The sequence below is a fragment of the Hippopotamus amphibius genome, chromosome 12 (assembly GCF_030028045.1).
Source record: "Hippopotamus amphibius kiboko isolate mHipAmp2 chromosome 12, mHipAmp2.hap2, whole genome shotgun sequence".
NCBI lineage: Eukaryota > Metazoa > Chordata > Mammalia > Artiodactyla > Hippopotamidae > Hippopotamus > Hippopotamus amphibius.
Window position 1 is genome coordinate 75,156,701 of NC_080197.1, and position 135,264 is coordinate 75,291,964.

General features: G+C 51.2%; 11 protein-coding genes and 2 non-coding genes across 21 annotated transcripts in view; 4 read left to right on the top strand and 9 right to left on the bottom strand.

Annotated features, from left to right (window-relative positions):
* The first annotated feature begins 6,169 nt into the window (after positions 1–6,169).
* LPCAT3 (lysophosphatidylcholine acyltransferase 3) lies at positions 6,170–44,044 on the top strand. Its single transcript, XM_057701743.1, has 13 exons — positions 6,170–6,409; positions 37,773–37,880; positions 38,464–38,570; positions 39,287–39,380; positions 39,518–39,555; positions 39,942–40,120; positions 41,135–41,243; positions 41,914–42,000; positions 42,097–42,263; positions 42,786–42,933; positions 43,006–43,164; positions 43,271–43,399; positions 43,643–44,044. The coding sequence occupies exons 1-12, from the start codon at positions 6,259–6,261 to the stop codon at positions 43,385–43,387; spliced, it is 1,464 nt and encodes a 487-aa protein (XP_057557726.1). The 5' UTR covers positions 6,170–6,258; the 3' UTR covers positions 43,388–43,399; positions 43,643–44,044.
* Positions 44,045–44,286: 242 nt separating this feature from the next.
* EMG1 (EMG1 N1-specific pseudouridine methyltransferase) lies at positions 44,287–49,160 on the bottom strand. Of its 2 annotated transcripts, XM_057701745.1 has the most exons (6): positions 48,861–49,160; positions 45,807–45,908; positions 45,556–45,697; positions 45,130–45,188; positions 44,901–45,050; positions 44,287–44,567 (listed from the first exon to the last, which is right to left on the bottom strand). In XM_057701745.1, exons 1-6 carry the CDS (start codon positions 49,026–49,028, stop codon positions 44,454–44,456), a joined length of 735 nt encoding a protein of 244 aa, XP_057557728.1. In that variant the 5' UTR covers positions 49,029–49,160; the 3' UTR covers positions 44,287–44,453. The 2 variants fall into 2 exon arrangements, with proteins under 2 accessions (XP_057557728.1, XP_057557729.1); XM_057701746.1 differs by lacking the exon at positions 44,901–45,050 and having other exon boundaries at positions 48,861–49,045.
* Positions 49,161–49,257: 97 nt separating this feature from the next.
* Positions 49,258–54,015, top strand: PHB2 (prohibitin 2). The gene is made up of 9 exons (XM_057701744.1): positions 49,258–49,543; positions 49,708–49,792; positions 50,096–50,175; positions 51,058–51,242; positions 51,675–51,804; positions 51,908–52,011; positions 52,430–52,507; positions 52,863–53,452; positions 53,660–54,015. The coding sequence occupies exons 1-8, from the start codon at positions 49,417–49,419 to the stop codon at positions 52,941–52,943; spliced, it is 870 nt and encodes a 289-aa protein (XP_057557727.1). The 5' UTR covers positions 49,258–49,416; the 3' UTR covers positions 52,944–53,452; positions 53,660–54,015.
* LOC130834244 (small nucleolar RNA U89) lies at positions 52,083–52,338 on the top strand. Its single transcript, XR_009048628.1, has one exon. It is a non-coding gene; the product is annotated as a small nucleolar RNA U89 (small nucleolar RNA).
* Positions 54,016–57,942: 3,927 nt separating the features above from the next.
* PTPN6 (protein tyrosine phosphatase non-receptor type 6) lies at positions 57,943–72,319 on the bottom strand. 2 transcript variants are annotated; one of them, XM_057703886.1, is made up of 16 exons: positions 72,293–72,319; positions 67,413–67,535; positions 67,020–67,214; positions 64,319–64,508; positions 64,043–64,159; positions 63,844–63,957; positions 63,593–63,689; positions 63,142–63,221; positions 62,818–62,967; positions 61,646–61,777; positions 61,373–61,527; positions 59,212–59,279; positions 58,962–59,113; positions 58,773–58,864; positions 58,307–58,447; positions 57,943–58,147 (listed from the first exon to the last, which is right to left on the bottom strand). In XM_057703886.1, exons 1-15 carry the CDS (start codon positions 72,304–72,306, stop codon positions 58,333–58,335), a joined length of 1,794 nt encoding a protein of 597 aa, XP_057559869.1. In that variant the 5' UTR covers positions 72,307–72,319; the 3' UTR covers positions 57,943–58,147; positions 58,307–58,332. The 2 variants fall into 2 exon arrangements, with proteins under 2 accessions (XP_057559869.1, XP_057559868.1); XM_057703885.1 differs by lacking the exon at positions 72,293–72,319 and adding an exon at positions 67,621–67,941.
* A 651-nt stretch (positions 72,320–72,970) lies between these two features.
* C12H12orf57 (chromosome 12 C12orf57 homolog) lies at positions 72,971–75,890 on the bottom strand. Of its 2 annotated transcripts, none has more exons than XM_057701711.1 (3): positions 74,652–75,890; positions 73,981–74,157; positions 72,971–73,209 (listed from the first exon to the last, which is right to left on the bottom strand). In XM_057701711.1, exons 2-3 carry the CDS (start codon positions 74,102–74,104, stop codon positions 73,058–73,060), a joined length of 276 nt encoding a protein of 91 aa, XP_057557694.1. In that variant the 5' UTR covers positions 74,105–74,157; positions 74,652–75,890; the 3' UTR covers positions 72,971–73,057. The 2 variants fall into 2 exon arrangements, with proteins under 2 accessions (XP_057557694.1, XP_057557693.1); XM_057701710.1 differs by having other exon boundaries at positions 74,454–75,890.
* Positions 74,765–74,827, bottom strand: LOC130834199 (U7 small nuclear RNA). The gene has a single exon (XR_009048592.1). It is a non-coding gene; the product is annotated as a U7 small nuclear RNA (small nuclear RNA).
* A 136-nt stretch (positions 75,891–76,026) lies between the features above and the next one.
* On the bottom strand, positions 76,027–87,953 carry ATN1 (atrophin 1). 2 transcript variants are annotated; one of them, XM_057701709.1, is made up of 10 exons: positions 87,649–87,953; positions 83,105–83,291; positions 82,690–82,827; positions 82,431–82,544; positions 79,733–81,711; positions 79,371–79,593; positions 78,284–78,980; positions 77,254–77,397; positions 76,749–76,929; positions 76,027–76,582 (listed from the first exon to the last, which is right to left on the bottom strand). In XM_057701709.1, the coding sequence occupies exons 2-10, from the start codon at positions 83,129–83,131 to the stop codon at positions 76,549–76,551; spliced, it is 3,537 nt and encodes a 1,178-aa protein (XP_057557692.1). In that variant the 5' UTR covers positions 83,132–83,291; positions 87,649–87,953; the 3' UTR covers positions 76,027–76,548. The 2 variants fall into 2 exon arrangements, with proteins under 2 accessions (XP_057557692.1, XP_057557691.1); XM_057701708.1 differs by having other exon boundaries at positions 79,733–81,714; positions 87,649–87,951.
* Positions 87,954–91,853: 3,900 nt separating this feature from the next.
* Positions 91,854–99,603, bottom strand: ENO2 (enolase 2). Its single transcript, XM_057702214.1, has 12 exons — positions 99,481–99,603; positions 98,181–98,280; positions 97,603–97,698; positions 97,394–97,452; positions 97,036–97,105; positions 96,307–96,440; positions 95,857–96,079; positions 94,773–94,970; positions 93,677–93,878; positions 93,263–93,371; positions 93,041–93,099; positions 91,854–92,751 (listed from the first exon to the last, which is right to left on the bottom strand). The coding sequence occupies exons 2-12, from the start codon at positions 98,263–98,265 to the stop codon at positions 92,682–92,684; spliced, it is 1,305 nt and encodes a 434-aa protein (XP_057558197.1). The 5' UTR covers positions 98,266–98,280; positions 99,481–99,603; the 3' UTR covers positions 91,854–92,681.
* A 375-nt stretch (positions 99,604–99,978) lies between these two features.
* LRRC23 (leucine rich repeat containing 23) lies at positions 99,979–106,070 on the bottom strand. Of its 4 annotated transcripts, none has more exons than XR_009048300.1 (7): positions 105,360–106,066; positions 105,166–105,275; positions 104,325–104,578; positions 103,403–103,560; positions 102,655–102,791; positions 100,679–101,061; positions 99,979–100,216 (listed from the first exon to the last, which is right to left on the bottom strand). XR_009048300.1 is itself a non-coding variant. In XM_057700801.1 (7 exons), the coding sequence occupies exons 2-7, from the start codon at positions 105,480–105,482 to the stop codon at positions 100,782–100,784; spliced, it is 1,062 nt and encodes a 353-aa protein (XP_057556784.1). In that variant the 5' UTR covers positions 105,483–105,532; positions 106,024–106,070; the 3' UTR covers positions 99,979–100,781. The 4 variants fall into 4 exon arrangements, 3 of the variants coding, with proteins under 3 accessions (XP_057556784.1, XP_057556786.1, XP_057556783.1); XM_057700801.1 differs by having other exon boundaries at positions 99,979–101,061; positions 105,360–105,532; positions 106,024–106,070; XM_057700803.1 differs by having other exon boundaries at positions 100,758–101,061.
* Positions 106,071–124,477: 18,407 nt separating this feature from the next.
* SPSB2 (splA/ryanodine receptor domain and SOCS box containing 2) lies at positions 124,478–127,130 on the top strand. The gene is made up of 3 exons (XM_057702326.1): positions 124,478–124,814; positions 124,974–125,721; positions 126,714–127,130. The coding sequence occupies exons 2-3, from the start codon at positions 125,058–125,060 to the stop codon at positions 126,839–126,841; spliced, it is 792 nt and encodes a 263-aa protein (XP_057558309.1). The 5' UTR covers positions 124,478–124,814; positions 124,974–125,057; the 3' UTR covers positions 126,842–127,130.
* A 105-nt stretch (positions 127,131–127,235) lies between these two features.
* Positions 127,236–130,767, bottom strand: TPI1 (triosephosphate isomerase 1). Its single transcript, XM_057704297.1, has 7 exons — positions 130,527–130,767; positions 129,223–129,346; positions 129,023–129,107; positions 128,816–128,948; positions 128,440–128,525; positions 127,953–128,040; positions 127,236–127,825 (listed from the first exon to the last, which is right to left on the bottom strand). The coding sequence occupies exons 1-7, from the start codon at positions 130,750–130,752 to the stop codon at positions 127,707–127,709; spliced, it is 861 nt and encodes a 286-aa protein (XP_057560280.1). The 5' UTR covers positions 130,753–130,767; the 3' UTR covers positions 127,236–127,706.
* A 906-nt stretch (positions 130,768–131,673) lies between these two features.
* The window catches only part of USP5 (ubiquitin specific peptidase 5), a 13,059-nt gene continuing 9,468 nt past the window's right edge, over positions 131,674–135,264 (bottom strand). Inside the window, exons 15-20 of one of the 2 annotated variants that reach the window (XM_057704288.1) lie at positions 134,522–134,644; positions 133,800–133,943; positions 133,577–133,722; positions 133,262–133,415; positions 132,927–133,011; positions 131,674–132,298 (exon numbers count right to left, since the gene is read on the bottom strand). In XM_057704288.1, the coding sequence (XP_057560271.1) occupies positions 132,205–132,298; positions 132,927–133,011; positions 133,262–133,415; positions 133,577–133,722; positions 133,800–133,943; positions 134,522–134,644 (746 nt within the window). In that variant the 3' untranslated portion in view covers positions 131,674–132,204. Of the gene's footprint in view, positions 132,299–132,926; positions 133,012–133,261; positions 133,416–133,576; positions 133,723–133,799; positions 133,944–134,452; positions 134,645–135,264 lie in introns of both variants that reach the window. The other variant, XM_057704287.1, reaches the window with a different exon arrangement.

Below are 135,264 nucleotides of genomic sequence, written 5' to 3' on the forward strand. Positions count from 1 at the left end.
TTAGGCAGTTAAGGAGAAGATCAAAGTTTCTTCCTGAATCTTTCAGGCCTTGATTATTTTCAGCTCAAAATAATCCACACTCCAAAGAGACACTTTGGGGTGGCAAATTTTGCTCCCCTACAGTGGTCATACCTTGCAGGGCTGGGGCAAGGTTCTCCAGAAGGCTGTATATGCCCTGAATCAGCATCTAACATATAGTGATATTTCTCCCACAGACAAGATTTATGGGTCCAGGAATCAAGGGGTGGAAATGGGAGTGGCAGCGATCACTACTAACCCTAGGAACCCACTAGCAAAATTTTTGCTTCTTGTCCCTGTGTCCTTATGCTCTGGTGCCCTGGAGGTCTTGGTTCAGAGGAAGGAGTGCTTCCACCAGGAGACACACAATGATTTGATTGAATTGGAAGTTAAGACTGCTGCCCAGCCACTTTGCCTATTGATTTAGAGGCATGAGGAATTCAAAGAAAGGAGTTAGTGTGCTGACTGGACTGATTGACCCTGACTTCCACGGGGAAACTGGACTGCTGCTCCACAATGCGCGTAAGAGAGAGTAAGTCTGCCATACAAGAGATCCCTTAGGGCTTCTCTTCCCATTACGATGCCCTGTGATGAAGGTCAATGGAAGACTGACAATCCAATCCAGGCAGGACTATTAATGACCCAGACCTCTCAGAAATGAAGGTTTGAGTCACTCCACCACGTAAAGAAACACAACCAGTTGAGGTGCTTGCTGAAAGCAAAGGGAATATAGAATGGGTGATAGAAGAAGGTAGTTATAAATGCCAGCCATGACCATGTGACCAGTTACATAAAGACTGTAATTATCCAAAGTATTCCTCCTTATTTTGTTATGAATATATAGACATATTATCTTTGTTTTTCTCCCTGTTATTCCCTTATTGTGTTCCATAATATATATTGACTGTATTTCATAAAATTTAAGTGTTTTTAATTTTACATCATAGTATTTGTTATGAGAGATCAAAGAGAGAGTAAACATCACTCAAGGACTTTACCTCCTCTTCTGGGGAAGGGGTTGGTGCATTTTCAGTTGCACAGAGAATGGTTGTATCATGTCAGGTGGGATGAAGACCTTGTTGTCTTTATTTGGAGAATACGTATGGCTTAAGGAGACACATACGAGTGCCAAGTTGACAGGGGGGTAGACTTGTGATGGTTAATTTTATGTGTCAATTGATTGGGCCGTGGGGTGTCCAGATATTTGCTTAAACATTATTCTGGGTGTGTCTGTAAGGGTATTACTGGGTAAGATAAACATGTGAATAGCAGACTGAGTAAAGAAGATTACCCTCCCCAATGTGAGTGGGCCTCATCCAGTTCTTCGAAGGCCTAAATGGAATAAAAGCTGAGTAAGGGAGAATATGCTCTCTCTGCCTGCCTTTGAGCTAGAACACTGGTCTTCTCCTGCCTTCAGACTCAGACTCAGACTGAAAATAACACCATTGGCTCTCCTCATGGTCAGGCCTTCAGAATGAGACTGGAACTGGACGGTTGTCTGTCCTAGGTCTCCAATTTGCTGATATATATTTTATATATATATATATATATGTATGTAAAACTTTGGATTGCAAGTAACTTGTTCTGCGAGTGTTCCGCAAGACGAGCAAATGTTTCTAATAAATTTTAACTTGATAAATGAGCGATGTCTTGCAATACGAGTAGTATGTGACGCCGAAAGTCACATGATCACAATTGAGCCAATTGAGCTGACCACCGAGGAACTGATAGATCTACACTGTGAGCAACAGCAAGAGGTTATGGAGGAGATCTCGTCTGCAGAGGAGGAGGAGGAAAAGGCGGAAGAATCCCTCACTTCAAATTAGATTAGGGAGATGTGCAAAATGTGGGAAGCAGTGCAAAATTTTGTAGAAAGGCACCACCCGAATAAGGCTATAGCAGTGCAAGCAATGAATCTGTTTAATGACAATGCAATGTCACATTTCCGCGAAATCTTGCAAAGGAGGCAAAAGCAAGTGTCATTGGATAGGTTCCTTGTTAAAGTTGCACGAAAAGAAAAAGATTCCATTGAGCCAATAGATAGCAGTCATTTCATTAGTGATAGTGAAAGTCGTCCTACACAATAACCCACCTCTCGTCTCCCTCACACCAGCCACGAAGGTTTTAAAAGATAAGTGCAGGTTAATTGGTTTATTTTTCTTTGTATTTTGTATTTTCTTTATTATTTTGTATTATATTACAGTATTGTAATCATCTTTATAGGAATATTTTTGGGTTGTGGAATGAATCATCTGAATTTCCATTATTTCTTATGGGGGAATTTGCTTTGATATAGAAGTGCTTTGGATTACAAGCATGTTTTTGGAATGAATTATGCTCACAAACCAAAGTTTTACTGTATATATATGTGTATATATATATAGGGAAAATGCAGGGAATAAAAGAAGAAGAAATATAAATAAACAACAAAAAATCCCCCAAATCCCTAATTAATGTTCTCAGAAGGCTAGTATAGCAGAGGTCATCCATAAAACAAGAATGCTGTGGGGGAAAAAAAGATGCTATCTCAGCATAAAGAGTTCTTGAAAACTAAGAATATGAGATGGAGGGAATTAATTCCCTGGAGGTCCATGGTTAGGATTCCCTGCTTCCACTGCAGGGGGCATGGTTTGATCCCTGGTCAAGGAACTAAGATCCTACAAGCTGGGCAGCACGGCCAAAAAAAAATTATTAAAAGAATATGAAGGACTTCCCTGGTGTCTCAATGGTTAAGAATCCACTTGCCAATGCAGGGGACATGGGCTCGAGCCCTGGTCTGGGAAGATCTCACATGCCGCAGAGCAACTAAATCCAAGCGTCACAACTATTGAGCCTGTGCTCTAGAGCCCGAGAGCCACAACTATCGAGGCCACGTACCACAATTACTGAAGCCCATGCACCTACAGCCTGTGCTTCGCAACAAGAGAAGCCATTGCAAAGAAAAGCCTGCACACTGCAACCAAGAGTAGCCCCCACTCGCCGCAACTAAAGCCCCCACACAGCAACGAAGACCCAACGCAGCCAATAAATAAATTAATAAATTTATTTTTAAAAAGAATATGAGACAGAGAAGGGAGAGTATGTGTAACTATTAAGGAATAGTTAGTGGCCTTTGTGTGAATCGTTTCAAAAATAGTGAAAATAAATACCAAGTTCTAATGGGGATACAGACTGGTGGGTGTCTTAGAGTACGTTAAAGCAGTAACCTTAAGTCCTGGGGTTTAATGCCACAAATGTTTCTTTTTTGCTCAAGCTAAGTGTTGAGCAAGATACAGTTTGGTGACTTCCTCTATCTCATACTATGCCAGACAGAACGCATGGCCTCTGTACGTGTTACTATCTAGGGAAGAGAGAAATTTGGGAGTCACATTGGCTGTGCACCTCCTTGGCCAGGAGTAATAGATAATAGAGGTCAAGAAGCCAGAGGAAAGGGAGAAGTAGAAGGAAATACTGAACTTGCTAAAGAAAGAAGGGAAGGTCAGGGAAAAGCAAAAATGAGGGAGGGGGGATTTCACTAACACGTTATGCTTATTTCTATACAGACACTTCCACTTTGCTTTATAATTGTCTTTTCATGTCTCTCTTCCCCCAGGCATAGAGCTTCCTGTGGGCAGGGGTTGTCTCTTATCCATCTTTGCATCAAGGGACCGGCACAGAACCTGACTTACTAAGCCCTCCATGAATGTGCTTAATTATAAAGTAAGAGGCCATATAATCTTAATCTTCTCCCACTCACCAGCTCACCAGCTAGTGTAACTGGAGAAACAGGTGCTGAGTTAGAATAGTAGGAAGAATGAAGGGAATGTAGCTGATCAAACACCTGAGGGGAAAGGTAAACAGGCACCTGTTGTGTCAGTGGAGACATAGCCTCTTGCCACACAGACCCTTGTCTCAGAACACCAAAGGTGTAAGAAGGGCCAAACATATTACCTAATTATATACAACAAAAAGAAACTGACTTCCTTTATTTTTAAACAGGGTCTAGCTGACTAGATGCTTTAACAAATACATTTTACTTACACAGCAAATCAAAGATAAGGGTCCTAAATAACATTTAGTCAAACACTTCAATTAGGCAAAATCTAGTAAAATTGAAGGTGTGCAAACCTTACAACTCATGATTCCCCTCCTGGGGAAAACCTTAGAGGGTTATTTTCTACACTGAGAATCATGAACTACTAGCAAGTAGTGATATCAAATTAGTGGATCCTGATCAGCAATTTTTTAATGAATTAAAATAGAATAGAAAATATCAGAGAACACATACATAGCACAGGCAGTGTGTAGCGTGTGTACGTGATATGAATAGGGTACATATTTGTTACGTAGTGTATGAGCATGTGTGTATACTGGATAGCAACGTATTTCCTATAATAGACCTCAGTTAATTAAAAAAAAAAAAAACAATTTGTAGTTACAGCCCTAGGGAAACTTTCACTGTTGCTCAAAGGAGAGCGTCCATAGCAGCAGTGTTTGTAATAAAAGAAATACATGAATAGGAAACAATCCAAGTATTCCTCAACATGATCATGCAAAATTAACTGAGATATAATCATACAGTGCAATGTTACATCACAGTTACCACGACTGCATTACAGCTACATGTAAAAACATGCATGTCTCAATAAAGACGCTGAGCATAAAAAGTTGCAAAAGGATACTTTCACTGTAACCATAAAGTTTAAAAACATGTAAAACTATATTACAATTGTTTCTCGATACATACAGTGTGTAAATTATAAAAATACACATGGGGTTGATAAGTACCAAAGTCAGAAAGGAGACCTCTGAGAAGGAAAGGAGGGAAATGCCCTGTGGAAGGGATACACCAGGCTCTTCAGCTGTACATGTGATGTTTGTTTCTTAATCTGGGGGAAGTTATATTATTCTTGACTTCTCCAATTTTTAAAAAAATTTGTCTCCCCCCCCCCAAAAAAAGAGGAGGGAGGTGAAATGGTAAAATTTAACAGACTTAGATTTCAATTCTGTCTCTGCTACTTACTAGGGAACGAATTTAGCGAGTTCCTTAATTTCTCCAAGCCTCAGTGTCTGTAAGAGGACATCGTGATAACAAATATTCTGTTTCATAATCAAGTGAAATAATATGGATATCAGTGCTGTATAAAGTACTAAGTGCTATAGAAGTATAAGCCATAACTGCACAAGAATGTTCCACGAATTCCAGTGATTACTGGAAACTCTTAGTGTTCCTTTGTTATATATTCTCACGGCAACCTGTTCCTTTCCTTCAGAGCACTTCCCTTGCGATTACACGTTCATTAACGCTTTATGTGACCCTTCAGCATCCCCACTTCATAGCTTTGGGCTCAGAACCCAGCACGAGCCCTGGCACATCTTTTCAATCTAATCCGAACACGGGAAGTAAGAATGGGAAGCAAGGTGGGAAGAAACGACTTCTATTTTTTCTTCAGTTTCTGTCCTCTTTGCACTTTGATCTTGAACCTGTATTACGTAATGACAAACTAGTTTAATTTTTAATGAAAATCATAAGGATTAAATCGGTGTATCTTAATTTCATCGCCTCTCAGGGGAAGGTAGCGTTTTAATATACGGAGTTACATAAAATCAAAGGAGCGGGCAAAGTGTACTGGGGGCGCCGGGCTCTGCCCAGCCTTTGGGAGGGAAGGCGGCGTGTCTAACGGTTTAGGAACGGCCGACGCGCCGTTAGGGGGCGCTCGCGAGGCCCCCGCAGGAATTCCCGCCCTCCCGTTACATGCCCCAGTAACCCCGGCTCGCCGGCGACCGAGAGTAACCTCGCGGTCGGGTGACAGCCCCCCCGCCCCGACTCTCGCCTGCTCCGTCTCAGCCAATGGGGAGGCAGCGCACAAGCGGGCCGGACTCTCGCCCGCCCCGACTCCTCCCCCCAGCTGTTAGAACTGAGTTGTACCTTCGCTGCGCCGCAGCGACTTTTCCAATCGCGGGTCTGCTTCCTGATTCCAAGCCCCGCCCCCGGCCTGCCCCGCGGTCAGTCTCCGCCCGAGTCACCTTTGCCTTGCAAACCTTCGGCCCCGCCCCCTGCCTACCTTGCTGTGTGAGGCCCCGCCCCCTGTCCGGTCCGGCCAATGACCGGCTGAGCCCGGAGCCGCTGGGCGGGCCCGCAGCCAATGCGCACGCCGTGGGCGGGCTCCGGGCCGGAATTGGGGGTGAAGCTCCAGCGTTGTGCCCACATTCGGGGCGCGCGGAGCTGAGGGGTCCCTGGGGGGGACGCCCGGAGCTAAGATGGCGTCCGCAGCCGAGGGGGACGTGGGAGCGTTGGCGGAGCTAACGAGGGTACTGCGCTGGGGTTTCCAGGACCTGAGCCTTAACAAGTTGGCGACGTCCCTGGGCGCGTCAGAACAGGCACTGCGGCTCATCATCTCCATCTTCCTAGGTAAGGACCCCTCGCAGAGTCCCCAGGGAACGGGGATGTGACCTCCCCCTCTAACCGGAGCCACCGGGAGGGCTTTGTGGGCTGCAGATGTGAATCCTAGAACACACCGATCAGGTATGGAGAGGAAGACGAGCCTAGTTTCGAGTCTGGGGCGCTGTGCCCTCTGAACCTCTTCACCTTTCCCTTCGACCCCTTGCTATGCTCTTCTGGCCCCTTATTGGGCGCCACCACCCTCTCATCCTGCCATGCTCTACCCTGTGTCTCCACGACCTGTCCTTATTTGTCTCTCTCTTGAGTTCTACTCTCTGTCCATGTGTACTGCTGTTATAAATACCAACCCTCACACACGCGCACTTCTTATTGGCAGGTTTAGGCCCCCTAACTTAGATATTTTAGTCCTATGGGCCTTCTCAGCCCCCTACTCCATATTTGCATATTCTGAGTGTCTCTTGTGCATTGCCAGCTTGTATTACACCTTCGTCTTTTTGTCCCGTTTCTAATATCTTCTTCTTATACCATATTGCTTTTTCTTTTCCTTAACCATCCACCTGTCATTTACCCTGGAATATCATTTTAATACTGGACTTGGGAAACAGGAGTGGCAACCCCTTAAAAATTATCCATGCTTCCCGAAGCGTCTGTTACACATGTGGTTCAAAGGATGTGGTGTATCTGCATTTATGTCACAACAAACTGTATTATAACTGGTTTATAGGCTTTTTAAAGAACTTTATTGAGATACAGTTAACATACAATAAACTGCATATATTTGGAGTGTACAATTTGGTATCCCAATCTCCCACCTCCATGGTTTTTTAATACACAGAAGCAGCGTGGCACAATGAGGGGAAAAAAAAAGTGTGCGGACTTGCAAGGCAAACAAAATTAGACCCAGCCCTGCTGCTGCATACAAACTGTGGGATCCTGGGCGAACCACTTAACCTCTCTGAGCCTCAGTTTTCTTATTTATGAAATGAGGACAATAATGCCTCTCTGATAGGACTGCTTTTAAGTCTTGTAGGAATTCAAAGGTCAAGAGATGATATATAAATATTTGAGTAGTTGGAAGGTTTTATGAAGGTTATGGGACGTTAGCTAAGAGAGCAGGAGTGGGGAAGAATTAAGCACACAAGTCTGGGGAGGTGGGCAAAAGCAGGTCTGAACCACAAGAAATTTGAGATGAAGTTGGGCAGGTGTGGAAAGCCTTAAATGCTGGAAAGAAATTTGGAATTTATCCAGTAGCGAGTAGAGACACTGACATATAATATCACCTAAGGGTGCTAACCCCATCTAGATAATGGAAGAGGCATTAATTCATATTTAAACAACCTTGGGTAGTATCATTGTCTTTTGCTTATTACACATCAAATCAAGATAATCTTCCTTTCTTCCAGGTAAAGGTCACCTTTTCCCTCTCTTGTAGAACTGTAAAATTTTAGAGGCAGAAGGAACCTTCAGTTGTGTGACTTGCTTTAGTGTCACATCACCCAGATCTAATGCAAATTTATCAGTACCTCAATCTAGGGTTCTTTGCACCACACCAACTTTGAATTTCCTACTTCTTCATCCTTGTCTCTGGCCCAGGTTATTTGTTGGGATTGTCATAGGCAATTAAGAGTGTTTACATTTCATTCATTAGGAAGCTCACTGTGGATGTCTCAACTACAAAATGAGTGTAACACAAGAAGCAACAAATAATAAGGGGCAACCTGTTAAATGGAGCTGGGGCTCAAATTAAGACCTTTTAGTACTGACATAATCAAATACAGCCTGTGCACCCCTGATGGACTACTCTATACTATCATGGTGCATACAACTGTCTAGAAAATTGTCTTCTCCATATCCCACCCCTCTAACCTCATCCTCTCATTACCACCAAGCATCAAAGTAATAAGTACTTGGTATAATACATCTGCCACACTCCTGAGCCCCCTTGTGCATTGTACCATTTCCCACATCCCCCTTCCTATCCCATATGTGCCATTGCGTTCAGTAACTCATAATGTACCTCATTTTTAGGTCAACTTGGGGTTCACGTTGCCTCAGATCAGGCATACGTCTTGCACGTGGATATATAAGACTGTATTTTCTTGGTTTATGTTAAATACATACATAGAAACATAGATTGATACGCTTATTGACAAGTGCATGGAAGAAAGGGTGCATTCTGGTTGTAAATATGTTTCTCTTACAAAGGTATTATCACTTCTGTGTATTAGAACCTAGAAACCAGTAGCCTTTCAGCAATGGAGTTCTTGAACCAGCCCTCTTGGGGAGCTGGGATAGTGGAAGAAATCCTTCCTTAAGGTACCAAGAAGACCTGTAGTCCGAAACAATTTCTGACTCACTTTCTACTAACGAGATTAATTTGGGTTAAAAGCACTTAAATGCAGGTACCATGAGGGAAGAGTTAGTATTATATATTGATATCAGATATTCACATTTTAAAGGGATAGTTTCATTACTATTTTAATTAGATAGTCTCATTCCTATTTTTGTAACATCTTACTCTCCCTACTTGAGTTCTGTGTGCTGATCTCGGGATGGGCTACCCAGCACTAGCCTTCAAATCTTTTTAAGTGAGATCCATGGTAAGAAATGTGTTTTACATCATGACCCAGTATGCACATAGGTGAATATTTGCATTGGAAACAAAAGTTGCAGGAAACTTTACTCACCCTGAGTATAGGCAGTGTGTTTAGCTAGTTTCTATTTTATTTTTTAGTATTGTTGATGACCTACTAAATTGATTTCATGACCCATCAGTGGATTACAACAAGCAGTTTGGAAAATCCTGAGGTAGAGGCTGTAATTTTTAATATTCCATACTTCGAGGAAAGGATAAGCTTATAAGTGCTGCTGAACAGGCAGAGGACTCTGTTAGAGGAGAGGTGTGTGTTTGTCTTGCATATGATTGCCACGAGTTTGGTGGAAGATAAAGTCTGCTATGAGCTCTGGTGCTGGCAGATGCTACTGGAAAACATCACAGCTTCAACAACTCAGTCTCATCGTTCCTTATCATAATTAATAACATAAATTGTTCCAAGCAAATTCAGTAAAATGCACCTACTGTGGGCGAAGCACTGTGCTTGACCCCGCAAGGGCAAGGACAGTGGTACAGAATGAGTAATAGAGCCAGGCACCTGAAGGTGTGACATACGGTCTGTTAGGGGCAGGGAATGGGCACGAGATAAGTACTCTCATAACCACAATAGCAGACAGAAGTCTCAGTGCCATCAGAGAGTTACAGAGCTTTGTGAGATTTAAAGATTGGACCTTTAATAAACTTTGAAAGGGGAATAAGGTTTCAGCAGACGGAGATGGCAAGACGGAAGAATAGGGTGAGCCAGGGCACCGATGCAGGGACATGTGGCGACAGATTCAAGGAACAGGAAGTGGTCCAGCTAGACTGAAGCAGGACCTAAGTAGAGAAGTGGTGAAAAATAAGACTGGAAACGTGGGTCGTGGAGCCTTGAAGCCAAGGCAAGGAGTGTGTGCTTAGTTAGGCAGGTGATGGGGCCCATCGCAGATACTTGAAAGGGGAGCGATGTGGCTGGCCTGTCCTGGGAGCTGACAGAGGAGTACAGACTCTTTTGGAAGGTAGATTCTGTAACCAGTTCATCTACACAGCTGCTCAAGCCAGAAACCTAAGAACCAGCCTTGTCACCTCCCTTCCACTCTCTGCCCTCACCCCCATCACCAAGTCCCTATCAACACCAGCTCCAAATTGTGCCTCAGATACTCCACTTTCCTCCATCACCACAGCCGCTGACCATCTGTCACCAGAACCACCCGAGTAGCCCCTGGGTGGGTTTCTAATTTCTTCCTGCCCACTCAGTCCATTCTCTGGGAGCAGCCAAGGTGGTCTGACACTGTGCGTCTCCTGCTCAGACTCCTTCAGAGGCTCCCACACACCCCTGGGAATCCCCTGCTCCAGCCTGGACTTGAACAAGTTCACAGCCTTGTAGCCACTCTACACTGGCCCTCTCCCAGTTCCTCAGAAAAGGTATCAGGCCTTTCCTACCTTGAGGCTTTGTACCTGCAGATCCCGCTGCCGACAGCTCTCTGCAGTCATTACCCACCTGACAGAGCCTTTTCGTCTTTCAGGCCTCGGTTCACCTGCAAGAGTTCGTTCCTGCCTCTCATTTTAAATTATGTCCCCCTGTTGTACTTTCTCCCACTGACTGAAATTTTCTTCCAAGTGTTTATTCCAATGTGTGATTTTGTATTTGTAGATGAGGGCAGAAATCATGTAAGTTTTGTTCGTTGCCGTGTACCTAGAATTTAATACAGTACCTAGCGTATGGAAAAGGCCCAATAAATATTTGTTGAATAAGCAAATGTGTGAATGGATGACTTGGCAACTGATTACATGGAGGATAAAGAAGCAGTTGGAAAAAAAAACAAACTCAGTCTTTCTGCCAGGGTAACTGGAAAGGTGACAGTGTCTTTCGCAAATGCGCAGAGGTCAAGAGGAGATGTTGTTCAGTGCCAGGGAATGATCTAGTTTTGGACTTGCTTTAGGTTCCTGCAGGTTGTCTTGTGCAGCCTAGTCTTGTTCAGGAAAAAAGCTGGACTAAAGATATAGTTTTAGGAGTCAATAGTGGTATCATAATGGAGTCAGGGACTGAAACGCCCTGAGAAGCTTACACGGAAGAGACTCTAGAGTGTGTTGACGTTGCTGCCCTTTGTTGATAATGAAAGTGGCTGACATTTATAAAGTGCTCAGCAGTACCCCACCTAAGCCTGCCAATTACCCCTAAGATATTTACAGTACTCTTATCATCTCCCTTGTGCAGATAGGAAACTGAGACCTCCAAAGGTTGAGTAACTTTCCTAAGGTCACACCTGCTTCTACGCACCTCTAAAATCCCTGCTGTTTCCTACCTTGGGATTGGGAGGAGCATGCAGGGGTGGGAAAGACAAATGGCCTTGGTATCCTTTGCTGTTCTCTTTCTGCATGATTGAACCAAGATGTAATCAGCATGTGAGACACCTCTCAGCAGCCAAAGCTGGCGCCGGCCAAGTAGAGCAAATGGCCACCCCACCCAGTGCGAGCGTCCTCCCCCAGGCTCGGCCACGACTGTGGCTTGGCTGGTCGGCTCATCAAAAATGGCACTTAGGGGTAAGGACTCTCTCCTCAGAGGTTCAGAATTAGCACCACTGCAGTTAGCAACCTTTAAAATCAGAGGAGGTCCTGCAGCTCAGCTCCCTTTGGACCAAAATCAAGTCTGGCCCTTCAGAACTAAATCCATCATTCAGGGCAAAAAGCTTTCTTCAGGTAGCAATATGAAGAGACCAAAGCTAAGCAAGATGGAAATTGAGGATCACTAGCTAAACAAATGGGACTTCTGACTGTAATACAAAGCAAGGTCCAAAAATTCTATGATTGTGAACTAAGGGAGTTGTCCTAAATGACTTTCAAGGGCTCTTTGATCCTAAAAGGCTAGGTACATTCTACATTTTAGACTTTATTCTAATGCATAGCCACAAATTTCATCATAACCTAAAGCTTCCTGTTGAGGATTTCTTTTAAATATATTTTTCCAACTACTTTTTATCTATACTGCAATATCTTACATTGCACAAAACTTCATGTTTGAATGCCAGTGTAACTTTAATGTCAGACAGAACCATTTCTTTGCAGAGGCACATGTAAATCAGGGCCATGAGATTATACGCACAGGGTAATTTCACAAAAGCAATTACATGCCCACTGACATTAACTCTGTCTGGGCAGCCACAGGAACTCACTGAAGGAATTCCGTCCAGCAGGTTTTTAAAAATGGGATTCACTCTTCAAAAAGGAAATGGCATTTCAGCTGGACCATAAAAGCTATGGAAGATTCTAGTCAGGTAGAGATAAAAAGGGGAGCTTTCCAGCGGCAAAAAATAATGAGCATGTATGTGGAGAGCAGGAAAAGTGAGAACAATCTGAGGAACAGCAAGAAATCCAGTTTGGCTAGAATAATAGAAGCTTCATAAAGCAGTAGCAGAGAAAAGCCTGATAGAGTCTTCAGGTGGGGGGAGGCGGGGTGCATGGTGGCAGAGTCAGCTGAGTAAGCTGGCAGGACGCGCATCATCTTTAGAGACCGGCGGGCCTAGGTGTAGGTCTCTGAAATTAATTAAGGTTAAATATGCACTGGGACTTCCCTGGAAGTTCAGTGGTTGGGACTCCATGCTTGCACTGCAAGGGGCGTGGGTTTGATCCCTGTTTAGAGAACTAGGATCCCACATGCTGCACAGCACGGCCAAAAAAAAAAAAAGATTAAATATGTACTAGATCTTTCACCATCGACCAATGACTAAACTTCAGCCATCCTTTTCCTCATGTTCCCAAAGGCCAGTTTTACTAAAGAAATTGAGGTTAAGAGTTAAGCAATGTATCTGATAAATACTTTTTTAAATTATATTTAATTCATAACAAGCAGCAATATTTTGAAACAGAATACAAAATTTACCTGCATTTTAACAACTAATATAGTCATCAAAGAGCTTTCTTATTTCCCGAGAACTGCCTAGGCAGACCCTTCACGAAGGTGCACTCACTCTTTCTGCTCTGGCAAATGTGAGAAGCATTGCTCCTTGGGAAGCTCCGAGGATTGAATGAGATGAACTGTATGAACACTTGAGCAAGCCTGACCCAGGGTAGTTTTTGTTGTTGTTGTTTTGGGGGGTTTTTTTGTGTTTTGTTTGTTTGTTTTTGACTGCATCGGGTCTTCATTGCTGCGCGTGGGCTTTCTCTAGTTGTGGCGAGCGAGGGCTACTCGTTGTTGCAGTGCTTGGGCTCCTCATTGTGGTGGCTTCTCTTGTTGCGGAGCACGGGCTCTAGAGTCTCAGGCTTAGTTGCCCCTCGACATGTGGGATCTTCCCAGCCCAGGGATCGAACCCGTGTCCCCTGCATTGACAGGCAGATTCTTAACCACTGCACCACCAGGGATGTCCCCAGGGTAGTTTTACATAATCGTTCTCTGCGTTCCATCAATAAATATTCATCACCTTCCTTGCCAAGGAGACTCCAAGTGTGGTCTCGGGACCAGCAGCATCAGGTCTTCTAGGAATTTGTTAGACATGCAGATTCTCAGGTCCACCCCTGACCCACGAAATGAGAAACTGAGGATGGGGCCCAGTGATCTGTGTTTTAACAAGCCCTCCAGGTTATACCAATTCCCCTGATGTTTGAGGATCACAGGTTTAGTGTGTGGCTTCAAGTATCTATTTTGTAATACTTTTTTTTTAATTAATTAATTTATTTATTTGGTTGTGCCGGGTCTTAGTTGCACCTCGCCAGCTCCTTAGTTATGGTATACAAACTCTTAGTTGCGGTACGCATGTGGGATCTAGTTTCCTGACCAGGAATCAAACCCAGGCCACCTGCATTGGGATCTCAGAGTCTTAATCACTGCACCACCAGGAAGTCCCTGATTGGTAATACTTGATGTCCCGATAGTACCTTAAATTTTTTGAAATGTCACCGTATCCTGTGATCTCTGGAATATACAAAATGCTATCAGATTCTTTATGGTTTAGTTTTCCCCATTTGCTAACGTGTCTTGTTATTCTCCAACTATCATAATTATTACCGAATCATATGATTAATGTCATTATAATAATGACATTATTATATCTTTATCATCTGTATTATCATAACTATCATCATTACCCACACCGTCTGTTGTGACTTGTAGCTTTAACAAAAATTAGGTGCCCTCTTTGCAGCTGCTGGGAAAAGATGTTCTAAGTGAACTGTCCTTCTCACGCAGAGTTTTTAAGGTAGGGTTGTGTGTGTTGACATTTTCCCAGCAGTTGCTGAAGTCAAGGGCAAGGAGATTTAGGGCCCACTTGGAGTTCTTTTGGTGAAGCAATAATAGCTTCCTAGAGACTTAAAGCCTAAGATCTGTGTAGCCCAAAAGATGTGGTATGCATCTTTATTTCTCCCTATTTTCAAAACGAGAAGAAAGAGGGCGGCGAGTAAGACACTAAAAATAGGGATAAGTAATTTCTGGATAAGAGTTTCCTTTTGGCTTAAAATGAACTGCTTTTTAAATCTAAGTTCCTCCTCATTCAGGCAGTGGCTTTGAAGATAAGTGAGATTCATGAAACTGTGGACACCCTGAATGAAGGATTCTGTCTGACAAGCATGTGTGCTATAATTGTTAGTAATAGAGGCTTCTGATGGAAATGTCATTGCATTGGAATTGTAGGGACAGTTCCTCAGAGAGTGGGTAGAAGGTCAGGCCAAAAATGATCAGACTGAGGTTTTGTTTTGGTTTTTTTTTAAGAACTCCCTCTTTTTAAAAAAAATAATATATTTATTTATTTATTTATTTATTTATTGGCTGTGTTAGGTCTTCGTTGTGTGTTAGGTCTTCGTTGTTGCACACGGGCTTTCTCTAGTTGTGGTGTGCAGGCTTCTCATTGTGGTGGCTTCTTTTGTTTCAGAGCACGGGCTCTAGGTGTGTGGGCTTTAGTAGTTGCAGCATATGGGCTCAATAGTTGTGGCTCATGGGCTCCAGAGCACAGGCTCAGTAGTTGTGGCACACGGGCTTAGTTGCTCCACAGCATGTGGGATCTTCCTGGCCCAGGGCTCGAACCCATGTCCCCTGCATTGGCAGGCAGATTCTTTTTTTTTTTTTTTTTTGGCACACGGGCTTAGTTGCTCCGTGGCATGTGGGATCTTCCTGGAGCTAGGATCGAACCCGTGACCTCTGCATTGGCAGGCGGATTCTTAACCACTGCGCCACCTAGGAAGCCCTGGCAGGCAGATTCTTAACCACTGCGCCACCTAGGACGTCCCAGGTTTTGTTCTTGATTCACATGAAGTTGAGTAGACAGTTTAAATGCCTCACACAAACCACAGGCTGAGTTTAAGTTAAAAATAAAAAGCTTGGGTCTTCCCTAGTAGCACAGTGGATAAGACCCCCTGATCCCAATGCAGGGGGCCCGGGTTCCATCCCTGGTCAGGGAGCTAGATCCCACACGCATGCCACAACCAAGAGTTCACATGCCGCAGCTAAGACCTGGTACATCCAAATAAATAAATTAAATAAGTAAATAAACATTTTAAAAAATAAATAAAATACAAAGCTTTGTCAATTAAAGATGCTTTTCAGCATCAAGTTGCTATCATGTTGCTATGGCATTTTGAGAAGAAAAGCATACATGGTCCTACCTGCTGCGTGAAATTATAGATGGTGAGATAGAAATTTTGCAGGCAATTAAGAATTCACTATAAAAAAAATAGACAACCCATGTGCATATGTTGTATATGCAAATCTGAGGAGGATATGAGACACCAGGAGGCTAAGTTCTGGTCACTGTATATTTGTATGTGCTCTAATGAGAAGTGGCTTCCATGTAGACGCGCTAAATGGCTTATAGCTCTTGAGGTTTCCAGTTTCTGCTGTGATAGCAATTCTAAACTCAGATGGACTTGGACACCACTCTGGATTACTGTCCATAAATATAAAACTTCTGTTTGCAAGCCAGCAAGCAGAGGCCAACTGGAACAGTGCCCTTTAAGGCTCCTATGGCATATACCTCAGACAAAAGTGGAAAAGATTGATTACAGTTGGAGTACAATATACAGGCCCCTGATTAAAAATATTGACCCATAAGGGCTACTAGAAATCCTCATGCTTTAGCTAAAGGATAATTTGACTCCACTTTTAATTCTTCTTTAGTTCTTCTGAAAGCATAGGAAACAAAGGCAAAATGTAGGAACTCCTATATAGCATGCATTTGTATCATTTATACCAAGAGCCTAACAGAGCAATTATGGGGACCCAGGTCACCATCACACCAGAAGGTCCAAATTTCTTCAAGTCTTAACCTCTTGTTCTGTATTTTTAAGGTATATATATATTTTTTATTACATTCTAAAATACATATTTTTAAATATTTTTAAAAATCCTTCCCAAACCTTCAAGTAATATTGAGATGGTAATATAGAAAGATTATTTCCAGCATGGGTGGTCAGGAATAAAGTGAACTTCATTGAAATTAAAAACTTTATGCCTCAACGGATACTATAAAGAAAGTGAAAAGAATGAGAAACAGAAAAAAAGAAAAAAAAAGAAAGAAAAGAATGAGAAAATATTTGTGAATCATATATCTTATAAGGGTGTAGTATCCAGAATTTATCAAGTATTTTTATAATTCAACAATAAAAAGACAAATAACCCAATTTAAAAATGGGCAAAAGATATGAATAGATATTTGTCTAAAGAAGGCATAATAATGGCCAATAAGCACATGGAAAGATCCTAAATGTCATTAGTCATTAGGAAAATGCAGATCAAGGTCATAATGACATACCATTTCACAGCTACCAGGATGGCAATTAAAAAAAAAAGGAATAAACAAGTGTTGGTGAAGATGTAGAGAAATTGGAGTCCTCACAGTTGCTGGTGGGACTGTCAAGGAAGCCACTGTGGAAGGCACTTTGGCAATTTCTCAAAGTTAAACAGTTACAGTATGACCCAGCAATCCACTCCTAGTTATGTACTCAAAAGAATTGAAAGCATATGTTGACACAAAAACTTGTACACACATATTCACAGCATTATTATAATAGCTGAAAAGTGGAAATGAGCCAGCTGATGAATGGATAAACAAAATTTCATATTCATAAAATGGAATATTCAGCCATAAAAAGGAATGAAGTAGTGATACCTCCTAAAATGTGGATGAACTTCGAAAACATGGTGCTAAGTGAAAGAAGCCAGACACAAATGGCCTCATAGTGCCTGATTCCATTTATGTGAGATGCCCAGAATGAGCAGATCCACGAAGACAGGAAGTAGAACTTCCCTGGTGGCACAGTGGTTAAGAATCCTACTGCCAATGCAGGGGACATGGGTTCAAACCCCGCCCAGGAAGATCCCATATGCCTTGGAGCAACTACACCTGTGCACCACAACTACTGAGCCCACATGCCACAACTACTGAAGCCCGCGCACCTAGAGCCTGTGCTCTGCAACAAGAGAAGCCACTGCAATGAGAAGCCCACATACCACATACCGCGTACAGCCACGAAGTGTAGCCCCCACCCGCCACCACTGGAGAAAGCCCACAGGCGCGGCAACGAAGACCCAACGCAGCCAAAAATAAATAATTTTAAAAAAAGACAGAAAGTATGTTGCCGGGGATGAGGAGGGTTGAATTGGGAGTGACTGCTGAGAAGCATGGGGTTTCTTGTTAGGGTGATGGAAATTTTCAGGCATTAGGTAGTAGGGATGGTTGCACAACATTTTGGATACACTAAAACTCACCAGATTGCACACCTGCAGAGTAAAGAATGACTCTGCGTGATCTCAAAGGTAGAGAAAGCGAACCCAACAAATAACTACACCCATTCAGATTCATGAGGACAATTAGACGGTGTGATGCTGTTATCTTTTCTCCTGTTAGAATCCCAGCTGGTTCAGAACGAGTTTATTGTTTCACTTGCTGAGAAAAAGAAGTCTCACCTACCTTGTTGGCATTTACAAAGCCTAGATTTGGCAACTCTTAACACAGGAGAGAAATTATCGTGACAAGTATTTGAGAGGGTTGGAGAAAGAGCAGTTAATTCGCCACTTGTTGGTGTTTCAGGGCAACCCTGGGCCAGATCAAGTCACAACAGGAATGAAGAACTCCTCTGTTTCTCCACTGAAAACCAGCGCCATAAATTAAAAGGGGGAAAAAACCCAGGTTACCACACACTAGTTAGAAGTTTTTGAGAGAGAACCATAAAGTGTAAAATCCAAAAAGCATTTAAAAATGGGAAACAGAAGACTTCAGGTCTATAATAGGGAAAGAAGAGGAGGAAACAATAACAGAAAGGGCACAAAAGAAAGGTAAGAAGCAAGTGGAGGGGCAGACGGGTCAGAGAGCAGAGATGACGGGGCTGTGGGCTCTGCGGCCCTGGCCAGCCCTCCGCCCCTTTCCCTGTGCCTTTGATGAGCCTGTGTTCCCAGGTGATAAACATCTCTGCCAGATGACTTCTGCCCTCCTTCCCGCCCCTGGACTTAAACAGGTGCCCCTGGGTTTGAAATGTTTAGCCTTGGCATATAAACACGGGATCCTTCTACTCTCTTCCCTTCCCATCAATCCGAATTCCAGCTGCATTCCTTCCATCCCAGAAGTTAGTCTCTTTGAGCGACATGTTTCAGCCACTATATGTAAAAAGGTGAACCAACAGGAAAGAGGGATTCTATGCTACATGATGCTGCCTTATTCCCCACACTGAGCTAGAGGCAACAGTGTATCCTAAAGTCCAGACGGACAGTCTTACTGCCCCTTCTCTTCACAATTTGCTTCCCAGACCTTGCATCCCACCTCCCATCTGGCCCTCCCTGCCTGCCAGCAGCAATCCTGCCCAAGCCTTCTCAGCCTCACCCCTCCCAGCCCGAAGGCAGTTCCTGAGAGCCAGGATCCTAAGGCCACAACACTGCCGCCCCATGCCCCCCACCCCAAACCCCCACCAGAACTTCTTTGGGGAATATGCCTGTTATTTAGAAGGCCTTGGATGAAGCCCTGTGCCCATAGAATTTTGGAAATAGCAGAATTTTCTGGCGTATGCCTTGTGGTAGTTGATTATTTTTTTAAATAATCCAGGATTTGTGGGACCTGAATCTTCTATAATCTTGGTGACCTTCTTTAAGAAAAAGAATACAAAAATATCTGACACGTTTTTATAAAAATGTATGACCGTGGGAACACACTGCTAGCTCCTACCTCCACCTCATCCCCCCAGGCCTTAAAGGGGCCCATGCAGATGAAGGGACTCAAACTGAAGCTTGATTAACTTCCTGGTAAATCAGCTTCTTCCTGGGAGTACTAGGTGCAACTCAGACCTTTATTTTTGAAATTTGCTGTAGGTTTAATTAGGTTAAATCAGAATTGAGGTGGGCAAAGGCCAAAATTTCCCACGCCTGGGTTAGAGGCTTGAGCCTGAGATTTTATATCTTAAAACTGGTTAAAAGAATACTCAAGTTTTAATAAGTTAGGTATAGAGATGCTTATATAAAATATTTGCCCATATGTAAATGTTTTTTAAGTGGCCTCAAGGAAGTACATGTTTGATGCTTTTTACAGATATTTTCTCTTTTAATCTGCACAACAGCCTGCAGGATGGCTAGTATTTCCCCTGTGAACTGAAAGAAAAACGCACAACCTAAAAGTTGCAAGTTAAGTTTTATTCGGGGACCTTACTGAGGACTATAGCCCGGGAGACAGCCTCTCAGGTAGCTCTGAGGAACTGCTCTGAAGAGGTAAGGGAGGAGCCAGGATACATATGAATTTTTTGCTGGGAAAAAACACGTAGTTGAGCATCAAAAGATTACTACAAAAAGATTACTACTAATCACAAAGAAGAGACATCTCAAATTAATAATTTTTGTGCTTTTCTGTGTATGGGAAGATGCAAGAATCTGGGCTCACTGAAATTGTTCCTTAGATACACATCGTTAACTATCTAGAGCCAGTATCCAAAGGCCAGAACCCTTCCAGTTTTTCTTCATCCTGAATTCCCCTCTGTGTGCGTTGTCGGTGGGTAACTGCAGTGGCTGTTGGCTTGGACCTTGTAGAACTGGAATGGGGGGCAACATTCTTTTCATTACAGCCCTGTTTCAGAGATGAAGAAATTAAGGTACAAAGAATCTAAGTGATTCGCCCAAGTAGCAGAGCTGAATTTCTAAACCAGATTACTCTTGATTCCTGAGTCCAGGGATATTCTAGCTAGAATCAGATAATCCAGCTAGAAGTTGCCACCATGTGATTTGCTAACTTAAAAAGAATCAAAACGTGATAAAATGCACTGAATATAGACAACAGGGGTACCATTTATCTTTGCTAGAAAAGGCATTTCAACATCTTAAAGTGCCTCAAAGTCAGCCAACATCTGTTGTCCCTGTTCCACTAAAAGCAAGAACTTCTAGTCAGCAGCCTTAGCATTCTTTCAGTCTATAAATTTTTGTCATAACAAAATAACTGTGACCATTTGAACCATCTGAGTAGTACAGAAGAAGACTGTAATCCAAATGTTCACATTTGAGGACGGTGTTCCGAGCATCCCTTTTGCCATCTGATCAGTCTTGAGATACTCCTGAGGGCTGGCCCCTGCCCAGTGGCTGACTTCCTGGGCTCAGAAGCCAGTGAGCACCTGTGAGCGAATCCTCCTGGGGTGGGGGTCCACACAGAGGGGATCGGCAGCTTCAGGATGGGTCTGTTGTCATAACTTTTCAGCTTTGAGAGCATGTTCCACACACGTCTGCCGGCATGTGCGTCACTAGCACTAAGCTTAAGGAGACCTTGCTTGTTAATTACCAAAAGCACTTGGCTTGAGTGGAGCAATTAAAGACTGACTTTTGGTGGGACTTTGGGGCAGTTCAGGGTTAGGTTGTTTGGTTGGGTTAAGTGACTGAAAAAAACTAATGTTCCTTAACTTTCATAAGAACTCTTTTTCTTTCTCACAAGCGGTTTACTAGTTTACCCTTAAAATGTCCCCTTTGTTCTTCATTTATTCCCAGGACGTTTTGATCATTTGTCCCAGTTTCCCTGAATCCTCTACTACAGTCATCAAAGCTCAGCTGGAGGTCACTTTCAGAAATGAACTGTACAGGGAACTCCCTGGCGGCCCAAGGGTTAGGACTCGGCGCCTTCACCGCTGTGGGCCTGGGTTTGATCCCCGGTCAGAGAACTAAGATTCTACAAGCCACATGGCACAGCCAAAAAGGAAAAAAAAAAAAAGAACTGCACAGTATGAGAGTAGGGACGAGGAGTCCCCAAGAATCGATGAAGAAAGAAAATACAGGAGAGCACCTAAATTTAGCACTGAAGTGAAGTTTGTAAATGGTTTTAGATAGGAAGATAAGCAGATGTAAACAGGGCGTGTGTCTGTGAACAGAGAATCAGAGAATAATACGGCTGTAGCTTTAAAAGCGCACAGCTAGTTGTTAGAGATGCGCTCGCAGGCCGCTGCCAGGTGCCAAGGCATGTGGCAAGAGTATCAGCGTGGAAATCAAGTGATGTGGGTGCTAATTGGAGCTCTGCTCTGTCCACCGGAGGCACTCCGGCTATCCCGTTCAGGCCTTAGTGTCACATCTATGTAATGGAGGGTTTGGAGTCAGTGATTCCTAAGGTTTCATGGGTCCGAAGACCCTGGATGATCCTGTGAGTAAGCCTTCCGCATGTGACTCAGCGCGAGCCCTAGGGGACTGTAGGGTGGGGAAGCTGTGCTGGCACCTTGGCCATTACTACCAACAAGGTTTAACCTGCAGAACAGAAACAGGACCAATGTGAACAAATTCCAGAGGTGAGCTTCGTCCCCACCTCAATGTCCCTAACCTCCCAGTGTTCTTCCAGCTGGCAGAGTGACCAGTAACTAAGCTCGGGACAGTAAGTGCCTAGACAGTTACCTGTCACCGAAAAGAGACCGTGTCATGAAAGGCTTCACTCTCCTTCCTCTTTCTGTTTGTGCTCCTTTTCTCTGTATAGTTGTTCAGCACAAGGAATTTCCACTCTGGTGAAAGAAAAGAAATTTGAGTGGCAGATCTTCACAGTAGAAGTAAGAAGGATAAAATTATCACGTGAAAATATTTGATAAAAATAAACTACAAATAAGCCACGTTCAAAAGCAGTCCTATTTTATATTCTAGTCTGCAATTCTTGGGAAAATTGAACTCAAATTTGATCCTAAAAGAGGCCTTCCAGTCGCCCAAAGCAAAATACCCATCATCTATGGAAACGTTTCATAGTTCAGAAAAATTTCAACACCCAGATGATGTAAGGCTGAAATAGGTTTTTCCAGCCATCTCTTTTAACTAGAAATTCCGGGGTCGCCACATTCTTGCCGGTAAACAATCCCTAAGGGCAGTGATGGACGGACACGGCCTCTTTTGAGATCCTCTGCCCCCCATCCCTGTATCTCCAACCATAAGCATGAATTTTGAGTTTGAGATGAGTTTTAGTCACTTTACTCTAAGAAGCCCATTGACCCTCTGAACCAGATCTTCTCACAAGAGGGTGAGGATACGGTGACCTGGGCTGGGGACACGTTACCGCGTTGCTGAAGGCCGGGGAAGAAATAGGTTGGACAGGAAACAGAGGCGGTAAGTTAGCAGGTTGACTGCAAAAGGACGGTAGCTGGAAGCAGCAGCAGCACCAGGACGGGAGCGGGGCCTAGAGGGGTGGGGCTGTGCGGTCGGAAGGGGGCAGAGGGCCTGTGCTGAGTGGCTGAGTCACGGGTGCATCCCACCGCACCAGTTCCGAGCAGCCAGCACAGGTTAGGTAACTGCTTTGATGTGTTTGCTATCATTGTATTCGTAGAATGAAGACCATAAATGACTACTTACCTCATATAGTTGTTGTGCGGACTGAGTGGGGTAATGTGCCTAAATTTCGTGTTTAACTCAATGCATGGCACGTGGTAAGTGCTTGATAAAGGTTGGTTGCTGGAATTGATGATAATGCTTGTTATTATTGAGAAGAAAATAGTAAGAAAGCTGGCAAGAAAGATCATAGACAAAGTTCCCACACAAGAGTGGTTTGGGCAGAATTCCGAGGATTGGGACCAGAGGAAGGGAGGGGGGAGGGACATCTTCCTCAGAGTCTGGAGAAAAGGAGAGAAGCGTGGATTTCAAAGAGCTTCTTAAGTTTTCCGGCGGACAGGTCCCTGAAGGCCAGGGTGGAAAACTAAACAAATGCGTCCTCTCCAGGGCCCAGGGACTCAGCCTAAAGCAGCTGCCGAAAGACAAGTGTCATTGAAGGCTCATGTTGTATCTTTAAAATACAGGACAACTTGGCATTCCATTTTGTATAATGGATTTGTTTTTACTATAATCAAAGTTACTTACCAGTTAAATTATTTGAGAATTTTTCCTGCAGAACTTCTAGTAAAGTGGGCGTGCCACACCTGTCTCCCAGCTCCCATCAGTTGCTCACGTTTAGACAACGAGACATGGAAATTGGCTGTGATGTTCTAAATCAGAACTCGGAGCTCTCTGCCATGTTCCTATATAGTCCCAGCTTCTAAAGAAAGATGCATGTTCCGTAACTGAGGAATTGCCCACTCCTGTTTTCGATAACCTTTTCGAAGAGAATCAGTTGGGTCTATTGCTTGCCCGGGGATGGGCCAGGGTCCCTCCAGCCCCCAGTCTCATCCTGCTCCTCCTACACGACCTTTCTTCCCAAGAGATGACCCGCATCACCCATTTCACTGAGGAGATGAAGGTTCTTTTCCTGAACTTGCTCACCTACCTCCCAGATTTCTCTGCCAGTTTTTCTTTGCCTCGTCCTCCAGTCTCAGGGAAAGAGTCAGGGCTTTTTCCCTCCTTCTAAGGTAAATCCTTCTTCCTCTGTCACAGATACTGTCCTTACTCGCTGTTCTGCTTTTCTTCTTCCATAAAACCCATGGATAGAACTTCTCTCTCTTAAAGATGCTTCTCTTCACTCAGTGGCCACACTGTCTGGCCAAAGTCTTTTACAGTCAGAGGTCTTGAACACCTGGCCTCCACGTCCAGCCTATGTTTCCTCTTTTTATTTACTTTTTATTAATTTTTTAAAATAAATTTATTTATTTATTTATTTATTGGCTGTGTTGGGTCTTCATTGCTGCATGCGGGCTCTCTCTAGTTGTGGTGAGCAGGGGGCTACTCTTCGTTGAGGTGCAGTGGCTTCTCTTGTTGCGGAGCACGGGCTCTAGGCACACAGGCTTCAGTAGTTACGGCACACAGGCTCAGTAGTTGTGGTGCATGGGCTTAGTTGCCCTGCAGCATGTGGGATCTTCCCGGACCAGGGACTGAACCCATGTCCCCTGCATTGGCAGATGGATTCTTAACCTCTGAACCACCAGAGAAGCCCAAGCCTGCATTTCCTCTTTATCCACTGCTCCCTTCTTAGCTGGTCCCCATGTCCCGCCTCCACGTCCCTCATGCTACACTATTACGCGACGACTAATGGCTTCATTGTGAACGTCTTCCTCACCCTCCTTAGGCTCCAACACATTTGTTTGTTTGTTTCGGCCATGCCATGCAGTATGTGGGATCTTAGTTCTCCAACCAGGGATCGAACCCATGCCCCCTGCTGTGCAAGCGCAGAGTCCTAACCACTGGACCACCAGGGGATTCCCTCGATGTTGTTAAACTCCTTTTCTATCGCGGAAGTCGTCTTCCTTTCTCATGTGTGTACTGTCCTGATTTGCCACCTTGTTCTATCTTTGTTTCTTTTGCTTGCACTCCCTTAAGTACAGGCATTTTCCAGGACTCAGCCCCTGGCCTGCCCTCCCTTTGTGGTTCCTGCCTGTGAGAGCTTACCTTTGCTCCTGGCTTCAGGTGTTGCCAGCAGCGCCAGCTCTCTCCTCCGATTTCTGTGTCTCTGCAGTGGCACCGCTTCTGACATGGAACCTTGAGGCCAGTGGTCTTCCCATTGGGGTCCATGTACCCTAGGGGTACACAGAGACTTCCTAGGGGATACGTGGGCATGGATGACAGAATCCATTTTCAGATTTTCAGCTTCCATATGTTTTCTTTTCTAAAATTGATATGCTTGAGACTGTGTCTGTTCTGACAGTCACTCTTCACCAGCCTTTAAAAAGGAGACTTCTCCAGTGGTTAAGACTCCACACTTCCACTGCAGGGAGCACAGGTTCTATCGCTTGTCAGGGAAGTTCTGCATGGTGCGGCAAAAAAAAAAGAGAGAGAGAAAGGCCCAGAATGCCCCAGGGTAAACATTTCACAGGAGCCACAAAAGTGAAGCAAAGAGGTGCAGCCCCTTATTTTATCCAGGTGACAAACTCGTGGCAACCCTCGGGGGAAGTATTAGCTTGTTTATTTGAATTAAAAAATGAGGTTAGACCTCTTTTGACCGAAAGCAGTCAAGCTGATTGGTTTACCATTTAGATTACGTGGCAGATATTTCCCATGTGTACTTAAAGCACATCTTCAACATACATTTAAAAAAACACACCATTTGGTATTATTTAAAATTGTAGACACAGATGTAGAGAATGAACGTATGGATTCCAAGGGGGAAAGGAGGGGGGAGCTGTGAGGAATTGGGAGATTGGGACTGACATGTATGCACTATTGATACTATATATAAAATAGATAACTAGTGAGAACCTACTGATTAGGGGACTCTGTTCAGTGCTCTGTGGTGACCTAAATGGGAAGGAAATCCAAAAAAGAGGGGGTATGTGTTTACACATAGCTGATTCACTTTGCTGTACAGTAGAAACTAACACAACATTGTAAAGTAACTATATGCCAATAAACATTAATTAAAAGCAAAAAAATTAATGATAAACTTATAAATGTTAAAAGGCAACTTACAAATGTGAGAAGGCATATTATAGGTTTTCAGAATTCGTTCAGGGACTGTTTCATCAAAAAAGTTTGAAGACGATGGCAGAGGCTTAGCCATCTTTAATTTGTCCATTTCCATCATACTCCCCATTTCAGTCAATCCTATTGGGTTTTTTTTTTCCTGTTATATCAATTTCAGACTCTGCCAGGTTTTCCAAACCTTCCTGTCACTTCTTGTAGTCAGCCTGGTCTCATGAAGTGACTGTTCCACACTTTCCTACCTCCATGTCTTTTTTTTTTTTTTTCTTAATTTTTTTAAATTTTTGGCTGCATTGGGTCTTTGTTGCTATGCGTGGGCTTTCTCTAGTTGTGGAGAGCGGAGGCTACTCTTCATTGAGGTGCACAGGCTTCTCATTGCAGTAGCTTCTCTTGTTGCGAAGCATGGGCTCTAGGCGTGCAAGTTTCAGTAGTTATGTCACACGGATTCAGTAGTTGTGGCACATGGGCTTAGTTGCTCTGCAGCATGTGGGATCTTCCTGGACCCAGGCTCAAACCTGTGTCCCCTGCACTGGCAGGCAGATTCTGAACCACTGATCCACCAGGGAAGTCCCCCTACTTCCGTGTCTTTAGTACATAATTCTCCTCCGTGGAATGCCCTTTCTTTATTTCTTCTGTGTTCATCCTGACTGTTCTGTTCATAACTGCTCTCTCTCTTCTCTAACCTCTACAACATTGGCTATTCCATGCAATTAGCATTTACAGAACATTGTTGCTTAATATTCTTTTCTCTCTAAAAAGCTCTTTAAGAGTCTAAAAGCATCTCTTACCACTCTACCATACTCTCCTTTTGCCTCATGCATTGCTGACCACATAATGGATGCTCAATAAATATTTTATTGACTGCCTAGAATACAGAATATTTGTTCATTCATTCTTTAATCTTCCATCCATTCAACAAATATTTTTCAGACCTTTTTTGTACAAGGCACTTGTGGTACATCAAGGGAAGAAAGACAAAACTCCTTGCTTTCAAAGACTGATAAATAAGTAGAATATATATAGTATGTGAAAGTAATAAGTGTTGAGGGGAAGTAGAAAAACGCAGTAAGAAAGAAGAACAGGAAGTGTGTGTTGGTGGCATAGAGGGTGGGGTAAGTGCGTGGGGTAAGTGTAAGGGTGGGGTAAATTTTAGATAGGATGGTCAGGGAAGGCCTCACTGATAAGGTGACATTTTAGTAAAAACCTGAAGGGCTGGAGGGGCTTCAGCTTATCTGTAAAAGAGCATCCCAGGCAAGGAACCTATGAGTGTGAAGCCTCTAAGGGTGTACCTGCCTGACAATCCAGGAAGGGTGGCCAAGAGTAAGAGATGAGTCAGAGAAAGGTGGGGGAGGAGTGAACAGATCCGTCTGGTTGGTTCTGATTGGACTTCGCCTTTTGCTGCATGAGGCTGAAGGCCCAGGGAGAGATTAGTCAGGAGGCGACTGGAATAATACAGGCCAGAGATGGCGCTGACCTGGACCATGGGAGAGGTGGTCAGATTCTGGGTTCACTTTGAAGGTAGAACAGACAGGGTGTGCTGACCAGTTGGGTTGCAGGGGGAAGGGTGGGGGTCAGGAAGGATGGGAAGGTTGCAGGGTTTCAGCCTCGGGTGAGCAGAGGGTGAGTCAGTGTTTGCTGAAATGAGGAAGCCAGGTGCGGAGCAGGCTCTGTGGGGAGTTCAGTTTGGGACCTATTAAATTTGAGATCTCCGTTAGGCATGCACCTGCTCCACATCGTACATGAACGTGAAGTGAAAATTTGGGAGACATCAGCAAACAGATGATATTTAAAGCCACATGGCTGGATGAGATTGCTGGGTACTTCTCTGTTAAAGGAGAGGTTGAAGCATCTCACATTTATTGAGCATCTAATACATACCAGACCTAATATATGAACCCGACCCTAGATACTCTTTTTACTGATGAAACTGAGGACCAAAAAAGTTAACTTGGGAAGGAGGGGATATGGGGATATATGTATTAATACAGCTGATTCACTTTGGTGTACCTCAAAAGCTGGTACAAGAGTGTAAAACAACTCTATTCCAATAAAGAGCTTAAAAAAAAAAAAAGTTAACTCATCAACCAGGTAATAAGTAGCAGAAGCGGGATTCAAACTGAGATCTGTCTTAACTCCAGAGTTCATTTTCTTCTGTGTGGTGCCTTAATTTATTTAATAGTATGTTGCATTTTAGAAAAAGTGCTCTTGGCAAGCCGTAATCAGTATCCTTATAAAATAAATATGCTGTGACTCTTCCTTTGAAATGAAGATGGGAAGGAAATCCCTTAGTCATTTGTCACATGGAATGAAGATTAGATTCAGAAGCTCTGATACCCACTTTCACCAGAATTTTTCAGATAAGGCCTGCTTTACAAACTCCCTCTAACTTTATGTGAGTGTGTGTGGTATATAATTTTGTGATCACTTACAATATTTTGGGCTCTGCTAATAACTACTTTATATGTGTTGTCTCCTTTAGTCCTTACAAAAGCTTGTTGCGGCAGGTACTATCCCCATTTTACAGATGAGGAAACTGACGCTCAAGATCAAATGACTATTAAGTGTCAATTACTGTTGGTCAACCAATCAAAAAGTGAAGTACACTGGATAGTATGCTATGGGAGAGCCAAAGGTATAGGAGAACTTCAGGAAAAGAGATTGTGAACATGTGATAATTTCAATACAAAACAAGAATGTAAGGGGACTTCCCTGGCGGTCCAGTGGTTGAGACTCTGTGCTTCCACTGTGGGGTTGGGGCGGGGTGCGTCGTGGGTCCAACCCCTGGTCAGGGAACTGGTATCCCACATGCCTCGAGGCACAGCCAGAGGGGGAAATAATTAAAAAAAAAAAAAAAGAATGTAAGGAATGGCAATTTGTACTATATAATGATTTGCCAAGCGAGAGTCTTTGTGCCATGCATTTAAGGCATGAGTCCATAACGCGCAGGGCCACGAATTCATTTTGGTTGACAGGAGCCTTAAAGGAGGAGACACTTGAGCTGGATTTTCGAGAATGTGTAGGACTTCATTTGGTAGAGGGGTGGTTGGAGAAGGTGTCCCACCCAAAGGGATTGGCACAAGCCAAGGTTTAGAGATGAAAGACACGTTTGAGCACAAACTAGCATATCAGCTGGAGCAGGGAGACAGAGGCGTTAACCAGAAATATAGTTTAGAAGATAGACCTTGAATCTTCTGCCTGGGAACTGGTGCTGTATTGAGTAGTCAGTTGGAGTCATTGATGGCTTCTGAGCAGGAGTTGCAGGAAGAGCCCTCTGGTGGAGGATAAGGCTGCAGGCAGAGCTGAGGTCACGGCTAGAGTTGAAGGGGAAGAGCTTGAGGGCCTTCACTGCAGATGTAACACAGGAAAAGAAGGGGATGTGATGGTGGTGAGAGACACTGGAAAGGAGGAATCAACGGGATTTGGTGGCTAGAATAGGGCACCAAGGAGAGGGAAGAGGCAAAGCAACTTCAAGCCTTTGAAGGTAGTTGTGTGGCCTGGAGAATAGTAACACCATTAATAAACAAAAGAAGAAGCCAAGACAAGACTGACTCAGGGGGAAAGTCCATGTTTTAGTTACACAGAGTTTGAGATGATATGAGATATCAAACTGAAAATGCCCAGCCAGGAAGTGGGAAATGTGGATCTGAAACTTGAGAAGTCAGGATTAAAGATGTGAATTTGTCTTTGGCATAAAGATCACATGAAGTTACATGAGAGCAGATGGAGTTTCCAAAAAGACAGTGTAGTGAGAATAGCAGAAGACCAGGACTGATTCCTGGAGGTCAGCCGTATTTAGGAGCTGGCAAAAAGTCTTTCAGAGAGAGAGGGGTTGGTGCGATCTATTTGAATTGTGTCGCCACCCTTTGCAAAGTCAAAGCTCAAAGCAAGTATAGAGAGTGAGAGTAAACATTTAGGAACTTTTGTAGCCATTCCATGGTGCCATATCATCCAAGCCCATGACTTTGTATTAGTCCACAACAGATGGGAAATTTTAAAAACTGGTCTACACCACTGACCGAGAAGTGCTGATCAGAGGATAAAAAGAGCCAAGAGGTCACTCCTAGGTATATACCCGAGAGAATTGAAAACACAAACCACACCAAAAGTTGTACAGGAATGTTCATAGCAGCCTTATTCTTAATACCCCAGAAATGGAAACAACCCAAATGTCCATCAACCAATGATTGGGTAAATGAAGTATGGTCTGTCCAAACAAAAGAATATTATTCACTCATAAAAAAATAATGAAGTACCAGGACTTCCCTGGCAGTCCAGTGGTTAAGACTCCACGCTTCCACTGCAAGGGGCAGGGGTTCAATCCCTCGTCAGGGAACTAAGATTCTGCAGGCTGAGCAGCACCGTGGCCTAAAAAAAAAGAAAGAAGAAAAGCAAAGGAATGGAATACTGATACATGCTACAACATGGATGAACCTTGAAAACATTACGCTAAATGAAAGAAGCCAGACACAAAAGGCCATATGTAGTATGACTCCATTTATATGAAATACCCAGAATAGGCAAATCTGTAGAGTCAGAAAATGACTTTGTCACCAGGGCCTGGAGACTCACTGCTAACAGGATACGGTTTCTTTTGGGGGAGGGTGAAAACGTGCTGGAATTAGATGGTGGCAATATTTCACAACCTTGTGAATGTACTAAAAACCACTGCATTCTACACTGATGAATTTGATTGTATGTGAATTACATCTCAATAGAATAAGAAAAAAAGCAGGGAAACTAATATCTCAAAACCAACAACAGAGAAGCTTTCCAAAAAACGAAAAGAAAATACAGAAGAAGTAGTTGAGCAAAGTTGGGAGGATTTGGGGCATTTTAACCAGGAAGATTCAGCCAAAACATCGTTCCGTATCAGCGATTCTCAAAGTGTAGTCCATGAACTCCTGGGGGTCCCTGAGAACCTTGAAGTTATTTTCAAAATAAAACTAAGATATTATTTGCTTTTGTCACTGTGTTGACATCTGCACTGATGGTGCAGAAGCAGTGGTGAGTAAAGCTTTGCTGGTCCCTTAGCAGGAATGAAGGTAAGGGCACCAAACTAAACCAGCACTGCCTGCCATTCTTCACCGCCGTGCACTTAGTCAAAAAAGGGCAGGTAGGGACTTCCCTGGTGGTCCAGTGGTTAAGACTCCGAGCTCCCAATGCAGGGGGCCCAGGTTCGATCCCTGGTCGGGGAACTAGATCCCACATGCATGCTGCAACTAAGAGTTCGCATGCCGCAACTAAGGAGTCCAAGAGCCACAACTAAGGAGCCCGAGAGCTGCAACTAAGACCTGGCATAACCAAATAAATAAATAATTAAGGCAGGTGCACTTAAGAATGTCCTGGATGAAGCATAAATATTAGTGATTTTATTAAATCTCAACCCTGAGTACACATCTTTTTAACATTGTTTGAAGAAATGAGACACGTGTGCAGAACACCCTCTGCGCGGAAGTGGAGTTGTCTCAAGGCAAAGCACCCGTGCACTGGCTTGAGTTGCACGTTGAATTAACACCTGTTCGCGGAACACCATTTTCACTTGAAAGAATTTTTAGACTGGGCATTTGGCAGATAGTTTCTTGAAAATGTACAAAGTGAGCCTGTTACTTCACGGAAAGCAACTGACAGTATTTCTAATCAATGATAAATTCCAAGCTTTCAAGTAAAAATTAGAATTTTGGAAGACTTGTATGTGCTACCATGAGCTTGACAGCTTCCCAGTATATAAAGACTCCTCTGCTGAAAATCAATGGTGATATTAAGAAATGTGGGGCAGAAGACCTAAATAGACATTTCTCCAAAGAAGACATACAGATGGCCAACAAACACATGAAAAGATGCTCAACATCACTCATCATCAGAGAAATGCAAGTCAAAGCCACAATGAGGTATCACCTCACACCAATCAGAATGGCCATCATCACAAAATCTGGAAACAACAAATGTTGGAGAGGGTGTGGAGAAAAGGGAACTCTCTTGCACTGTTGGTGGGAATGTAAGTTGGTACAGCCACTATGGAAAACAATTTGGAGGTTCCTTAAAAAACTACAAATAGAACTACCATATGATCCAGTAATCCCACTACTGGGCATATACCCAAAGAAAACCATAATCCCAAAAGAAACACGTACCATAATGTTTATTGCAGCACTATTTACAATAGCCAGGACATGGAAGCAACCTAAATGCCCATCAACAAATGAATGGATAAAGAAGATGTGGCATATGTATACAATGGAATATTACTCAGCTATAAAAAGGGATGAGATGGAGCTATATGTAATGAGGTGGATAGAACTACAGTCTGTCATACAGAGTGAAGTAAGTCAGAAAGAGAAAGACAAATATTGTATGCTAACTCACATATACGGAATCTAAAAATGGTACTGATGAACTCAATGACAAGAACAAGGACGCAGATACAGAGAATGGACTGGAGAACTCGAGGTTTGGGAGGGGGCGGGGACGAAGCGAGAGAGTAGCACAGACATATATATACTACCAACTGTAAAATAGATAGTCAGTGGGAAGTTGTTGTATAACAAAGGGAGTCCAACTCGAGGATGGAAGATGCCTTAGAGGACTGGGGCAGGGAGGGTGGGGGGGACTCAAGGTGGGGGGAGTCAAGGAAGGGAGGGAATACGGGGATATGTGTATAAAAACAGTTGATTGAACTTGGTGTCCCCCCAAAAAATAATAAATAAATAAATAAAATTTTAAAAAAAAAAGAAGAAATGTGATTTTTTTTTATATTGTATTCTAATGGCTTGTCAATATTTGGAAGATCTGCCTAACTCAGTGAACCAATATTTTCCAGATGACCAATGCATGATGTTACCAAAACCAGGCCTGGGTAAAAGATCCATTTAAAGCACATGAGAGGAACTTCCCTGGTGGTGCAGTGGTTAAGAATCCACCTGCTAATGCAGGGGACACAGGTTCCAAGCCCTGGTCTGGGAAGAACCCACATGCCTCGGAACAACTAAGCCACCGAATGAGAAGCCCATGCGCCGCAATGAAGAGTAGCCCCCACTCGCCACAGCTAGAGAAAAGCCTGCTAGCAGAAATGAAGGCCCAACGCAGCCAAAAATTAATTAATTTTTTTTTAAAAAAGCACACGGGAGACCAAGATTCTAACATGACAGTGTGAAAAGTTCATTGATACGATTGCAGATTCCACATTACAACTAATGTTTAAGAAGCTACTTACTTGCCTAGTTTTCAGTATATTTTCAAAGAAGAATATCCAACATTATCTGAAAAGGCCATTAAGATTCTCTTTCCAACTGTATATCTGTGTGAAGCCAGATTTTCTTCATATATTTTAGCCAAAACAACATATTACAACAGGCTAAATTCAGAAGCAGATTTGAGAATCTAGCTATCTTCTATTTAGTCAAAGGCCAGAAATTTGTTAAAAAAAAAAAAAAAAAAAAAAAAGACTATTCTTTTCATTAAATGGTTTTATTTTTATTTAAATGGTTTGTTTTGGAAAATATAGCTGTTTCCATTAAAAGTACATGATTTATGTTAACATGTAATAGGTTTATTTTTTAACGAATTAGTAATTTTATTTTATTTTTTAATATTTATTTAGTTGCACCAGGTCTTAGTTGCAACAGGTGGGCTCTTTAGTTGCAGCATGTGGGCTCCTTAGTTGTGGCATGTGACCTCTTAGTTGCAGCATGCATGCAGGGTCTTAGTTCCCCGACCAGGGATCGAACCCCTGCCCCCTGCAGTGGAAGCATGGAGTCTTAACCACTGGACTACCCAGGGAAGTCCCTAAAACTTTGTTTTCTTAATTTTATTTTCTTATACAGTAGATATTGATAGATAGTATCCACGCTGACAAAAGTTGTTTGAAGTTCTCAATAATTTTTGAGTGTCAAGTGATGCTGATAAACAAGGACCTACTGTATAGCACAGGGGACTATATTTAATATCTTGTAATAACCTATAATGGAAAAGAATCTGAAAAAGAATATATGTGTACACACACATATATATACACGTGTTTGTATATAAAACTGAACCACTTTGCTGTATACCTGAAACTAACACAACATTGTAAATTAACTGTATTTCAATTTTTTAAAAATGGTTTTAAAAAAGTGGTGCCGAGACCAAAAAGGTTGATAACCGCTACTGTATGCTAAGAGTGCTGTCAGCTCCTGGTGTGGTGTTGGAGGTGGTTTTCTTCTTTTGGTAAAACCAGTATCAATACCTGGCTAAGCCAACACGTAGCAATTCTGTCTAGTTCCATCTCCTCCCTCACACCTGCCAAAACATGCTGTTTTCTTTTCAGCAGGGTCATATGAACATTGCCTGATCAAACGGGGTCATATCATATTCCCACAGAGCCCAGAAATAGCAATATGGGATGAGAGGCAAAGAAATTCATCAGACTTCAATGAAGACAGTCCATTCTGTTTCTTCCAGTGAAACTTCAGAACCTTTAGGATTAACGAGTAATTTCACAACTCATATAGCACAGAGAAAGAGGCATTCCATTAGCAATCTTGGTTGATAGATCCGAGTTTCTGACTCAGACGGCACTTGGGCCTGAGTAGACATCCATTGACAAGCTGGGGAAATCAGCTGGATACACATGCTCCATGTCGTGACTACTGGAACCCCTGAAGGGACCGAGTTTGGGGCGTCCCAGCTGTCGGCTCCAGGGCCACAGCATTGTGAATGGTCCTCGATTCTGCTTTTGGAATGTTCCCGTTCTAGTCGGGGATCCCCGGGTTTAGGGTGCAGGTTCGGTCTTGATCCTTCACCTGCTAATAAGTTTCTTCAGGGCCCTCCTTTAAACAAACAGTCAAAGAGAAGAAACGGTTAGAGTGTGGCAACCAAACAAGCTCTTAAAAACCTCCAGACCAGGTTTATAAAACAAACTGCCTGTTTGGTGCCATTAAAAAAAAAAAAAAACAGCAACCACCCCACCCCCCACCCCGTCATAGAGCTCAGGATTTTATCTTCAGGACCAGTAATACTGCTGCCCGGCCTGAGGGTTTAGGAAGGCGGAGCTGCTTAGCCCCAGCTGCACACCAGAATCACTCAGACCTGCTAGATCAGACACTGCCGGGTGGGGGGGCAGGTGAGGAGCTGCTTTTGTTGTTTTTTTAGAGATTCTTCAGGTGACTGTAACCACTGTATTAAGCTTTGGCTCCCACAAAGAAGCACTGAGACTCAGAAGCAGCTTCAGGACGACACCCTCCCCCAAACAGCACGACTCTGCAGGGCTGACTGAGCAGCCAGGCTCCGAAGCCTGCCGAGCTGAGCAGCAGCTGGGAGCAGGGTTCGGTGCTGACACACTCGAAACCAGCTCCGGGTTGTCACAGCAACTCGCCCGGCACAGCTCCTTCTACCCCTTCTCGGCTTCGCTCCAGGCTCTGCTGTTCTCTGTTATGATCTTAACGTTCTTGGTAACCTGGCCTGCTGCATTCTTCTTTTTCTGCCAATTGCTCCATCTCTTTATCATGCGTTTCCTGGTGCGAAATTAGACTTCACCTGCGTGAACTCACCCACCTCCACTCCCCCAAAATACACCTGAAAACAGGAGAGAGCAAAAGGGCCTTGAGTGGCCAGAATAGCTGTTACCAGGCCTAGGTACTAAGTCTCCAAGGAAGACACCAAGGCCCTTGTTCTTGTCTTAGATTGTTTGTTTGTTTGTTTTATACCTTTGAAACAAAGTTAAGGCTTCTAAGGCCTGCAGTAAATTAGAAGGAGGGAAAGGGACTATTCTTGGCACTAAAAGCTCAAGAAGTGACTATAAATCCCTGAATAGCAAGGACAGGGGCAGAAAAGTGTGAAAAATGGATACAAGGACTCAGAATGCAGGACAGTGTGGGCCCTGGCAGGGTTCTCCACACCCCAAGAGGTCATGTAGCCATCATGCCTTTAGAATAGTTATGACCCAGATCACCAAGAAAATGTCAGTTATATTCAGTTTAAGGAGGCAGAGTAATGTGTGTTATGTTTTTTTAATTTCGAGCATCCCAAATGATGAAGGGTTTTAGTGATTTCAGTTGGTTAAAGGTTTTTAACCCTTTAAGTGCTTTAAGAGGTAAACTCTTAGCTGTCCAGAACTTATTTATGAATACTCTAGGTAATTAAGATCTCCCCTATTTGTTTTCACTTATACCCCTATTGTTAAAATGTTAAAAATAAAAAGCAAAAGACCTAAGGCATTTGGGTGTTATTCTGTATACTGTACTTTCTAGTACCCAGCTCTGGTTCTTAGCAATACTTGTTGCTAATCCTGCCAAGTTTCTGCCCACATGGTATGTATGAGACTTGTCCTGTTTCTTTACTCATTCATCAGACTGTGAAAGGGTCACGGTTGCCTCCCTCTGTCCAGCTAGCAGTCCTATATCACTTCATCTCAGGTAGCTAGAAGATAAACCATTCCACGCCACCTCCTCCGCCATTCTGTGCTCCATAAACAGAATTACCTGGCTTATAATAGGCATGTAATAAACATCTGTCAGATGAATGAGTGAGCAAATGAGCCAGTAATCCACAGAATATCTACAGAATCAACTATTTGCATGAAGCTATAAATGTGATAAAGAGCCTAGCCCTTTATGAGAACAGCTTTCAAAGAACACCAGCAAATCCTGGCACCAAGAAGATAAATGGTTGATACACTATTGTGTGAAAAAACTAGGATACATAAGTACACAGGTTATGATCATAAGTTTAAAAAAAAAGTTATGGGAAAAAAGACTAGAAGGACATAAGCTAATATATAACATGAGTGTCCATTTATTCACTTAAACACTTGAGCACTTTATGCATGACACTCATGTAAGCCTTGCAGAGCTAACCAGACTCACCACTATATCACCAGTGATAAACTAACTGCAACTTATAATTGAAAAGTAAGGGGTATTTCCAGGGGTCCAGTGGTTAGGACTCCAGGCTTTCACTGCCATGGGCTCGCATTTGATCCCTGGTCAAGATCCCACAAGCCATGCAGCCAAAAAAAAAAGTAAGACTTGCAGCAGCTTGTAAACCATGACCAACTCGAGAACACTGATTCTGCAGTGATAGACTGGGTCTGTCCCTCCGAAAAACTAGGGATCCCCACTCTTTGCATGTGCACTTCTGCAGGAGGAGGGTTGCCAGCACCCCAGCCAGACTTCTTGATGGAACACTGAATGTCAGTCTGTAGTAAAACCAGGGAACACGCTAATTTTAGCTTAGCAATAACAAACATTGTTGGCCCTTTTTAACTCAGTGAGCAACCCTTGGCCGCGCATCCTCAGTTTGTGGCCCATCAGGAGGCCTTGTGCAGTTCAGTCATAGCCCCGGGCCATACTCTGAATCATGGCTTTAGAAGATATTTTCCCAGTATACCTACAATGGATTTGTAACTCGGTCGACGCCCAGACCTCAGTATGTGAGGAGTATCTACATGTGTCCTATAACTACTATGCGACTGTATATGCCATCAGCAACCCCAGTTTGTAGCCTGGAATAATTTATATTTATCCTCTTAAAAATCTGACAGGGACTTCCCTGGTTGTCCAGTGATTAGGACTCCGAGCTTCCACTGCAAGGGGCGCGAGTTCGATCCCTGGTCAGGGAACTAAGATCCCACATGCCGGGCGGCCAAAAAAAAGAAAAAGAAAAACTAACCTGACTGATAATACACTGCTAATGATGAAATTATTATAGATGATAAAGGTGTCAAATGGTGTTTCTGGGCATAGTTGGGCACCCCGAATCCCTTGTATCATTTAAGAAAAATGCAAGAGAAAATTCCTAGCAACATTTAATAAGCCATAAATGAAACCTCGTCTTCAGACCCAGTTTGTATTTCCTCAATATAAAATATCTTCAGTTTTAAATTTGTACTTACAAAGAGACTTCTTTTGATAATTGGGGATACTGTTACTGTCTATGTAGACATCCATTTAATGCATGCTTTTTCCTCTCTGGGCTGAGTTTCATGCCAGATCAACTTCCAAAATAAACCTGGGAGGACACCAGGCACGAGTAACCCTCTCCTGCTCTTTCTCCCCCTCCAGGTTACCCCTTGGCTTTGTTTTATCGGCGTTACCTTTTCTACAAGGACAGCTACCTCATCCATCTCTTCCACACCTTTACAGGCCTCTCAATTGCTTATTATAACTTTGGTGAGTGAACTGAGTTAGCACTGCAATCACAGGGAACCTGAACAGAATTCCTAGAGAAAATTTCCTGGAGAGAATTTGATGGAGAGGGAGTTGTGACGCTCTAGTAGCGAAGAAGGGTTTGTGTGGGCAGGGACACAGCTTAACTTCTCTCTTCATGTACATTCCTCTCCCAGATAAAAGCATGTTGAGAATGCTTACCCTTACCACATGCTGTCAGCAGAGAAGCACCAGTTTGTCTCTGGTATGGCTGGAGCTGGCCAACAGGCCCAAGCAGTCACCTCAGGAGCATCCCTTAGGTCCAACGTCCAGAAATACAGGAACTCTCTGGCAGTCCTTCATATTGAGTTGGCCAAAAAGTTCGTTCGGATTTTTCCATAATATCTGTGAACTTTTGGGCCAACCCAGTATTTGTAATTAATTTCCTTCCCTTCCTCCAAAACATGAGGCCATTAAAAAAGAAAAAAAAATCCTAATACCAAAGTTTTTTCTTTATATATTCTCTTTGTGTTTAGAAGTCTCAGGAAGGGTGGGAATGCTGGGGGGAAAAAGACAGGAAAAAATTTGCTCTTTCCTCCGCATCCAGGAAACCAGCTCTACCACTCCCTGCTATGCACTGTGCTTCAGTTCTTCATCCTCCGGCTGATGGGCCGCACCATCACTGCCGTCCTCACTACCTTTTGCTTCCAGATGGTAAACGTCTTTCCCTGGGCAGCCCGGGTCACATCTGGCAGCAGTTGGGGGCAGGGGAGGACGGGGACCATGGGTGTATAAACAGCCGTGGACGAGGAGATCCAGTTTCTGATCCTTTCTCCCAGCGACACTTAGCAGTGTGGCTCTGGGTCACTTTCCGGAGGCCCCAGGTATTTCACTCACATCTGCAGTGATGATGCTTCACCCGCCTCAAGGAGGGGACTCCAGCCAGTCCTTTGCGTAGGACTGTGCCACTGAGGTTCTTTGAGTCTGACCAGATTAGCCCAGTGGTCCATGAGGGGAGTCACTTAAAGGCAAGGCAGAAAATCCACTTAGAATGAGCTACAGAATGTAAGCACCTAAATTCTCCGTTTAGGGAATTCCCTGGCAGTCCAGCGGTTGAGGCTCCGCACGCTCACTGCTGAGGGCCGAGGCCCGATCCCTGGTTGGGGAGCTGGGATGCCACAGGCCAAGCAGCGAGGCCAAAAATAAAAAAAAATTTTTTTTGAATTAATTTTTTAAAATCCTTTAAAATAAGTAAATAAATAAATTCTCAGTTTAGCCTTCATTTTACTGAACCCTGAGGATTTCTCTTCCCCTTTACAGGTTCAGTTTCTAGACCAGGAGAAAGGAAAAATGAAAGAATACATTGGATTTCAGAGCAGGGAGAAAATAAATCATAGCGACGATAGAATAAATACTTGCCCCTCTCCTAGGCCTACCTTCTTGCCGGATACTATTACACAGCCACTGGCACCTACGATATCAAGTGGACGATGCCACATTGTGTCCTGACCTTGAAGCTGATCGGTGAGTGGTGGGTCCCCTTTGACACCCAGGCTCCTCCCATCTGACCATAAGCTGACCCTGGGCCCTGCCCCATGCGCTGCCGGCCATGTCCTGTGTCCCCTCCCTCCTCTCCACCCACACCTTCTCTCTCTGCTCAGGTCTGGCCATCGACTACTATGACGGAGGGAAAGATCAAGTGAGTACCCCTCCTTCTGCAGAAACGTGAAGGAGTTTAACCAGAGGGAAGGAGAGAGGCTGTTGTTACCCCTCACACCCTCACGTCCACCTGTGTGATCGCTATTTCGGGCCACACTGCCCAAGGACCGACAAGTCTAATTGCCCGGGTCCAGCCCTTAGTCCAGAGATCAGGGCCAGCAAGGCCCTGGGAAGAGCAGCAGCAGCCAGCCTAGGCTGAGCTATGCCTGCACATACCCATTTCTCCCTGAAGCACCAACTCTTCTCCATACTGTCATCCCCTCAAAGAGGCTCTATTTGAAGAACCCGGTTCAGTGGGGCACAAGGGTGGGGAACCCTCAGACTGGCTCTTGGGGTCCTGAACCATTCGTTCTCTTCTCGGCATAGAAATCGCTGTCCTCTGAGCAACAGAAATACGCCATACAGGGTGTTCCTTCCCTGCTGGAAGTTGCTGGCTTCGCCTACTTCTATGGGGCCTTCTTGGTGGGGCCCCAGTTCTCAATGAACCACTACAGGAAGCTGGTGCAGGGAGAGCTGACTGACCTACCGGGCAAGATACCAAACAGGTAACAGCCCCCTTCGATCAAGACCTCTGTGTAGGTGTCTCGCCCGACACAAAGCCACTTCTGAAATGACTTCCTGCATTCTCCAGCCTGGCCCTGGCTCACGGCCTGTGACAGGCACTCCGTGCCTGCTCACTGAAGGAAGTGGGCCCTTTTCAGCTTGGGTCACTTCCCACCTTCCCCCCCCAACCCTGTAGTACAAATATAAACATTTACTTTTATGCCATAGGATTTTGTCTGAACCAGTCATGTCTGCCTTTATTTATTTTTTTAATTTCTATTTATTTATTTGGCTGTGTTGGGTCTTTGCTGCTGCGCACGAGATTTCTCTAGTTGTGGCAAGCAGGGGCTACTCTTTGTTGCCGTGTGTGGGCTTCTTAGTACGGTGGCTTCTCTTGCAGAGCACAGGCTTCAGTAGTTGCAGCACGTGGGCTCAGCAGTTGTGGCTCAAGGGCTTAGTTGCTCTGCAGCATGTGGGATCTTCCAGACCAGGGATCAAACCTGTGTCCCCTGCATTGGCAGGCGGATTCTTAACCACTGCACCACCAGGGAAGTCCCATGCCTGCTTTTAAAACCCACTTTCCCAGTTTAAAAAATATTGTTAAGTATATCAGAATCTATGTAAATATAACTCACAGTAGAAAATTGATAAGTTACCAGGAAAACCCCTTCACTGAGAACTTGTTCAGCCTGTGTTTGAGCATCAACCCAGCCAGGCGAGGAGGGAGAAGGTCCAAAACCGGTCCTTCTCGTCTCCGCATCCGGCTTTCAGTCCCGATGTAGCCCGAGCACAGGGGGTATTCTGAGACGTCCACGGGACCCCGATGGCGAGCACCCCAGAAGCCCCGTCCAGCCCCCCTGTTGCCACACCCCCACCCCAGAACTCCAGGGTTCACATGCTCCGTCCTTATGTCCAGCCCTGAGGCTGTGCTCACTCTGGAACGCCGCTCCCTCGAGAAGGTTGGAGGGTGAAGGGAAGGGCCTCCACTGGTGGTGATCCCACTTGTTCCTTTCCAGCACCATACCTGCTCTCAAGCGCCTGGGTCTGGGCCTTGTCTACCTAGTGGGCTACACCCTGCTCAGCCCCCACATCACAGAAGACTACTTCCTCACTGACGACTACGAGGTGAGTGCTTTCTCAACAGCAGCAGTGCAACTACACCAGAGATAGACAGCGGCCAGGCCAGGACCCCGCAGACAGCTGAGACGTGGGTAACACCACCTACAAACGCGTGTTGGTTTTGCTCTAGATCTGAGAGTTGGTGTCAATGCCAGCCGGGCCGGGACTCGTTCATCAGCCAGCACTGAATGACCTTCGCGGGCACAGGGCTGTGCCAGGTGCACTTCAGCACCCCTGACCTTCCCCCAGCAGCTCGAGTTCGCTTTCTTACAGCCAGGCGGCTCCGCGGAGCTCGGCGGCTTGAGCTCCCTCTAGCCCAGGCAGACCGGGGCTCTAGGACCTCAGGACCCGGGGAGGGGGGAGTGCTGGCTCAGGCTCCGTTCCATCTCTGGGGAGGTTGGTCTCCTTCAGCTGATGTTGAACGTGGGTGTAAAAGTCCTCCAGCACTAGTGTCCCAGATACCCAGCGCTTTAGGAGAGGAGTTGAGGATAGCGCTGTTTCGGGGCCTCTCCGAGGGGGCTCCCTGCTGGGTCCCCTTGGCCTGTTGCAAAGCAACTGAGCAGACCGTTGGGTGGACACAGAGTAGTAGTCAGCCCCGCGTGTGATGACGGGGAACACGGGGTGGCCTTCCTGGCCTGGCAGTGTCCCTAACGCGCACACGTTCTCTTCTCTCAAGAACCGCAGCTTCTGGTTCCGCTGCATGTACATGCTGGTCTGGGGCAAGTTTGTGCTATACAAATACGTCACCTGTTGGCTGGTCACGGTAAGGAGGAGAGAGGGACCAGGGTCACAGCGAGACAAGCTGCGAGGTGGGTGGGAAGCAGAGTGGCGGGGATGCTCACGGCCGTGGCTCCCTCAGGAAGGCGTGTGCATCCTGACGGGGCTGGGCTTCGATGGCTTTGACGAATACGGGAAGGCCAAGTGGGACGCCTGTGCCAACATGAAGGTGTGGCTCTTTGAAACAAACCCCCGCTTCACGGGCACCATCGCCTCTTTCAACATCAACACCAACGCCTGGGTGGCCCGGTAAGCACCCAGGGTGAAGATGTATCACGTCACTTCTGTCCATCTCTCCCCACTTTCGGTGGACCCCCCAGTCACTCTCACACACCCCCAAAACCATTCCTTTCATCTTTGAAAAGCAGAAACAAGGTATACATGGCCTTGAGTGCTGGGTTTTCACCCCAGCTCTGCTGTTGGTCTTAAGTTCACAAACACTTCCTTAGTCCCACGACCAGGGGGACTGTCAGCGGCGTGGATGCAGGGCCAGCCTACCCCGCTCTGCAGCCATAGCTCCAGGTGCCCAGCAGGCCCTTGGTCATTACCCACTGTACCAAGCCGGGTCCACAGCTGAGCCTTAGGTCTGTTTTCTGTCTAAACTGTGACTCATCAGCTTTGCTGCCTTTCATTCTAAAGTAATGGGAGGGCACTGCCTCCCCTCCCCCGGGGCCCCAGTGGGAGCAGCCGCCACCCCTGCACCCCTCAGGGCACAGAGAACCCAGAGGTAGGACAGGTCTGGGGCTCATCCTTTCTCACCCTTCTCTCTAGTTACTTCTTCAAACGACTCAAATTCCTTGGAAATAAAGAACTATCCCAGGGCCTCTCGTTGCTGTTCTTGGCCCTCTGGCACGGGCTGCACTCCGGGTACCTGGTCTGCTTCCAGATGGAATTCCTCATTGTTATCGTGGAAAGACAGGTAAGCCTTAAGGGTGGTGGGCAAAAGGGGCCTGAGAAGGGGTAAGATGTTGAGCTCTCCCTTCCTCCACAGGCTGCCAGCCTGATTCGAGATAGCCCAGCCCTGAGCCGCCTCGCCTCCATCACAGTGCTGCAGCCCCTCTACTATCTGGTGCAGCAGACCATCCACTGGCTCTTCATGGGTTACTCAATGACTGCCTTCTGCCTCTTCACGTGGGACAAATGGCTGAAGGTACACGAGGGCCTGCCTGCCAGGAGGGAAGGGAGTCACTGAAAGCTCAGGCAGTGGGGCTGTTCCAGGCCCTCTGTCTACTGCGGTGGCCTGTATCTCTCCACAGGTGTATAAATCCATCTATTTCCTTGGCCATGTCTTCTTCTTGAGTCTACTATTCACATTGCCTTATGTCCGCAAAGCAATGGTGCCAAGGAAAGAGAAGTTAAAGAAAATGGAATAATCTATTTCCCTGGTAAGTGAGGATCCCTACAGCTGAGCCGAAACCACCCGGTTACAGAAGACAGCAACAGACTGGGGCGGGGAGGGGGAAGGTTAGTATTGGACATGTGGGGTGAACCTTGTGGGGCCTGGCTTCCAGGAAACACAGTGTAGGGCACTGAATACTCTGAGGCACGCCAGGAGGGAGCTGGAAGGGCTGCAGACCAGGGACTAAGAGGGCAACGCTGACCAGCCTTCCCACTTTCTCCCCTCGCAGGTGGCCCAGAGCAGGACTGGTGCAGAAAGGACTCGCCTCCCTTTCCACAGCACTCCTTCGCCCTAGAGCACAGAGAGCCAGAAGCCAGGGTGTGGGAAGACGGGGCTCCCCCAGCTGTGCCTCTGCTGCCGGCCACGTCTCCATTTGGGGCCAAAGGGGAAACTCTCGTGGGAGGAGTAGAGGGGCCCACATCTCCCCTCTGGGCTCCCCCATGCACGTTGCCTTATCTCTCCCCCTCTAGCCAGGAATCTGTTGTGTTTTTCTTCTGCCAATTTACTATGATTGTATATGTGCCGCTACCTCCGCCCCCCTATGGGGGGAGAGGAGGGGCAAGGCCCCGCCTGCTCCACTTTTCTACCTTGGACTGTACCAGATAAAGTCACTTCAGTTTGTTGTTTTTCACTGCTAGCGCTCCCGGCTGCTTTCTTTAAAGCTGCTTTCTTTCAGACACAGCCCTCCACGCCTGCCGTGGCTGAAATAATCAGGGCTCTCTCCATTAGGGCACAAAGCCCACCTGCAAAGCCCAGGGCCAAACTGCAGACACTATAACTTCATGTGTCTTCCTGAGGTCTGAGGGGTTACGCCAGGTCACACCATCGGAGTCTGCTGAGTTTAGGAATCCCCAAAGGACAACCAGGTTTGTGAGAACAGCGTTTATAAGATAAACAAATAGCAGGTGTACAGCCTGGACCCCCCACCCACCCCCGCAAACCCCAGTCTCGTTGCAGGCAGGGGGTCTTGCAGCAGTCAGCTGAAGACAGGGGCAGGGAAGCAATGTCCACAGTCTCTGTGTCAAGACAAGGCTCTTCTGTCAAACAACCCCCCACACTTCCTCAAAGGCTGTGGTGAGTTTTGCACAGGTAAGGGCAGCAGAGAGGGGGTAGTTGCTGATGGACACCATCTTTTCTGTGTACTCCACGTCCACCTGGGGAAAGAGCAGTCTGTCAGCCAGCTCTGTCACTCCATCACAGGTTCAGCCCTTTTTTAGGGCAGGAAAACTACCATTTCACAGCACTGCTTAATACCAATGTGGGCAGAGGATGGAGAAGGCCCTAGCTTTGACCATGATGCATATGCCAGCATTCCTCAAAGGATGCGCCCCAGGACAGAAGATAGAACACTCATCTGTCCACAGCTTTCTTCTTACCCTCTTCCCAACTTAAAAGGACAAAGATCATCAAAAATGCTAAGTGCTCTCAGAATTCTATACTAAGCTTCAGCTCCGTAAAGACTCTTAAGAGTTGAGCCCCAACCTTACCTGGCCGTGGGCAAAGGCCCCTACCACAAAGACAATAGGGTCACTGCTGGGGACCAGCTCCCGCACATCACTGACGATCGGGACAGAAAAAGAAGTGCCAATTTTCATACACCCAACTGGGAAGTGATCTGACACAGGATTCTTAATCACCTAAAGGAAAAAAAAGAAAAATCAGCCCCAGAAACATTCCCAGAACACTACCTCCAACCAGTAGGTATCAATACCTCACCTTCAAGAGCTTCTGGGGGCCATCAGCCGCTCGAACACTGAGTTTGTGTAAGAGCTGAACTAGGACAGAAGAAAAGAGTTCAGAGCTAGGCAGAGAACCCACTTCTTATGCCCAGTAATTTAACCAGAAAAATCCTTAGGTGAGCTGAGCTCCACCTGTCCTGTGTGTCTACACAACTAAAATGTTTTGAACAAGCAGCTGTCAAGCACATGAGTGGCTGTGTAGTGACAGGTGCCCCCTGCCTTCTCAGCCAGGAACCCACGCCGGCTGTACCCACGCGCATGGGAAGAAAGTGCAGACCCCCTGTTCTGGAATCAGTCAGGTGCACCCCTCCTCCAGTTACAAATTCCACACTTAATTTATCCCTTTTCCTCTTCCGTCCTTCATCACTACTACCAAATTTAAGTCCTAAGGGTTCTCTCTCACCCATGAGGCCACAAAAGCGGTCAAAGGTTCTGGGAATTCGAGTCTGCGGGTTCACTTCAATCAGCACATTCTTCTGAGTGTGGATGTAAACCTGTAGCAAGCCAGCCCGGTTCAGGGGACTGTCCATCAGCATCAGCAAACTCTGAGGGAGGCAGAGACCAAGGCACAGTGAAGACCGAGAAGAAGTCGCACACAGCTGCCTTACCTTCCGTACAGAGGCGTGGGGGGCCCGAGCTCTGTCCCCTAGTTACCTGGTGGGCTATGTCTGGTCTCACTTCCCCAGGGTCCCGTCCATTCTTCAACAACATAGACTTGTGCCTGTCACAGTTGAGCAGCTCGTACGTCTTCCCCATCTGAAGAGCAAGCAACAAGATCAAGAGCAACAAAAGCTGCTCCTACCTAGAAAGGTGGTTCTTACAGGGGGTCCCCAAACCAGCAGCATCTGCAAACTTGTTAGACAATCAAATTCTCAGGCCCACTCCAAATCTACTATATCAGACACGCAGGGTGGGGCCCCAAAAATCCTCTAGGGGATTACTGTGTGGCCACATCTTTCCCAACTCCCACTCCCATCCCATAACTGATCTTGGAGGGAAAAGGGAAGAAGAGTGCAGCCTGTGATTCCACACAATCTAAACTGGATTTAACTGTAAATCCTATGGGTATTAGGCAAAGCTGGTGAGGGATTCTGGAATCAGGCAGAAGTAAGGTTAGTGAGCAAGGCTGAATGCATTACGTATACACTGGGGAAAACATCCATGGTCACTACCCTCAGTTTGCTTATAACAAACACACACAAAGAGCTGCAAATCTTAACAGGAAGAAGTGTGAAAATTCTAATGAGGCAAGAGGTAGTTTAATCAAGGAACATTCTCAGAAGTAAAACAAAGAGGGGTGGTTTCAGTTTTAAGGCACGTGAGCAACAGCTAAAAGAAACAATTGCAAATTAGAGCCCTGAGGAGCTATATAGGGTCAGTAAAAAGTTTAAAAACATACCATCAAGTACAAATACAGGTTTTGAAAGGCTAAGTTTTTATGTATCAACACATTTGTATGTCTGGCAACATCTTGAGACATGACTCCAAAAAGTTTTGGGGAAGAGGCATATAGATTTTGAAATTAACTGAGTAACTGAAATAACAAGAATGTCACAGAGTAAGAACAAAGGACCAAGAACAAAGTCCATGGGACACTCTTATCATGAAAGAAAAAGAACCCCTTGAATAGAAGAATCTAGTTTTGACCCACTAGTAACTTATAACCAGGGTTTTGTTCTTTTAATGGAAGAGAACAGAAAACATCAGAGTACTTCAAATGTAGTCATGGTAAGTAAAGGCTTAAGAAATTTTCGGCTTCACATAGTTGAGTGTGCATACTGGCTCACAATGTAATTTTTTTTATTGTGGGTTGTGGTTAATAAGAATGAAAACCACTAACTAGAATAATCAGAGAATGAATACCATGTGTATTCTGTAATAGGTACTGGAGATATAAGAGTTTTTAAAACCTTATTCTCTGCCCTCATTATAGCTTTCTAGCAGTAGAGACAAGCTAAACAAGCACGAGTATTGAATTCGAATTGTGATAAAATTATGAAGGAAAACTAAATGGTTCACTGAAGGATGACGAGGACCTCACTTATACCAGGAAGGGAATCATTTCTATGAGAAAGTAACATTTAACCTAATAACTGAAGAATGAGTAGCATATAGACTCAGTAATTGTTAAGTGAATAAACATTAAGTAGGAATTAATGAAGCAAAGGGCTAAGTAAAGGGTGCTTGCAGCTAAACATTATCTGCAATGGCTTTAAGGTATAAGAGAACTTAGTGCTTTCAAAGAGCTTAAAGAAAGCCAATGAGACTGGAGTATAAAGAATGGAGAAAGCAGGCCCAGATGAGGCTGGCAGAAGCCAGAGGTACCAGCACAAGGAAGGCAAAAGCTAACGTACAGAAGATTTCAACCAGCTATGGACTCCATCACACTTGGAGTACCACTAATGACAACTGGCCAAATTTATTCCACAGCATGCTCTGGGAACTTTAATTTGGCCACAACCTTTTCAACTTCTTAATAAGTAACCTGAATCAATAACAATAATAACAACAACTAATTCCAAGTGACAGAGATTACTCTAAACACTTTACACACATTAACTCCTTTAATCCACCCAAAAACCCAGTAAAATAGGTACTACCATCATCCTCACAGAACATATGAAGAAACAAAGTGGTTAAGTGACACTCAGAATTAATAGGCTGGAAATACAAGAGTAATTAAGTGAGGGATGAATATATGAACTTATAATTAGGTTAGAAATATTAATTACAGAAGAAAATGAAAGGAAACCTGATTAGCTAGTCATCAAAAAAAAAAAAAAAAAAAAAAGGTTTTCTAAACTGCAAGCTTAATAAAGTGCCACAGTGGTTGAGGAAAGAAAGATGGAAAAGAATTGCACCTGGGTTACTATGTAAATGTACTACTTTTAAGGCACTTTCATTACAATCCCCCTGCAAGGTGTTAATCCCGCTTTACAAACTAAGGACAAACTTGTTTTCTCAAATTCACACACTTAAAATAAGTGTAAGAACCAAGATTAAAATTCAGGTCTGACTGCTAAAACAGTGCTATTTCTTCTGCTTCTCGCCCTACTCATTGAACAAGTTTAGCTCTAAACGGTAAGAAACGTCATAAGGAATGAGAACACTGCAAAAAGTTTTAAGACAGGGAATTGCTGGATTCATTCGGGAGAAGAGCCAAATGATAAGTAAAAACAAAGATGTGAAAGTATTAATGATAATCTGATCTAGGCATAGTTTTGAAATGTACAGTAATATACAGGAGCGAGACAGACACCTTTCGACGAACTAAAACACTAAGTCCTTACAATTAAATGCATGGGAAGACTGAGCTACAGTAACTAGCTTTCCCCTCTGCCCAGTTACCCTGTCTTGGGATGAAGCGAGATGAGGCGATGGACGAAACCCTCTCCCCTTAGACGACTCTGGGGTTAGGGTTAGGATTAGGGTTAGGGTTAGGGTTATCACAGAATTCTGGTAGATCAATCGTAAACAAGCCTGTAACGGCTGCAATGCGATTCAAGGGCAAAGAAAACGAATACTGACAACCCAGGATATTAAACGAAAAGACAGTGGACTAGGCCACTCTTTCTCCAAAAGCATGTTTCTCCTGTATCCTCTTTCTCCAGTATCCTCTTTCTCCATTCACTTTAAGCCCATCACCCTCACCCCACCGGGTCCCATCCTACCGATCTACTAGCGCTCCACCCCCTAGTCCGAAACTACCTTGACCGTCTCCAGACTGGCCCCTTCCAGCACCACAATGAGCCTACGGCCTCCGAGCTTGCTCCCCGCCCCGAGTCGGGGCCGCTTGGGCGCCACGGCATCCCAGTCCTCGTCCTTCTCTGCGGCGCGCCGCTCACGAGGTTGGAACCCACCACCGGGCGCAGCCATCTTGCACCCAGACCGGAAATTTTGTAACTTCCTTCAGGTAGGGCCTCGCGCTCGCCCCAATCGCAAGCTTCCTTCCGTCTGCCATTTTGAAAGTGGGCGCTCGGAAATGGCGACCGCTCGCTGTCTGGCGCTCCCGAAGTCTCTCTGGGAGGGCAGTGTTCCAGAAAGGGGCGGGAACTTCCGGACACGTGCTTCCTGTGCGCCAGGCTCGGGTCCGCCGTGGGCTGGGAGGAGGGCTTAGAAGGGAGCGCACTTCCTGTGCCCTTTCTCCCGGGAGCACCTGGGGCCCGGACCCTCGTGTGAAGGGTGCTGTCCCTAAACTGGAGCGCGGTACAGGCGGGCCGGCACCCGCTGCGGACCACTGGTGCCGCCGGCCTCAGGACCCAACATGGCCCAGAACTTGAAGGACTTAGCTGGACGGCTGCCCTCTGGGCCCCGGGGCATGGGCACGGCCCTGAAGCTGCTGCTGGGGGCCGGCGCCGTGGCGTACGGCGTCCGCGAGTCAGTGTTCACCGGTGAGCAACCTCCGCCCGCTCTCCGGACCCCGCCCGACGCTCCCCGGACCCCTGCCCAGCCCCGCCGGGCCCTTGCGCTCACCCAGCCCCTCACCCCGCCCCACCAGAAGCTGGCACGGGTTCTGAGCCCGGCCTGGCCTGACCCCCCACCCCTCTCCCCGCAGTGGAAGGAGGGCACAGAGCCATTTTCTTTAATCGGATCGGAGGCGTGCAGCAGGACACCATTCTGGCCGAGGGCCTTCACTTCAGGTAATGGCGGGCAGAGCGGACCGTCCCTGACCCTTCACCCTTGAATGCCGAAGCACCTATGGCTGTGGTAGGACTTTCCGCGGGACCCAGCGCTGCTCTTTGCCCGCCACGCCCCATCTCCCAAAACTGGGTGCTGCCCAAATCTCCAGAAGCACATGCTGTTGTTTTCCGAAGCGGGGAGAGAATTTCTCCTCGACCGTGGTCATTAAGAGGAGCAGGTCAGAAAACACGTGGTGAAGGAAAACCGACAAAACTAGTGAAACTGTAGTCTCCTAATTCCTATTCCTGTTCCCTCCCCTCCAGGATCCCCTGGTTCCAGTACCCCATCATCTATGACATTCGGGCCAGACCCCGAAAAATTTCCTCCCCCACAGGTTCCAAAGGTAGGTCTGGGCACTGGGGCTTCACTGGCAGTAAACAAGGGGGCCTGGCCAAAGACTGGGGAAGATAGTGTCAGACCTCTTGGGCCTTGGTTTCCACCTCTGCAAACAAGCTAAAATAAAAGTACCTGCTTCTGGGATTAAAGCAGTACATTCCGGACACCCTGTGTGTTTGCACATTTTGAGCCATTCCTTCCCGTAATGTAAACTCAGTGAGAGCATTGTTTGTCCTTTGTCTTATTCACTGCCTAGATCAAAGCCTTGTTTTAAAACCTTTCTTTCTTTTAACTGTTTGACTTATTCATCTGCTGGTACATACCCTCTGTCCTGGGGAAACTTGGCCCCACCCTTCACTGGTGCACCTGTTGCCTCCTAGACCATTCACAAAAGCTGTGCCTTTGAGATTCACCAGACCAGCACTTACACATACTCACACAATGAGGCAAGCAGCTCACCTGTAATAGACTTTTTTGCACTATTTTTAGTGCAGATTGCTTAATATTCCTGAAACTCTAGGCCCTAAGAATAAAGGATTCACAAAGCACAGTCCTTGTTCTCAAGTCCTTGCAGTCTAGTTCAGGAGACAGATGATTGTGATACAGTGTAACAGAGCCTACAGTAGACTGGGGAAAAGAAAGGTCAGCTCTACTGGAGGAGGGGTTGTGGGTAGAGGAGACTTGCACAGTAGACAAAGATGCATTTCATCTGTGCCCAGTCACGTCTTGTCAGCCTCATTACTCTCCTCCCCCCAGGGCAGTTCCAGACCACAGGGTATAGAGGTACAGAGGGAAGCCAGAGGAGAAAATGCCTGGGGAGGGGGGCTTTGCTCAGAGACCAGTTGAGGCCCCCGCGGCCTTGCCCAGCCACTGCTGACCTCACTCTTAGACCTGCAGATGGTGAACATCTCTCTGCGGGTGCTATCCCGACCCAATGCCATGGAGCTTCCCAGCATGTACCAGCGCCTGGGGCTGGACTACGAGGAGCGAGTGTTGCCGTCCATTGTCAACGAGGTGCTCAAGAGCGTGGTGGCCAAGTTCAACGCCTCCCAGCTGATCACCCAGCGGGCCCAGGTCTGACTCCGCCTCCCATCACTGTCTGCACAGTGTCGGCATTTCCCTCCTAGGCCCAGCACACTGGGTGTTAGGAAAGGCAGCCTATTAGGAAAGTGTTATGACCCAAGGTCTGTTTCCACAAAAAAGCTGTGCTAACAGCCACTGTGGGAAATGAGGAAAGCCAAGACTGGACCTCAGTATAACAGTTAGCGTTGGGTGGCGTGAGAGAAAATAGTTTAGACACGCGTACTGTGTTGGTACAGAGTGGAGATTAGGAGTCTGTGTGACAGACTTTCCAGCTCAGCTGGTCTAGTGAGGAACTAAGGGTTAATGTGCATTCTGAGGTTTTCAGGAGGTCTGGGATTCGATGGTCACAGCAGCACACCTTCCTTTTAGTTCTCCGGTCCCCTCAACGCCCCCCTCCCCTCGCCTCCTCCCCCCGCCCTCCAGGTGTCCTTGTTGATCCGAAGGGAGCTGACAGAAAGGGCCAAGGACTTCAGCCTCATACTGGATGATGTAGCCATCACTGAGCTGAGCTTTAGCCGAGAGTACACAGCTGCTGTAGAAGCCAAACAAGTGGGTGAGTCACAAGAGGAGTCAGGCAAGGATTTCTGGGGAAGCAGGAGGAGGGGTGGGGTTCCTGACACCTCACATCTGTGACCCCAATTCTCTTCCCACCACAGCCCAGCAAGAGGCCCAGCGAGCCCAGTTCTTGGTGGAAAAAGCGAAGCAGGAACAACGGCAGAAGATCGTGCAGGCCGAGGGTGAGGCTGAGGCCGCCAGGATGATATCCTTCTGCTGAGGAGCTCTCAGCCCAGCCTCTGAAACACTCTGCTCCCCATCCGCCCCCCGCGTGGGCTGGCTGATGAGACTAAGGCGAATGCGACCCGTGCTTTTCGATCCCCGGGGGGGTGGGGGTTTGAGTAGGATCTGAAATCTTAGTGGGGCACCTGAGGCCTGGCTCCTCACCGTAAGGCAGATCAATAGCACTGCTGGCCTTCCCTCCATCTCTGCTGCTGCCTCCAGTTCCTGGCAGCTGCTTGCAGGGAGGCCTACAGGTGGGACCAAAGTAGGACTGGGCACGAGCCACCTGAGCGCAACCTTGGATCTGACAGCCCAGAAGAGGGCTAAGTGAGGGGAGTGGTAAGGATGGGGCCCCGGTTGAGACCTGGCCGTGTGTGAACCCTTGACCCCACCTTGCTCACCTGGGAGAAGCTCTGAGCAAGAACCCAGGCTACATCAAGCTACGCAAGATCCGGGCAGCCCAGAACATCTCCAAGACGGTGAGTGTGAGCTCGGGGCTGCCTTGGGAGGGAAAGCATCTCTGCACATTGAAGTGAGGGAATTAGAATCTTGCTTGTTCAGATTTCTATTCAGACCTGCTTCTCTGATACCCTTCCATCAAAAATGATTCCTCTAGGCTCCCTTGACCTTTTGTTCATGCCTCTGGTGGACCTGACACATCACAGTTGCTCGCTGCTCTGTATTTTTGAGTGAGCACAGAAACCATGGCTCTCTCATCACCTCATCCCTGTTCTTAACCCGCACGTGTTCCATCTGTGATTATTGAACTGCAGGGGTAGGAATCAAGGTCTTTTTTGTTTGATACAAACATTTGTCTTGTTTCCTGCCCTATAGATCGCGACGTCACAGAATCGTATCTATCTCACTGCTGACAACCTTGTGCTGAACCTACAGGACGAAAGTTTCACCCGGTGAGAGATGTGGCCTTCACGTGGGGTGTCAACACAGAACAAGGCTGGAGTCTGGCCACTTGGGCTCTGGAGCCTGTTACCAGCTTATTCATGTGACCCTTGGAAACACCATTTCTCTGAACCAAAGTTAGGAAAGTGGGTGGTTGAGAATTCCAAACTTGAATCTCACAGGATTGATTTTTGAGGTCAAATAGAATTATTCATGTAAAAAGCACTATAATTGTAAAGTTTTGTTTAGCTAAAAAGTGGTGAAAGAGGGTATTCGGTATTCATACACCAGAGCTGTTCTGAGGGAAAGAAAGGAAGCAGAGGTGAGAAATGGCAGTGGCCAAGGGAGCATGTCTCTTCCTTTCCAGAGCCTGAGGTTCCCGGCTTCCAACATGATTGTCTTTCTTTCTTGGGAGCAAAGGAGGGTTTAGAGCTGGGTGGGGCCTGAAACAGTCCAATCACATGTACCTTTCTCTTGTCTTTGTGTTCCCTGTTCTTCTGGTGACCTGGCGTCCACAGGGGAAGGTAAGTTGTTGATGTATCCTTGTTTCTGTGGGGTCTTGCAGTTCATCTCCCAGTACCTTCCTTTTCCCCACCACCTCACCTCTCTCACCTCCCCACCCACACACCCGGGCTCAGGGAGGAAGGTACTTGAGGAGGGAGTGGCCTGAGGTGCTCTGCCTCTCACAGGTGTGTCCCCTAATAATGTCACTGTCTGTCTCATTTTCACAGTGACAGCCTCATCAAGGGTAAGAAGTGAGCCTGGTGACCAAGAACTCTGCCCCCAGGGAGGAAGTGGATCTGTTTCTCTGCTGGTTTTTGAGGAGCCAACTTGGGGCCCAGCACACCCCATCCCGCCCCCACTATCATGTGATGGTCCCTCTGCATCTGTCCTCCCAGCCCTTCTTGGATGAACAAAGACTGACCATTTTCAGGGGAATGACTTTCTTCCTGGTATTGGCCAGGGGTGTTGGGACGCAGTGTGATTTCTCAGTGATTTCCTACAGCGTTGGTTCCTCCCTCGTGGTCAGGAGGCGATAACCACCACCCCGGAGATTCACAATAAATTTTTACTACTTAAAGCTGAAGTCAAAGCCTCTGGTGTTGGAGTTGGGCTGGGGAGGCACGCATGCGCATGCTCACACCGCATACTCCTGGGTCCTTCTTCGTGTCTGCCAGCAGGGGGCGCGAGGACGCCTGCCAGGGCAGGTAGGGAGAGCCCGGGCCTGCTGCTCTCACCCAGGAAGGCGGATCCAAAACAGGACCCAGGGTGGGAACTGTGGGTCCCTGCGTACGAGCCCAGCTGCACTCACCCACCCTCCCAGAACCGCATCAACCCTTTGTTGACCAACATCTCCTTTTTTAAGGCTGGAGCAGCTGTGGCTTTGCTGAGCTAGACCAAAAATCTGATGACCCCAACAGGAGCTGCTTCCTTGGTAACAGGGCTCCATGCAGCTGTGGGGAGACCATTTGTGCTCAGGGGCTTACGTGTTCAGATGCCCTGTGGACCCTGTCGCCTGCTGCGGGCTACCCACGCTTGAGTTTCTCAGTCAGGGCATGACCTCTGGAGGTGGGCGCTTCACTCCCGCAGCCCTGGGCCCACCACAGAACAGACACCTCCTCCCTTCCTGATGCCACCCTCACTGAGTGTCGAGCGGCAGAGAAACAAGATCACTGGAAGTGCCCGCGTGCCACCCCAGCCATGTCCCATCCCTTGTCCTTGGGGGGTGGGGGCAACAAGGAACGGTGGGAATCAGAGGACAGACAGCAGTGGGGGCAAACGTGTGTGCAGGAACCGTGGAATTCATGGTGGCGGGGCTAGAGGGCCTGGGTTCACCTTCAGCTGCTTCAGGTTTTGAAGAAAGTAGATTAACTGTCCCCTGCTCTGCAGGCTGACAGGTTGACAGTCGTGAAAGTGACAGAGTGACAAAGTGGATGTGGCCACCCCAGCCCTGAGGAGCTGGGAGCCCAAGGTGAGAGGTGAATGAGCTGAATGAGTCCACCCAAGTCCCGTCCACACTTTATTTCCTTTGTGTTCCTGAAGCAGGAAGAGGATGGAGGTGCCCAGAGAACCAGCATGTTTCCAAGTCCCGCTGGGGCTCCGAGGCAGCCATTTTGTCTCCTCCCATTGTTTCCCTTCCCTGGTGACTTACCCCCCCTCTCCCCAGGGGTAAAGTTCAGAGGTTGCTGGTCCGGAGCCTCTGTGGTCTTCAGGGCTCCCTGAAGGTCATTGCCGAGGGCACCGGCCGGGGGCCATCTTTACCAGACAGTGTTAGGAGCTTCACCATTAGACCATCCAACACTGTGCTGGAAGATGGACCCAGAGCCGGCCACAGGTGTCCGGGCTGGAGCTGTCCAGTCGCTCCAAGGACCCTGGCCACGGGCCAGCTGAGGTCTCTAGAAAGTCTACGAGCCAATCCCGAGCTCAGGGTCAGCTGTGGGTTCTGGATCCTCCAGATGACAAATCACACTGGGTTGGGGGAGGGGCTGAGGCCATTGTGCCCCTTCCGTGGGCAGCCAGCCAACCGGGCGCCACCTCTCTTGCAGCACCGTCTGCTCGAGAGAAAGGGGCCTCCAGGGCTGTGGGGAGGTTCGGAGGTGGGGGTCGCAGCCAGCTGGGCGCTGGGGGGCCTGAGATGGTGGACGTCGCTGGCACAGGGGCAGGGGCCTCCATCATTACCCGGCAGTATTAGAGACTCCCAACCAGCACCCAAACACTGCTGGGTAAGACGGGGGCCCCCACCCCACCGCCCGTCCAGGGCAGGCCGTCCTAGGCCCAGGCTCCCGGTGACGCTCCGGAACCCTGGTTCCCATCCCCCACCACCCGTGTCCCTGGGGACACTTCCGGGTGAGCCCTGCACCCGCCACCAGCCCCACCCTGGGTTGCTGATCCACTGAGGCCGGGGCCAGGCTTCGGAAGCCCCCTGCCCGTCTCCTCCACCCTGAGCCCCTTCCCCACCACCCCCACAGCCTGTCCCTGCCCCCCACACACCAGCTCACCACCCTCAGCCCCCCTCGTCAGTCCCTAGTTCAGCCCCGGGACCCCTCTCTCGCTGGCCTTTACCTGTCACTGGGCCGCCTGCGCCCCAGAGAGCGAGGGCCGTGGAGAGGAAGGGTAATCAAGGCCTGGGATTCAAGGCCCAGAAGTTGCCCTGGCCTCCTCTCTTCCTTCTTCCTTCTCTCCTGCCGGGCAGCGCAGGCTCCTCACCTGGGCCCCGCCCGCCGCCCCTGCGCACAGGTGTGTCCTCCTGCCATAGGCTGTACCCCCGCTGCCTTAACCCCTTCCCTGCCAGCACTAGCTGCAGGCGCCTCCTCTTGAGGCCTGGTCACCCCACCAGGCCCCCATCCTTGGCCATGGTCCCTCCTCTCCCACCTGCCTCCTCTGCCCCGGGACCCAGACCAGGGAGCCCGGTCACCAGAGGGACAAAGGGAGGGGCTGCCTTGGGCCCCCTCCCCTTCCCCCTCGGCCTCGCCCCACAGCCGCTTCTGCCACCGGGGAGCCCCTTCCCCTGAGGCCTCTGCCAGAGGTCCTGAGGTGAGAGAGGGCTCAGCTCAGCAGGGATGGTGGTGTGCCCCTGCCCAGTGCCCACCTGTGCTGGACATCCTGGCCTGTGGAGGGCAGGCGGGTCCCCGAGGGGCGCCTCCCTGTCCTCACCCTTAGTGTTGGGGTGCCTGCCCCTGCCAAGAGTCCCGAGCTGGCCAGGAGCGTCTGCACTGACCCGGCCGACTCAAGTTCTGAGTTGCTGTCCTGCAGCCCTGCCCGCAGTCCACGATCTGCTCTCCAGGGGACCGGGCATCCCGCCGGGCAGAGCTGCCCCTGGACCCACCACACAGCCCTGGAGACTCCAAGTCCCAGCTGTGGGCAGTCAGCCCGAGGGCGGTTAGAGGGGGTGGGACCCGCCTTTCCTTTGTGTGGCTGAAGCTGGGATAGAAAAGGCGTTGCTGGGAGAGGGGCCCTGAGGCCCACAGGTGATGCTCCACCCACACACCCCCTGGAGGGCGACAGCTCCTGGGAGCTGAGCTGGCCCAATCCCAGCTCTGCCCTCTTGCGCTCTACCCCTCACCTTTGTTTGCATCCTTCTTGATTCTTGTCTGTACTTATTCTGTGTTTGTGGACTGTTTCTGGGTCTGCCTTCCCACAAGGACAGGAACTGTCGGGTTCCCCATCACACCCCAGCACTACTCCAGTGCTTGGAACTCGGCACACTCAATAAAGAAGGTGTATGCTGAGTGAATGACCACCCAGCAGCAGGGAGCCAGGGAGTCAGGGAGCCTTCCCCAGTTGGGCTCTCTCAGGCTCAACTCCCCAGGAGGCCAGCATTTTCAGTCAACATAAAGCCTTAACACAAAGAAGGAATCGCTGTTGTCTACTCTGGACACGGGAGAAGGAAGAGCAAACAAAAATAAGACCGAAACTCTGACCAAGAGCCTAAGGGTAGCAGTGGCCCCAGGACGGGAGAGCAGGGCAATCCTGTGAGCACCAGGTGCCCCGGGGGAGGGACGTTTGGCCCTGGGCCTGTGCTCACTGGCCTTTATCTTCTTAGCTCTCAGACCTAGAAGTCAGGTTGGAGAATGTGGTTGTGTCCCCCTCGGGGTGGCCCTGGCTGCATCTCCAGGAATGCAGGCTCTGGGGCCAGAAGGCCGGAGTTAAAATCTTAGCTTCCCTGCTCAATAGTCCTGTGGCCTTGAGCAAGTTATTTAATCTCTCTGTGTCTCAGTTTCTCCCACTGCAAAATTGGAATGATACAGGTACCTCGGTTCAATTACTACTTTTAGTCTTTTCAACAGTGCCTGATACATGGCAAGAGTGTAAGGAATTTCATCATCCCTGATCTCAAGGGTCTTCACAACCTCCCTGGCAGGATCATCCTCCACGTTAAAGGGAAGAGACAGCAGAAGCTGGCCCACGCTCACACGCGTGTGTCAGACCGTGAAGGCTGAGCGTTTGGGTCCACACGTAGCACCCCCGGCCTGCCTCCCCCTCCCGCCCAGGCACACAGAGTTAGAGACCCACACACAGTGACCTAGAGGCTTTATTTACAAGAGGAGGAGGACTTGGCCTTGCCTGGGGCCTTGCTGGGCTATATACAGGATCCGCGAGAGGGAGGTGGGCACACAGCCATTTAAATTACAATAGAATGGGGCTGGGGGTGGGAGGTGGGCTCCGAGGTTCAGGCTGTGAGTTGTCCACTGGAGGCCTCTGCAGGGATGGGGCTGAGGCTGCAGAGAGAGGGAAGGAAGGGATTAAGGGGTGGTTGGGCCTGGAGGGGCCAGGTCTGGTCGGGCTGGGAAGGCAGGGTGAGGCCACAGCCACCCCATCCATCCAGGGGAGAGCAGCGAGCCAGGGGGTCCTGGGGGCAGGCCCGGGAGGGGCCATACCGTGGCCACCCCAGGACAGGCCCAGCTCACTTCCTCTTCAAGGAGCCCTTGCTCTTCTCCTTGTCCGCTGACCGCTGCTTCTTCACCTTCTCCTCCTTCTTGTTCTTACCGTGCACGTTCTCATAGACGTCTTCTTTGTGCCTGCAGGCGGGGCCCGCAGGTGCGGCAGTCAGGAGACAGGACAGGGTTCCCCGGCACCAGCAGCCCCCCAGAGCCACCTCATCTTAGAAGTGAGCAAACTGAGGCCAGGAAAGCGAGACCAGTCCCGACAGTGTCCTTACACTAGACTGGAAGCTCCTGGGGGCAGAGGCTCCATCTCACACATCAGTACATATCTAGCACAGGCCGTGTGTAAAGGGCACTCAGGTGGTGAACCAAGCTTAAACTTGAACCCGAACCTCCCCGGAAAGGAAGGGTCAGACTGGGGGAAATAAAGGAGCAGGTGCTGGGAGGCGGGGCCACTCACTTGGAGGAGGTGCGGGAGGCCTTGGCGTGGGCGTTCTTCATGGCTGGGGGGTAGGTGATGTTCCCGTACTCCGACTCCCGGCCCTTCTGGGACTGTGGGAAGAAGTGTGGTGGGAGGCCGGTGGTCCCAGCAGCACCAGACGATGCCCACGGCCCCCCTCGGTCCCGCCAGGCCCTGCTCTGCCCGCACCTGCATGACCTCCAGCTTCTTCTTGGTGGTTTCGATGAACTGGGCAATGGCCACGTAGATAAACTTGTACTGCGCCTCCGTCTGCACCATTCCTGAGCGCTGGGCCCGCACCATCTGGATCGTCTTCTGGATGTCGATGTCACAGTCCAGGCCTGGCAGGGAGGGCAGCTGGGCGTCAGGCCCCGGACAGAGGTGGACACGGTGGGGCACTCCCCTACCTGCCCCAGCATCCCCCACAGGTCACCCTCACCCTTGGTGGAGATGCTCTCCATAAGCATGTCGATGACAATGATGGTGCCGGTGCGGCCAATGCCGGCGCTGGGGAGAGAAGGGGCACCGTCAGAGGCCCAGCCCGCACCGGCCCGGCATGGGGGCCCCAGCTCAGCACCGGCAGGGGCGGGGCTTAGGGAACAGGCCAAGCAAGATGTGAGATGCAAGATGCAAGATGCGAGAGATGCGAGAGGAGAGAGGCAAGATCCAGGCAAAGTCACCGGGAGGGGAGTCAGGACAGAGGTCTGCCCAACTGTGCACCCATGTGCTCGTCACTCCAGCCAAGGGATTTAGGGGCAGGGCCTGGCTCTCACGTGCTGAGACGCCCATCCCTTTCCTTCTTTCCAGCACCACGCTCCGCCGCCGCCTGCTTCCACTCCTCCCTCTGACCCTCGCCCCAGGAGATCTGGGACCCCGTCCCTCCCACCCCAGTCCCGCCTACTCCCCGGCACCCTGAGCCTCCCTGGCCCCTCCCACAGCCTTGGCCCCAGCGACGCTGCCCTCCTCGCATCAGGAGCATCTTTCTGCAAAGCTCCATTTCCCTTTTAATTCAGATCCTGGCGGCAGGGCAAGGGCAGCGTCAGAGACAGCAGGGCTTGGGGGCCGCGGGGCTCAGGAGACTTGGGGGAGCAGCACAGCAGGAAGTCTCCCTTCTCCCACCCCCTGCGGCCACCCCTGACAGACCCCAGGAGCCTCAGGACCCCCCATAGACTCCCGTTCCACCCCCTCAGCGAGGCCAGTCAGGCCGATGCCCTGAGTTGCACTAATTTCAAACCCAGATTGTTAAAAATAACACCCCCTCACCCACTTCCTTCCTGTAACGTCTAAATTAAGGCCATGGGGATTTCAAGAAGGGGGGTAGGGGGGTACGGGCAGTAGGGTCATTCTTGGTGATGGGCCAGGAAGCAGAGTCCCTGAGGCAGCATGTGGGGGACACCTCCAGACGCAACCCACCCGGCCCTGCCCCAGGACACACAGTTGCTGGTGGGCAGAAGGAGGAAGTCCCAGCCCTCACCGCCCGGGTCACGTGGAAGGAGCTGGAAGGGAAGAGGACAGAGCAGATTCCCATTCCCTGTTCCCTGCCCAAGGTGACATACTAGAGCATTAACAGCTCCCATTCTGGGGCATTTACTGTATTCCAGACACAGTGAGAGGGGCTCACATTCACAACATTCCTACGAGACCCTGATTTTCTGGATGAGGAATCTGAGGGTCAGAGAAGTGAAGTCCTTTGTCCAAGATCACACAGCCAGGGAGCGGAGAAGCTGAAATGTCAAGCGGCAGCGTCTGTCCAGGACCCCGTGCCGGGCTGGCTGAGCAGGCCCTTCTGGGGGACTCTGCCCCTCGGGCCTGATGGAACCCCTGCTCCTCCTCACTGACCCCTCAGCTCCCCCGCTGAGCAGAAACAGGGTCTCCCGATCATGAACATGAGGGTCTCCAGTGGAGCCAGTGGTGCGTGAGCCCAGGGGCTGAGTTGGGGGCACTGGTGGGAAGGAAGAGATAGGGTGCAGCAATGAAGAAGCCTCAGCTCCCCCGCCCAGGGCTGCAGAAGGAAGAGAGAAGGGATGGGGAGCCTCGCCAACCCCAAGGAGAAACACCGGCTGGGTAGGTGTGTCTGAAAAAACGGGAGTGACCAGGACCTGGGTCTACCATGAGCCCTGCTCCAGGCTCCCTCACTGACCAGTGGAGACCTGGCAAGAGGCTGGGCCCATTTCCTCATCTGTATGTGGCAGGGTTGGACGAGACACTACATCCACGGAAGTCTCTGAGGAAGCACCCCCACCAGGCACAGGATCAAACAATGGGTTTGGCTCAACCTAAGGTCCACCCATGGGTCTGGAGACATCAGGGAACCCAGGGACTTCCCTGACGGTCCAGAGGTTAAGACTCCTCACTCCCAATACAAGGAGAATGGGTTCGATCCCTGGTCGGGGAACTAAGATCCCACGTGCCGCGTGGTGTGGCCAAAACAAAAAACAAACAAAATAAACCCGTATCACGGAACCCAGAAGAGGTGGGGGCCAGGGGAGGCATTAAATGAGTTAATGTGTAAGTTGCTTACAATAGTGCATTGCACTTAGCAGTACTCACTTGCCAGCTGCCACTTTGATTATTATTCCTAATATCATTATTATTCTCACCTGCAATGCACGATGATGGGCCCTGCGTGAGGCAGATTTTCCTGCCGCTGGTTGATCTGGTCCAGGAAGCTGAGGACACCCCCAGGGTCGCTGGGGACCCCGTGGTCAGGCCAGCTCAGGTACTGGTAGTGCCAGATCTCCCGAACCAGGTCCCCCTGGGTCAAGGACACAGGGTCAGAGCCCTCTGCTCGCACTCATGGCCTCATTCAACCCAAACAAAGAGAATGGGTTGAGGAGGGCCTGGGGAGTGGGGCAGGGGCGGGAGACACTCACATTGTCCAGCGGGGAGACCTGTAAGGTGCGGAGTTTGTACTCGGCTGTGTCATGTTCCCCACAGTTGGTTACAGTGTAGGGTCCATAAACGCGCTGAGCACCCACCTCTGGCCAGTATGGGACACATTTATTCTGAAAAGGGAGGGTGGAGGTGGCGACTGAGTCACAGAAGCAGGGCCTGAGTCCCTGGTGCTGGCCCCACCAGCATTCAATGGATAAACGGACGAAGTGGCCAAGAGTCAGAGACTGAGGTCCTGGCTCACCCTCCTACAGGTGGTGAGACCTGACCAGACACTTGACCAGACACTTAACCAGTCACACAGTGCACGTCGGCTGGCACACGCACTGCGCCCGAAGCTGTGCAAACCAGGCTGGAGTTGCAGGCACAAGGAAGGCTCAGTTGTGCCCCTGAGCCTCCAGGAGCTCACAGAGAAACAGGTGAGCAGAATCAGAGCCACTGAGGAGCCCTGGGGGGGAAAAGACTGATCCTCCCTCTAGGTAATGGAGGAAATCAGGGATGGCTTCACAGAGGAGGGAACATTTGAGCTGAGTCTTCAAAACACGAAGAGTCTGTCCAGCAGAGATAGCACAGAGAGAGGAAGTCACTTCCTAGCAGAAATGAGCTCGTGCAGGGGCACGGACACCTGAAGAAGCCTGGCCAGCCGGAGGCAGTGAGGGCTGGAGGGCAGCCGCCAGGCCTGAGTGCCGGGTCTGGCGGTCTGGATGTCCTGAAGGCAGCTGGGAGACACGGCAGGGTTCTCAGGGGGAGCAGCCTGATGCGCTGTGTGCTCTGCATGGGTCAGGGCTGCCCCAGGGCAGAGGGGGCCATGGAGGGGGCAGCCTGCAGACAGGGAGGTAGCCTGATCATGGGGTGAGGGTTCGGGGCTGACTCCAGAGAGAATTATGAGGCCGGCAGGACAGGAGGGACTGCTGCCCAGAAGGGGACAGGGGAATACTTTAAGGAAAGAGGCCACTGGAAATCTGGGTCTGGTGGTCAGGGGAGCCCAGGGTGGGAAGCAGGGATCCCGGGAGGGAGTCACCATGTACCCAGACCTCGTGCGTCAAGTTCCCAACAAGGTAGGACCCTTGCCCTCGGAGGTGCCCCAAGTCTCTTTGGCTTCATGGTGGTGGATGAGTACTGGGGGGTGGGGGCGGCGCGGGGCTTGGCCTACCCGGCCCTTCTCCACCTCCCGGGTGGTCATGACAATGACGCGCGTGTTCTCCTGCCACACCATCTGCCAGAAATCGTTGACCGTGGCCTCCAGGCAGCCCTGGCTGGCGATGTAGGTCTTAGTGTTCTCATCAGGGCCTAGCAGCTGGTTCTGGACAAGGGTGAAGAGATGCGCGGGACCGTGAGCCCCTCGCACCCCCACCACCCTCACCCACCCAAGGTGACAGCTCCGGCTCTCCCCGCACGTTTCTGGACCCAACACCCCCACGAGCAGGGGTCGCCGGGGCCTAGCCTCCCCTCCCCCACGACCGGCAGGCACACTGACCTTGACGTAGTTGGCGTTAATGTAGTCAGACCCAGGGATGTTACTGTCGCGTCCCTGCAGGACCACTCGGCTGTGGTCAACTGGGAGTGGGCAGAGAGGAAGTGAGAAGGGCCTGGGTCAGACCCTTTCTGAGCTCCCAGACCATTCTTGCCCAGAAGCCACAAGCTCGCAGAGCCCTGAGGGCAGGCAGGGGTGGGGGGTCTGTCTGGGGTGGGGGATCTGTCTGGGGTGGGGCTGGAGGTTTCAGAGGAAGAAGGGGTGAGGGTGGGGTGCCAGAAGAACAGAGGCTTTTTGGAGGAAGGGGAGGCTCTGTTGCGGGTGGGGAGGGGGACCCTCCTTGAGCTTGGGGGAAGAGACCACATGCGGCTGCGGGAGGTCAGCAGGGGAAGGGAGATCTCCCAGGTGAATGGACAGGGGAGGGCTGGAGGCTGCCCAGGGTTAAGGCGCTCACACGGAAGGATGTTCTTGTAACGGTTCTTGCTCTTGTTTTCTGGCCGCTGCCCTTCCAGCCTCTGGTGCAAGTTCTTCACCTCCTGCTTCTGCAGACTCTGCGGGACGAGATGGCGAAATGGAGCCCCAGGCCCTGGAAAGGGGCGTTCCGCAGGTGGAGACGCGGGGCAGATCAGGGGAAGGGGTGGGGAGAGGGAGGATGGGGTCTGCCTGGGACCACACGCCCTTTGCCCTGCTACTCCCTTCACACACCTCAAACTCCTCCCAGAAGCCGGCCTTGGCTGTGTCCTCTGACTCCGGCTTCTTGTTCAGTTCCAAGACCCGGTTCTCAATGTCAGCCGCGTTCACCCTCGTGGCATAGTATGGCTGGGGTGGGGGAGAGCCAGGAGTCGACCACTGCTAGAGCGCAGAAGCTCGGGGAAGGGAGGAGGCGGCCAGGCCCACCCCTCACCTGCCGCAGGTAGACGAAGGCACCTGAGGCCTCCTCAATCCCCGTCCTCTTGAAATGCTCCACAAGGTCCGTGAGGCTGTCGAAGGTCTCGGAACCACCCACTGTGTAGCGTCCTCCCTGAGGGGGGTCGAGTCAGGCTACCTCTCAGGACCCAAGTCTCCCTTCCTGGACCCCCAGCCTCAGACCGAAGCCCAGGCTCACCCTCCCACGGGCAACTCTGTGGGCACAGACGGGCCCCCCCCAGTGGGATACTGCCCTGCCACCCAGATGCCTTACCTCACACATGACCTTGATATGGGTGACTCTGAGTGGGGAGCCCGGGCCAGCCTTGGGCTGGTCACTGAGCACGGACAGCACAAAATCTCCAGGCTGGCTGAGACTCTCACGCACGAGAAATGTCCACGGCTCCCCCTTGGCCTGCAGCAGTGTCTCTGCCTGCCCTCCAGACATGTGGCCATGGTACCACCTAGAGAAGATAGCATCCGGGGAGGTGAGACCGAGGCTGGGGGTAGGTGCTCGGCAGACATTCACAGAGGGGGCAGGGAAACTGGGCACCTGCCATGTGCAGCCACTCTGCTACGTGAGTGCAAATCCGCCACCATCACAAAAATGTTGAGAGGTGGATACTACCCATTCTGCAGATGAAGAAACTGAGGTGATTGCACACTGGGCCAAGGCCCTTGCTGATAAGAGGCGAGCCTCAGCACTTCTAAGCAGGCCCACCTCTGAAAGTTTAAGACAAAGGCATAAAGGGAGGTCATATCCAGGATATTCGGAGGGGAGAAACCTGGAAAGGGTCTCCATGAAAAACAGGGCTGGGCTAGGGAAAGAGAAACGCAGACAGAGGCCAAACCACAAAGAGTGCTGGGGATGGGAGAGACGGAAGTCACAAGGGAGGCATGATGGGGAGGCATGATGGGGGGGCTGGGAAGACAGACAACCCCACTGGGTAAAGAGTGGTTGGGGGCTCTGGGGTGTCCAGGGTGATGTCACTGAAGGGGCTGCTGGGGCTCAGAGGGGCTCAGGGGGGCAGAAAGCAGAACTAGGACCTTTCCCCAAAGCACACCCCCTTCCCAGGAGGAAACCGTAGCCCCGCAATGCCCAGCCCCACAGGAAACCACGTGATGGAAAAAACACAAAACTCCTTCTGGGGAGAGAGTGAGAAGTGAGGTTGTGAGGTTTCCTCAGCCCAGGGACCAGTGGAGGGGGGGCATTTTCCAACCGCAGGAATGGGGGGAAGGAGGGAGGGGGCCAGTCTGTCCTGCCCCATCTCAACCCTGCCCGGAGGAGACTGCAGCTCAGAGACCTCCAGAGTCTCCTGCCCTGTTCAGGACCCCCTGGGCCACCCCATGCCACCACTTAGGGATAGGCCCGGGCCCCCAGTCAATGGGGAAGGGGCTAACCCGCTTCCCCCAGGCCCCAGGATGAGGAAGTTTCCATGCAAATGTCAGGCTGACCACAGGCAGAGAGCTAGCCATTGAGGGGACAAATGCAAATTCCTGCAGAGGGGGAGGGGCAGGTGCCAGGGAGGTTTGGAGAAAGAGCCTCCCCCACACACTCCCAGGGTCAAGGGTGAGCCCAGGCCTCCTGGTGTGGGTACCCAACAGGGCCTCTTAAGGTCAGCAGCCCTGGCCCTGACTCTCTCTTTTCCCGACCTCTCCCAGCCCGAGCTGGAACCCAGGCCTCAGGCCCCTCCCCAGGGGGGTCTGCTCAGCTCCATCCCTCTTCCAGCTCCATCCACAAGCTCCTCCTCCTCTACCCATCCTCCTGAAGTAGCCAGCAGGGCAGATCCTGGCTGTGGACGAGGAGGAAGCCAGGACACAAGGAGCTCAAGAGGGTCTGGGTGGAAAATCCCCATGAATGTTGCAGGTGGGGCGCAGGAGAAGGGCAAGAGGGGGCAGACACCAAGGAAGGACAGCCACCAGCAAGGTCATCCATGTGGCTTCCCTCCTAGAAGAGCTGGCTTCACAGGAAATGGAACAGCAGCTTAATGTTCGAGGGAAAGAGGTCTCCAGGGGTGGCTCCAAGGCCTTCACCCCAGCCTCACCCGGGGCTAAGTGTCAATCAGTGATTTGAACAAAAATATTGATTCAAGTTGGGAGGCATGCATGTCAGAGAGACTGAAAGCTGACGGAACCAAGGTTCAGAATCCTTTCAACAATCGATACACAAATACAGGGCAAGGGCAAGCGGCTTGGCCCCAGGAGTGTGCAAAAGAAAAAAAAAAAATCCAACCCAGAGTTCTTCAGCTGCCTTTCCCCTTAATAGGAGCTGTCACGGAGATGAAGCTCTAAGATGAGCCACCATGTATCGCTGAGTGTTAGGGTCCCACCACCCCCTGTCCGTGCACTGGGGAGACCACATGGGGAACAGCCAGCCCAGTTCTGGGGATCACATTTTGGAGCCAAAACGATGGGAAGGAAACGCCTGGAGTATTACCCTGTGCCCAGGTACTAGGGCCCTTACACACCTTACACACATCACAGTTTTCAGTGAACTGTGTTCTGGTCAAGGGACTGGTCCAGCTTTACTCAGCCCCAGAGGGCCAACCTGTTCTCACAGCGTTGCGGAGATGAGGCACTAAGCGTCCTCATAAACGTGGGTCCCTGTGTTCCTCCTCAGTGCCACCCTCTCACTGTATTAACCCGGGCTGGGGAGGGAACAGTTACAGGGCAGTTTCCTTTCCAGGGAAGAAGAGCTTTCTAGCAACAGAGCCAGCGTGCTGGGAGACACAGCCACGAGGGTTGACCTCTCTGGCACTAGTAGGGCCTGGGTTGCCAGCAGACAGGGACCCTGAAGAAGGGCAAGGTGACCTTCTCTTGCTTCCTCAGGGGCTGATGGAGAAGGACCCTAGGATCACACGGAGGTAACAGGCCCACCGAGCCCTGAGAAGGAACGGGGGTGGGGAGGCGGGGGCAGCTGCGGTGGAAGCCAGCCCGCCCCTCCGTGGGGCGGACCAGGGCACAAAGCCCCTCACCTCTCACTGGTGGGATCCGAGCAATTGAGCGGGTACTTGAGGTGGATGATGGTACCGTCTCGGTCCTGCAGGACGCCCTGCTGCTGCGTGTAGTACTCCACCAGCTCCGTCAGCGTCGCAAACTTCTCCCCTCCATACAGGTCGTAGAAATCCCCTGAGTTCTGGATCCGAATGTGGGTCACCTGATCCCCCACCCTGCAGGGCACCAAGCGGCGGTGAGGTCAGTGGATATGAGAGTGGAGGTGGGGACGGGGTGGGGGGTCGGCGGGGGTCCTGGGCACGGGGCGCACGCAGGGATGGGGTGGACATACACAGGAACCGGATGTGCCTGGGCCTGGGGAACCAGAAAGAGGGCCCACGTCCTGGCCCCGGCTGGAGCCGTGGGCCACGTACCTGACGGAGAGGGAGAAGTCGCCCTGGTTCTTGCGACTGGGACGAGCCAGGAAGCTCCCGTGGACCCCTCGGCCCTTGAGCAGGGTCTCGGCATCCAGCCCACTGAGGTCTCGGTGAAACCACCTGGGAGGCCGGGAGGGCAGTGAGGAGAGGTCCCAGGGCCCGGGGACACCCTGCCTCCTGCCTACCCGGGATCCCTGGCCCTTACCTCACCATCCTGGGGGTGCCCGGGGCGGGGAAGGGGTGCAGGCAACGGGGTGGTGCCGCCGAGTCCGGGCTGGTAGAGAACGCTGGGGCTAAGCCTCCCGCGGCTCTCAGCGCCCCGGCCACCTCACCGCCGCGGTCCTGGTTCTGGGGCTGCCACTTCACTGGCCTGGGGCAGCCGGCAGGGCGGGGACAGGAAGGGGCGCGGCCGACCCCTTGGGGGAACTCACTCGTAACTTCTCGTTTTAGAGCAGAGCAGGGAGAAGCGCGCAGGGTGGCAGTGGGGGTGGGGACAGGGCCCTTGCCCATTCGCCTGCCATCAAAGGCCTCGGGACTGTGGCCTTGCACACACCGGACGGCACGCCAACAAGGGCACACGTGCGCTTCGAGCGCTCCAGGCGAAGATCATGCTTGGTACATGGGAACCCACACAGTCCCGCGCCATCTCTTCCTGCTCCGCGAGTCGCTTCCACGCAGCCTTCCCTGGTCCGAGCCAATAATAATGGTGAGGGTGGCAACTATCACTAGTGGAGTCGGGCTGTGTACCAGGCACTTGCTCTACAACGTTTAGACGCCTTATCTGACGGGTCATCACGACAGCCCTGTGAAGTGGGTACCTTCATCATCCCCATTTTCCAGACAAGGAACCTGGGGCTCAGGGAGTGCAGGGAGCTCACTGGGTGTCACACAGTCAGGAAGTGGCAGTGCTGGGATGCACACCAGACGGCCTGGTTCCAAAGCCAGTGATTTTAGCTACGATTCGCCTGGCCTCGGGGCTTCAAAGAATAGAGGTTGGAACTGTACTCTAATACAAAAAAAAAAAAAAAAAAGAAGAAGACTCTTGGATTAGGGTTGCAGTGGGAGGTGGAGATTCCATAATGGCCAAGGCTGGGCAGATGCCTACAGAGGGACAGGTGCCCTCCCCCCACCTTGACACACACATCTGAAGAGGTGCCCTGGGGCAGAGGGATGGACAAAATGACCCCTGAGAAGCCCTGTCCAACCTGCACCTTCTCTACTTCTTGTCCTCAGGCTTTGGCCCACCCATCCTGCCCCAGCCCTGCAGTTGGGTGAGGAGCAGAATGGGAAGAAGCAGATCTAGGGAAGCGGCGGGGGGTGGGTAGAGCTGCCAGCCTCTGTGGTGGCTGTAGGTTCTCGCCAAGGGGGTCTTGTCTGAATCCGCTGGAGCTCAGGACTCTGACCAGGGGCCTATCTCCTGGGGCTGGGGCTGGGGGCCCCGGCCCCGCCATGGCTTATTCTCAGGGCTCGTTGACCTGGAGAGGCCCTAAACACTAAGCGCTTCTCATGCTCCCTGTAATTCCAAATACAAACACAAACATCACCAAACCAAAGCAAGAGTTGAAAGAAGCCCAGCAAAAGATATACAAGAAACCCCTGTGGGTGGCTTCCCTAGGGAGGGAGACCGGGAGGTTGGAGGAAAGGGCTGAGAGGTAACTTTCCTTCTAACTTCCACCTTTTTGAAGGTTGTATCATGGGCATGTATTACCTCTATGAAAATAAGTAAACTGGACTTCCTAGGTGGTGCAGTGGTTAAGAATCCGCCTGCCAATGCGGGGGACACGGGCTCAATCCCTGCCCCAGGAGGATACCACATGCCACGGAGTAACTAAGCCCGTGCGCCGCAACTATTGAGCCCATGTGCTAGAGCACGTGATCTGCAACAAGAAAAGCCACCACAATGAAAAGTAGCCCACGCTCGCTGCAACTAGAGAAAGCCCGTGTGCAGCAACGAAGACCCAACACAGCCGATAAATAAATTAATTAAAAAAAAAATAAGTAAACGGACCAGGAGATGGCAATCTCTGGGACACTTCCGGGGTGCTGGGAATGCTCTCCATCACAATCTGGGCGCACATACCCGGATGGGATAAAAGTGATGTTCAGTATCCACACACATCATGTACGCTATGCCTCAGAAAAATATGGAAAAATAAATAACGTGTTCAAGCCCAACGAAAGCCTATTTTCTTATGTTGGCTACTTTATTGTTTTTTGAACATCAGTCCCCCCCCAAAAAAATGGCTTCTTTTTTCCCCATCTTTCTGGGACCCTGGGGGCCTTGCTAGGTCTGTTAATGGCATGGTCTAATGCTGACTACCTCCAGTCTTAGACAGCCCCTGAAAGACCATGAACTCACTCCCATGGCAGGCGGGCAGGAAGAAGGTGGAAACTGTCACCTCCACCGCAGGGGCTCCACTGGCGGTCTTGCTCACCTCCGAGTAGTCAAAATTTAGCACCATGATGTGCACAGAGTGTGTGTCCGATAACCAGGCTCGTTCAGACCCAAGCACGGACATGGTCACGAGCCCAGGTCTGGTCCTACACCTGCACACCCGGCTTGTCATATACAGATGAGTATACATGCACGCATGCACACAAGCATCCACTTATGCACATACAGTCCCACTACATGCACTGCCCTCATCATCCATGTCCATCTATGCACATGGTCAGGTGCAAACAGCCACACGTGGACACAGCATCCTGACCACACACGAAGTTGCATCCCCTGCACCCTGGCCACAGTTCACTCTCCTTTTGGAGATTAAACTCCTTGGTTGAAAGAAACTAACTAGGCACCCAGAAACTCCTGATCATGGAAGAGGCAGGAATTTCTCTGAAGGGGGTCAAGCCAGAAGACAGACAGACACTAGGATGGGAGGTACAGTCTCTGCTGTCCCTTGGCAGGAAAATAAATAAGAAGCACCTCTCTTCCCTTGGCATAAGTGCTCTGGAGTGCACAGGGCACTTGCACAAGGCACTTGCACACACACACAATCCCATTTAGGCCTCAGACATCCCTGTGATCTAGGAAGTATTTTCCCCATTTTTTAAGGGAGGAAAATAGGCTCAAGGAGGCTAAGCGTTACAAAAGTAAGGGCCTACTAATTCAGAAGAGAAAATTACTCACTTGGGAAGCAAGGAGATAAAGGTAGAGATGAAGATCAATGAGGATACTGAAAGACAGGCAGTCTGGAAGAGCAAACGAGGTGAAATAATCTCTAGAAAGTTCATGAAGTTCCCTGAGCCTCAGTATCCCTACCTGATAAATGGGCTTATCAAGATTTCCCAAATACTGATATAAAAAACAGATATGAAGTAGGTTTTTAGCATGAACAGCTTTTAGGTGACATTATTAATCCACATGCCAACCCTATTTAGTAGGTCTTCTTAGCCCAATTTTAGAAACAAAAACTAAGGCTCAGAGAAGTAACTTCCCCAAGGTCACAAGCTAGTAAGGGGGAAGGCAACAGGCCAAGGCTGTCTGACATGAGTCCACTGCCCTTCGCACCACACCAACCCCTGCTGGAGAAGGAGGCAGGACACTGGCACAGCCCACAACGAGGCTGGAGGGGCCAGTGCTCCCACAGAGGCAGGATCTGCAAAGGCACCCGGGAGGCAGGCACAGGACCCACTGGAGCAGCTCTCAGTGTGAGCAGGGCACTGTGGCTGAGCTGAGCTGCTCTGAGAGTCTGGGACCCATGGCAGAGGGTCTAACAGTGTCAGGCTGAGGACCCAAGGAAGGATTGTGTGCCAGGAGAGGTCTTGCCAACCACCTGGTAGGAAAATGACTGAGGCGGGAGTGTGGAAGTGATCAGGGCCCAGAAGACTCGATAAGAACCTTGACATCAGGGCTGAAGGAGACAAAGCATGCACTGGGAGAGGCAGGGCACACCCCAAGGGCAGATGTGAGTCTGAGAAACAGGACTTGGGGGCAACCAACTGATCAACTCACCAACACGCCAAGCAGGTCCCCAATGTAGCATCCAAACTCCAGCAAGACTCGGCCTGCCCTGGCCCTGCCTCCCCTCTCCACTGGCCTACTCTGCTGCAGGCAGTGTCGTGTAGTTTGTTCTCACAGCAGGGCCTTTGCACTGGCCATTCCCTCTGCCCAGGGGCACTGGAGCCTGGCTCTTCCTCCTCATCCAGGTCTCAGCTCCTATGTCACCTCTTCAGGAAAGCCCTCTCTCACGCCTCCAGCCAGTGATGCCACTGGCACCCCAGTCACTTACTAGCATGTGAAGCTGTTTCATTTTCCGGGTAACACTTCTGAGAACCTGCAATTATCCTATCTAATGGGTTCTTTGGGCAGTCTGTTGCCTTCCACCGGAGTGAGTGAAGCTCCGTGAGGGCAGGGACCATGTCTCTCTTGTTTGCTACAGTATTGGCAGCCCCTTAAAAAGCTCCTGGTGTATAAAGGATGCTCAGCATATATCTGTTGAATGAATTGATGCAGAGGAGTGAAGGGAAACTGAAGGAAATCAGAATGAAGGATATTGGGAAGTTGAGTGGGAACAGGGGAGCCTTCTTAGGTTTGCCTTTCAGATGTGTAATGTTTCTGATTACGTGGGCTCCCTAGGGGGACAGGTCCTAAGCAGAGGGCAGAAGCAGGGGACCAGAGGGTGGAGGGAGAAATGCAATGGTGAGAATACATATGCATCTGTCAGGGAGAAAGTGCTAGAGAAAGGGGGGTGGCACAGAGAGGCATGAATGAGCCTGGATTTCCAGGGATCTTTCGGGGAAGCAGACCCAGGTCAGGGGGCAGGAGCAGGTTGCATTCATGGTCACACACCTGTCAGGAGTGAGCAGGAACCCTGCCCCTCCCTCCCAAACAAAGAGGAGACCACAGGACCCAGGTGGAGCAGGGGACTTACCCATGGGACAGCATTTCCCCAGATGGGTGGGGAGTCACAGGCAGATAGGCCACAGGGGACGGGGCCAAGCCTGTGGCGCAGCTGTGCAGGCCCGAGTCAGGTGAGGAAAAACACTCAGAACACAGCCACTTTCATCTCGATGCTGCTCGCCAGGCCAAAGGCACTGCAGGAAAAAGCCCCTGGACTAAATAATCCTGGAAAGGGGACAGGTGGGGAGGGGCTGGCCTCAGACCGCCCACAGCATCTGGCTTCTCCCTCCAGCCCCAGGAGGTGGCAGTCCAGCGGCCGCCCTCCTGTCCCCCGCCTCCTTCCCTGGGGAAGGGAGGAGCCACCTGGAGCTCCACCTGGCGCTGGAGCCAACAGGGCTGTGGGAGGGTGGCTGCTGCGGGCAAAGACCAGGAATTAACCCTGACCAAGGGAGCACCAACCCATGGGGGAGCCTCCCAGCACACAGAAGCCAAGGGGCCTCGGGAAAAGCCCAGGAAGCCCCACTCCTCAGAGGAGGTGCTGCCTCTGCAGGCCCCCCACCCAGGGGGTTGAGGGGCTGGCCCACCCTCCCACTCTGCCTGGAGCCGGGTGGGCCCAGCAGGAGCACAGGAAGGATCTGGACAGGGAGACGGAGCAGGATCACAAAAGAGATGCCAAGGCTGTCAGGATCACAAAAGACAGATGCCAGGCTAAGTCACAGGCACATTTATTATCCTCCAGAACACCAAGGTCTTCCCTCCCCCAGCAGTGTCATGGTGGTGGTGGGGGGGGGGGTGCTCAGGAGGCGGCCACGCTGCCACCCGAAGCAGGCCCATGGGGTGGCAGGGTCATGGGCGGCAGGAACAGCGCCTTCAGCTTGCCTGACAGGCTGGCAATCTCAGGATCCTGGGCTTCGTAAGACTTGACCAAGCGGGCAAACTTAAGGACACCTGCAAAGGGGAACAGAGCATCAATCCACACCCCCAGGGGACCAATGTGCCCAAGGTGGCAGGAGGGGGCAGCTTGAGCCTGAGTCACTGGCTGCTCTCCCTCTGGCCCCAGGTAGCTGTCTGCAAAACAAGACATAGGCAGGCCTCTGCCCTGTGTGGTTTAGATCAACTACTTCCTGGTCTACACTGGGGCACAACTGGATGGGATGCAGTGAATGAAAATATCCCAAAGCAGTGTGCTTCCCACAATCAGGTGAACCATATTAGCAATTTAATCACAAGAGCCCAAAGGATGCACACCGACGAGATCACCAGTCTATAACCAGGACACAGGAGGGCCGTGGGCCAGCTGGGCTGAATCAACAATCACCCTTGGGGAACACCATGATCTCACCAAAGAAACTGAACTGCGAACCCTCAAACAGATTAGCTGAAACACATTAGAGGGGATGCAGAAGTGTGCTGTCATGCAGACATCTCAATAAAAGCCATCAGAACGGGATTCAGATCCAGCTATGCTGTAACCTCCAGCACTTGGTTTAATACTATCGTCTGTTTCCTCATGTTCAAATGGGATAACAGTATAATTAATGGTAACTACAAAATGCACTTAAGACTTCGCTTGGCTCAAGTTCACAGTAGACCCTGGGCTCGGAGTGCCAATACAGTTAGATTGTGGCTGCCGCCGTGTGGCGAGAAAAGGGACGACGGCTCAGGGACCCAACGGATCCATCCTCGATGCAGTGCACCCCCGACCCCTGTCCGACCCACCTTCCCCGTCGCAGCTGAAGCCATAGGCTTTGATAACCTCCTGCTGAATCTGCGTGGCCACGGGCAGCACGAATTGCAGCATCTTGCCCATGTCGTTACACGCATTGTCCCGAGCCTCGTCCATGCGCACGGCGTTCTCCGGGGCCGAGAACGCCTGGATCACCTCGGCCAGGACCACTGCGCGGCAGATGCATGCCAGGAAGGAGGCCCCGGTAGGCATCGGAGCACGCCCAGCCGGCCCAACCGACAGCGCGAAAGAAGAGAGCAGAGAATTAGCGGATTGAACCCGTAGTAACCCGACGAACTCGTCCCCCGAATCCCTCGCTCTACGAGCAAACACCCCTCTTGCATGACAGAGTACGGTACCGCACGACCACCATTCGCTGGCGAACGCAGCCTCGTCTCTCGTGCCATATCTCCCCCCCCCCCCCCCTCCCGCAGGAAGCCCACCGGGCAACCTGGAGGCTTCTCACCCTTGGCCTGCTCGGCGCTCAAGGCGGCAGCCTGGGCCGAGGCAGACGCCATAGGACAAAAGATGCACGTGCAGCGCTGCCAGGGTAAACGCTCCGGAGAAGCGAGCGGTCTCCTAGAACGACTCTCCAAACGGGCGAGAGCGGAAGGGAAGCTGCATCAACCGAGGCCGGAAGCCACCGGAGAGAATTCCCCCCTACCCGCTTTTAACTCTCGGGAATCACCGGCACTCCTGAAACTACACCACTTCCACAGACGACCACCATCTTCCAAACACCAAAGTCTTTCTTTTGTTAAAAACGACTTATAGAAAGGGGGTTTTCCGGTGCTGGACCGGAAAACCTGCTAGACAAATTCTAAAAGAGCTGTAACACTGTATGAGTGCCGCCTGGAGAGAAGGTGGCATATCCACCAACTCTACTATCGGTGAGGGTGAGCTGTGAGTGGCGTTTCCTGAATCTTATTGCTGTACCAGTAACAAGGCACACTGCAATTTTCAGAAAGGAAAATAGTATTCTAAAGAACTCTCTTAAATCATTCGTTTCTAGAATTTGTGAACGTTTGATACGGGCCTATGCAAATGACTCGATGCCGATTGGCTGAGGAAGAAACCAGTCACTCCCCTTTAGTTTTTTTTATAAATTTACTTATTTATTTATTTTATTGGCTGTGTTGGGTCTTTTTTGCTGTGCGGGGGGGGGGGTTCTTTTTAGTTGCGGTGAGTGGGGGCTACTCTTCGTTGTGGTGCGCAGGCTCCTCATTGCCGTGGCTTCTCTTGTTGCAGAGCACGGGCTCTAGGTGCGTGGGCTTCAGTAGTTGCAGCACATGGGCTCAACAGTTGTGGTTCACGGGCTCTAGAGCGCAGGCTCAATAGTCATGGCGCACGGGCTTAGTGGCTCCGCGGCATGTGGGATCTTCCTAGAGCGGGGATCCAACCCGTGTCCCCTGCATTGGCAGGCGGATTCTTAACCACTGCGCCACCTAGGAAGCCCCTCCCCTTTAGTTTTAAAGGACGACGCCAGGAATTCCCAGCAATAAAAGCTTGGCGCTTAAAGCAGCTCCTGCACTTTCCTAAAATGGCTTTGTGTCGGATGTGCGCTAACGCCCTCTAATTTCCCTTCCCTTTGGGGCGTTGATAGGCACCCACTCCCTCCTCAAACCATAAGGTGGTTAAGACTCCTGGGTTCTGAACGCTTTAACTTATTGCAGCCACGCCCTCTCCACCTTCACTTCATCACCATTTCTAACTATTTCACGGAAAGGATTCAGGTCTCTGGTGGCCCCTAGCTGTGGGGCCAGTGGCAGAAACGCCTCCCAAGTCTGAGCAGTTCCCTAGAGCTGAATAGAAGCATCCTGACTTCCCAGGCTTGCGAGGAAGGCCAGGACTAGCACCCCTTATGGCAGAGTCAGGGTTCCAGGCTCTTGGAGATCCCCTCTCCAACTCTCCAGGGGCCCTACTCACTTCCGGGCTAGACGCCGGTGGTCCCACAGCTTTCTCTCGAGGCGTCGCTGCGCAGAGTCCCACACCACCGCCACCCACGCCCCACAGCCCACAAAGAAACAGCCACAGACATCTTCCTGGGGAGTTGTGAGGATGTTTTTGTTTGGTTGGTTTTGTTGGGGATGTTTTTTAAAGAGCGTCATATAGATATTTATATATATAAATTATTAATGTGGGGCAGGGGCAAGGGGCATACATCGCAGTGGGGGCGCGCACACGGGGACTGGGGAGGGGCAGGGGAGGCACACGATGCTACGCAAAACAGCCACATCTAACAGATGAAATACTCACACCAAGGGGTGGGGAGAGGCGGTGGCCATGGGGGTTGGGTGTGGGGGAGGAAGAAAGTCGGGGGCCAAGGGAGAGGGACCCGGTCCAAGATGCTGTGCCCTTTCTGCCCCCACCCCGCCCCCTCCCAGCCTCTGCACACCACTGGAGCCTTGGCCTTCCACCTGTCCCTTCCTCCCTCCTTCTGCCCAGAGGCCCGAGGCCCTGGGACTGAGCAGCACCCTCCTGGGCTCTGAGTGGCAAGGGAGGAGGGAGGCCTCCTTGGTCCAGATGCAGGGGGGCCATGGGTGCTCTCTTGATCGCAGGTCTTACAGCGGCTTGTCGCTTTCCTTTTTCAGGTGACTGGGGGAAGAGAGGGTCAGAGCAGGGACTGAGAGGCAGGTCCATGCCGACCTGGCCCCTCTCAAAGAGGATGGTGGGGGAGGTGTTCCGTCCCACAGAAGCCACACCCCATCCCACAAGGGCTGAGCTGCATCCCCTCCGCCTGGCCTAGGGTGCCCTGCAGTACCTGTAGTAGTCCTCCTGGGCGGGCAGCGGCACACTGTGCAGCGGGTGATGGGCGTGCAGCCACTGCTGCTGCTCCAGCGCCAAGCGCTGCAGCTCAGCGGACTGCGCGTGCATGGCCTGCAGCTGGTGAGCTGCTGACATCGGGGCAGAGAGGGAGGCTGGCAGGTCCCGGTAAGGAGCAGCTATGGGCAAGAAGCGAAGGGGCCACATAACTGATGGGGTACTGAGGTAGCCAGCCACTTTACATACACAGGAACTGCCACTAATCAGCTTAGGTGATGGCCAGTCCTGCCAGTTGCCAGGGGTGGTTAGGATTCAGGCCTCTTAGCCTGGCCCTCAAACCTGTGCCTCTCTTGGACAGGGCCTCAGCCCTCCTACTCCCATTCCCAGCTCCTCTGGGCACCTCCTCATCTCTCCCCAAGCCCAACCAGACCAATTCCACCACCTAAACTTCCTTTCTGCCCTTCTCTCATGAGACCTTCCCCACCCCCAACCTCCATCCTTACCAAAGAGCTGGTGACGAAGAACTTCGTTCTCGTGCAGAGGGTGAGGAAGAAGGGGGTTGGGGAGGGTCCCAGCTGGGTAGGGGATCCGGGTAAGGTGAGACCCTGAGGCCAGGGGGTCAATGAGAGGGTGCACCGAGGCAGAGGCTGGAGGGTAGAGAAGAGGACAATGTCACCAGAAGGCAGGTTTGGGGAAAACCATGCATTTGGGTGAAGGGATCCATGACTGGGAAGAGAGGTGAACGATCAAATATAGGGCGACCCAGTGGATTGAGGCCCAATGGAGGAACTAGGGGCCTGGGAGATGGACAAGGAAAGATCCCACTGCAGTAGGGACATATGGATGGCAGAGAACAGAAGATCACAGTTGTCAGAGGGGCCAGAGGAACAGGGAGGGAGGAGTGGACTGCTGAGAGGAGATGGACGAGGATAGGAAGTTTAGGGAATGAGATAGGGAGGAGCTTAAAAGAGAGATAGCACAAGGAACCTGCAAGGAACGTGACTATGAGGCTACACGGGGCAGTGTTCTGACAATAAGAAATACAGTGAAGGCAGTGAGTAAAGCTCATTGTCACCTGTGATTGCACAACCAGAGCCACAGGGCTCTTTCTAGAAGGTCACAGATCTAGAGGCAGAGAGGAACATGAAACACCTCCGACTGGGAGGGGAGGAGAAGATGGCAAGAAACAATAGAGCTGCATCCAGAGGAGCAAGAAAACAATTATGTGAAGGGCTCAGAGACAGGGGCTGCGAGGCGGGGAAGATCATGTTCCTTCCAAGGTTTCCACCTTGGGCCTCTATCGTGGGTGGGCGCCAGACCTGAAGAGGGCTGGGGTGTGGGGAAGGGTCTCTGTAGCAAGGCTGGGGCAGGAGGAGACAGGCTAGGGAGGCAAAGACCAGGGCAGCTATCTCAGGAGAGAGGCTCAGGCCAGACCTGGGGAGGGAAGTCCTGGCCTGAGGAAGAGAAGTGCCCGATCACTTGCCAAGGGGTCAAGGTGGCCTCAAAAGGCCTGGGCAAGGAAGCGAGTCTCACCTGCGTGGATAGCATCCTGCTGGTGGAGGTGCAGGTGAGAGTGGATGTGGGAGTGCTGGTGGTGATGGGGGGTCACGTTGAGCATCTGCAGCCGGGCCAGCGGGTCGTTGCCCAGGGCGGCCACCCTTTCTGCGTGCTGCCTCTCAGCTGCCAGACGCTCTGCGTAGGACATGTCAGGCCGCAGGGCTGGCCCAGCTGCCAGCGCTAGACGTTCTCTCTCCAGGGGCCCCAGGCTCGGATGAAAGGGGAAAGGGTGCAAGCCAGGTGGGCCAGGCTGCAGAGCCAGGCCCCCATGTCGGGGGAAGGGATCCAGGCCTGGCCCAGGGACCCCGTGTAGGGGTTCCAGCTCACTGGGCTTCACCTCGAAGCCAGGCTTGAGGCGGTCACGCAGGTCTCGTTCACGGGCTTCCCGCTCCCTCTCCCGGGCTGCTGGGTCACTGCTGTAAAGGGCTGGGACATTGTAACCCAGGAGCCCCGGGTCCACTGCCCCCAGGGGCACGTAGAATGGATGGTTGCGATTTCCAGGAGACATGACGTGGGGCCGTGCGTATTCACTGAGGGTGCGCAAGGCTGGAGTGTCGGGACCCAGGTAGGGGGGCACTGTAGCCACAGCACTGCCCGGCTCAAATGGAGGGCGATGGGGCACTGGGCCAAGAGATGGGCACTCCACTGGAGCACGGCCCTCCTGAGCCAACTTCTGTGGGATACACGGAGAAGCAGGGTCAAAAGGGTTGGCTGGAAAGAGGTGGCTGATCCTGGTCCTTAGCTGCTCATTTGTCTCAGCACCTGAATGCCTAAAGCCTCAACTTATTGGAACTCGGCCTGCCAGGGATTTCCCTGCCCCTTCTCTTGCTATGTAGGTTAGTGGCACTTCCTACGATCCACAGGTACTCTGACCTGAGCTTGCCTTCCTCCAGCCCAGAGATGCAAGTCCTCCGGCTGGAATCCTTTGGTCTCCATTTCCTGGGCCGCAATGGCTCCTCCTCTCCGACAGGTGGCGCATGACCCCCATCCCGACCCCTCGAGCCTCCCTGAGTCGCGTAAAGGGCGGGCCAGAGGCGGGCGGCGCGCGCGGTGACGCACTCACCACGCTGCGTTCCAGCTCACGCTCCTTCTCGCGCTCGCGCTCTTTCTCGCGTTCCCGCTCGCGCTCGCGCTCCTTTTCTTCGCGCACGCGCTGCTCGGCCTCGCGCCGCACCTTCTCCACCAGGTCGGCCCGCTTCTTGGCCAGCTTAGAGCCCTCCAGCGGCACGAAGTACAGGTCGCTGCGCGCGCACGAGTTAAAGCCGCGGTCCAGGTGTTTGTTGAACCTGCCGGGCGCGGAGGCAGCGCGCACTCAGCCCCTGCGAGCGGCCACGCTCCAGCGGCCGAGACCAGGGTCTGGAGCACTTTGAAAAGCACCACACGAACTCGAGGCCCGTCCCCCGCCTCCCCGTCCCGGCGGCTCACCTGGCCGACTGGCTAGCGTGGCTGGGCACGTCTACCACCTTGGGAGGGGGCGAGGGGCTGCGGGCCGGGGGCGCCGGGCTCTCCGGGGTCTCATATTCCTCCGCCGGCTCCTGTTTGATCTGCGCGGCGCTCAGCGGAGGCCCTGACGCGGGGGCCGCAGGCGGTGGTGGCAGGGATGACAGGCCCGAGGGCCCCGCAGGCGGCATCGGCCCGGACCCCACCGTGGGCGAGCCCGGCTTGAAGGTCCCTGGGCCTGCGGGCGGCGAGGCGCCTCGGTAGCCCGGTGGGGTCCCCGTCCGGAAGGAGGGCGGCGAGCCCGGCTTGTATCCGGGTGGGGTGGCTGTCTTGTAGGCCCCTGGGGACGGGGCTCGCTTGCCATAGGGTGGGGGCCCAGGTGGGGAGGCTGTTTTGTAGCCCGCTGGCGAGGAAGCCACTGTGGCAATGACCGTGGAAAGTGTAGCGGAGGAGGTGGTGACGGGAGGCACCGGTGGGAAGGGGTAGGGCGCCCCTTGGGGGCCCTGGGAAGGAGAGGGGTGTGAACACGGGTATGACCCTTGAGAGGAGGAAGAGGAATTGGAAGAGGAAGAGGCTGGCGGGCCGTTGGGACCTGCTTGGCTGTAGGACACCTGGCTGTGAGGTGGGGGCAGGTGTGCTGGCCCTGGTGGGTAGGGCCTCAGAGACCCCAGGGAGGGAGACATGGCATAGGGGTGTGCGTGGTGGGAGCTGCCGCTCTCCAGGGGATGAGGGTATGCTCCAGGTGGAGGGGGCCCGGAGCCCCCATGATGCTGCTGCTGCTGCTGCTGCTGCTGGTGGTGATGGTGATGTGTGGGGGCTGGTGGGTGGGCAGTGGACTGGCCTCCAGCTGAAGGAGGGAGGGCGCCTGGGTGGGCACTGCTGTTGGCTAAGAGGCGGCCATAGGGGGGAGGTGGGGGGGGACCCTGGCTCCACACAGCTTGGGATGGGAGAGAAGGCTGAGTATACTTGGGTGGCTGATTGGAGACAGAGAGGCTGGTGGGGGGAGGGAAGGAGTGGGGATAACTGGGCAGTGCCTGGGAAGCTGGGTACTGAGAGGCAGAGGCAGAGGCAGAAGAACTGGAAGAGGAGGCTGCTGCAGAGCTGCTACTAGAGGATGAATAAGGATACCTCATTGGTGGGGCGGGAGCAGAAGAGGAGGATGCAGGGGGCAAAGGGTGGGGTGAGGGAGCAAGGGTAGGGCCCTTCTCTGGGCCAGGAGGAAGTCCACCCATACCCTGCCCCATGGCATGGGGAGAGGGCAGATGCCCAGGTAGCGGCTGGGCCCCCAGGCCAGGAGGAGAGGCTGACGCGTTGTTAAGGGGTCTCAGGGCAGGTGGGGGAGGCAGGTTTGGTGTCACATGGGGGAAGGTGGCTGGTGGTGGAGCAGATGGTAGGTTCCCACCACCGGCTGGAGTGTTAGGCGGCTTTGTTGGGGGAGCACCACCAGCCCCAGAGCTTGATATTGAAATGGGGGTGGTGGGTGGGGGGTGCTGCTTACCCCCACTAGGGGCCCCCACTGAAGAGGCAGCCCCTCCCACCTTGGGACCCATTGGGGGTCCAGACAAAACTCCTCCAGCGCCCCCAGGATAGAGCTGTGGATGAGGGGGAGGGGCGCCTGGAGGAGCCTGGAACATTCGAGATGTGGGGGGCTCCATGGGAGCATGATATCCAGTGGGTGTCACAGAAGGATGGGGTTCAAAGCCAGGCTCTGGCTGTCGGGGGGTGCTGTCTGGCGGTGGAGGGGAGGGAGGAAAGAGTGGAGGTGGGTGGTAGGGGCGGGCTGGGCCCTGGGACAGGCCAGAAGATGAGTCGGAGTCATTCTCCACACTTCCAGGGCTGTAGATGCTGGGGGACGTGCTTCGGTTATCCTGGTCGATATCCCTCGGGTCACTGCTGCCATCATCATTGAGGCTCCGCCCATCCAAACTATCCAGATCCGAGGGGGACTGTGGCCGAGGGAGCTCCTGCTGTAGAAGAGGGAGGGCCGTTTTTCCCTTTGCTTTTCCTTCCTTGCTTCCCCTGGATTTGGGGCCTCCCTCGCACAAAATAATCTCCCGCTCACAGCACACCACGGTACCACGATGCGATGAGTACTCTTGCTCAATCCCACCTCCCTGCCATCCAGGGATTCCTCCACTCTCCCCACAGTCTCTGCTGCTCCCCAGCAGGCGACTGAGTTCCTCCATGGAAAACCCTGTTCCTTCCTCAAGTGTCCATCTCTAGCACCTTCTCCCAACCCACAGTGGAACCCAAATCCGTGTCTTCCACCAGCTCACCTGCCATCCTCTCATCTCATCTACCCCTTTAACTAAACACCCCAGAAACCACTGGTTCTTAAAAAGACCACTTGTGCATGCTCCTTATGATTTATTTGTTCCTTCCACTAAGACTTCTCACCCTGGATCTCCTCCCCAGCTCCTGCATGAAAACCAGGACCTAGAAAAGGAGAGGCTAGAATCCCCTACGCTCTTCCAGTCCCCTTCTGGCCCTGCCTGGTCATCTGACAGTCTGGCCAAAGCCCTAAAGATCTGACTGACATATAGACAGGGTATTTTAATAAGCACTAGCATAAGACTTTTCTCTCATATTCCAGGCAAAATTAAAATAAGAATTGGGAGTGAAAGGAAGTTTGGGTGAAACAATGGCCAGAAAATGGGTCAGGATAGCTGCAAGGGTCTCCCACCTCCGTTTTGGTCTTTTTTGGTGCGTTGGTCTCTTCACTTTCACTCTCTGAGATCTCCTCACTCCGGCCCTGCTTGCTGACCTTTGGGGTGGAGGCTTCCTCTACTCGGGCCTTCTGTTAGAGAGAAAGAAAATTCCTGTTTTATACCTCCCGAGCTCCACCAGTACCCTGGGCCAGACAGGAAGCTCCCCACAACACACACATACACCATCAGCCCCGGTGCCCAGGCATCCTGTGGCAGGACACGGGGACAGAATACCTTGGCCGTCTGCCTAGACTTCTCGGCTTTGCCATCACTGCTGGACGTGCTGACCCCTCCAGGGGAGGCCCGGCCCCTCGATCTCAGCTCTTCCCGGGGCCCAGGGGCCTCTTTCTTCCGTCCACTCCTCATTGACATCTGAGAGAGAAGGAAGAAAGCAAATAATGTTGTTTTCTGCACTGCATCTCACTTTATCATGTACCTTATTTCTATTCTTCCCCTCCAGTGGGTGTCACAGAAGGATGGGGTTCAAATCCAGGCTTGGCTGCTGGTTGGGGGGGCAGGGTGCTGTCTGGCGGTAGAAGAGAGGGAGGAAAGAGTGGAGGCAGGTGGCAGGGGTAGACTGGGCCCTGGGACAGGCCAGAAGCTTCCCTACCCCTGATCTTTCGTGTCTCTCACTTTAGCTCCTACTTACTGAGTCTTTATTCTGTCGTGTCTTCATTCTTCAGGCTGTGGAGACCCCATTCTCCTCCGCCTGGGCAGCTGAATAGAGAAACTTATCTGCTTCACCCAAAGCTCCCCACAGGTGTGGCCTAGGAAGCAGGATCTCCAAGTTTCCAGTACAGACACCTGGACCTTGCAGGGTCTGTGTTCAGTGAAGCCTGTTGGAAAAAGACCATCAGAATCTCCAAACTGGGGAACAGAGTCTGAAGGGGATACTACTGTGCTTGCTAAGGAGCTGAGAAAGCAGCCCAGCCATAGGCACTGCTGGCTTGCGCGTGGGCTGCCCCAGCTGTCTGTATGTAAGGGCAGCTATGCTGGCAATATCATCCCCTTCATCTCTTGGGAAGGCAGAAAACTCAGATGTACCTAGGCACCCCAATCCAGGAGGTCACACTATTTCACCCTCGTGATCCCTAGGGAATAGGTGCATGCACACAAGTTCCAAAGAGCCTTACAAAGGAGCACAAAGGAATGTAGCTGAAGTACTAGCTAATTTACTAAGTCCCTTCTTTATGTCAAGCCCTTACATTTACAATTTCATTGAATATTTACAACCAACCCTGAAAAGGAGGTATTCTTATTTTCCCTGTTATACAGGTGAGGAAACCGAGGCTCAAAGACTGTGGTTGTGACTTGCCCAACTTCATGTGATAAATACAGTGAGGAACCAGTGACAGCACCAGAATCAAGCCCCACCCCCCTGACTTCAAAGCCCATGCTTTTTCTTGAGTACTTAGCTGTACTCTCATCAGAAGTTGATGGGGAGAATTCTCAGAAGGCCTAGATCAGTCCTAGAGATATGAAAAGAATCATTTTTCTCATCCAAGTAGGTGGGAGAACAATGTCCCATTCTACAGCAAAGGCGCACAGCCCTACCAATCCCAAGACCAAATCTAGGTATCCCCAAAGTGCAGAACTTCAATTTTGAGAGTCTCATAAATCTCCTGCTCTAATGCTTCGGTTCCCTAAGGCTAGAGGAAAAGCCAGGGCTCTCGCTCTACCAACCAAATCAGTGAATATCAGTGAGCAAACAACACAGATTTACACATATGTAAGCCTATGCTCCCACCTGGTTTAGACAGTGACTCACACCTCCTCACAGCCTATCAATATACCTTTATATTTCTTTATATATCCCTATCTACATAGTCAGCAATTTTCATTTGCACTTGTATTTCTTGCTAAGTGTCACAACTCTCCATATTACTAACCATAAGATCTTTTGAGAGCAAAAGTGATATCTTCTTATTGTTTTCTTCCTTTCTGTATCTCCCACAGATGTCACGTATATATGGGTGTTGTGGTCTGTTCTTGCTGCTGACCTTTAAACCCACTAACTTCAGTAGGTCTTCTTTTTTTTTTTTTTTTTTTGGGCACACGGGCTTAATTGCTCCGCGGCATGTGGGATCTTCCTGGAGCTGGGATTGAACCTGTGACCTCTGCATTGGCAGGCGGATTCTTAACCACTGCGCCACCTAGGAAGCCCTCAGTAGGTCTTCTTGAATGAAGTGTGCTGGCCTCGGTGGGAATGGAGTAGGCTTAGCCACCTATTCTGAGTTAGGAGGTCTGGCTAGGGAAATGGCATTTCTACATCCTGTAGCATATTTTTCCCAAGGAATACAGAGTAATTACCTCTCACTCAACTCTACTGAACCGTACGAGGCGTGCAGTGAGGGGTGAGCCTAACCTTTCCAGAAACCTTAGTAACAATTTACTTAGAGTCACAAAATACCTGGGATGGAGCCCCAGGTCTTCTGAACTTACAAGTGATGCTCTGCCCAGTATACTGGCCATTTCTCTTCCACTACAACTATTACCACATTTTTGAGTTGCTGTGTAAATTGGTTTTCAAATATTGCCAACCCCCCAAAGCCCAACCAACAAAACCCTACATAACAAAAGGGGAAAACAATCTTCACAAAAGCACAAGAGAGATGACTGGGACTGGTGTGTCTCTGCCAGCCCCTTAAAGGAGAGTGCTCATCTCTCCTTCCTATCACAGAACCTGTTCAAGGTCAGTGAGAGTCAGGGGATCCAAAAGGTCAGAGAAAGGCAGGGATGTACCTGAAGAACAGAGCAAGCTTAGTGTGCCCCTCCCCAGCTCAACTTTTTTAATCAGTTGAAATCTGATAAAATTAGCAATGAGTAGCTCTGAAGGAGAAAAGCAGTCACAAAAGGGTAGGTGACCCTGGGGAGAAGGAGTGGCAGGAGAGAAGAGGAGGTAGGGTTAGGTTATATATACATTCCTGAACCTGGAGCATGTTTTAGCACCAACAAGCTGAGCTGCCCTCCTTCCCGCCCTAGTAGCCAGTCACTATAACTCCAATCTATAAAGCACCTACTATGTGTCTGCAAAACACTAAGCACATTCACCTTCAGCACCTTACTGAAAAAGCAAAATGATAAAGGCCAGATTGGGGATGTAGAAACATGAAAATAGGGAAAGAGTCTCTAAGTAAGAACAGGAAGTGAAATTAAGGAAGAAATATGAGGAGGATGTCAGAAGGAATACACTCGAGGCACAAGGCTTTCTAGGATGGGCTTGCAGGTGATTTTAGGATCACTGGCCCAGCCCCCCACCATCATTCCAGACCTGCCAGACTAACAAACCAGTCCTAGATAACAATGCAGCCCAGACCAACAGATAACAAGGCACTGGCCTAAACCTTAGAATCTACTGTTGTCAGAGGGGCCTCAGATATCATCTTATCTATAACCCCTTCATCTGACAATGAAGCCGAGGCTCAAAGAAAAAGGACTGACTTGCCCAAGGTCACAATTAGTTAGAGGTACAGCCAGGACTAGACCCAGGTCTCCCGGCTCCTGTTCTGGAGTATTTCCACTACACTAGGCTGTTCCACAGCCCTCTCCCCTGGGCCACCCTCACCTGCAATGGGCATGGAAAGCCCATCCATTCCTACAAGGTCAGAGAAATAGAAGGTCGAAGGTTAGCTGAGGGAAGGGGTCACTGTGGGGATAGTCTGGGAAAGAGGAAAAGGGATACTTGGGAAGGAAGACTCAAGTTTAAGAAAATGGAAGAATATCTGTGCAAAGAAGCAAAAAGACTACTGTATACAAAAAAGTCCCTAATAATGAACCGCCAAAAGATGGTATAACTTGGAATGGGAGCATTTCTATCCCACCATGCCTAAGGGGAGGGACTTGGAGAAACACCTAAGACCTGCAAGTAATATGTCTACCTGTTCCCAAAGACAGCTGGATGGAAGGGAATGGACCCCTTGGGGAACCTCCTCTCCACCAGTAGCAGCAGAAACATCCTCCAGAACCCAGCCAAGAGTTTCAAGGACATAGCCAAAGGCTGAAGCCCAATCAAGATTCTGAACCCCCAACTATTAGACATCCTGCTGGATCATTGCCATGGCAACGAAATGGCAAAACCTGCCCCTCAAGAGTCCATCCCAGGGGTCCATCTGCCAGCCACTCCCCCTCCAGTTGCCAAAGCAACTCCTGTCCTCCTATAGCACCCTCAGGGAAGGGAGCTTAAGAGTACCTACCCCAGTAGAAATAAGTCCATGCACAAAGGGAAATCTTCAATCACAAAACAGTAATGAAAATCTTAAGGAAACAGCAGCTAGAGGGGCAGTGGGTGCTCTGGGGATTTGAGGGTGGGGGTCACAACTTGTTTGGAGTGCCTAAAAGATTGCCCAATTCTCTCCTCTGTTGCCGCCCTCCTAGAAACCCTTCCTCCCTCACTCTCCCTTCAGGGTTCCAGTCCTCCTCCTCATCAGCTGCAGGACCCACACTACTGGGCCCCAGCGTGACCCTCCCAAGAAGCACCTATGTCTGAGATTGGAAAAACAAGGTCAAAGGTGACCCAGGGTAGGGGAAATAATTGAGTCACAAAGGCATCACCTTCCCACTTCCACCCAGGAACACGCTGGGTTCTTTTTCTCAAAGGTGGCCCTCTCCTGGGCCCTCTCAGAGCTCCCATTTCCCCAGGTTCCATTCTCCTCCCTCATCAGCTACAGCCCCTCTCTTTCCACCTACCACACCCCTTCCCCATTTCCCACCTCCCTTCTATACCTGGCACCCGAACCCTGGGCTCTGAAACCCGGGTTCTGGGCCTTTGGGGCTTTTCCTGGAGTCCTCACGCCCCGCCTCGCTGCCATCTCTCCATTCCTTTTTGCCCTCGCCCCGAAGACCCCTCACAGGCATCCCGGTTTTCCTCCGCCAACCCTGCACCTCCGGGTTCCGCTTTGGGTCCCGGGGTCCTGGCTACCCTCCTGCCCCATCAGCCCTCCTCCTGAGATCCTCCCACCTCCCCCCATCTTGCCCGATCCTCCGGGTGCCCCGGCCCCCATCCCTCCTCGGGGGCCGGCCCCACCCCCTGAGCCCCCAGCCTCAGGCCAGGCAGTGCCCGCAGTGGGGGACCAGATCCGGGAAAATAACAAATGGAGGCGGCGGCGGCGGGAGGGGGAGCTGGTAGGGGTGGGGGTGGGGAGCCGTGAGCCAGAACCCTGGCGGGCCCGAGGCCCGAGCGGCAGCAGATCTTACCTGGTTGTAGCTCGGGACGGCTGGCTGGCTGCGAGCCGGATTCGCGGCTCCGGCGCCTCCGGGGGGCGGCGGCGGCCGCTCCCCCGCCCCCCTCTCCTCTTCCCGGCTTCAGTCGCCGCCGCGACGGCGGCGGCGGCGGCCCCGACCCCCCCGGAGGGCGGCCCCCATCCCCCCTTTTACCCCACCTGGCCCCAATCGCCCGCCGGCCTCCGGAGCAAATCCCGATCCCCAATCTCGCTCGGCCCCTCCCCAGGCCCGCCGCCTTCCCCGGCCACCCGGAACGCCCGGGCCGCGGCGCCCGCCCCCGCCGCGCCGCCGCCCGCCCCCGCGGCCCAGCCGGCGCTCCGCGCGGCTCCGACCCGCCGCCCGCGCCCGCCCCGCGCAGCCCGCACTCGCGCGATCCCCGGCCCCCTGGGCGGCCTCCGCCCGCGGCCCCCGCCCCTTCCCGGGCGGTCGTCTCCCTCGCCCCCTCCTGGCCCCTCCCCGAGGCCCCCGGTCCCCCCGAAGCGGGTCCCGGCCCCAGGCCCCGGCCCGACGCGGGGCTGCGGGATGGCGGGTTGGGCGGCGCGTCCGGCGACTCGCACGGGAAAGCGGACGGCGAAGGGAGGGAGCTTGGGAGAGGGGGATGGGAGAAGGGAGGAAGAGGGAGAAGGAGGGAGCGCGGAGGAACGGAGGAGAGAGGGGCCGGGAGGGAGCCGCGAGGGAGGGAGCGCGAGGCGAGCGGCGAGGAGGGGGGAGAGGGGGAGGCGCCGTGCGAGTTGGCCGAGAGCGAGGCCGAGGGGGCCGGGGCGCGGGGAGGGGTTCGCCCAGGCGGAATGCGGGGAGCCCGCGGGCCTGGCGCGGGAGAGGGCTAGTTAGGAGGGGCCGTGGGTTGTCCGGGCAGTTATGGGGGAGGCTGGAGAAGTTTGGGGGCCAAAGGGTGTGTGGTAGAGGTGAGGGGGGAGGCTGAGTGTGTGGCAGAGATGGGGTAATGGGGTTAGCTTGGAGGGATGGAGCTTCTTGGGGGCCTTGGGGGCAGTGAGGTGTGTGGCAAGGGGAGGTGAAAGAAGGTTGGGGTGACAGCGTCTGTGGCAGACGTAGCAGAAGAGGTTTGGGAGGGCATTTGTGAGAGAATGGATGGAAGTTTGGGGCCATAAGGAGGGGAAGAAATTGAAAAGATGGAGATATATATGGGGTTTCTGGAGGAGAGTGGAGTTTGGGGGTGATTGGTGTTGGGGAAAGAATAGGGAATATAAGAATTTGGGGGAGTGACAAGTCTAGAAATGTCCTGTGGAGAGAGAAGGGAAAGCAAGAGGAACCTTAAGAAAGGATGGAGGAGGTGGGGCCAGATGTAGATTCCCCCGGGGATTGAGTTGGGGGGGTGGGGGGGGCGGGATTGGGTTCTGGGTGGGAGAGGAAGGTGGAAGACCTGGGCATGGCTGGATTCCAGGGGTGGGGGTTTCCAAAAGAGCTGAAGAGGGTTTTGCTTGGCAAGACAATGTAGATGGAGTGGGGTGGGGGTGGAAGGCGGGGTAAAGAAGATAGAAAGAAATGTAAGATAGAGCAGGCCTTTGGTGGAGGGAAATTCAGTGTTGGGGAGGGCAAGCTACTGGAGAGGGGAAGGGAAAGCAGTAGAAGGAAATGGTAGGAATGGGGGAGAACAAGCATTCGAGCATTCGTTTATGGGATTGGGACAACATCTGGCTGGTAGCAGCTCCATTTTCCTTCTCAAATCTGTTCCAAGTCATCACTCATGGTACTTTGAGCTACAGGGAAAGGGCCGGGTGGGGATTAGGCTCCATGTGGAGACAACCCCAGGTGCCCTGGTTCCCCAATCCCATCACAGACCGCTCTCCAGGCAGCCTCTGCCCCGAGAGTCCCCAGCCACTCCCAGTCTTCAGCCAGGAGGCCAGCACCCCCAGTCCGCCCAACCCCGCAGAGCCTCCTGGGCTCTTTCCCTGCCCCACACCGCAGCAACATCTCTCAGGACAAAGGACACCAAGACGCTGGGTGATTTTTGGCAGCAGAGATTGGGAAGGCCAGAGAATGGGAGGGAGGCAGGCTGGGAAACAGGAAGAGCTGGAGCCAGAGTCTGGATTGGGAGCCCTCAATAGCGCTCCAGATTTGGGGTGGGGGTGGGGTGCGTGTGCAAGCAGGCCAGCTAGAGGCCCAGGGTGGGCCCTGAAGGCAGGATCCCCCCAGCCTCCTGAGAAGGAGCTTGGCTCTGTAGCAACTAGTAGATTTTGCCTCATATTTCCCTGGGCCAGGCTCAGCCAAGTTCTAGGAATACCCAGAAGCTCTAACTGGATTCTGTGGCACCGGGATCCTGCGCAGGAAGGCTTCCCTGGCCTAGGAGTGAATCACCACTCTTCAGACTCTGGAATTGGTTGGCACTCACTTTATTATCCGAGGTCCACCTTCCTTATCCCTCAGGGCTTTCCAGACAGCTCCACCCCACCCGCCCCCGCTGCCCACTCCCTTCCTCTGTGCCCTAGGAGAACCCCGGCTCCTTCTCCCCACCCCCCAACTTTGTTCCAAGACTCCTCCTCTCCCTGTTGTGCCCCCCCGCCATTGCATTTCCTCTCTGTCCACCCTGCTCAGTTCAGTCCCCCACTGGGCCCTGGCCCAAGCTCTTCCCAGCTCCCTTCCAGGCTGAGCTCTTCTCCCTCCTTTTTTAACCACTAAGGGATGGGCTAGGATGGTGACATATCTGAGCCTAAAAGAAAAAATTAGGCATTGGTAGAAATGGGAGGAGGAGAGTGAGAAGAGAAGCCAGGGCCTACTCTCTCCAATTCCTCCCCTACATCAGGGCCAGGCTCGCAGCTCAGCTTCAGGGAGCATCACACACACCCCACCACCATCACTCACCCCAGCTCCCTCTCTGGCCCCAGACCCCACAACCCACCCGTCTCCAGGCAACGGCACAAAAGGAAAGTGGAGAGAGGGGCCTGGGAGGCCCAGGCAGAGCTAGCTGTAACCCAATCCAACCCAGTACCTGAGGGGTTGGGGGGGGGGGGGTGTGGCACGAGGTGACCTAGCAAGGAGGAAAGGGCAGAGCTTAGGAAATGTGGCTCCAACCAGGAGTCAGTCCAAGAGTGACTGAAGAAAGGTGGATCTAATGGACCCCAGAGAAAAGTACGGTGTGCCCCAAGGGAAACAGAAAGCCTCACCCCCACCCCCACCCCTCCCCACCCAGAGCAGAGAAGGGCGAGCGGCTGAGATGCCCGCCCTGGAATGAAGAGGCACAGAGGCCAAGGCGAGAAACCCTCTGACTGAAAAGGGCTGAGTTGTCAGCAACACGGGAAAGGAGAAAAGCAGAGAAACAGGTCCTGCCGAACAGAAATGGAATCCTCTTCCAGTCCCGGGGAGCTGGGCAGGATGGCAGAGGGGGCCCAGGACCAGAACTCAGTAGAAGCGGAGTGGGAGGCCCACAGAGGGAGCAGCCTTGCCATTCCTCCCACCCTCACCCTGGCGCCAGTGCAGTCGGCATCCTGCAGAACCTTGACTCCCTCTAGTGGCCGCAGCTCCCCACAGCCCACACCGGCTGCCCCAGGGTTTCCAGGCCCTGCGAGGGGGCTTCCCTGGTTCCCCTCTCCATGCTGGCGCTCCACTGGAGCTGAAGAGTGATAGTGGGTCTCCCGCCACCCCCGGCACCGTACTCCCAAGCTGACCCAGCCAGGGGCCTGTTGAGCACTCCAGGTGTTGAGTCTCAAGGTTACTGGGAGGCTGTTTCCTCAGGCCTCTGTACCCCCTGGTACCATTCTTCCCTCCTTGGGTCCTCACCTTGCAGGGGGCACTGCCCAGGCAGTGCTGTTCCATCTCAGAAGCAGCCAGGGCTTGGTGTGGGAGAGGTCCAGTAATGCAGCTGCACAGCTTTATTCCTTCTCTGGTCAAGGCCCTTGGTGAATCTGCAAATACTTTGGATCCCTTTCTCCAAAAATGCATGTACACACACAATTTTTGATACTTTTAGGAATTCTTGGACCCCAGGTTAAGAACCCCTAATTCATCTGGATCCTGGGGCCAGGCTTGCTGCTGAAAAGGCAGGGCAACGTGCTCCCCACCTGGCCAGGGTGCAATGCCATCCTCCTGGCCTATTTGTTGGGTTTCTTGCACTTTTTTTTTGCCCTCCCCAGCTCTGCTATCCAGTTTCACCGACTTCCAGGGGCTCCATCTCCTCTCCCCTTGTGTGGACTAGAGTATAAGACTCCTCAGACACAGTAATGCACGGTGACTCAGACTTTAATGGTGGTGCTCATTTCAGTGCCGCAGAGGTGCTGGCAGCTGTGGAACTCGGCATGGGGGAGTGAGACAGTGCTCGGGTGCAGCTGGAGGAAGGACAGGGAGGCTAGGGCTGGGGAGACAGGAACAGGGGAAGAGCCCCCAGGCGCACAGCCCCACCCCTGGCCCGAGCCAGGCTGCAGTTAAGGCTTGGAACACACACAGGAACCATCATCGAGGCCGCTTTCTGTTACCCTTCCCATTCCAGCAAGACCCCCACTCCAGGCCACCTCAGAATCACATGTCACATGAAATACAGACCCATGGTCCCCTCCAGTCAGGCCAGTTTCTGGCCCTGGAGTTATGAGGAAGTGATTCATTAACAGGAGGAATGAAAAATAAATAAATGAATAAATAATACATCGGAGCCTTAGGCCAGGCCTGCACTCCCCTCCACTCAGCACTGTGCAGTTCCTGCCTCACATGCAACCTGGAAATGCACGGACCCAGCGCAAAGTACACAGGACACACGGCCCCGCTACACACCACAACAACCAACCCTGACGCTCTGGCACAGACCCTGATCCATCTTCTATAGACACTCTTAAAATCCTCAGTCCATGGCTGGTTTTTGAGGAGGGAGAAGAAAAAGGAAGGAGTGGAGAGTGTGGAACCCAGAGAGGGGGAGAGCAGAGAGAGCAGGGGCTGGACCAGCCAAGGAGCAGCGCAGCAGGTCAGCCGGGGTGTCTGGGGTGAAATTTCGAGCAGGACCGGAAGGAAGAGATTCCAAGAGGACGGGCGAGGGGTTCCAAGTCTTCAGGCGGGTAGAGGGATCACAGCACGCTGGGGTTGCGGAAATTATGCCCAGCGAAGCGAGCTTCATCCCCCAGTTCTTCTTCGATTCTGAGAGAGGTGAGTCCGAAAGGAAACAGTCAGGGAAGCAGGAGGACCCCACCTCTCTTCCCAGGAGGCCCCACCACCCTCCCAGCCCCGCCCCACACCACCTGCTCCTGGCTCCTGGCCTGAGCGGGAGCATTCCCTGGGCTGTCAGTCAGGCCATCTGCAAACCCATCATTCAAAAACAAGTATTTTCTGGGTGTCTACTGTTCTCCAGGCCCCAGGCACCAGAGATGAAGCAGTGGACACACACAGCTTATAACCCTCTGGGCTTCCATTCCCCGGGTTCCCTCACCTCATGAGCTGGTTGTACTTAGCCAGACGCTCAGAACGGCACGGGGCACCAGTCTTGATCTGAAACACCCCAAAAGATAAGCAGCTCGGTGGCCACCCCTTCGCCCCGTGAAAGAAAACATATACTCCCTTGAAATTCCCCTGACACCCACCAACACCCGGAAGGAGAGAGCCACCTGAGCCGAAAACCCACCAATTGCACAAAGGGCTCCCTGGTGCTCACCTGGCCTGTGCACAGCCCCACCACCAGGTCCGAGATGAACGTGTCCTCAGTCTCTCCCGAGCGGTGACTCACCATGACCCCCCAGCCATTCTCCTGGGCCAGCTTGCACCTGCGTCCACACAGCAGCACTGAGCCCCAGCCCCTCATGCCAGCGGCACCCTCTCCCCAGCCCCAACATCTGCAGAGAAACTGCCTGCGAGGGGAGCAGGGACTCTGGGTGGAGGGAGCAGAACCAGGAGAGCTGCGAAGGCAACCCCTGGTCCCCTGCCCCCTTGAGGACCTGTGGGCAAGACAGGGCTGAGGGCAGTCCTGAGAGACGGGGTTGGGGTCACTGGTGAGAGAGGGGGCTGGGGGCACTGGTAAGAGGTGTCCTGCAAAAACGGACTGAGTCCGGGATGGCCTGGAGTCACTCACGCTTGGATGGCTTCGGTGACTGAACCGATCTGGTTGACCTTCAGCAGCAGACAGTTGCAGGCCTTCTCCTCCACGGCGCGCTCAATTCGCTTTGGGTTGGTCACTGTCAGGTCATCACCCACAATTTGGATCCCCACGTTGGCTGTGAACTTGGACCAGGCAGCCCAATCATCCTGGTCAAAGGGGTCCTCAATAGAGACCACTGTCGGGAGAGCGATGAGGGGGACTCCGCGTCAGGCAGGAACACCCCGCTTAGATTCCCCAAAGGGACAGATCAGATCACCTGGCCAACTCCGCCTCCTCATTCACCCCTGCTTCTCACCCCCCTGAAATAAGCCTGCCCTGATTCTTATCTTGCTTCTTTCATGAAACCTTTCAAAAAACAAGGGTTTAGAAACTTTCCCACAACCTCTCTTTGTATTTTCTTATTTTCTACCAGGAAGCCCTTCCTCATTGCTAATCCTTCATTCTGCAATTTATGTCTATTTTCTCTCACTCTGTCCCAGGAAGATGGAAACCAACTGCCTCCATCCAGGGGTAAAAGCCCTTGGGAGATGTGGAGAGGGTGATTCAGCTCCTCCTCACCCTCCTGTTGTGGCCACACATCATGTCCAGCCCCATTCAGCATCCAGTTTTGTTTTGGCCGCACTGGCGGCATGTGGGATGTTAGTTCCCTGACCAGGGACTGAACCCGTGCCCTCAGCAGTGAAAGCACAGAGTCCTAACCGCTGGACTGCCAGGGAATTCTCCAGCATCCAGTTTTATCAACCAAAGATCCTGAACTGTGCTAGTTCCAGTCACCCTCTCATTGTGCCTGGTTCCTTCCAAACCCTCCCATGATCCCACAGCTTCAGAGTTCATGATTTTAATGAGGATCCAAAGCAGACAGAAGAGATTCACCACAGGTACCTGAACATTTACACAACATCCAAAGACCAGCCTCTACAGGAGGCTCCTTCACCCCATCCCTGGCGCTCAGGTTCTTCTCAAGACATCTCTACCTGGCCCCTGAGTCCACACCCCGTAAGGTCCAGAGCTGCCCCAACGCATCCCTGCCTGCCCCCTGCCCTCCCCCTGCCACAGCCCCTGTTCTCACCAGGATAGTCCCTGACAAAGTCCTGGTAGAGGGCCCCCAGCTGGTCCCCAGTGATGTATCGGGAAGGATCAGCAGGAGACTTGAAGTCCAAGTCATATTTGCCATCACGATGAAACTCCGAGGCGGCAACATCCATGCCAATGACGATCTTCTCAGTGTAGCCAGCCTTGTCAATGGCTTCCTTGACCAGCTCCAGGGCTGGGGATGGAATACAGTGAGGTCATCAGCAGGAAGGGTGGGCAAGGAGGAATGAGAAATAGAAAGAAATTCAGAGCAGAGGTGGAGGGCTATTGCTGGGGAGAGGTCTGGTTAAGGTTATTTTGGGGTTATTCCCAGGTCTGCGATGAGCAGGCCAACTTCTAGGAAGGCAGAGGAATGGAATTCTGCTAAGAATAGTTTTTTTTTTAATAGCTATCATTTATTGAGGGCTAACTATGGCACCTGTGCACTTTACACATATGATCTCATTTAATCCTCACAATGATGCTAAGAGGTAGATACTGTTATTCCCATTTTGCAGATAAGAAAGAGAAGCACAGAGAAGTTAAGTGAGCAAGATCACCAGCGAGCAACTCTTAAAGTCAAGGTTCAAATCCAGGCAATTTGGCACCAGAAAGTTAACTCTTAGCCACTACCTGCCTGTATAGTTTCTTTTCACTGTAAGATTTCTCCCAGGGCAAAGAAAAATTTGGGATCCCAGCGGTCTAAGAGGTTGGGGTGGGAATGGGATAGATATTTGAAGTGGGTTCCCTGGATATGGTGTTTCTCATCAAACTGAGACTCCGTTGGAGCTGAAGGTGGGGATGGATCCCACAGGTCACCTAGACCACCTCCCAGCATCCCCAGGGGTTCCAGTGGGAACCTGCAGATGCTAACAGATCTGGCTGGGCAGGTAAAGACTGTCCTCTTAGACCTGCGTGTGAATTCCTTAGGCCCTCTGGCACCCGCTCTGAGGACAAGGACCTCTTGAAATTAGCTCAAGGACCCTCACACAGCAGCCTCAGGACTTGGTGCGGGTGTAGCCCTTCCTGATGTCCCAGGATGGAGTGAGACTTAGAGCTGGGAGTGGGCTTCCTGGCCTCACCTTCACTGTTCTCCAGGATATTGGGGGCAAAGCCACCTTCATCTCCCACATTGGTGGCATCCTTGCCATACTTGTCCTTGATAACGCCCTTGAGTGTGTGGTAGACCTCCGCCCCGAGTCGCATGGCATCCCGAAAGCTCTCGGCACCCACTGGGAGGATCATAAACTCCTGCATGGCCAGCTTGTTCCCAGCGTGAGAGCCCCCGTTGATCACATTGAAGGCCTGGGAGCCACAGGAGGACAGAAAAGTCATGGAGCACTTCCCTCTCTGCCTCTGGAAGTGTCAACCCAAGATCCCAAACTTCCTCTAGCTTCCCGGACTTAGAGTCCCCTGTCCCCACCTTTTCTCTTTAGCAGCCCCCAATCCCTTTCCTCCCATCCGTCCTCACGAGGCTTCCTGCTGCCTCCCCTCCCACCCCTGGGAGAGGTACAGGCAGGGAGGGTGCTCACCGGCACAGGCAGGATGAGGTCTGAGTTCCCGGCCAGCTGAGCAATGTGGCGGTAGAGGGGCAACTCCCGCTCAGCTGCCCCTGCCTTACACACAGCCAGGGACACACCCAGGATGGCATTGGCCCCAAACTTGGCTGGGAGATTACAGAGGAAGGCACTGAGCAAACACGTCCCCTTCCCCCATCCAGCCCTCGCCTCCACCTATAGTCCCCAAAATGAGCCCCTAAAGGAGACCCCCTCCTCCCTCTCTAATCCTGCAACAACTCATCCATCCTTTCCTGAAAATAGTGGGGGGTTGAGGGGACTGGTGATTGGAAAGGGCAGAGAGCCGCACTATTGCTAAACATCCCTGGGACCATCGACTATCTCCCGCCAACTCCCCCCTCCTTATGCTGCAGATTTCTCCCTTCTGTCTAATGTCACTCTCTCCCACTGGCGTTAAGCTCATAGTCTCTTGAAGGGCTAGTCCTCCTTGGGTCATCCTTCTTTTTTTTCCTTTTTTTTTTTTTTTTTTTGGTCACACCTCCCGGTGTGTGGGATCTTAGTTCCCCAACCAGGGATGGAAGCCGAGCCTTCTGCAGTGGAAGTGCAAGCACAGAGCCCTAACCACTGGACCATCAGGGAAGTCCCAGATCATGCTTCACATCCCCCACAGCTCTGGCGCCTCAGTTCTCCATCTGCTCCACGAGTCCCCCCTCCCACCCCCAATCTCTCCCAGCCGTTGCTTACACTTGTTCTCAGTTCCATCCAAGTCCAACATCAGGTTGTCCAGCTTCTCTTGTTCCACCACAGAGAGACCCTGTGAGCAGAGCCTTGATCACCCGAAGCCAGGATGGAGGCTGGACCCTAAGCCAGAGGACCCCCCACATCCACACACAGGCTCACATCCAACCAGGGTCCGACCAGGTTCCTGTGACAGCAGCCTGTCTGGATTGGGGGACACGAACCCCCATGGGAGCAGGGGGCACCCTTCCCTCTGTAACCATGATTCCCAAGAGGTGGACCTTTCTCCCTCTTCTTCATCCTCCCCAATCCAGGATTCCTTCCAGGACCCTCGTCCCCACCCCCAGCAAAGAGTGGGCCTCACTGAGCTGATGAGGGCCGGGGCGATGGTGGTGTTGATGTGCTCCACTGCCTTCAGGACACCTGGGGAGAGGCAGAGAGGTCAGGCCGGGTCAGGCCAGGAGGGGGCAGGAGGGAAAAGATGGGGGGAAGTCATGAAGGAAGAGGCTCGGGGACTGGTGTGAGGTCCCCAGCAGAGGGATGAGAGAGCCCGGAAAAGACAAATGGCCTCACCTTTGCCTAAGTAACGCTGTTTGTCCCCATCCCTTAGCTCCAGGGCCTCATAGATACCAGTGGAGGCTCCACTGGGCACCGCAGCCCGGAAAAGACCTGGGAGGGAACGTGGCATGAGGAGGGAGAGCGAGTACACCGCGGGGACTGGGGATTCCTTCAGCCTTCCAGCTCCACGCCCCTGCGGCTGCACCCAGCCCCCTCCCCACGCCGCTCCTTAACATCCCCCCCCACACACGGATGTGGATGCACAAGCAGTGGCCTCCTCCGCCCAACTGAGGTCCCGCATGCACAAGCGGGAACTCCCAGGAATGAAGCTATGCAGGTGCACACACAAACGCACACGGTACACACACCGTACACACACAGAGGACAGAGGCGGGGTGTGTATCACACACTAAGCTAGCACACAGAGACCGGCCTCTCCTGGTTCCCCTGGACAAGGAGGATGCACCCCGCACTCCAGGCTGGTGAGCCTGGCCTAGCACCCCAACTCCACTGGGAACCTGGGAAGCCTCCCATCCCAGGCGGGGGCAAACCCAGCATGGGGGTTGTGGGCAGGCCCTGGCCCTGCCCATTACCTTTGGCAGTGTAGAGATCCACCTCCACCGTGGGATTCCCACGGGAGTCCAGGATCTCCCGGGCCCAGACCTTCTCTATGGACATGATGGCTGGGATCTCCTTGGGTGGAAGGGAAGGAAGGAGAAAGATAAGAGGCTTAGAGGGGTGGAGCCTGAGATAAGTGGGAGGGGCCAGAGGCTGGGAGGCTGGGAGGCTGGGAGGCTGGGAGGCTGGGAGGCTGGGAGGGATGGGAAAGAGGTTACTGCAGTGGGTGGGGGGTGGGGAGGAACTGGTTGCAGTCATCGGCTCCAGAAGGGATCCCACCCCCCACCCCGCCCGTGGGGAGAGGAGAAGGTCAATGCAGTGAGGAAGGGGAGGTCACTGCAGTGGGGGGCGGGGTAAGATAAAAAAAAAACGAGACACGAGGACACCGCAGTGAGGAGGGGAGGGGCACGGCAGCGGTTCCCTCGCCCCCTCAGCAGCTTCAGCAGCCGGCTGGTGGGGTTCCCCCAGATCTCCTCAGGGCGGTACGGCTGCCAGGTTTGCATTTCTCCTTGGAGCCAAGAAGAGCATGGGTCGTATGGGCAGCGGGGGCCTCTCCTCCCGAGCCTCCATCCCCCCAATCTAACACCCCAACCCCCACTCTAAGGTTCCCAATCTCCCTCCAAATGTATGCCCCTCCTCTGCCCGAGAGATGTACAGTAGAGAAGTCTGGGGAGAGGGCCCTCAGTCTCTGGGGTTGCCTTGGGATGGGGGGAGGAGGAGAGGCCCGTGGGGAGAGGCAAAGCTGGGCCGGTCCTCCCCAGGCCCCTAAACAAATTCTTCTCTCCTCCCATCCCTCCCCCGTGCAGCGAAGAGAAGCACTGTAACCCGAGTGGGCGAAGAGGGGGAGGAGTGGGAGCGAGGGGGTCTAGAGGAAGTCTGCGGATGCTGAGGCAGGGTTAGAGAAGACACTTCCCAGATGCAAAGCCAAGGGACGTGCCAGGGTAAAAAAATGCACAGCGCGGGGAGACCCCAAAACCTTATCATTGGCAGAACCAGAGGCGAAGAAGGGTATGGGGAGGGCGCAGACAAGGGTGGAGAAAGGCACAGTTAGAGAGACACAGGTGCGGAGAGGCCTGGCGCCCGAAGGAGGAGGGGGAACAGCCTGAGACCGAGAGAACCAGGAGGGGGAGGCTGGGGAAGGAGGTGCCGGGGTGGTTGGCGGAGCAGGTGCGCAGCGCCTCGGGGCGAGGGATGCGCGAGGTCCGGGGAGAGGGGCGGGGGCGCGGCGGCGAGGGGAGGAGGCCAGAGGGGCGCGGGGCTCGGCTGGGGCTTCACCTTGGGGCTGCAGACCCAGCCTGTGGCGGTGGCGCTGTCGGTGGCGCTGGCAGTGGTGGCGGTGGCGGCGCAGAGAGAGCGGGAGTGGCGGCGGCGGCGGCTGCGGCTCCCGGGCGGCGGGCGGGGGGCAGGAGGGGGGAGGCGCCGATAGGACCGGGCGGGCGCATGTGACCCGGAGCCCCCGATGAGTCAGGAGCCGCCGGTGGAGGCGCACGTAGGAACGCGGGTGGGGGCCCGATGGGATGGGGTAGGGAGGGCTGGAGGAGATCGACGTGGGAGGGGTTGGGGGGCCACCCAGGACCTAGCCCCCACCGCCCACGTGTATTCATACCCACCCCCCACCCCCTAGAAAGTAACAGTCTCAGCTTCATGCCAGTGATCACCAGAGAATCCCACGTACAGACTCTGCCGCACAAACCCAGTCAGACACAAGAGTATCAAAATGTCTCTTTATTGGAAAACCGAACTGTTCCTAACACCCCAGGCTGCCTCCCCCGCAGCTCCTCTGCGCCCATTCTTCAAGCATCCCCTCAGCTCATCCAGGCCTGGCTCCCACCAGAGGGCTGCCCCCCGCCGAGTCACCGCTGCCCAGGTGCCTGTCACAGAGCCTTGGCCGCTGGCTGTGATGAATTGCCAGGCCTGGGGCAAGAGAAGGCATCCTCTGTCTCCGGAAGAGGGGGTGTGCATGTGGGCCCCCCCCCAACTGGGAGTCTTCTCAGGCTTGGGGCCAGATCTCCTGGCGGAAGAGACAGAAGTCAAGCCTCTGGGCCCCACTGCAGGCCCCCTGCTGCCCCTGCCCCATCTGAAATGCCAGCTGCCACCTTCCCTGGGTTCATAGCCTCTGTCTCTTTCTGCCTCAGTCTGCCCTCCTTTCTTCCTTCAGCCTGAGTCCTGTTGTTTTTAGCTTTGGCTCTTTAGTGTAGGATCTTCCTCTCCTGCATTCTTCCCTAGGCTCAGCTGCCGTCCTCATACACAGCCCCCAACCTGCCCCCTCACCACCATGCCTCAGACCCGGCTGCCCATCCCACACCCACATCTCTGCCTGCCACCCCATTCACATCGCTCACTCCTCAGGCCTCCTGATGTATCTCCTCAGCCTCTCTCAGCTCCTGCTAGGCCCTTCTGGTTCTTTCTCCTCAGCCTGAGACACACCTGACTCCTAACCCAGGTCTCCCCAGGGGTTCTCTTCTTCACCCACCTCCTCCTACAGCAACTCTCCTTCCCCATCTGCCAGGCCCTTGGCCTCCTCTTCCTGCCTCCCTGCCCCGCTTCCTTACTGTCCTTGGAGGCTAGGGGAACTGCTAGACCGATGACTGGTCCAGTTCTGATTCGGGCTCGGGCTCAGCCTCAGCCTCCTGCTCCTGCTCCTCCTTCATCCTCTGCCGGATCTCATCGGCCTCAGCCCGCTCCTCCTCCTCGTAGAAGTCCTTGTCCAGGCGCTCGAGATGGGCCATCTGCACCAGGGCCTCCTGGCGGTAGTCGTGCTCGTCTGTACAGGGGTTGTCCAGCAGCACCAAGGCTCGAAGCTTGGGCAGGTCCCGCAGCTTGGCAAGCTCCCCCAGGTCGGCCACCATGTTGCCCCTGCCAGTGCAGTTGGGAGGGGTTCACCAGGGAACAATGGGCTTCAGAGGCCAGCTGCCAGGCAAGGGGCCTTCAAGGAGAATCTCCCACTGGGCTCCGGTTTCTCTAGAAACATGGCCTCTGTGGATTGCCCTGCCAGGCACTGCCAGATTTGCTGCAGAGGTGCTGTGCAACCCTACCCCTGTCCTGCTTCTGCCCTTCAGGAATCCCTAGGTGCCACAGTGTATTCTGTAACGTGTCATATTTATCCTTTTGGAGCAGCAGAGCTAGGTCTCAATCCTGTCTTGTAGTTGGGGAGTAGGGGGGAATCTCCCTTGCAGGGACAGACTTCTCTGTCATCATACCTAATCCGAGGTTAGAAGGTAGGACCCGAGCCCGTGGAGAAGGAACTGGGCTCTAGGCTCATGGAGATGGTGCTGTCTCGGTGCTCCCTCAGGAAGGAGCCTGGAGCTAGGGATAGGTCGGGGCCTCCCAAGCTGAAGAAAAAGCTTCCTCCCCTAAAGTGCCTAATTGTACGATACTCTGTGTTTATTTTCATGCTCTCACCTCATGCCTTTGTGAAATCACGCTTAAGTGTTTCAGCCTTATCTCAAGGGAGGCTGAACCATTTGAGGTGTTTCTCACAGGCTGGACTGTCCTTGCTTGCAGGTCTTTGGCCCTAGAGGCACCTCCCAGTCACTGAGACAACCCCTCCCCTCCTACACTCACTTCCAAATATCCCTGGTTAATAGCCACTGAGGAAGGTCCATTATCCCTGTCTACACCACTAATAGGAAAACAATACCCCCTCCATCCTAGGAGACCAAGGTGGCAGAGCTAATTAGCAAGAGATCGCTCCAGGAGTCAGGGCAGGACTTCGGGCTTCAAGGTACAACCACTGCTCCCCACTTGGAAACTCTCTTTCCATTGCCAGCCTGAGGATTTGGCCTTGTTGACTAAGGAGGCAATTTCCTTACATCTTTGCTTATAAGATACACACATAAAATCCTCTATCAGACAAGTGGCTGCAAGAAACTTGCCTCAATCCTCAGTACCTTTCCATCTAGAGATTTTCTTTTAAATACTCTTTTCACTTCAAATCTAAGTACATCTTGTGTTTTATGTCAGTATGGGGCCATCCCTTAGAGGTGGGGCTCAGGAGAAGATAGGCAGGAAACTGGAAGGGTAATTGGGGCCCAGGAGACTGAGAAGGGCAGTGGAAACTTATGTGGGATTGAGCCAGACCGTGAGTCCCTTGAGAACAGGGACCATCTCTGATTCCTTTGGCTGGTTCCCAAAACACAGCACGAGGCCTAGCACATAGCACATTCTCAATATGTGGGTTGATGAATAGGATTCAGGGGTTTCAGGCTATAAAGGTCTCAGGGCTAGGATTAGGACTGATGAATAGGATTCAGGGGTTTCAGGCTATAAAGGTCTCAGTGCTGGGATTAGGACGGATGCGGAAGAAAGTAAGGAAAGGAGGGATGAGGATCAGGACGGAAGATGAGGTGAGAATCTGGGGGTGGGCTAGAACTGGGGGATTGGGACCAGGGAGGAACACAGGATCAAAGGTGGCTCCTGGTCAGGGGTAGAGGTGGGGTGGGTTCATACCTTAGGTTGAGATACTGCAGTGATTTCATTTCCTTGGAGAAGCCACTCAGAGTTTCAATCTGGTTGTCTCGAAGATGCAAGGTAGTGAGATTGCTTAGGTTCTCCAAGCCTTCCACTTTCTTCAACAGGTTCTGGGCCTAGACCCCAGGATATGGTAGATAGATTGTGAGAGGGGAGCAGGGAGAGGGAAGGAAGAGGAATCAGAAGAGATTCAGCAAAAGAGCAAATCTAAGAGGTAGAGAGGGTGCAGGAGGGGAGTGGAGGTGGGTAAATATCTGTGTAGAATAAAGAATCCAGGAGAAGCTGCCAACCCAGAGAAAGCTCAGCCGTAACCCCTACTGCCCATCCCATCATAGCCACCTCTGATTAAGGAGATGCTTCAACCTACCCCCTGGCCCAAGAGCCTCACTGCTCCACTGAGGAGAAATGGCTTCAGCACCATCCTGGAATGAGGGAACTCAAGAGTCTAAAAGCCTAAACACGTAAGTGGCTTCCTTAGCCTGATCTGCACCTCAGTTATGCATATGGTGCCGCTACCTGTATCAAAGCAAAGCGTCTCCATACTATCTACACACTGTGTATCATCGGCCCTGCTAGGTGGTGAGCACCTTGTCTGTTTCCACTCTGCATCCACACAGTATCTGGCACCAAGGAAGCGCTCAGGAAATGATACCAATTATCGTGACGATGATGAAGGCGGTAGGTGAGTCTACCAGAACCAAGACAGTGCCCCCTTCCCAGCACTGACCAGCCACCCTCTGAGCCAGTGAGCTACCAGGAAGAGGTTCTTCAGCTTAGGAAGGTTGATTCCCAGGGTGCTGTTCAGCTGGTTCCTCCGAAGCTCCAGTGTGTGCAGGCTGATCAGCTTTTGGGGGTCCAGACCTGTCACCATGTGGATGCGATTCCCTGAGGAGAAGGGTGTCAAGAATTCAAAGGGCCACTCCAAATGTTCATCAATAGGGCCTCTGGGAATTTGGGGAGCCTCTGCCTCATCTTCTCTAATGCCAGGTGAATACGCGGAGGGACAGCTCCAGACTTAAGACCTGCGGGGCCCTGGGGCAACAGTCTGGTGATCCAAGGCCCTGATGGACATGCCCACCTAAGTCTTTGAGAAGTGAATGAAGGAGGAGACTCCTTCAAGTCTTTGCTCAAATGTCAATTTCCCAATGTCCCTGTCCTAACCAACCTGTTTGAAATCGCCAACCTGCCGCCCCCCATTTCCTTTACAGTGATTTATTTTTTCCACAGCACTTATCTCCTTTTAATATGCTTTATAGATTTACTTATTTATTGTGATCATTGGGACTTCCCTGGTGCTTCAGTGGTTAGGACTCCACACTTCCACTGCCGGGGGTACGGGTTTGATCCCTGCTTGGGGAACTAAGATCCCACATGCCACATGGTGTGGCCAAAAAAATAAAATAAAATAATTGTGATCATGGATAATTGCCTGCCTCCCCTGACTACAGTGTAAGCTACACGAGAATAGGGATTTTTTTCTTCACTGCTACATCTCCAGCACACAGAACAGTCATCGTGAACCATCACGTGTCTGAATGAGTGAATGCATGAAGGCAGACTGATGTGTGGCACAGCCAAGGACCATACCGCCCACTTCTGTTGGCCCCAGGCGAGGAAGGGATCTTGTGAGGCCCATCCTAAAGCCCCACCTTTGAGATCCAGGCTGGCCAGACGAGGATGAGAGATGCCTTCAGTGTCGGTGATCTGGTTATAGGCGAAGCTAGCGATCTGCAAGTAGGGCAGTTCGTTCAGCTGCGCACTCCGAAGCCGGTTGCCATCAGCCTTGAGCCAGAGCAGGTGGGTGAGGTAATTGAGTGGGGACAAGTCAGTCAGGTGGTTTTCAGAAACATCCACATAGCGCAGATGGATGTAGGAATGCAGCAAATAGATGTCTGTCAGATCCCTGGGAGACAGTAGAGGCTAGGGTCAGGGTTAAGAATCCAGCAAGGACTGGACTTCCCTGGTGGTCCAGTGGTTAAGACTCCACGCTTCCGATGCAGGGGGCACAGGTTCAATCCCTGGTCAGGAAACTAAGATCCCATATGCCCCATGGTGCGGCCAAACAAAACAAAAACAAACAAAAAGAGAATCCAGCAAGGGCTGTCAGAGGTGAAAGCAGAGGGCAGTATGAAGATGGCTTAGAGTGGAGAGAAGAGTGGCTGACAGATGGGAGGGCTGGGGAGGATGAAGAGAAGGTAGGTGGGTTCTCAACAACGGGCAGGAATCGTGTCTGTGAAGGACACTCTGAAGAACAAGTGAGGGAGTCTAGCAGGAATCCCCACCCCCACCCCACACTCTCACAGCCTCCAATTCCTCAGGCCAGCTCTGATGCAGGGAGTCACAGGGTCCTGAAAAGTAGTCTCTATCCTTCCCTCCTCACTGGCCCAGGATGCCAGAGATCCAAATGCAGCTGAAACACCCAGGATGGAGGCTGAGAAAAGAGACTGGGTCCCACAACCTCAGACCTCTTCTGGTCCCCCAATGACACACCTGTATTTAACCTCCAGCTTGATGTAAGCATGGGCCAGTCCATTACCCGTCTTGCAGAGCAAAGAAAGCCCTTCCTTCATCATGTCCTCTGTGAGTGGGGTGGATATCCACTGCAGGAGGAAGTGCACTCAGGCATCCCTTCCCAGCCCAGTTCCAGCCCTTAACCCCGGACCCCCCAGTTTCCAAGCTCTCACTTCCTCGGAGTCTTCTCCCTCCTTCCTGTAGTCCTCCCACTCCTCTGTCTCCTTCTCGTCATCTTCTCTTTCCAGATCATCCAGGCCTGGCTCAAAGTCTTCCAGATCTTCTTCATCTGACATTTTTCTTCCCTGCCGAAGGCTCTGGACTCAGATCAAGCTAGGTCCCCACCCTGAGAAAGGTCTCCTTAGCATCCGCCAACTCTCCCTCCCTCACCTCCATTCATGGCTACCCCTCCCATCACACTATCACCCCAGACCTCCTGCCAGCTATGCTTCTTTCCTCATCCCTGTGAACATCTCATTTTGACTCCCAACCTCCACTTCATACTTCCCATCAAGGACCCCTCTCCCTTTCGATGCCTTCCCAGACCCCCAAGACCTTTCCTGCCCTTCTCAACAGCTCCAACTTATCCAGCAGCTCGGTGTCCAGCTTCCTGGACTCCCCTCTTCTCAGTTCTTCCCACTTCTGCCTTAAGCCAGTTCTCCTCCAAACTCCCCTACCGACCCCTCCCCTCCCCTTCCATCTCTAACCCCTGCTCCGCTCCTTTCTTCTCTCCCACCCCGCGTAGCCTCATTTCCCTGTCCCCTCTGGGACACCAGCCTGATGCGTAGCCTCCAACCCTCCCACTCAATCAATCCTCTTTTGCAAAAGGGTGCAGACCCTGGTTCTGCTCAACTAGAAGCTGTGCTGGAGAGGTGTTGGCCCCGAGAGGGAAGGACAGTTTGGTAGAGGGCAAGGGAGAAGGAAGCGTTGTGTACTGCTGTTATGGCAACGGGGCGGGGCGGGGGAGGGGGAGCGGCGCGGGCACTCGGCTTCCGCAGCTGGCAGCCGTTGAGAGAAGAGCCGCGAATAACCGAACTGAAAATCCGCCACGAGGCGTGCGGACCAGTAGTTGCCTGTTTACCAGCCCAATTTCCAGTCCTAGGAACCCGGATGAGGTGCGGTAATTGGCCCAGGGCTAAAAAGCCAGCGGGCGGGGCTTAGTAGAGCAGAGAGGTAGGACCCAAGCCGGGCTCGGCATTACGTCATCCGAGACCTTAAAGGAACCAGAACCTCAATGCAGAAGTACTGTGAATTCAAAAGAAACTCATTCCCAACCAGACCAAGGGTATTTGGTCTGGTTCCTCCGCCAATATTAGTCCCACCCAATTATTTTCAGGTAGACCTTTGGCAGGTGGCTTTGTGGAGTGGAAGGAGCCAGGCCACATGTATCTTATGACCTGCATTGTTGGGAATTCCCTGGCAGTCCAGTGGTTAGGACTCGGTGCTTTCTCTCTCCCTTGGCCCAGGTTCAATCCCTGGTCAGGGAACTAAGATCCTGCAAGCTGCGCAGCTCAGCGAAAAAAAGCCTGCGTTTAAGTCTTGGCAGATCTGCAATTCACTACCAACTTACCTATGACTCCACTTTCTCATCTGTAAAATAAGCTTAACTATACCAACTGACAGAGATGGGGTAAGGGTGTGATCTATGCTGAAGCACTGTATTGATTGCTAAACCCAACTTGGGATCATTTCCATCTTCACCCTTTGATGCAAACCTTTTATGGGATATAAGGGGAGAAAATCCAACAGGAGCCCACTAAAACAATCCTCATCTGAAACTGTCATATAAATAATCAACGAGAACGGATACAGGGACTTCCTTAGTGGTCCAGTGGTAAAGAACCTGCCTTCCAATGCAGGGAACGCAGGTTTGATCCCTGGTCAGGGAACTAAGATCTCACATGCCTCAGGGCAACTGAGCCTGCGCCTCACAACTACAGAGCCCACGTGCCCTGGAGCCTTCGCGCCACAACTAGAGAGAAGCCCTCGCACCGCAGCTAGAGAGCCTGCAACAAAAAATCCTGCACCCCTCAAAGAAGATCCCACGTGCCACAACTAAGGCCCAATGCAGCCAAAAATAAATAATAAATAAAATTGAACAAACAAATGAAAAGAACTGATACAGCCACACCCAGACACTCAAGCCTGTGTGACTTGTTGAAGGAGATGGAAAAGAGAGGTTGAGATGCAACAGATATTTCTGGGGGGACCTTGTACCAGACATTTCTGCCAGATATTGTGTTAGATGCCTTTGCAAGTGCTATTGAGTCTCCACACTAGTCCTGTGAGATAGATATTTGGGAGAAGAGGAAATTAAGGTTTAGGGAGGCTAATATTCCTGCTTGGGGGAAGGGGGAATCCTATGAATCCTGTAGAATCTGATGTAAATAAAACAATTAGGTCACAAGGTAAGGTTTCGTGTGATTGTTAACTTGTGGATTACAGACTATATAACAGGAAAAGTGGTCTGATGGAAGATGTGAGTTGAAAATCGGGAAATATTACCTCCTGCCCTGTCCAGCTTGGCTAATATAGTTCACAGACAAATCTCGGTATCATGGAACCAGCCGGGGTTTTAAAGTCAGAGACACCAGGTTCCAAACCTACTCTACCAGGTAATAGCTGTGTGTTCTTCAGCAAGTTATATCATTTTACTGAGGTTGCATTTTCACATTTGTGTAACGGGGCTAAACATGTCCACCCCAGAGGATTGCTGGATGGTTAAAAGAGACAGTATGGGTAACTGCCTTCGCTCCATTGATCCTCAGTAAACACTCCCACCCCCACTCCCACCCCGGCTCCTTGCCTGTTTCCTCGGTCCTGGGGTTGTTGTGAGGAATAAAGAAGAGTAAATAGGAAAGCTCTTGGAAGGTTTAAAAGTACATTGCAAACGAGTTATCACATTGCTGGAGTGTGGAGAGGGGAAACAAACATCCAGGTATTTTGAGGTAGTCAGAGGAAAAAGATGTGATTTTCTTCCTCGGCGCAGAGGAAAGGGAGGTATCATTTAGCATGCTTTGGTTAAGACTTACCATCTGCCAGGTTGGACTTGCTGGGCACTCAAGGACAGTAAAACACAGGCCCTGTCTTCAGGGGGTTTACAGTCCAGGGACAGGGTTAGTGGACAAGTAATTCAATATAATGCGACATATGTTATAAAAATGAAACCCAGCACTTATAGAGCTTTTACAAAGTTCCAGGGGATAATTTTATAATACACATGTGCACATAATATCACATATTCAGGGCAGAGATTCTAAATGGAGGAGGCACGGGTGGTAAGGCCTGGAGCAGAAAGAGCTCAGTGCCTGTGGGAGGGAGGCAGGGGTTCTGCTGGCTGGAACGGAGATGCACTCAGGGACATGAAAGAGGAGCGAACAGTTGGACTTTATCCCAAAAGCTGTGGGGAGCCACTGGAGGTTTTATTTTGTTTCGTTGTGAAGGACTGAATTGATGCTGTGTAATGAGAGCTAGAAACTCCACGTCCTTCTCAGTGACATCCTTCCTCCAGTGGCTGGTCTAGAGAGCATCTCCTTCAATTAGAAAAGTGCTATTTAATTAAAGTAAAAATGCAAATAATAGAGACGTGTATACAGAGGAACATAAAAGTCCATGATCTCCCTCAGCACCACTCTCACTGATTAATATACAGATTTTTAAGACAAAAATGGTATCAATCATACACACTGTTCATCATTTGGATTATTTTCATTTATTAATATGTTTTAGGACTTCCCTGGTGGCGAAGTGGTTAAGAATCCACCTGCCAATGCAGGGGACATGGGTCCAATTCCCAGTCTGGGATGATTCTACATGCTGGAGCAACTAACCCCGTGTGCCACAACTACTGAGCCTATGTGCCACAACTACTGAAGCCCACATCCCTAGAGCCCATGCTCTGCAAAAGAAGCCACTGCAATGAGAAGCCCGCACACTGCAACAAAGAGTAGCCCCCACTTGCCGCAACTAGAGAAAGCCCATATGCAGAAACAAAGACCCAACGCAGCCAAAATAATAATAATGTCTTAGATATCTTTCATATTACTAAACATTTATCTACCTCTTTGTTTTATAGTTCTCTGAGTCTTCCATTATATAGCTATATGGTAATTTCTTAACTGTTATCTATTGAGAGATATTAGCTTTAAAGAAAATTGTCAACATTATAAATAATCCTTCAATAGAACTCCTAATAGATATATCTTTGCTCTTCTGGGTGAGTACTCTCTCAAATTTTAATGTGCATAGGAATTGCCTGAGGGCCTCATTAAAATGTAGATTCTGACCCCTCAAGTGATACCAATGCTGCTGGCCCATGGACCACACTTTGAGTAACATGGTTCTGTGGAATACATCCTTAGAAGGTGCAGTTTCTGGTTCAGAGGGTACGTACTTAACTGTGCCGATCTTAATAGATTGAAAAATAGATATGTTGTTATTATTTTTTTCAGGGAGGTTAGTTTATTATGGCATTTTTTAAAGTTATAATGAACATGCAATATTATGTTAGTTTCAGGTATACAACATAGTGATTTGATATTTTTATACATTATGAAATGATCACCCCAATAAGATAAGTTACCATCTGTCACCATACAAAGTTGTACAATATTAACTATATTCCCTATGTGTACATTACATCCTCATGGTTTATTTTACAGCTGGAAGTTTGTATCTCTTAATCCCCTTCATTTGTTTTATCCAACCCTCCCTCCCCTGCCCCTCTGGCTACCACCAGTGTTTTCTCTGTATCTACGAGTCGGCTTCTGTTTTCTTCATTCGTTTTGTTTCTTAAGATTCCATATATAAGTGAAATCATACAGTATTGTTTCTCTTCACCTGACTTATTTCACTTAGCATAATACCCTCCAAGTCCATCCTTGTTGCTGCAAATGGAAGATTCCATATTTTTTTTATATATATACACACACACATGCATCTTTATCCTTTCACCTATGGGTGGACACTTAGGTAACTTCCATATCTTGGCTATTGTAAACAGTGCTACAATGAACACAGGGGTACACATATCGTTTGAATTACTTTCATTTTCTTCAGATAAAAACCTACAGGTGGAATTGCTGGATCATATGGTAGTTCTGTTTTTATCTTTTTAAGGAACATCCATACTGTTTTCCATAGTGGCTGCACCAATTTACATTCCCAAGAGTGTATGAGGGTTCCTTTTTCTCCACATCCTCACCAACACTTGTTTTCCTTGTCTTTTTAATAATAGCCATTATCAAATACCCATAAAATTATTATTTTAATTTGCAGTTTTTATTGTTGGTGAGGTTGTTTCTTTTTATGTCTATGTATTTCTATTTATTTTACAAAATGCCTTTTCATATCCTTTTTCATGTACCTGCTAAGTCATTAATTTTTAAAATTGATTTGTAGGAGCTCTTTATTATTTGAACATTAATTCTTTAAATCATTTGAATATTAACTCTTCAAAGTGGTGGAAACTGCCAGTTGCTTACCTGATATTCATTCTTCCCTTCTTTCAGAACTGTTTTTAAACAGTTTATATAAATGAAATTACACAACATGTGGTCTTTTGTGTCTGGCTTGTTTCACTTAGCATTATGTTTTCAAGTTTCATCCGTGTTGTAGCATATATTAGTACTTCATCCCTCTTAATTGCTGAACAGGATTCCCTTGTATGGTCTATACCACATTTTATTTTATTTCTTCAGTCATCAGTTGATAGTCATTTCGGTTCTTTCCATTTTTTGGCTATTATGAATAATGCTACTATGAACATTAATACACAAATTTTTGTGTGACCGTATATTTTAATTTCTCATAGTTATATACCCAAATAGCATCAGTACAAAAATAATAATTTTAGTATCATGATATTGAATTCTGTGCTATAATTAATGGATTCCAAAGGAGGACATGATTCTTTGCCACGTGGAGATGTCATTCTAAAATATTTACAGTTTCAATATATTCACTCATTTATTCAACTATATATAGAGAGCACTTACTATGTACCAGGCATTTTGCTAGAAGCCTGAAATAAAATGTTTTATGCAAATCCTCAAGAGGGAACTATTTTCATTTGAAAAATCTGTCGCAAATAGAACCAGACCTCAGATATTTCAACTTAGTTTATTGGCAATTAACTGCCAAACTGTTTTCCAAAGTGGCTGCCCCATAGTACATTTCCACCAACAGTGTTTGAGGGTTCTCATTTCTCCACATCCTGGCCAACATTTGCAATTATCTGTTTTTGATTGTAGCTGTCCTAGTGGATATGGAGTGGTATTTCATTGTGGTTTTGATTTGCATTTCCCTGATGGCTAAAGATGTTAAGCATCTTTTTATGTTTTCATTGGCCATTTCTATATCTTCTTGGAAGAACTATCTGTTTAAACTTTGCTTATTTTTCAACTGAATTTTTTCTTGTCTTCGAGTTCTTGAGCTAACTAACAGAATTTAATATTATTGCGGCAACACTGTGCCCAGCTAAAAAGTATTTCTCAACCTCCATTCATTGCTGATAGGTCAATGACCTATTAGTCAAAGTCATTGGGTGAAACGTCTAGAATATTCCTTTTTCCTCCTCCCCTTTCTCTTACTTGTATAAAGTGGAAAAGTGATGGCAGGAGTTCCAGCAACCACGTGGGGCTGGGAGATGACCCAGAGAATATAAGCCATATGCTAAGATGCCAGAACAAAAGTGGAAAGCAGTCTATGACACTGACAATATCATGAAGCTATCATACCAGCACTGAACTGCCTATCTCCAGACTTATAGAAGAGAGAAAAATTGGTTAAGCCACTGGGTTTGGGGGATCTATGTTGTAGCCAATTCTGATCTGTTTTTCTTTTTTTTTGCTGCACCGTAAGCGGGGCTTGCAGGATCTTAGTTTCCTGACCAGGGATCCAACCTGGGCCCCCTGCAGTGGAAGCACAGAGGCCTAACCACGGATCACTGGACTGCCAGGGAATTCCCTCAGAAGACTTTTTAAAAAATTTTATTTATATATTTGGCTGTGCTGGGTCTTAGTTGTGGCATGCAGGATCTTCGTTACCATGTTCAGGAGCAGCATGCGGGATCTTTTAGTTGCGGCATACATAAGGGATCTAGTTCCCAACCAGGGATCAAACTCGGGCCCTCTGCATCGGGAGCACAGAGTCCTACCCACTGGACCGCCAGGGAAGTCCCACTACTTTAGCATTTTGTTATGGCAGTCCTAGCAAATGAATACAAAAAGATGGTATGGTCTTCCCTGGTGGTCCAGTGGTTAAGACTTTGTGCCCCCACTGTAGGGAACAAAGATGCCACAGGGCTCGCCACCCCCCCCCCACCACGAAAATAAAGTTAAAACAAAACAAAAAAGGTAGTAAAATAATTAGAAAGTAGTGAGTTTTGAGTACTTTTTAACTTTTGTTTTTAATATAATTTAAATTGTTTGTACAATTTTTTAATGGCTATGTTTAATAACCAGCTCAGAGAATTCATGAAAAATTAACAATCAGCTCTCACAAGCCTGTTCAAGCCAGCTCCAGCACACCATTGCATATTTCAATGAGTCTCAACTTTCTATTTCCAATCAATAGCTCTTTTCTCAGTCCCAGGGTTATATAGTTAACCTTCTACTTCTCCATTTAGATAACACAGACATCTCAAACTTAACGTATCCAACCAAATTCCATATCTTTTCCTCTAACTCTGCTTTCCTTCAGTGCTCCCCATATCACCATTCAGAGGTTCAAACCAGAAATCTGGGGTCACCATCGTCAATTTTTTCTCCCTCAATGACTCCTTTCCCAATGGCTCCCATTGAAACTATCACCCGTGTGATCCACCCTACCTCCTAATATATCTTGTTGACTAAAAAAAAAATTCTCAACCTAAAAGTTGAGAGTTCTGTTTCATTCAGTGGACACACTAAGGAATTCAAGCCCAGGAGGCAGCATCTCAAGAAACCTTGAGAAAACTGCTCCCAAGGAGGCAAAGGGGGAGCTAGGACATACAGGAGTTTTGCAACATAGGGCAAGTAATAGGAACAAAAGATTACTGTTAATCAAAAAAAGCTAGAGGGGCTTCCCTGGTGGCGCAGTGGTGAAGAATCCGCCTGCCAATGCAGGGGACACAGGTTTATGCCCTGGTCCGGGAAGATTCCACATGCCGCGGAGCAACTAAGCCCGTGCGCCACAACTACTGAGCCTGTGCTCTGAGACTACTGAAGCCTGAGCTCCTACAGCCTGTGCTCCACAACAAGAGAAGCCACCACAATAAGAAGCCTGCACACTGCAAGGAAGAGTAGCCCCCTCTCCGCAAGTACAGAAAGCCTACGCGCAGCAAGGAAGACCCAATGCAGCCAATAAATAATAAATAAATTTATTTTTTAAAAAAAGCTAGAAATCTCAAGGAACTTAATGCATTTTTGTGTATGGGAAGATGCAAGAGTCTGGGCTCACTGAAATCATTCCTCTGATATGCACCACAGCCATGTGGGGCCAGTAGCCTGTGTTTCCACATCCTGAGTTTCCTCAGGGCTCACCATAGGGAGTGGCTGCAGTCTGATGGCTGCTAGATGGCAGGTATTCTTTATTTCCTTCCTGAGCTCACCATTGGAGGGCTGCAGTCACTGATGACTGTGACGTCCTTTGTTTACTGATATGGCAGGCAATGTTTTATTCCTCAATCTTGATTCCATCTACTTCTTTCCATCCTCTGTGACATCTCTCTGGCCCAAACTACTATCATCACTCCCTGGAACTAGTACAGTATCCTCCTAAGTTGTCTTCCTGATTCCACGCTCTCTCATCCAACCATCTTCCATGAGCAGCCATAGTAAGCTTTTCCAAATGTAAAGAGAAGCCTCTGGCTTTTCCTATTGCTGTTAGGATAAAATGGTTACTCATCACCATAGCCTAGAAGCAAAGCCTGAAACCAAGCAGGATGCTGTATGGCCCTCCCTGACACAAATCCTTTCTGTGTCCCCTGTTTCTTTTTCTTTTTTTAAATAAATTTATTTATTTATTTATTGGCTGTGTTGGGTCTTTTTTGCTGTGCGCAGGCTTTCTTTTTAGTTGCGGTGAGTGGGGGCTACTCTTCATTGTGGTGCACAGGCTCCTCATTGCTGTGGCTTCTCTTGTTGTGGAGCACAGGCTCTAGGCACGTGGGCTTCAGTAGTTGCAGCACACGGGCTCAATAGTTGTGGCTCATGGGCTCTAAAGTGCAGGCTCAATAGTTGTGGCGCATGGGCTTAGTTGCTCCTCGGCATGTGGGATCTTCCTGGAGCAGGAATCGAACCCATGTCCCCTGCATCAGCAGGCGGATTCTCAACCATTGCACCACCTAGGAAGGCCCCCCCCCCCCCCCCCCCCCCCCCCGTTTCTTACTTGTAGAAAATAGGCTTCATTCAGCCTCCACAACCTTCCCTGCGTTCCAAAGGGCAGGTTCAAACGATTGCTAATCAGGGAAGGGAGGGAATGCAAAAACAAGGGAGAGCAGTGAAGAAACAATAGTGCAATCTTGTGGCAGAGTCTTGGTTCCTCCCCAAGAAAGATATGTAACTATATCTTTGAGCTCTTCTTCAGGAACTAAAGCCCCCACTGGGGGCTTTACCAAAATTCAAGCTGAGAGCAAGATTCCTGAAACACCACCCTGTTACCTCACCAACCAATCAGAAGAAAGTCACACACCCTGTAGCCCTCACCCCCAATTGTGCCTATAAAAACTTCTCCCCCCAAACCATCAGGAAGTTCAGGTTTTTTTGAGCCCAAGCCACCCATTCTCCTTGCTTGACCCTGCAATAAATTTTTCTCTGCTCCAAACTCCAACATTTCGGTTTGTTTGCCCTTACCATGCATTGGGCACATGAACTTGTGTTCTGTAGCAAGCCCAACGAGGTTTGTCATGATCTTTGCTATTGGGCTCCAGCCACACTTGGGTCACAGGGTCAGTTCTGAAACTCTGCAACTCAGATTGGGACTTGAACCCATGGTCTTTTTTTTTTTCCCATGGTCTTTCAATTGAGATTGTTGCGGAAATCAAATCAGTCTGTCGAGAAACCAAGCACCACACTCGGAGGGTTGGAGAACTCAGGTTTATTAAGCTGGCAGTCCCAGATGAGCTAATGCTCTAAAGTTCTGGGGCCTTGAGTTCAGGGTGAGCTTTACTTTTATAGGGGTCAGTGCACATGGTTACAGTTAGCATTGGTTGATCGGTTACCTGGTTACTATAGTTTACGGGCAGTTACAGAGCGCAGGAGTTGCTATGGGTTACACGCAGGGGGTTTCCAAACAGAAACTTGCAGGAGCAAGAGCAGAACATGCCATACTTATCAGAACATCTTAAGGTTACAGTTGATTGCTAGGTCATCTTATTCTTATCTCAGTGCAGCAAGCAGATTTTACAGAAGCAGAGCAAGCATGAAGTTATTTCTAGCTGAGTGCAAACTTCTGATTTTCCTCTTCAAGATCACACACCTGGTCTCAGGACTTAAAGAAGCTCAGGTTCTTGATGCCTCACCTCAGAAAGAATTCATTGAGAGACAAAGTGATAGATAAGAAATGGATTTATTTAGAGAGAAACACACTCCACAGACAGAGCGTAGGTCATCTCAGAAGGCGAGAGGCCCTGAAATATGCAGTGGTTAGCTTTTATGGACTGGATAATTTCATAGGCTAATGAGTGTGAGGATTATTACAACTATTTCAGGGGAGGTGTGGGGATTTCCAGGAATTGCGCCACGGCCCACTTTTTGGCCTTTTATGGTTAGCCTCAGAACTGTCATGGTGCTGGTGGGTGTGCCATTTAGCATATGCTAATGTATTACAATGAGCATATAATGAGGCTCAAGGTCCACTGGAAGTTGAATCTTCCGCCATCGTGGACCTGGTTGGTTCTAACCAGTTTTTGTCATGTTCCATGGCTATGTCATTCTTTTAAAGGTTGTGCCCTGCCCCCTTCCCTCCTGTTTCAGTTCCTCCTCCTGCCCAGCTCCCTCCTTCTTGTGCCTTTCACTTATACTCTTTTCTTCTGTGTGGAACTCAACTAACTCCTTGATACAGAACCAAACTTGGGTCTGCTCACCTGTGCACAGTAAAGCCAATCTACTGACACTCGGTTGTGGTGAAGGAAAATGCAGTGTTTACTGCAGGGCTCCAAGTGGGGAGCCCAGGGCAGCTAGTGCTCAAAACATTCAAACTCTCCCATGGGTTTCAGCAAAGCATTTTTAAAGGCCAGGTGAGGGAGGGGGAGTCCCAGGGTATGTGATCATCTTGTGCACAATTCTCTGATTAGTTAATACTGAAGTAACAGGGCAGGCCCCAACATTTGAAAAAATGACACATCCCAAGGACATAAGTTGATTAGAACCAAATGGATCCAAGATGGCAGACAAGTCTACTTCTACTAGATCTTGAGCCTCAGTATACGCTCATTGTAACATATCAGCAAGCTAAATGACACACCCACAGGCGCCATGACAGTTCTAAGGCCAACCATAAGGATCAAAAAGTGGGCGATGGCCCAGTTCCTGGAAATCCCCATACCTTCCTGAAATAGCTGGAATACTCCTCCCACTCATTAGCATATAAAATTACCCACCCCTATAAAAACTAACAACCCCAAACCCTGGTGCATTTTCTCACCTTCTGAGATGGCCCACACTCTGTCTGTGGAGTGTGTTTGTCTTTGAGTAAATCCACTTCCTACCTGTCACTTTGTCTCTCACTGAATTCTTTCTGCAATGAAATGTCAAGAACCTGAGCTTCAGACATGGAAGCAACCTAAATGTCCATCAACAGATGAATGGATAAAAAAGATGTGGTATATATATACAATGGAATATTACTCAGCTGTAAAAAGCAATGAAACTGGGACATTTGTAGAGACATGGATGGACCTAGAGACTGTCACAGAGAGTGAAGTGAGTCAGAAAGAGAAAAACAACTATCGTATATTAACACATATATGTGGAATATAGAAAAATGGTACAAATCAACCAGTTTGCAAGGCAGAAATAGACACTGATGTAGAGAACAAACATATGGACACCAGGTGGGGAAAGTGGGGAGGGTTGGGGGGGAATGAATTGGGAGATTGGGATACCAAATAGTACACTCTAAATATATGCAGGTTATTGTCTGTTAACTGTATCTCAACAAAAGTTCTTTAAAAAAAAAAAAAAAAAAAAGAACCTGAGCTTGATTAAGTCCTGAAACCAGCTGTGTGATCTCAATTAGAAGACTGTAGGTTTGGGGTGGGTTTGAGTCCCGCCTGCATTCGTTCAAGTCCCAATCTGGCTTTAGGCTAGGTTCCAGTCCCAACCTGAGGTGCACTGTTTCAGCATCAACGGGGTTAACATTATTAATCCTTAGGTGCCAGCAGGCTGGGTGTGTGTGTGCCTGCTATGTGCTCATGGTCATCAAGTGGTTAATTTCTTCCCTTTGGTAGCGGTTTTAGCATGGGTAAAACAACTCAGGAAATGTGTACTGGATACTATTATCTAGGGACTTCCGAGAGGCGCTATAAAGCAGAGGATACAGAGGAGGGGGTCTGTCCTGTGAAGGCCCCGTAGGGTCCTGCTAGGTTACATCCTGAGGTCTTCCAGGCCTTCTCAGAAAGGCCATTTTGACCAATAATCTAATTTAAGATTCCCTCTCTTAGGGGGCCCTGCTTTTCCTTGATAGCAGCAAACACAATTTGTCTTTATACCGGAATTTGTGGATCATCAAGTTTGTTCCCTTCCAGATGCCACCAAGTACTTCTGTTTGCTGCTTCTAACTCCAACAAACCTTGAGTTTTGGTCTGCATCCCACCACCCGGACCAGTGCATGCCACATAGTAAGTACTCAATAAATACTTGCAGAATGAATATTAAATGTGCTTTTTAAAAGTAATTAAACACCCTACCCTCAATTTGGATTTGCCATATAGATAAAATGCCTTTAGCTCCTCCCTCCACTTTGAGAATCACTAATGAGTGAACAAAGGACAAACCAAGGAGAAAGCACCACTTTGGATTCACCAGAAAGAAGTGGAGGCCCTGAAGGATATAAAGGTGGAGGAAAACTAGAAGAAGTTTGAATTAGTCTTTCAAAAATTAGCCACGATAAACAAAAGGGCATTCAATGTATTAACTTTTTTTTTTTTTTTTTTAGGCTGTGACAGGTCTTACTGCATGCCTAATCTTTAGTTACGGCATGCAGGAGCGATCCAGTTCCCCCACCAGGGATCAAACCTGGGCCCCCTTGGGAGCACGGAGTCTTACCCACTGGACCACCAGAGAAGTCCCAGCAAGTAAGACTTTTGATGACTGACTGACCTTTTGATGGCAGGGTTTAAGAGGGAGTGGTTTTTGTAACAGGTGTGCTCCTTTACAGCTGCTTTTTCTAGCATAACCTGGTTGTCTCCTACTTCCAGCCTCGCTCCTCCCAGAAGAACACAAAGGCTGTCTCCTGTGGAGAGGCCCTGGACAGAACTATGCTGACCACGGAAAGGGCAGAGAGATGGGGAAGGACCGTTTTTTTGAGGGATGGAGGCAGGGAGCCCTTTAAATGTACAGAAACTCACGGTGGTACTCTCAATGAGCGCACCTGCGGAAGCAGTAGTACTTTCCACTACCCTCTGGAGCCCCGAGTTACAGCCGTCACTCAGCAGCCGTCACTCAGCAGCCGTCACTCCCGCCCTGGGGCCTTTGTTCCGGCGCAGAATGTTCCAGACGCAAACGCCGGCGCCGGAAGGAGGTGGGCGGGGCGGGGGGCGGAGCCGGAGCTGCAGCTGCAGGCTAGGGGCGGCCCTCGGCGGCGGGCGGAGCGGAGACTGTGTCACGGCTGCGGCCGCTGGGGGGCGCGCGAGCCACTCGGGCCGCCCGTCCGCCGCGCCTGCGCACGTCGCCGCGCACGTGACCACCGCCCCCGTCCTCCAGCTCACGCGCGGTTACGTAACCGCGCCCGGTCAGCGCCGAGCTTGGCACGTTTGGCTAAGGGCGCGTTCCCTTCGGTCGCCATTTCGCTACCGCCCGTGGGTTTGGCGCAGTGGCTTCTCGGTTTTTTTTTAATCCCGCCGCTGCCATTTACCAGCTCTGGTCACAGACAAGTCGTTTAATCTTTCCGAGCCTCAGTGTACGAATCTGTAAACATTGGGCTGTCTTCTTTGTGGGGATTAAATGAGATGTGGTGGGGTTTCATCATAGGTACACTTAAGGTGAGCTCAACAATTCTCAGATTAAATAGGGCGGAAGGTTGCCAGCTACCGTTTTACGCAGTCGGGAGACGGGAGACGGGACTCTGTGCTCTTGGCTCCGGTTCTGGGCCTTTCAGTGTGTGTCTCTTGGGAGGTTGCCTTCGGCTCTAGTGTTTTGCTTTTTAAGCTATATGCCATTGTTTTAAGATGCCTCTTTTTCCTCGTAACACGACCCACCTGAGGGCAATCTAACCATTTCATCTGGTGCCCAACCCAAGAAACAGCTATCCCTTCCCATGCTGGAAGGAAAACGAGCTTACTTACCAAGGGGCAGTGTGTCCATCTCCAACGTGGCACATGAGTATGACCAAGAAATCACATGTGCAGTCGAGATTCAACAGATTTGTGAAACAAGGTCATCAAGTGCTCCTGTAACTGTTACAGTGACAGCAAAGGGCATGTGATAAATCTTTGATGAGGACTGAAAAAGCACTAAACCTATTCCTGGAAGAAATGAAGCAGAAATATGTGCCTCACAACGGCCATATATGGCAGAAAAGGAAGAAGAAAATCTTTTGGTCTCAAGCCACAGTTCACACCTCCTGCCAGAAAAGACAGCCTTGGGAGGGAAGGATTTCAAAACCAACCAAGGATGGCATAACAGTTTTAGAAACCAAAAACGTTCAAACTGTTGATGAGGCTGTGTCTGTGGAGGACCAGGCAGCAAAACCCACCCAGAGGTACTAAAAAGAAGTACTGACCAAAGGGCTGTCTTCCAGAATATAAAGAGGCTGGTATCTTCTGAGGGGAAGATGCCCAACTGCTTTTATATTTCCAAACTAAGAACACAAGACCCTGGTTTGAAAGCAACTAATGAGCTTGTGACCACCTCTCTCGCCTCCTCTCCTGGTGGCAGTGTAGCACTGTGTTTATAAAGCCAGAGAGTTCTGTAGAGATACAGATCCCAGTGCCAATAAAAAAAAAAAAATTGCTGTACTCTAGCAATCAAATGGAAAGTCCTGGGTGGCTGCAGCACTTTTCCTGATTTAGTTTTAAAGTTTGCATTCTAGAAGCTAAATAGGACCTCAGAGAGAAAGACCTTGGCACTGTTGTTGCTCACAGCAGTACCACTCTGAGGTCCCACACACTTCATGAGTGTGCTCATAAAGACTTTGAAGTGTTCCTCCCCCTAACATCACCCCATCCTTCATTCTGCTGTTTTAAGCATGAATTGCTGTTTCAAAGCCTTATGCGTGAGGCTGAGATTCCTCCTTGACTCCCAGAGCCAGTGAATGCTGACCCTGATCTTAATGTGGTCTTGGAAGAGTTGAAAGTGCTCCAGTATTGCCAGCTGCATCCTTTATATTAAGCAGGCATGGAAACAATCAAGCCTCCAACAGTCGATGCATATTGGGAAGAAAGTGTTTAGGATTTTAAGGGTTTTTTTATTGACAGGTGAAACTCACTGTTTGAGTGGCCTAGCAAGTGGATCACGATGGCTTTGTGGAAGAAATTGAAGAACTTGAGAGCCACAGACAAACACTAATAAAAAGCTTAGGAACTGATAGAATCATCCACAGAAGATAAAGATAGGAAGAACAGGAAGAACACTTCAAATCTTCATAAACTTGTTGAAGGATACCATGCTGTAAAATACCTGATTTAATTTCTGAATAAAATCCCTCCATGGAGAGAAACCTGAAAATTACATGTGGTTAAATCTATACATTGTAATTGCTTATAACTGGGCAATTCGGCAGGTAAAGTATGCACCCAACAAAAATGAGTGCCTGGGTACATCAGAAGACTCTGTGATACTGTACATAATAGCGTTCTCTCTTATAGCTGGAAATAGAGACAATGCAAATGTCCATCAATAGTAGAATAGGTAAGTAGTGGTATATCCATACAATGGAATACTGTAAAATGATGGAAATAATGAGCAGCCCTTCCATGCAACAACATGCATGTAAAAGTTAAAAATTGCTTGTAGCATTGTGGAATATTTGAGCTATTACCAACAAATGTTTCAGTAGTTCAAAATTCGGTGGCAACAATTGGTGAAGAAACGTTTTAAGCCACCAGCGGCTGAGCAGGCACAACTTCTCAAGCTGAACTAGAGTTGGCCTTGGATTAGGCTCGGTATCTGCCTGCCAGGACATGTTTTTATTTTTGTTGTCACACTGGCAAGAATATCCAGGTTGGGTCGATAAATGTTCAAGTGTTCGGGTTCACATTTTTTGTTTTGTTTTGTTGCCATGCCTCGCAGCACCTGGGATCTTAGTTCCTGGACCAGGGATTGAACCCATGACCCCTGCAGTGGAAGTGTGGAGTCTTAACCACTGGACCACCAGCAAGTCCCCACATCTTTCTTTTTAATATGCTTTCTTCTTTCTCTTTAAAATAATGTAAAATTTTATTCTGTACATCATTGTATGTGTACTGCTATATATTGTATTTTACCTGAAACTAAAATATGCTGTACCTAATAGATGGGGTAAGTAAGGAATTTTCAAGGGTAATTTTTAAAAAAATTTATTTATTTATTTATTGGCTACGTTGGTTCTTTGATGCTGCACACAGGCTTTCTCTAGTTGTGGCAAGAGGGGGCTGCTCTTCGTTGCGGTGGCTTCTCTTATTTGTGGAGCACGGGCTCTAGGTGTGTGGGCTTCAGTAGTTGCGGCACACAGGCTCAATAGTTGTGGCTCGCAGGCTCTAGAGTGCAGGCTCATTAGTTGTAGCACACGGACTGAGTTGCTCCGCGGCATGTGCTATCCTCCCGGAGCAGGGGTGGAACCCATGTCCTCTGCACTGGCAGGCGGTTTCTTAACCACTGTGCCACCTAGGAAGTCTCAAGGGTAATTTTAACTATGGGACATAATTGTCACCTTACCTCTCTCGACTCTCTATCCCCTAAAAAGGTGAAGCATGTAGCACAGTGCCTGACACACAGGAAGTGCCTGACACACAGGAAGTGCCTTCAGCCTGGACCCCCCACCTCCCACAACTCACACATACTCTCTCACTGAAGTTGCCAATGACCAAAGAAATCGTGTATGTAATCAAACCCGAACTGTCTGCAGTGCTGTGTCCTCCTTGACCCTCTTCTCACTCTACACACTCTCTCCAAGGCTCCTCTTGATTCTCATAGTTCAACTCCTGGCTAAAGGCTGACACACCTCCCAAATTAATATCTCCAGCCCAGGCCTCTCACTGCCCCCTCCAGTCCTGCCATTTTCTTTTTCTCTTTCTTTTCCAGACCTGCCATTGTGAAGCATATTCTGGATGGGTCCACTGGGTTGTTGCTCAGGCACCTCAAAAACATGTCCTAAAGTGAATTCACCATCTCTCTCTCCCACCCTCCTGCCCCTGCCCCCAACTGCTCTTCTTTCTGTCATCTTCATCTTCACTGGTGATACCACCTTACAACAAAGTCTTCCAGGCTAGAAGCCTCCCTGTCTCTCTCTCCTTTCCCTGGCCTCTCATCAGTCACCAGACCTTGCAGTTTCATCAGTGTTTATTGAATTATTTTCATCCTTATTTAGACTGCCCTATTCCAGGCTCTCAACACTTGTCACCTGGGCTGCTCCATTGCTACCAGGGTGGTTTTTCTAAAAGGAGTTTCTGACCATGTTCCTCTCCCTATGTGGCTCCTCCATTTCCTGCCTGTCCTACAGGGTAATATTTGCATTCTTAACTTGGCCTGCAAGGCCTCCTGATCTCACACCAACTTTCCTAGGCTTGTGTCTTGTGCTTCCGTTCTTGCTGCAGCAACCCTGAAAACTTCCAAGTTCCCCAAACCCACCTACCGCTTCTGGTTTTTTGTTTTGTTTGTTTTCATACTGACCTCTCAGTCTGAATGTCTTCTTCATGCAGCAACTCTCATCCAGCCTCTGTCCTGCAGAACCACTTCTCAGGCAAATGCCCAGTGTCACCTCCTCCAGGACATTTTCCTTTCCAAACTGCTTGATCCCTGGTTAGGAGTCCCATCCTTTTCACTCTCATAGTACTTTCTAGAGATCCAGAATTTTACCTACCACATGATAAACTGTTTCATAAATGTCCTTGTAACTTCCTTGAGGATTTCCCTGCTTAATCCTCAATGCTCAGCACAAATGATTAAATTTGAACCAGAAACTGTTCTAAGTGCTTTACCTGTATATAACCTCACTGAATCCTCACAAGAGCCCATGCGGTGGATAACAATAGTATCTCCATTTTACAGAGGGAGAAACAGGCATGAGGAGGTTAGTAAATTTGCCCAAGTTCCCCTGCTTACTGGCCTTCAGGTATTCACACCCAGTCAGCCTGGCTCCACGGCTGGCATCCTTTACCACTATACTCTATTGCCTCTCTATAAAGTGGGCACCTACTAAATGTTAGGGAAACAGGAATAGCTATGCTTAGCGAGTGCATACTACCTAGCAGGCTCCGTGCTAAGTGCTTCATCTGGAAATCTCAACTCCACAACAGCTCTGTGAGGTAAGTACCATCATTATTCCCATTTTATGTAAGAGAAGAAAACAGGTTCACGGAAGTCTGGCAGCCTCTCTAAGGTCACACAGCGAATTAGTGGCATAGCTTCCCTCATAACCAAGGTCTTATCCACACACTCTACCAGATGAGGCCAACAGCTCAGGGATGAATTGACATGCAGGATGAACAGCATGCAGACCTATGGCACAGAGCCAGAAGCTCAGAGTTCAGAACCTCACGCTTAGAGCAGACTGACTCACAACCACGGTCAGAAAAAGATCAGCCCAGTAACAGTGACCCAGAATCACAAGGACTCGGAAATAGATGTCACTGAATGAAGGGAAGCCCTTCTTAGACCTCACGTCCCATATTCCTAGGGGCTCAGGAGCTGGTTGCCCAGGCGGCTCAAAGTTCTTGACGGTGAACAGACCTCCAGGGATACCAAAGCCATGATACCATGAAAGGGTTAATTCTGAGCTCGGACGGCCAGGGGCAGCCTCCGTAGAGGCGGAGGAAGGGTTAAGCGCCAGGCGGGCCTCCTCAAGGGGGCGGGGCTTCGGGGCGGGGGGCAGCCTGGGACGGTGCCCAGAGGTTAACCGCCCGGGAGTGGACTCTATGCACCGCTTGCCCCCTGCAGCCTCTGCCCGAGCCGAGTGTTAATCGCCCTGGACGGGCCCCGCGGGGGCGTGGTCTAAAGGCGGGGTGCGACCGGGGGCGGCGACGAGAGGGTTAACCTCCCCGGCGGTCCCCTGGGGGCGGGGCCCCGGGGCGCGGCGAGGTCTGGGGGAGGTGCTGGGGGCGGAAGCGGCCGGCAGTCTGCGCCCCGCGCGCCTGTGGGAATTTCGGGTGGTCGCCTCCCGAGGGCCGGCGACCTCCTGGCACGGGAAGCCGAGCGAGATTCGGGGGCGGTGACAGGGGCACGGGGCGGGCGAGGGGGACGGTCCCTGGACAGGCCCAAAGGCGGCGAACTCGAGCCTCGCGAAGAGCGGGACAGGTGGGTGAGGGCGAGGTAATGATGGGCCTGGGAGCTTTAGGGGAGCGAAGAGGGAGGAGCGGGGCGGTGAGCAAACCTGGTGGAAAGGATGGGGCGCCTGGGTGAGGAGTCCCCTCCAGGATCCCTCGCTTCACACCCTCTTCTCTCTCAAATCTCTAGGTCGATCCCGACCGGGAGCTCAACTTTCAGAAGAGCGACTCCCCAGCAAGTCTGTTTCGAGGAGGACCCCAGCTCCTCACCTCCATGGGCCAGACGGCCTTGGCGGGGGTTAGCAGCAGCACCCACACCCCGCAGGCCCTGTACCCTGATCTGTCTTGTCCCGAGGGCTTGGAGGAGCTGCTGTCTGCTCCCCCTCCTGACCTGGGGACCCAACGGCGCCACGGCTGGAACCCCAAGGACTGCTCGGAGAACATCGAGGTCAAGGAAGGGGGGTTGTGCCTTGAGCGGCGGCCCGTGGCCCAAAGCACTGATGGGGCCCGGGGTAAGAGGGGCTACTCGAGGGGCCTGCACGCCTGGGAGATCAGCTGGCCCCGGGAGCAGAGGGGCACCCACGCCGTGGTGGGCGTGGCCACGGCCCTCGCTCCGCTGCAGGCTGACCACTATGCGGCACTGCTGGGCAGCAACAGCGAGTCGTGGGGCTGGGACATTGGGCGGGGGAAGCTGTACCACCGGAGCAAGGGGCCCGGGGCCCCCCAGTATCCACCCGGACCTCAGGGTGAGCAGCTGGAGGTCCCCGAGAGGCTGCTGGTGGTTCTGGACATGGAGGAGGGAACTCTGGGTTATGGTATTGGGGGTACCTATTTGGGGTCGGCCTTCCGTGGACTGAAGGGCAGGACCCTCTATCCAGCAGTAAGCGCTGTCTGGGGCCAGTGCCAGGTCCGCATCAGCTACCTGGGCGAAAGGAGAGGTGAGGCCTGGGGCAGGTGTGGGGAGTGTGTTCTGTTACTGGGGGCTGTGGTTTGGGGTGGAAGGTCAATGCCTTACAAGAGCAGAGAGAACGGGCCTTCATCTGACCAGTCTATGACCCCTATTCAGTGCAAGGAATGGCTAAGGGTCTTCACAGCCGTTACCTAACTTAATCTTCCTAACAGCCATAGAGGTAAAAGTAAGGCTTGGGAAAGCAATTTGCTAGTAAATGGTGAGCCCTCAGAATGGAGGGAAGCACCCCAGGGATTAGGGCTTCACAGGAGATATCAGTCCCTGGAGCATAAGGTGCAAAGGGTTAAATTTGTCCTGGGCTAGGTGTACAAGTCCTAAAGGAAGAGGACCGGTGGGGCCAGGAACCCAGGGTGTGTACCGGGATCACTGGGCTTTGACTCTTGACACATACCTACTTCCTTCCTCAGCCAAACCCCAGGAAGGAGCCGTTGAGGTCCAGGCACCTGGAAGGAGAGCAGTGAAGGAGGCAGGGCCTTGGGGTGGGGCTGCAGGGCAGGGGCCTCCTTGGGGAACCACAGAGCCAGGACTTGGAGCTGACTGGACTTAACAGTTGTGCATTGCAGACTCTTTAGCAGAGGGTGGCTGCCTCTCCCATCGTGGCCCACGGGAGCTATTGTAGAGTGGAGGAGGGCCACCCTTCCTTTCATCTCCTCAGCTCCAGCTCCAGGGCCTCTCTGGATTCAAAGCCTGGGCCAGGTCCACTATCAGAGCCGCCTCGGCCTGCTGCTTAGAGGGCCTTAGAGCTTCACCCCAGCCCTGACTGGAGATGTGCGAGAGCTGTGATACCTACCCCCCTAAGAGCAGATGCAGAACTTCAGGGTACCTTAGACCTCCCCTCAACCAAGGTGGGAGCAGACTTGCAGCAGGAAAACAGAAGGGAGCCGGGGCAGGACCCCGTGGTTTAAGGACATCTGGCTGGTGGTTGCACCCCTACTTACCTTCCCTCCTTCTCTCTCCCAGCGGAGCCACACTCCCTTCTGCACCTGAGTCGCCTGTGTGTGCGCCACGCCCTGGGGGATACCCGGCTAGGCCACGTTTCTGCTCTGCCCTTGCCCCCTGCCATGAAGCGGTACCTGCTCTACCAGTGACCCCTATGATACCACAGATTGCACTGGGGCTTTGATCCCACCCCTCCTGGGGTGGGCGGGGAGGGGGGTGCCCAGGGAGGAGGCACCACTGGCCTAAACCAGCTACCTAAAACCAGTGAGGCTGGGGGGAGGTGAGGCTGGGCCCCACCCCACCCCAAGCTCTGGGGAGCACCACAGCCCCAGGGCCACCCGGGGGGTGGACGGGAGGGGGCCGTTAGTCAAGGCTGTGGCAGCCTGGTATGCAAGACATTTTTGCAAGTAAAAATTGTAAGAGATGTGTGCTGCTGTAGAAATCTGTCTGTGGTATTTTTTTTTGCACAAGGGTCCCATGGCTGCCTCAAAAAGGGAAGATATGGTCTGGGCAAGTTCAGTGAAGAAGGACACATGACAGGGCTCAGTGCCAGGTGTTTATTTCCCCCACATGCGGGACTGCTGAGACACAACACACACAGGCATTGGCACTGTGGGAGGGGGCAGCACCCCGGCCTCAGCGGAGGACAGGGCTTTCTCTCAGCCCTTGGTCTCACGGCATGAGATGGGACAGGACGGGTTCTCTCTCCTGCCTTCACTGGGGACTGAGGGGGTCCACGAGCAAACCACTCCTCCCACCTCTCAGCCAAGGAAAACCAGGTGACAGGTTTAGTTGCAACTGGTACAGTAAGTGGAGGCGGGATTGGCCTGGTCCCAACCATTACAGGGTAGGGTGGAAATGGTAAAGGAAGAGGTGCACTTTGGATTCGGCCACGAGAGGGGGCAGGCAATACCATCAGAAGCATGTGTGGAGGTCAGAGGGCAGTACAGTTATTGGGCTTCTGAGCTACCTAGTCCCTGGCTCAGCAGGAAGGGTAGCGGAGATGGATGGGGCTTATTGTTTAGCATTGATGATATCCACGAATTCAGGTTTGAGGGAAGCACCCCCGACAAGGAAGCCATCCACATCATGCTGGCTTGCCAGCTCCTTGCAGGTTGCCCCAGTCACAGAACCTGGGAAAAGCGAAGACAGGATGGTCAGGGGTGGGATGGGGACACTCCATCCCGACCTCCATGCCAAAGGAGGGCTCGATCTGGTTCTTAGCCCACCCCACCGCAGGCTGGAGCCAAACCCACTTACCCCCATAAATGATGCGGGTGCTCTGAGCCACTGCATCAGAGACATTGGACTTAAGCCATCCCCGGAGCTTTTCGTGTACTTCCTGGGCCTAGAACAGGAAGCCAGACTAAGACTTTCACTCAAAGAGGAAAAAACCCTGGGCACCAGTGGAGACAGGCAGAGAAGTTTTGGGGCAAGAACCCTGGGATCTGAGAACCCCGGGGCTTCAATCCCACCCAGGCCCTGGAATGGTTGTCCTTGGACAAGTTACTCTCTTTTCTCCTGTCTTTTATTTATTTGGCTGTGCCATGCAGCTTGCAGGATGTTAGTTCCCCAACCAGGGATCAAACCCGTGCCTCTCGCAGTGGAAGCGCAGTCTTAACCACTAGACTGCCAGGGAAGTCCCTCTCCTGTCTTTTAAATGAGGGGTTGGCCCAGGTGGTCTCTGTGGCCATCCAGTTCTACCAAGGCAGGGGAGGATGAGCACAGGGCTCCTGGGCTTGGTTACCTGTTGGGGTGTCGCAGTCTTGCCGGTACCAATGGCCCACACAGGCTCATAGGCCAGGACAACCTTATTCCAGTCCTTCACGTTATCTGTGGGAACAGAGATCACAGGTGGAAGGGTGAACAGGATGGAGATAGCCAGCTGTTCCCCCGGGGAATGAGTGATAGTGGCCTACTGCCCCCTGGTGGCTGTTACAGGAACTTCAAGTGGCATCTATACCATGGGGCAGGAGCAGAAGTGATAGGAAGGATACAAGGGTTCTCACCCTCCCCTCTCCTGCATCAGCATGGGGATTAAGTCAGGCTGCAGGGCATCTGACCCCACCCTCTTTGCCTCCATAGCCCTGGCTAGGCTCAAAGGTCCCTTTCTCCAGAGATACCTGCGATGACCTTGGTTTGCTCGAAAACAACTTTCTCAGTGATGCCAGCTTCCCTCTCATCTAGCTTCTCCCCAATGCAGGCGATTACTCCAAGTCCTTCTGCCAGGGCATGAGCCACTTTCTGCCCAATCAGCTGTTGAGGAACAGACTTGGTGAGACACCTGTCTTGGAATAAGCCATCTCTTATCTCCTCTCCTGGTTACTAACCTCATCTGACTCCCCAAAGACGTGCCTTCTCTCCGAATGCCCCAGGACCACCCACGTGGCTCCACAGTCTTTGATCATGCCAGGGCTAAAGGAAGAGAAAAAGCCATGGTTCAGCAGGGAGCCCACCCTGTCGCTTTTCCCTTCATGAAGATAACTGAGGGCTGGATCCCCCACCCACACCTCTCCCACCTTCATCTTACCTGATCTCCCCAGTAAAGGCCCCGTTAGCCACTTTGTAGCAGTTCTGCGCAGCCACAGCTATCTTGGGATCTAGTTTCTGCCGGGCAAAGTCAATGTAGGCAGTGGGGGGTGCACAAACCACCTCTGAGGATGAGATGGTGACAGGGGATGAGATCACAAGGAAGCCTTCATTCTCCAGGCCCCATCCAGTGCTCTGGAGCCCCCTAGCCTGCATCATTAAGAATAGTTCTGCTTTTGCCCTTTTTCACCCCAGCACAATAATCTTGGTCCACTTTGCAGCCCAGGCTGGGCCTGGACCCAACTCTTGAGCCTTCCAGGTACCCATGAGAGGCCATGGCCCTTGCCCTGCCCTCTGCTCTTTTAACAGCTGTGGCTCCGATTTCCCCAGGCTATTCTGGGCCTGGGAGCCTCCTAGACTCAGCATTCTATGGGGGCCAAGCCCGCCTCCCTTCTAAAATAGCCCAACCCCACCTCCCCCCAGGCCAGGCAAAGATTTTTAGCAAAACCAAAAGGGGCCAGTTTCTGGGGTTTGTACTGGGGTCTTTGGGGGGAATAAACCAGAAGGGGATGCCTCCTGATCAGACCTGGGGTTCTGTGACTTAGGTGGGTGGAAGAGGAAGGACTGAGGACCGCAATCTGCCCGTGGGTGGCAGAGAGTCGACTGGCTCATAGAGGCCTTGTGCTTTCCCGTTTCCAGGTCGGAAAAAGAGGTAGGATCGCTCCTCATTCCCAAATGGATCAGCCCTTTTGGCACCTGCTCAGCTCCTTCTGCAGAAGGCAGGAGTCATGCAGGCCACCGAGGGGAAAGGGTCAGAGCGGCAGCTCAAGAGGCCAAAGGCACTCTGCGGGGGAACTCGGCCACCCGGGGGAAGCGCGGGGAGGAGTCTTGGGCTACATGCGGCGGCGCACGGAGCCGGCGCCGAGGCGGCAGCTGAAGCCCGCACGCAGCCTCCTCCCCCACACATCGGGCTGCCGCCGGCCTCTCCCGATCGCACGCAGGGGCTGGGCTCCGCTTGCATCCCCGGCTCCCGGCGGGTGCAGTCCCCGTCCGCGCCCCGGGGCTACCTTCCTCCCGGCGACCCACAGCCGGAAGGCGCGGCGAGATGCGGCCCCGCGAGATGCGGCCCCGCCTTTCGCCATCGACACACCCCCGGTCCTGCGGCTGCGGGGCCAAGGCCCGGACCCCGACAGCCCTGGTCCCCAGCCCTGCACGCTGGGCCACACGGACACCGGCTAAGAGAGCTCGGGAGAGGGCGCCGCGCCGCCCGCCCGCCCGCCCCGGCCCTCCCCGGCCAGGGCTCACCGGTGTCGGCCGGCACCTTGGCCGCGTTCAGAGTGTTGATGAGTTCCCCCAGATTGTTCTTCCGCCCGTTCATCTTCCAGTTCCCCCCCACGAAGAACTTCCTGGAAGGCGCCATGGCGCTGGAGCCGGCACGCTGAAGGTCAGGAGCACCGCGCAGCCGCTGCCACCGGCCGCTTATATAGAGCGCCGAGAGGCAGAACTCCGCCCCCGCCGTGTCCTCGGCCATGGCTGGCCCGGCCCGCGGAAGCCCTGCCCCGGCCCCGCCCGCCGCCCGCGGAAGCCCTGCCCCGGCCCCGCCCGCCGCCCACGTTGCGAGGTTCTGAGGTTACCCCCTTTCTTGTAGCAACGTTCCAGGCCCGTCCGGGGCCCAGTCGCTTCAGCCTCAATTGCCGGACTTTGGGGGAGAAGGCAAGAACTGAGCGCCCCGTGCTCAGGGAGGCCCCCGCTTCACGGCCGTAGCCCCCCAGAGGGCCAGAGGGGTCCCCAGGGGCGCTGGCTGCAGGCCCGGCCAGTCCACCCCCATGCTTGGCCTCAGAGCCCTGAGGGGCATCTCTCCAACTCTGGGAAAAGGCACTCTCTTCCCCCATCGAAGCGGCCAGATCCCCAACTGCTGAGCAGGCACCTTTGACCCACCAGGGCCAGCCCAGCCCCACAGTCACTGGGCAACAGAGTTCAGAGGCGGAGGGACGGCCCATGTCGGCTGGGAACGTGCAGCTAAGGAAAGGGCAGTTCAGAAGTCTGCCCTGCCCCCAGGAGTACGCCACTTTGTGCTCCAGCGGAGCAAGGCCTGACAAGGGGCTGCAGGGCCGGGGGCCCAGGGCTCCCTAGCCACTGGGGACCTTTGGGAAGTACTCACTTGGGCACCCTCTCCTGTGATGGCTGGAATGGCTCTTCACCCCATCTCTGCTCTGTCACCCCACTCCACTTCCCTTCCCAGCCCTCAGCTTTCCTCTACTGCCCCAGTGCTCACCTCGCTCAGCTCCCAATCTCCCAAGAGCACTAGAAGAGTCGAAAGTACAGAACTGCCTGTGAGGGGGAACGAGGGCCAAAGGGGAGGGGCCGGGAATTTTCAGAAACTGGCCCTCCTGCTAACCCCAGGGAAGAGAGTCTCCCCCAAGGTATCAAACAGGACACAACTTAGCCATTGTACTTTTATTCACATCCTGTATTTTGGCATTTTCCAGAGAAGGACAGGGGAGAGACAGGGTGGGGAAAAGACTGAGGCAGGAAGGCGAGGGGGGGTCCCCATTTCCCTCATATTCCTCCTTGCCTGACCACACGGGGAGCAAACACAGGGGGAGGGGAGGCACAGAAGCCCCTCCTGTGGAGGAGGCTGCACAAAGCTACACCCACGCCACACACACACAGATAGGCCCGCTCCACGCGGGCCGGCAGGGTCACAGAGAAGCAGAGCGCTGTGGGGTCAAGGGCAGGAAAGCAACAGTCTCCTCACAGACAGGCGGCCGGCCCCTCCCGGCCCCTTCCTGCTCTATCCCCAAAGTCTCCCGAGTGCCCCCCGCTTTGCTTGGCCATTCTCTCATGGCCACTCGCTTCTTCCCTGCTGCTGGGGACAAAAAGAAAAAGGGTACAGAGCAGGGGGGCGTCCATCCCTCAGCCCCATCCCTCATGCTGGGCAGTCTGTCCCCCGCCCTCACTGGTAAGGGCTCAGGGTAGGCTCTTAGCTGTCCACTCTCTGGTAGAAGTAGATGTAGCCCAGGTCCTTGGGCGGCTTCTCAGAGGCACACACTTTCTGGTCGTTGTAGATCACCCATCTGGGGAGGGGGTGGGGGGAAAGGATAAACCACCTGGGCATCCTCAGCTCTCTCTGATGTGGCCCCTGGAGTTGACCCTGGTGATTCTCGGGCAAAGACTCCCACCATTCTCTGCCTGGGTTCCCAAGCCTACAGTCCAGCTGCCACCTGTCTCAAGGGAGCATCCCAGTCTCACAGGGTCACTCCTACCCTACTCTGTGTCTTCAGACCCTGTGGTATCTTTACAGCCACCCCTCACCCATTCCTTTCAGGTAGGGGTCAGCAAGCTTTGTCTGTCGAGGGCCAGACAGGAAATATTTCAGGTTTTGCAGGCCATCTGGTCTGACACAACTACTCAACCTGCCTGTTGCAGTGTGAAAAGAGCCACAGACGATACAGAAATGAGTACGTGTGGCCATGCTCATGAAAACTTTATTTATAAAAGCAAGTGGCCGGATTCAGCCCTTGGGCCCTAATTTGCCCATCTCTGCTGTCAGGCTTTCTATCGATTTCTGGTGAATCTGTGCCCCCACTAGGCAGTGCTTTGTCGTCCCTCACAAATATTCTAGGGACTTCCGGGATGCCCCTACCCATTCCCACCACCGCCCCCCACCCCACCCCATTCAAAAGGCACGTGCCGGCCCCTCACCTGCCTTCCTTCTTGATGTGGCAGACGTAGTGACCACACATGGTGGAAGTGCCCATGTGACTAATGAAGGCAAAGAGCTGATACTCTAGGGAAGGGGAGAGAAGAAGGCAGAGGAGACGGTGAGGGCGGATGTATCCAGCATCCCACACCCAGGATGGGATTTCAGGGAGTGTGGCTCAGCCTCCTAGGATCCCACCTTCAGGAGTCACGTCAGTGGAAAGGAGCTTCTGACCTCTGTGCCCCCCGTGGGAAGCAGAGCTGCCTTGGGATGAGGACCTGGTGTAGCCGACTGGCTAGATTCTACCAGGCCTGTCCTGTTTCCCCGGGACACTCACTTCCAGGACCATCCCGGACTTTAGGTCCTACTGGTATGGACTCAGAGATGGAGTCGGCAGCTGAGCGGCCCTCTGAGATGTCCATGGCGGCTTCTGCGTCCAGGTCATCAATGTGACTGAAGATCCAGTCCACAGCCCGTTCTAAACTATTATTCTTGGAGAGGAGGGAAGCATTACTTTTTTTTTTTTTTTAGCAAGGTCAGGGTCAAGAAAGCCCCCAGTGAAGGCTCACCTCATCACAGCCACTAAAGGGCAGAACCTCACTCCCACCCCCTTCTTCCCACAGGTCCTGTCGTCAGCTGGGGGCGCCCATACCGTGGCCCGCAGGGCTTTCAGGGCCTGGTCTCGTGAGAAGCCCATGGAGACGATGGTGGTCACACAGTCCTCTGGTGGCGGGTCAGCTGCTGCACTTGTGGAGCCAGGCCCGCTGGAGCCAGGCAGGATGAGGGGGTTTGCAAAATCTGCAGATGTGAAGGCGTTGAAGTGTTTGGGGGAGGATGCTGGACCCCCACCCTGCCCACCCCCCAGCCCTGTCTACCTGGATCGTCCATGTGCGACATGACCCAGTTCATGGCGGCCTCGGCCCCACTGTTGCCCGTGTAGTAGACAGCTTTGCGGCAGGCGTCCATAGGGAAGCCCATCTCCACCAGCTGGATGATGACCGATTCATCCAACATGGGTGCTGTTGGGGGAGAAGCGCGGGCACAGGGGCCTGACTCCTTGGGCCACGCCCTGCCCTTCTTCCCCCCACAGCCCACCCCCAGCCCTCTCCCAGCCACCCGCCCCATGCGTTTCTCCTCCAGGGCCTGGCACCTTATTCCAGAACTAAAATGGCAGCACGACATCACGTGGGGCCAGCACTACCCTAAAGGTACAGAACTGAAGCTAAAGATTCTTCAGGGAGCCCCTTCCTCGCCCATTCTCACAGAGCAGGCCGTTTCTGGAGTACGATCCCCTGCCCCCGCCCCTAACCAGCCAGGTAACAAGGGCAGAGGCAACTAGCCAGTGCTGCCGCCACCCACACACAGGATGTGGCTGGAGGTGCTCTATCGGTCCTCACATCCATCAAGAGGGCAGAGGAAATTTGAAAGGGAGGACAGGAGAAACAAAAAGGATAGGGTCCAAGGGAGGCAGGCAGAGAAGACCCCCATCAGCAAGGGAAAGAGACAGGCAGGAAGAAGAGTCACTAACATGTCGGAGAGGAGAAGTGAGGGGAGCAGAAGGAGTCTTCGTCTTCGTTGCCATAGAAACCAAGGCTACCTTTGGGCTCATCCGGAGTGACCAGGGGTGGGGCAATGTCGGGCAGCTCCTCCTCTCCAGGCTGCAGCCCTGTGCCCCTCAGCTGGGAGATGTCTAGCTCCTCTGGCATCTCGATGGACACATCTGCAAGTGGAATGGAGGACAAGGGTCACCTCAGCAGCTACCCGAGGCCCTCCCGGGAAAAGCACTCCAGGACGCTCAAGCCCCTGCCACCATCTTGCTCTGTAATAAGATGCTCTTCAGAGCAGGACACATCGCAGGGGTCTCAGTGTAACAGAAACAATCCTGGGCCAGGCTTCAGGAGACCGAGATTCCAATCCTAGATCTACCACCAACAAGCCATGAGCCAGGAAGGGGCCTCTGACTGCCTCTGAATGATTCTACACTTCCATGGAGCTCAACTTACTAGGAAATGAAGTTAATTCTGCAGTTTGCAAAGTCGTCAGGGGCCTATAAGACCCGTGAGAACAAACGGTTTCAAGATTATCACAATGAAAACATCTTAACAATTATAAACATAAAATTGTGAAAATCACTTTTGGTTATAAGTCATAACTATAAAATCAAGGAAGTCTTAACAAGATCCTACTGTAGAACACAGCAAACTATAGTCAATATCCTACGATAAACCATTACGGGAAAGAATATTTTTTTTAAAAAGCAACACATACGTATGTATAACTGAATTACTTTGCTGTACACCAGTAATTAACACAACGTTGTAAATCAACTATACTTCAATA

Bases quoted from the DNA above. Each gene is read 5' to 3' on its own strand.
- LRRC23 (XM_057700801.1), bottom strand. From the start codon at position 105,482: ATGTCAGATGAAGAAGATCTGGAAGACTTTGAGCCAGGCCTGGATGAT. The intron at 102,792-103,402 runs GTCAGTGCTGGG...CCTGGGGTCTAG, and splicing joins ACTGGCTCAGAGGGTGGCTG to GCCCAGAACCTGTTGAAGAA. The intron at 101,062-102,654 runs GTATGAACCCAC...CTGCACTGGCAG, and splicing joins CTGCAGTATCTCAACCTAAG to GGGCAACATGGTGGCCGACC.
- PHB2 (XM_057701744.1), top strand. From the start codon at position 49,417: ATGGCCCAGAACTTGAAGGACTTAGCTGGACGGCTGCCCTCTGGGCCC. The intron at 51,243-51,674 runs GTCTGACTCCGC...CCCGCCCTCCAG, and splicing joins TGATCACCCAGCGGGCCCAG to GTGTCCTTGTTGATCCGAAG. The intron at 52,508-52,862 runs GTGAGTGTGAGC...CCTGCCCTATAG, and splicing joins CCCAGAACATCTCCAAGACG to ATCGCGACGTCACAGAATCG.
- ENO2 (XM_057702214.1), bottom strand. From the start codon at position 98,265: ATGTCCATAGAGAAGGTCTGGGCCCGGGAGATCCTGGACTCCCGTGGG. The intron at 97,699-98,180 runs GTAATGGGCAGG...GTTCCCTCCCAG, and splicing joins GGATCTCTACACTGCCAAAG to GTCTTTTCCGGGCTGCGGTG. The intron at 97,106-97,393 runs GTGAGGCCCACT...CTCTGCTCACAG, and splicing joins CCCCGGCCCTCATCAGCTCA to GGTCTCTCTGTGGTGGAACA.
- C12H12orf57 (XM_057701710.1), bottom strand. From the start codon at position 74,505: ATGGCGTCTGCCTCGGCCCAGGCTGCCGCCTTGAGCGCCGAGCAGGCC. The intron at 74,158-74,453 runs GTGAGAAGCCTC...TCTGCCGCGCAG, and splicing joins GAGCGCCGAGCAGGCCAAGG to TGGTCCTGGCCGAGGTGATC. The intron at 73,210-73,980 runs GTGGGTCGGACA...TCCCCTTTGCAG, and splicing joins CTTCAGCTGCGACGGGGAAG to GTGTCCTTAAGTTTGCCCGC.
- EMG1 (XM_057701745.1), bottom strand. From the start codon at position 49,028: ATGGCTGCGCCCGGTGGTGGGTTCCAACCTCGTGAGCGGCGCGCCGCA. The intron at 45,909-48,860 runs GTAGTTTCGGAC...CTTGCTCTTCAG, and splicing joins CCAGTCTGGAGACGGTCAAG to ATGGGGAAGACGTACGAGCT. The intron at 44,568-44,900 runs GTAAGGTTGGGG...CTCTTTCCCCAG, and splicing joins GGGCCTTTGCCCACGGCCAG to GTGGACGTGGAGTACACAGA.
- LPCAT3 (XM_057701743.1), top strand. From the start codon at position 6,259: ATGGCGTCCGCAGCCGAGGGGGACGTGGGAGCGTTGGCGGAGCTAACG. The intron at 41,244-41,913 runs GTGAGTGCTTTC...TCTTCTCTCAAG, and splicing joins TCCTCACTGACGACTACGAG to AACCGCAGCTTCTGGTTCCG. The intron at 42,934-43,005 runs GTAAGCCTTAAG...CTTCCTCCACAG, and splicing joins TTGTTATCGTGGAAAGACAG to GCTGCCAGCCTGATTCGAGA.
- SPSB2 (XM_057702326.1), top strand. From the start codon at position 125,058: ATGGGCCAGACGGCCTTGGCGGGGGTTAGCAGCAGCACCCACACCCCG. The intron at 125,722-126,713 runs GTGAGGCCTGGG...TCTCTCTCCCAG, and splicing joins CTACCTGGGCGAAAGGAGAG to CGGAGCCACACTCCCTTCTG.
- PTPN6 (XM_057703885.1), bottom strand. From the start codon at position 67,925: ATGGGCAAGGGCCCTGTCCCCACCCCCACTGCCACCCTGCGCGCTTCT. The intron at 61,778-62,817 runs GTAGGCCAAGCC...CTCCCTTTTCAG, and splicing joins GGGAGGTGGAGAAGGGCCGG to AATAAATGTGTCCCATACTG. The intron at 61,528-61,645 runs GTGAGTGTCTCC...TCCTTGACCCAG, and splicing joins AGGTCTCCCCGCTGGACAAT to GGGGACCTGGTTCGGGAGAT.
- ATN1 (XM_057701708.1), bottom strand. From the start codon at position 83,131: ATGAAGACACGACAGAATAAAGACTCA. The intron at 81,715-82,430 runs GTGGGAGACCCT...CCTCTTCTACAG, and splicing joins CAAAAAAGACCAAAACGGAG to CAGGAGCTCCCTCGGCCACA. The intron at 79,594-79,732 runs GTGAGCCGCCGG...CGCGCCCGGCAG, and splicing joins CACGCTAGCCAGTCGGCCAG to GTTCAACAAACACCTGGACC.
- TPI1 (XM_057704297.1), bottom strand. From the start codon at position 130,752: ATGGCCGAGGACACGGCGGGGGCGGAGTTCTGCCTCTCGGCGCTCTAT. The intron at 129,108-129,222 runs GTAAGATGAAGG...CTCTTCCTTTAG, and splicing joins GCCTTTACTGGGGAGATCAG to CCCTGGCATGATCAAAGACT. The intron at 128,526-128,815 runs GTATCTCTGGAG...CTGTTCCCACAG, and splicing joins GCAAACCAAGGTCATCGCAG to ATAACGTGAAGGACTGGAAT.